This window comes from Trematomus bernacchii, unplaced genomic scaffold (assembly GCF_902827165.1).
Source record: "Trematomus bernacchii unplaced genomic scaffold, fTreBer1.1, whole genome shotgun sequence".
Classification (NCBI taxonomy): Eukaryota; Metazoa; Chordata; class Actinopteri; order Perciformes; family Nototheniidae; genus Trematomus; species Trematomus bernacchii.
In genome coordinates this window covers 9,577,216-9,721,394 of record NW_022987477.1, presented here as the reverse complement: position 1 = coordinate 9,721,394, position 144,179 = coordinate 9,577,216, and the positions used below count along the sequence as shown (strand labels likewise).

At 41.5% G+C, this 144,179-nt stretch overlaps 2 protein-coding genes across 3 annotated transcripts; both read right to left on the bottom strand.

Annotated features, from left to right (window-relative positions):
* Window positions 1-64,239: 64,239 nt before the first annotated feature.
* LOC117497483 (adhesion G-protein coupled receptor G4-like) lies at window positions 64,240-102,352 on the bottom strand. Of its 2 annotated transcripts, XM_034149485.1 has the most exons (37): window positions 102,151-102,352; window positions 99,805-99,899; window positions 91,043-91,368; window positions 83,095-83,353; window positions 82,661-82,711; window positions 82,463-82,504; window positions 81,433-81,513; window positions 80,784-80,942; window positions 80,590-80,637; window positions 80,435-80,508; window positions 79,417-79,512; window positions 79,277-79,314; window positions 79,047-79,186; window positions 78,225-78,336; window positions 78,082-78,152; window positions 77,953-78,000; window positions 77,238-77,305; window positions 77,119-77,156; window positions 76,979-77,012; window positions 76,835-76,869; window positions 76,531-76,658; window positions 76,333-76,450; window positions 72,356-75,843; window positions 71,962-72,050; window positions 71,726-71,862; window positions 71,485-71,641; window positions 70,701-70,856; window positions 70,384-70,506; window positions 70,146-70,191; window positions 69,965-70,065; window positions 69,680-69,804; window positions 69,284-69,552; window positions 66,838-66,937; window positions 65,640-65,926; window positions 65,436-65,537; window positions 64,969-65,088; window positions 64,240-64,869 (listed from the first exon to the last, which is right to left on the bottom strand). In XM_034149485.1, the coding sequence occupies exons 2-37, from the start codon at window positions 99,893-99,895 to the stop codon at window positions 64,781-64,783; spliced, it is 7,446 nt and encodes a 2,481-aa protein (XP_034005376.1). In that variant the 5' UTR covers window positions 99,896-99,899; window positions 102,151-102,352; the 3' UTR covers window positions 64,240-64,780. The 2 variants fall into 2 exon arrangements, with proteins under 2 accessions (XP_034005376.1, XP_034005377.1); XM_034149486.1 differs by lacking the exon at window positions 82,661-82,711.
* Window positions 102,353-107,057: 4,705 nt separating this feature from the next.
* Window positions 107,058-126,239, bottom strand: ptchd1 (patched domain containing 1). The gene is made up of 5 exons (XM_034146182.1): window positions 125,968-126,239; window positions 125,078-125,662; window positions 113,975-114,689; window positions 109,491-110,203; window positions 107,058-108,689 (listed from the first exon to the last, which is right to left on the bottom strand). Exons 2-5 carry the CDS (start codon window positions 125,489-125,491, stop codon window positions 107,589-107,591), a joined length of 2,943 nt encoding a protein of 980 aa, XP_034002073.1. The 5' UTR covers window positions 125,492-125,662; window positions 125,968-126,239; the 3' UTR covers window positions 107,058-107,588.
* Window positions 126,240-144,179: the final 17,940 nt, after the last annotated feature.

Below are 144,179 nucleotides of genomic sequence, written 5' to 3'. Positions count from 1 at the left end.
TTCGCTCCGTATTTGACGGTAGTGGTGTCGAAATTCACCAGTTTTTGTTTTTTTTAATCTTTTTTTTTTAAATTATTGTTACATCCTGTCTGTATACACGTGCTTTAAAATGTATTGTTTAATTTTACATATTTGTCATATAATAATTAAAATATATATTTACAAATGTTACATAGTCATTGTCAGCATATCTTTGCCACGTTATGCACTCCTTGCTATCTTACATAATAAAAGTGTCACATTCATGAAACTTGCTCCATTTATTGGTACTAGTCCTACAACTATACCCTGAAAAATGCTTGAGGGTGGGATTAATATAAACATCTTTTGGGGTGGGGTGCATTTTATGACAGGCCTGGTTATCACAATATGCCCCCCCTTAATATCTTACAAAATAAAAGTGTCACATTCATGAAACTTGCTCCATTTATTGGTACTAGTCCTACAACTATACCCTGAAAAATGCTTGAGGGTGGGATTAATATAAACATCTTTTGGGGTGGGGTGCATTTTATGACAGGCCTGGTTATCACAATATGCCCCCCCCTTGCTATCTTACAAAATAAAAGTGTCACATTCATGAAACGTGCTCCATTCATTGGTACTAGTCCTACAACTATACCCTGAAAAATGCTTGAGGGTGGGTTTAATAGAAACATCTTTTGGGGGGGGGGTGCATTTTATGACAGGCCTGGTTTATCATCCGAGTCAGAAATAAAACAAATATGGAGTGAGGGCTAGTCCTGCAATTGTCCAACACATTTACACAGTAATTAATAATACATGTTGAATGAAATAAAGAAATAAAGTGACATATTATCTATACTAAAATTGTGTACATTATCACACATAAAATAAACATTCATTTTGAAGATTGAATCAAAGTCAGTGTGAACAACATGTCATATTCATCTTTAACCCTTGTGTTGTGTTCGAAAGCTGTTACCGTTCATGGTGTTCGCGGGTCAATTTTGACCCATGATTTATCTCCATCTCCAAAACACTCCAAAATAATGACTATCATCCAATATTGTTTTAACTCCATCATAACCTTTAAATTACAACAGGATTGTTTGGTCATTTTTTAGGGTATAGTTGTAGGACTAGTACCAATAAATGGAGCAAGTTTCATGAATGTGACACTTTTATTATGTAAGATAGCAAGGGGTGCATAACGTGGCAAAAATATGCTGACAAAGACTATGTAACATTTGTAAACATATATTTTGATTATTATATGACAAATATGTAAAATTAAACAATACATTTTAAAGCACGTGTATACAGACAGGACGTAACAATAATAAAAAGAAAAAAGATAAAAAAAAGAAAAAACTGAAAAGGAAGTGACGAATGAATTTCGACACCACTATCATCAAATACGGAGCGAAAAGTTTAACCACAAGAATCAAGACTATATGAGCTACCACTAAACAACTCAGTCTGAAAATTACCATTAATAAAAACCCTGAACGTTTACTTTTCGTTTTAAACATCGTTTTAAGGTGTAAACCATAGACTGTATATATAAATGGACGTAGGGTCCGTGACGTCACCCATAGGATTCTGCAGAGTTGCCGAGAAGCCCTTAGTAGGCGGAGTCGGCCACTAACGGCTCGACAGTGACGTCAGAGTTCCACTCCCGCCTGCTCCAAATAAGGGCAAAGAGGCGGAGCCGAGGCGGGACCTGCTGCCACCGGGCTGGAAGTTCCAGAGCTAGCTGAAGCTACCAAGCTAAGCTAACATTCTCCGCATCTGCACACTGCCGTCGCATTTTACGTTTCTAAGGTAAGCGGACATGAGACTATTCAGCAAAACTATAAATAACTAGAGAATGCAATTCCTGAAGAAATTGCTAGTGGGAATGCTTTATGCTGAAAAGCTGATGCTAAACTGCTATGCTGAAATGTAATGTGTAAGAAGAAAGTGAAGAATTTAGATTGAAATGATACATGAACACTGGGGGCTTGAATGTGTGATGAGTGAAGAAAAGAAAGTAAAAAGGCTTGGAAAAGCAGCAGAATATTTGAACTGCAAACTTTTGAACTAACTTGATGGTGAATGATCTGTCGCCATGGCAACGGCATTTGATGACACCCCATAATACGCTTAGATACGTTGATGGCTGCATCGTTACCAAACCTGTGAAGTTTTGGGCCGTTTGGAACATTTTCACTGAAGTTATGAGAAAACCGTGTTTCATGGCGAGCATTGTGTTGCCATGGCAACGGCATTTGAAGAAACCCCATAATTGACGTAGAGCTGTTGAGGTCTGGAGGTGATATACAAGCGAAGTTTGTGAACCTGTGAAGTTTTGGGCCGTTTGGAACATTGAGAGAGAGAGAGAGAGAGAGAGAGAGAGAGAGAGAGAGAGAGAGAGAGAGAGAGAGAGAGAGAGAGAGAGAGAGAGAGAGAGAGAGAGAGAGAGAGAGAGAGAGAGAGAGAGAGAGAGAGAGAGAGAATGAAATGGACAGTTAGAACTGACTGCTGTCAGTTGGAGTGATGACATCATCGTGTTCCATTACACAGGTGTTTATAGTTGAGCCAACGAGCTATGAAAAGATCAAAGGTTTCATTGTTCTGAATGAGAGATGAACCTCTTACATGTGAACGTTTTGTGGAAGAACGATAACAGATATCTGTGAAATCTCAAAATGCGAAGCATGTCAAGGAAATTGAGTATCTGAAGAGTAATTTTTGTGTACTTTCGGGTTAATAATGTGGCCTTTTTGGCAGTTTAAGAAAGGTGTGCGGCTGCTGCTGTGAGGAAATATCTGCCTGAAATTACAATGGGCTTTAATGGAGACATGTTGAACGTTTTTGTCACTTCATGCCCTCAAGAGGCATTTTGTTTAATTATTTTGCTTAATTATTTGTCAAGCTACGAGATGTTTTCCTACGTTTCTCATGGAAAATTATGTCTCAGGAATGTAGGGTTTGGGAATTATGGCAGTTTTAAAAAAAAATATGAAGGGAAATTTCAAGATTTCCTACCCTCTAGCTGTGACATCACGCACTCTAGTTAATGTTAAAATCTGAAGAAAACCTCTTTAACAAGGTCTGAACAGGTGCTCACAGATCTACAAAAATGTCAAATTGAGCAAAATGAGGCATGGCTAAAATGCATGATCTGTTTGGTATTTTGAAAAAAAAAAAGTATAAATATGCCTTACATAGGTATGGTCCTACACTATATTATTAAAATATAGCATGATAGGTCCACTTTAAGTTAACATGATTACTGTGAACGTTTGCCCTTAATGTACTCAGATATGACAAAAACTTTGAGCAAGAGCCATTGACATTTTGAGAGGAGGGTGTATTTCCTGCCAAAGTGAGACATATAAATAAAGGAAAGAAGAACCCTCATGACTCTCTATTGGTTTCCCTTCTTCTCTCCTTTCTTTTCTTTTCTTTTTTAGAAGTGTGAGTACGGAGAGATGGAAGGAGACAAGGAATATTCCGATTTTCAGAAAATCACTAGGGTGATTTTCAGAAAATCACTAGGGTGATTTTCAAATGACTTCGCACCTACCACAATTGGGGACCTATTAGGAGAGCCATGGTTGGGAATGGGCCCATTCCTAAAAACATCTCCCAGACCAGGGATTGGCTGGTGGACTCCCTCAAACCCTCTCTTCCGAAGGGTGTCACAGCGGATCTCCTGGGGGGTGATGCGACCAACTGGCTACAGACAGGGCTCCAGATCCTGGACGAACATTACCAGGGCACCTCGGCGGATTTACATAGGAATCTAACATCACTCCCGAAGGAAGATGGGGAGAGAGCGTGGATGGTGGCCTCTAGGTGGTTGAAATCTAAATATCCACACGCCAAAGATCAGGTGTTCGCGCTGGCCCGGTCTGATCTATAACTTTTGGGGTTGCAACTCCCAGCTCCCGTGGGTCCCGACCCTACCAACCCTAAGAAGCAGAGTAGTCCACAGACTAGGGCTGATTTAGAGGCTAGGCCGGAGGCTGCTAGACCCGTGCTGACCATTCAGACCCCAGCCTTGGTTCAAACCCCCCCTTCTTCCTCTCCTGATATTCCCCTTCCTTCGACCCAACCCTCTCCCCGGTTTCCCCAGACGGGGGTGGCTTTGGCTGTACCCGAGGTAATTTGGGAAGGTTCACCATTCAATAAGACCAGCCTTGGTGCTTGGGTGTCGGACCCGGTGGACAACATCCAGGAGGTCAGCCAGGCGGGCCCAGCTACCCTACTTCCTCCCCTTGGTCTTCACTTGGGTGTGGAGGTCCCTGTCGCTCCAGTGGTGAGGAGTGTAGGGGTTGGTCCGGAAAGGGATAAAAAAACCCTTATATAGTTCAGTTTTGAGAATGGGTCCTCTCCTTAGGCCAGGGATACACCCTCAAGGTGGTGCTGGCGCTGGGCGGGGTTATGTCCCCGGATTGCTTCCCAGGTTTCGGGGGTTTGCACTGGGGAAAACTCCCGCTTCCAGGAATCCTCCGGCCAGAGGATCTAGGATAATTCCAAGGAGGAGCTGGAACATGGATGATAGGAGGATCTCCAGGAATTTCTCGGACTCCAGGGGGAATCCTATCCCGGGTGGTTCCTCGCCACAGAGGGAAGATGACTCCTACCGCCCACCTTCTCCTGCCTCCCCCTCTTTTCCTTTGTTTACCCGCCACGAGCATAGGGGTAACAAAACTTTGAACTGGGACCTAACGCCGAGCCAGGAGATACTCATCGTGGGAGCGTCCAATATTGCTCGTCTTCCTCTGGTCCGGGATTCACGCGTCCAGGTGGACAGCTTTCCAGGGGCGAATTTGTCCCAGGCTGCCACTCTCATCCGGAATAAAACGCCAACTTCACCTAGGGTTCAGCAGGTGGTACTGTCGTTCGGGTTGAACGATCGTGATAAAGGGAATCCGACCCTGTTGGAGGACAATTTTGTGAAGCTTTGGAAGGCGGCTAGAGACACCTTTCCAAATGCGGTGATCTACATTCCTATCATTAATATCTCGGCTTGCGCAATTCCGAAGCAGATAGAGAATATTAGGGTTCTTAATCAGATCATTTTCCACACTGGGCAGTCCATTCCTAAACTAAGGCGTAGTGCGTTTGCCACACTGGGGGATAATATTCATTGGTCTCCAGATACAGCTGATTCTATGTGGGATCATTGGAGGTCTTTTTTAGGCTTGGGGAACCTATCATTGACCCGCCAACCATAGAGGATATGGCAGTGGTCAATTTGTCTTCTGTTTTTCGGCCGAGCCATTCAGTCCTGGAGCTCCTTCGAAAAGGGTTTTCTTTTGTGCCATCTCCTAAAACCTGCAGGTTGGAAAGAGGAAGGTTCAAGGAAGACTTGGCTTATTATCATCGCCGGCTAAGGCTTCTGGCATTTTTTGGCAACGAAAAAAGAGAGGCTGTACCGCGCTTTCAGGGACCATCAGTTTGGGAGCCTGGGGATACACAGGTACCAGGGGAGCTTTTGGAACTTTTTCAGGTAGACCAGGAGTCTACCAGGACACTCCAACCATCCATAGCTCCCTCCAATATGTCCTTGGGAGAACACCAGACTTTGGAGGAACTGCAGGGTAACAGGGGAATTATCCTCAAACCAGCTGACAAGGGGGGTTCTGTGGTGATTATGGATAGGGGCCAATATATCCGGGAGGCAATGAGACAGCTTGAGGATCCAAATTACTACTTGCCTCTCGAATCCCCTATTTATGAGGAAACAGCGGGGTTGATTGGGGAGATTTTGAAGGGAATGGCCAAGGGGCACTGGCTTTCTAAAAAACAGTTGGCTTTTCTTTCGGGTCCGGTGGTGCCTAAGCAATTTTATTTGTTGCCTAAAATACATAAAATCCTGAGGCATGGTCGGTTCCCTATCTAATGCCTCCAGGCAGGCCGACTGCGACAGTGAAAGCTACCGTATAGCAGAATGGTTGGACTTCCATCTTAACCCCCTTTCTACCCGACATGAGAGTTATTTGAGGGATACTTACGATTTTTTGGACAAAGTAAAGGCTATTGAACTGGTAGAGCCCTTTTTCTTTTTTTCTATGGACGTGGTTGGTCTATACCAGGGGTATTCAACTAAAATTCAACGAGGTCCAGTTAGAGAAAATGTCCCCATGCAAAGGTCCGGAACATCAAAATGTCTAAGTTGCTTTATGAATTAGTGTGATATATATTGAAGTAGCCTGTAGCTTTATCAACGTCTGCATGTCATCAACAACCGACTGCCAATCAAATAAAGAAAGTACAATTCAAAAACAACAATATTTATTGTCAATGAACATTGAACTATACAGATATACAGTAAATACTGTGGATATGTGTAATGTTCCTCTCGGGCTGCATTTAAAAATAAAATAGCTTTGTTAACCGTTTCACATCATGACTTAACAGTTTCAGACGATTATAGAACAATATCAGTCTTTACACATCATAACAATTGAACAGTTTTAAAGTTTCTCTTTCTTTCCCTCTTATATTGCAGTCCCTCACTCACTTTTCTTTAATTCAGTGCGAGAATTGAGCTTGAGCTTGTCCTGCCCGGAGTTTAAATCTGGGCTGAAATTGTGCTCATTGGTTAGCCTCGGTTAGCCTGCCCTGGAACGATATTTAGTTTTAATTTTGATCCTGGTGGACTGATCATATTGGGCTCTGAGACTGCTTGTTTTTTGTGACCTCAGTTCTGACTTGAGAGGGAATGTTTGGTCAAACACTTTGTGTTTTGTCTCATAGTGGCATTTTGGCACTTTTAATCAGGGTTGGGAGGGTTACTTTGTAAATGTAATCGGTTACTGAATACTGAATACATGGCTCTGAAAGTAATCCGAATACAGTTACAGTTACGTGTCTTAAAAAAGTAATGTATTCAGATTACTTTTAGAATACTTTTGGAATACTTTATTTTTCCATAACAGATGGGTATGTTTTGGTGAACAGGAGACACTTGTTTTACTGTTTTAATGGCTTATCAAGAGCACAACTCAAACACAACATCTTGGTGTCATTCTGGACAGCTCCCTCTCATCCTGCACCCCACATAAAAAACATCACCCGGACTGCATTATTTGTACTCTCTTAAACCTTTCCTTAGAATATGTTATGAATTGTCAGGTGTCCTTGGGTGCTTTGAAAGGCGCCCCTAAATAGAATGAAATATCATTATTATTTATTATCTGAAATGATGTAATAACTTTTAAAACTGTTTCCAGTCACTTGCCCCATGCATTCAGCAGCAGCAGGCCATTCACTTTGATTTGATCCCGTTATGAAATGCTACATAAACGTTATCTTGCACATTTTATCGAACCATCTCCGTTTCTAACTTTCAATATATTTTAAAAGAGATCTCTCTCTCTGATCTGCGTGCGGGGGCCGGGCCTCACAGACACGCTGCATCTCTCTCTCGCTCACAGACACGCTGCAGCGCTGTGCAGTGTGCACACAGTTCTGCTGGTAATGACTATTACATTTTATGAGGAAACTTTTCCACCAATAATTCCCATAAGTATTCCAAAATGTATTCACTTCAGGTTTACGAAAGTAACTGTAATCAGATTACTCGTTTTTCAAATATAACGCAAGCTGAATACAGTTACTTGATTTTTGTATTCTGCTTGAGCGCCACGGTCAATGAACAAATGAGACACACTGGTTCTGTGCTTCCAGTGGGCAGGATGAACATGAATGAGTCCGTCCACTCAGGGTTAAAAGTTCTGTTCTCACTGTCCACTTTCCTCTTCTTGGAGAGCGCCATGTGTCATTATTTGTCTCTCCCTGTCTGCCGCTAACACGCCTGTTCACTCTCCTCTCCGTCTTCTCTGCCTGTATCGCTAATTATTCTCTTTACTCACTTTCCTCTCCGCTTCTCTCTGCCGCTCTCTCATCTCTTCTTCTGTGTTTCTCTCCCTGTATCGCTCACTCGTCTCTTTCGCCCCCTGTCGGCAGCGGTTAAAATAGAATCGCCCCGTCAAAATTGAAATCCCCTATTAATGTATTGATTATAGGTCCGGGTCCGTATAGGTCGGCGTCTGGGTCCGTATCCGGACCGCGGTCCGCCTGTTGCCGACCCCTGGTCTATACACTAACATCGATACGGAGATGGGGTTGCAGGCGGTTAGGAATATTTTGAACCAATTTCCGGATCCAGCCCGTCCGGATCAGGATATTCTCAGACTGTTACATATAAGCCTCACGAGGAATGATTTTTGTTTTAATAACAAATGGTTTCTACAGGTGAAGGGCATAGCAATGGGGAAGAAATTTGCACCAGCCTATGCTAATATTTATATGGCAGAATGGGAGAAATCCGCTTTTGACAAATGTTCGAAACTCCCTAGGTGTTATTTTCGATTTTTCGATGATATTTGGGGTGTGTGGACTCATACCACGGAGGAGTTTAATTGCTTTGTGGAGGCTCTTAACACCCATCATCCATCCATTAAGGTGAAGCCTACAGTAGGGATTCAGGAGGTGTCCTTTTTGGATGTAATCACTTATAAAGGCTTAGATTTCGCGACCACCAAACAGTTGAGCACAAAGGTGTTTTTCAAACCTACAGATGCCCATAACCTGTTACACCGGTCCAGCTTTCATCCAAAACACATGTTTAAGGGGATTGTAAAATCGCAGCTTACTCGTTTCAAGATAATCTGTTCCACGGATTTTCAGAGGGATGCGGCTACAAAAATACTGGTTTCAGCATTAAAAAAGAGGGGGTACTCAAGATCATTGCTGCACCGGAGTCGGTCGACAGTTTTTGGAGAATCATCTTCAGCCAGTTCTATCATAAGAGAGGTAGTGGAGGATAAACGGATAGCCCCTTGTGTCCAAACTTTCTGTCATTTTTCTGTTCAGGCTAGTAGACTGGTTACACAGAACTTCTATAGGATAGTGGGCGGGACAACCCTGGATCAGTCGGTTAAGGTGATTTCGGCGTTTAAAAGGAATCAAAATTTGAGGGACCTTCTGGTCCGGGCCAAAATCCCTTCGTTTGGGTCCCGGGTCCAACCACCGAGTTTGCCCAAGTCTGTGACAAATCCGATATTAAAAAAAAGGTTTGCTTTCCAAGCTGGGTTGACTTTGGATTTTTCCAACTGCGTGTACTGCATTAAATGCACTAGCCACAGCTTGTTACAAAAAACCTGACTGATAGTGTGTTTAACTAACTTAAACTAGCTTTATTAAATGTCAGGTCTTTGACAGGAAAAACATTTTTAATCAATGATTTTATCACTGAGCACAATCTCGATGTTATGTTCTTAACAGAAACTTGGATTGAACAAAATAACAGTGCAGCTGTTCTTATCGAATCAACCCCTCCCAACTTTAGTTTTATGAGTCAGGAAAGAATGCATAAGAAAGGAGGTGGAGTTGCTATTCTGTTCAATGATTCCCTTCAATGCAGGAAGACATCTTATGGGAACTTTGCTTCTTTTGAATATGTGGCCCTTCAGCTGAAATGCTCCTCTCGAGCTCTGTTCCTAAATATCTATAGACCACCCAAATACTGTGCAAGCTTTTTTGATGATTTTACCGAGTTGCTGTCTATAGTGTGTAATGACTTTGACCCTCTAGTCATTGTTGGTGATTTTAACATCCATGTTGACAACCCCCAGGACAGAGGGGCTAAAGAACTGTTTTGTGTTCTTGATAGCTATGGACTGACTCAGCATGTGACGGAGCCCACGCACAATAAGGGGCACACTCTGGACTTAATTATCTCAAAGGGTCTGAATATCTCTGAGGTTGTGGTGACTGATGTTGCACTCTCTGACCATTCCTGTGTTTTCTTTGAGAGCTCTATTTCTGTTCACAAAAATGTTAAAAAAGAGGTAACCACAAAGCGATATTTAACAGAAAATACTAGGGAAATGTTTACTCAGAATTTTTCTTCCACACTTGCCCCTGCTAACATCTCAGTAAATGAGCTAGTAGATCATTTTAATTCAAAAATTAAAAATGTTATAGATGCCATTGCTCCAACAAAGGTAAAGGAAGTGTCTGGCAAAAAATATCTCCATGGAGAAAGGCCATGACCGTGAAAACAGAAAAAAGAGAATGTCGAAAAACTGAACGCAGGTGGCGAAAAACAAATCTCCAGGTTCACTTTTAAATCTATAAAGAGAGACTTGGCCTTTATAATTTGGAATTGAAAAACGCACGACAGTCTTTCTTCTCTGACATCATTACCAAAAACAAAAACAACGCACGTGCCTTGTTTGCTACCGTCGACAGACTAACTAACCCCCCAGTGTCAGTAGCCTCTGAATTTCTATCCACCAGGGCGTGCAATGATTTTGCCTCCTTCTTCACTGACAAAATTCAGAAAATCAGACAAGCAGTCAGTGCCTCTGTATCAAGTACAGCAAATGTGTTGTCCCTATGTCCACCTAATATCAATTCAGACATCATGACACAATTCCATCAGATTAATGATAAAAACCTAGAGGACATTATTCAACTTCTGAAATCCTCCTCCTGCTGCCTTGATATTATTCCAACAGGATTTTTCAAAGATGTTTTTCCTTGCATGGCCTCAGATCTACTTCATATAGTAAACAAATCTCTTCACTCAGGTATTTTTCCACAGGCCCTGAAAACTGCAGTCATTAAACCGCTCTTAAAAAAGAATAATCTAGATGCTTCAGTAATGAACAATTACAGGCCCATATCAAACCTGCCATTTCTAGGTAAAATCATTGAAAAAGTTGTTTTTCAACAGTTGAGTAACTTCTTGCATTTAAATAACTGTTTCGATGTGTTCCAGTCAGGCTTTCGTCCAAACCACAGCACTGAGACTGCTCTTGTAAAGGTCTTCAATGACATCCACTTAAACACAGACAGTGGCAGAACGTCAGTGTTAGTATTATTAGATCTCAGTGCTGCATTTGACACTGTTGACCACAACATATTACTAGACCGACTGGAAAACTGGGTGGGACTTTCGAAAACAGTTCTAAATTGGTTTGAATCCTACTTAAAGGACAGAAACAACTTTGTTTCTATAGGTAAATACACATCTGAGTTGACAAATATGACATGTGGGGTACCTCAAGGCTCCATCTTGGGGCCTCTTCTCTTTAACGTCTACATGCTACCACTGGCTCAGATAATGAAGAACAACAAAATAAGTTACCATAGCTATGCGGATGACACACACATTTACGTAACAATTTCACCAGGAGACTATGCTCCAATTCAAACACTGAGTAAGTGCAATGAACAAATCAATGACTGGATGTGTCAGAACTTTCTCCAATTAAACAAAGATAAAACGGGGGGTTACGTATTGTAACCCTAGTTATATAAACACAGGCGGAGCCCTCTACTGGACTCTATGGGTACTACTCTATCATGCTGTGCGTGCTTTCACCTACTGAATTTACGTAAACGTAGCCGGCCAATCGGGGCGAGCTTACCTGAATGCGCGCGCAGGCCCACAGTATATAAGGCGGCTACAGCCGCCGCCCCACTATCCTATACACTCTTCAGCGAGCGGACTAGGAAAGACAGGGCCTCCAGGTAGAGGGCTCCGCCTGTGTTTATATAACTAGGGTTACAATACGTAACCCCCCGTTATATCTCACACAGGCTCCGCCCTCTACTGGACTCTATGGGTACAGTGGGCGGAGCCCCGATGTATAAACGCCCTGTCGTCCAACAACATCGACCCACCACACCGTCCCTGACCGGCTTTTGGCTAACATCCACTGCATCCCCACTTCCTCCCATCCGGTTGTAACCGTGGAGAAGTCGGGGCCGCAACTTGGATAAGGCACACTCACACACGCTTACCTCGTGTAGAGTGTGCATGGAAAAAACTGTGCGGAGACTCCGTCTGGAGCCTACTGCGCACCATGTTCCCCAGGTCCCTCAGGAGCACGGGAAAACATAAGTGCACCACATCCCCCACACTCACACACGCTCCGTGTAGAGTGGGCATGGACAATAGTGAGGAAGGCTCTCCCCGCCTGCCCATAGGCAGGCGGGTAGAGTCCTCCAGCCCTGTATGGGGCTGATTGCGCACCATGTCTCCCGAGTCCCTCAGGAGCATGGGAAAAACACAAGTGCTTTATGTCCAGGGGGGGGGGGTCAGATACCTGCTGACCCACAGCCACCCCCCTCTCACCAGTCATGCGTTGCTTCGGCAAGCACCGACGACGAGAAGGAGCCAGACATGATCGCTGGTAGATAGCCACAGAAGTCGTATCACAGTTTAAAATGGGCGGATCACAGCTTACCACAGCTGAAGACTTCTTCACGCTGCTTTCAAACTGTGAGTAAACAACGTACGAGGCTGTCTGAAGGTGTACACAGGTCTCAGATGGACTTGGTATCACATTAAGAACGATATTCAGTTATAAGTCTGGCAACAATAGCTGGTTTAAATGATTTATTCGAGCTTGCAATGTTTTGAAGGCAGATGTTTCGGAGGCGTGGCCTTTCTCGACAACCAAGGAAAGAATCGTTCTGATCGCTTCGCCTCTATCACATTCATTTGTCGGTGTAAACATTACGATGGGAACAGTTTGCTGGAACATTCATTACGTGTGCGTGAGGCTTTGGTGGCGATGGCGATCTCAGGACTCTTAACGTACAGCGAGGACAAGTGAATGATAAAGTAAGTCACTGTGTTGATGCCTGTTCAAAACACTCACGTCAATAAATCCTTTACAAACTATTCTTGTTGTTGGTCTTACATTTGTATCATCTTTCATACAGTCTGTTAGTGAAACATACAATTGAACAATAGGTGTACAGACTTATCATTAATTGGTGCATGGGTCCAGTCTATATAAGTTGGATTAACATTTCACAATTGTGTGTGGTTAGTGAGGAGATAGCGAGATATAGAGAGATAGAGAGAGATACACCAGTACATATGTGTAATGGTTGACTATTTCACCAAATGGGCAGAGGCCTACCCACTAAAGAGTAAAACAGCAGATGAGGTGACCAATTGTATTCTTGATTTCTTTTACAAATGTGGTGCACCTCAAAGACTGCTAACAGACCAGGGCTCAGAGTTTTGCAACAAGGTACAGTGTTGATGCAGTATGAATCCACAATATGTAACTGTAGTTGCTGTGCTAACCTATTGCTTGTTTGTCCTAATGATAATTTCAAGGTCAACTATTCACGCTCTTCATAGAATAACAAACACATTTCCTGTTCCTATGTGAACAGGTAATCAGTAATGACACGTTCTGAAGATATGTTGCTTTATCATACATGAGAACCCATATTCTCTCCTGCCTCCTCATACCTATACTTGAATTCTGCATTTTAAGGTTGTTGAACAAAATGTTGACTGATCACCCCAAACGTTGGGACCAGAGGCCTGTACTACGAAGCCGGATTTTCCTAACCTGGATATGTTTGAGTTAGCCGGTTGGCCCAATCCAAAACATACGCGCTCTGGCTAAACTGTACTACGACGCTGGTTATCAAGTGGATCGCTCAAGCCAGCCGTGTCCTATCTAGTTAGGTGCGCGTTCACATGAAAGGGGTGGTATTTGGAGCATTCGACCAATCTCAAACACGGACAAGCGTACTGACAGCGCAGCGTCATACTTCCTGAATGAAAAGTGAACTTTAATATTAGTCAAATATGAAGAAGTTAAACTTTAAACATCCATGACTTAAACACTTTATCCAGGATTAAAGCCACATAGCTGCACCTGCAAGGTGAATACAGCTGGTAAAAGAAAAAGCCTTTGAATGCGTACATTAACAGGTTTATGAAATCACTGCCAAGACACGAGTGGATCTGACTTTAATTACATTTGACTCGAGTGTTTCGTCAACTTAATGTGTTGCTTAAAATAATACTTCTGCATACAGTATGTGACACTGTGAGTGTTGCACGGCCAGATACGGCTCAAGAAGCTGACTCAAATAAGGAAATGTATGATACATTATGATGTGATATGATATGAATGATAATGGGACACATCGACGTCTGCACTCACAGTGCCGCGGACTGTACTTAATGTTACTCTGATCCGGTTACTTATGTCGTGGCAGATATTTAAGTAAGCTTTCTTAACGCTAATGTTATAATAGTCAGATTGCTGTGAAGATGGGAGGGGATATTCTATTAATTTTCACGTTCACACAGTCAGTTGATTTTTGCCGGCCGTCTTTCCTGCAACGGCAGTTTTTCTGTATTTCCTCTATCCTGTAATATGACTTGATAGCTTTAAACTCCGCACACGGAGCTCTGATTGGTCAGCAGGCGGTGCTTTCACTGAGTTGATCTCTTAGCCTGCAACCAAACCTCCTCCCGAGGAGGTTAGCCGCCCAGCATAAGTTACCATGGAGATCTAGCCCGCTAAAAAGAGAACCAGCGTCGTAGGACCGGAAAGCCCGAGTTTTCCCTGAAGTCAGCCGGCTAAGCGAAAATCCGGCTTCGTAGTACAGGCCTCAGGTGCTTCAGTCCACCATGTTTGGTCTTCGGACAAAGAAACAGCTGACAACCAAATACAGCCCCTATTATTTGATATTTGGGAGGGAGGCTAGGTATCCTTCAGAGGTCCCAAAGGAGTACAAGGTAAGATGTTCTAATGTTGTCATCCTTTTCAAACGTTTTAATTTAGATCATCTATCTTCTAAAATTCTAACTGTGATTTGTTGCAGGTCACAGAAGACAAAGTCTGCAGGCTGGTCGTAAGGGAGGACATCTGTGAAGGATTGAAGAACCACGATGTTGTATTTACAGAGGTGAAAGAAAATATAAAAAGAAGCCAGGACAACGTCCGCAAAAGAAAGGTAGAAAGGGGCCAGGAGGACAACTTCAAAGTAGGGGATCAGGTGTTAAGGAAGAATGTCAGACATGAGCAGAGAAAAGGGGGAAAGCTGGAGTCTGACATGTTGGGACCCGATATAATCCTAGAACTTGAGGGGAAAAGGGCAGTACTTGCTAAGGGTACAAAAAAGCTGCAGACAAACATTGATCACATGACACATTATTTCCAGCCAGAGGAGAGGATCCCTGCCAAACTGAAACAATTGTCTGATCCCTCTCCTCTGGCTGGTCCACAACACACACGGACACAGACACTCATCCACAGCACACAAACACCCACCACATGTCAAGTGGCACCATCGCCATCCATGGACTGCAAGGCCCAAATGCCACCGAAGGATCCTGAACTTTGTAAGTAAACAGACAGAAAGTACACTCCAAATGATGCATTTCGCAAATAACTGCCATTGCTATGTTTACAGTAATTGGAGACATATGGACAGGGAGGAGAAGGGAGACGCTCTGGTGCAAGATTGGGCCATATCAAGTGTACTCAGACAATCTAATGGACTTGGCCCCAGGGAAGTGGTTGGAGGGAGAGGTAAGTTACAAAACAAAAGAATATTGGACTGATATTTATTTAGATTGTATCACAAGTTATTTTTTTACTCTTTGATCGTCAATGCATATTTTTCTATGGTGGGAAGGAAAGCTGGCGCTCTCATCATAGACTCGTACACTATGACGTCGCTCTGGCAGGGATACAGTTATTGTTTACTGCCGTCGGTGCCGTCTCGTCATCGTCTCGTTTTCGTCATGGAAAAAAAGGTCGTTGACAAACATATTTCGTCATAGTTTTAGTCAACGAAATTAACACTACACAGCTATTGAAAATGTATAGTTTAATTCACCTAACTTGCATGTCCACACCATAGGGGACGTGTTGCCTATGCTGTTAAGTATTGTATTTTATTTTGGTGAGTCTGTCGTAAGACAGAAAAGCCAGCCAGTATTGCTAGAATATAAACCTTTTTTTAAATTGCATTCTGTTTCTAGCGCAACAGCTTTGGTCCAGGTTTACATCCTATCAGCTACTGCATTAGCAGACATAGCAACAGGAAATGAGGGCCTATAGAAAGTTAGCGTTTAAAAATGTCTATATTATGAGGCTAAATATTATATTGTATAGCATAATGTTGCATGGCAATTATATATATAACGAAACACATGGCCTGATTTGCATATTGGAACTTTATGTGTGCACTAGAACAGGGGTTCCCAAACGTTGCCATGCCAAGGACCCCCATATAGCATTATCCTCTGGCAGGGACCCCCCTGTTGCAATTCTTTAAATGATGTATACATTATATTATGATAAATGTTCTTAATATATATTTTTATTAATAATCAGTTATTCTTCTATTAACAGTAAAATAAAAATGTTTTTTATCTTTTGTTTTTCATTCATTACATTCATTGTGTCTTCTGTTATAACTATTCTTAAAAAAATATTAAACAGTAATATCAACAGTACATATTTTTTAAGTGATTTGTCTTAATAATATAATATTCAACAGTAAAATGAGCAATAAACATATATTTTTTGCATTTTTGCTAAAGTGCCTCGCGATGGAGCATGCAGTGCGTTGCCACTACATTTGGGGCCTTCTGCTTTATCAAAGCTGTCACTCCGCTTTTTTTGGCTGTCATAGCCGCTGCCCCATCTGAACACACACTCACACAACGAGACCAGTCAAGTCCGTTTGAGATGATGTACTTGTCTAAAACTTGGAAAATGTCTCTTCCTGTGGTCCTACCTTCCAGTGGTTTGCAAAATAATATTTCCTCAACAAAGTATTTTGAAATAAATCTGATGTATGCAAGCAATTCTGCGACATTTGCTACATCCGTGCTCTCATCCAGCTGCGAAATATTCACTAGCTCTCACTTGCTCCAAAAGCTGAGCAGATACGTCTTGAGCCATGTCACTAATCCGTCGGCTCACAGAATTATCCGAGAGTGGTACCGCGTTGATTTAGCTGGCAGCATCCTCACCTAGCATTTCCCGAACAATATCGATGGTAGCTGGTAGAATTAAATCCTCTCCTATTGTGTGCAGTTTCTTTGCACGGGCGATGTAGTACAAATTCTTGAAAAAGCAGTCGCAAAACAGTTGTGTGATTACTTAAAAAACAATGATTTATTTGAAGATTTTCAGTCTGGCTTTAGAACACATCATGGCACAGAGACAGCTCTGGTTAAAGTCACAAATGACCTTCTAATAGCCTCAGACAAAGGACTTGTCTCTATTCTTGTCTTGCTCGATCTCAGTGCTGCATTTGATACTGTTTGTTTGTAGCCTTTATTTAACCAGGTGAAAATCCCATTGAGATCAACGATCTCTTTTTCAAGGGAGACCTGCATTGGTTACACAGAAAAACAACAGAAAAACAACAGAAAACAAAAAGGACAACATACAACATAATTACAGGGGTATAAATTAGCAACCTATTCATAATGACAGATATCTAATAACATTTCATCCAGCCGCGCTTTAAAATGATGCAAGGGAACCAAAATGCTCAGTTTCAAAAGAAATTGGATAGTGTTCCAAGCTAGAGGAGCAGCGCACATAAAAGCTTTAGTACCTAAAACAGTCCTAGCACTTGGCACATGTAATAAAAACACATCCTGGGATCTCAGGCAATAGCTACTTGCCACTCTCTGTGAAATCAGAGAGCAGATATAAGTTGGTAGTTTACCCAACATGGCTTTATAGATGAACATGTACCAATGACTGAGCCTCCGTACAGTAAGTGAAGGCAGACCTGCCTTGGCATACAGGGTACAGTGATGAGTAAGTGCTTTACAGTTAGTAACAAATCTCAGAGCACTATGATAGGCGGCATCTAACTTTTCCAGGCAATGGGCAGGTGCATTCATATATATCAAATCACCATAGTCCAGCACAGGTAAAAAGGTCACAGTGACTTGCCTTTTCCTGGCTTCAAATGAGAAACAGGACCTAGTCTAACCCTCAGCTTTTTAAGCAGATAAATGACCTGAAGTTTAAAAGTAAGACAATCAAGCCAGCTACCTATTTATAACAGGTAACCACTTTGAGTACTTGTCCTTGCATAGTAACAATATCCAAAGCAGTCTCTGGAGTCTTTTTAGCTTTTGAAAAAAGCATTACCTTGGTTTTCTCAACATTTAAAAGAAGCTTAAGCTCAGAGAGCTGAGTCTGAATAATGTTAAAAACAGCCTGTAATTTAACAACCGCCTCCTTAATGGAGGGACCTGCACAATACATCACGGTATCATCCGCATAAAAATGTAAAGTAGCTTCATCCACATTTTCACCTACACTGTTGATATATATGGAGAATAAAAGTGGACCTAAAACAGAACCTTGGGGAACACCATTAGCAATGTTCAACCACTCAGAAGTGAGCCCATCAAAGTGAACACATTGGGACCTTTCAGAGAGGTAGTTCACAAACCACCCCACTGCATGGCTGGATATGCCAATACTGAGTAGCCTCTGTTTAAGATGCGATGATCGACGGTGTCAAACGCTTTGGAAAGGTCAATAAATAGGGCTGCACAACTCTGCTTATTATCTAAAATACTCGTAATGTCATTCACCACTTTCATTGTCGCAGTGATGGTGCTATGTTTCTTTCTGAAACCTGACTGATATTTAGACAGATATCATCAACATACTATCGACCATGATATCCTATTGCAAAGACTAGAGCACTTAGTTGGCATGAAGGGAACTGCTTTAGGCTGGTTTAGGTCCTATCTATCTGAACGGTCTCAGTTTGTGTGTGTCAACGATGAGTCTTCCATGCACACCAAAGTGAGCCATGGAGTGCCACAGGGCTCAGTGCTTGGACCCATTTTGTTCACACTATATATGCTTCCGTTAGGCAATATTATAAGGAATCATTCTGTACAGTTCCATTGTTATGCAGATGATACTCAACTATATTTATCCATCAAGCCTGATGAATCCAATCATCTAAATAAAATTCAAGACTGCCTCAAGGACTTAAAAACATGGATGACCTTACATTTATTTGATGTTAAACACGGCCAAAACTGAAGTTATTGTACTCGGCCCAAAGAATCTACGAAACAAACTATCTAAAGATATATTAACTATGGATGGCATTCATTTGGCCTCCAGTGAGACTGTAAGGAATATTGGTGTTATATTTGATCAGGATTTATCTTTTAACGCCCACATAAAATCAATCTCAAGGACCGCCTTCTTTCATCTACCTAACATTGCAAAAATCAGGCATATCTTGCCTCAAAACGATGCAGAGAAACTAGTCCATGCATTTTTTACTTCAAGGCTGGATTATTGTAACTCTTTATTATCAGGGTGTACCAAAAAGTCAGTTAAGTCGCAAGGGAGTGCATGTACGTAGACACGTTGTGCCTCTCCACCTCTGTTCCTTACTTCTTACTTGCTACCCTTTCCCTCAACCTATCCTAAGGGAGTCCATGTACGTAGACACGTTAGTTTTGCTGCTATAGGCTTAGACTGTCGGGGGACACCTTACTTCTTCCTTCTGTCTGTCTGTACCCGTGTACTCTCATGTTCCGAATAACCCAGCTTCCCCCAAATTTCTTTTTGGTGTCTATCTACGCCGGGATCCTGAGTGGTGACTGATCCTGTTGCTGCGGTCCTGTGTCCTGGATCCTCTATCCTGAGTTCTGGATTTGAGTCCTGGACTTGGAGTTGTGGCTGAACCTATCCTTGCTGCTTAAAAGTAGCCGATTGCATCACTAGGTGCTCTTCTTTTCTTTTAAAAAAAGTCTATTGATTTATTAGTTTCAGCTGGGTGCTTTTGTTTGAGATGTCGATCAAGTTTTGATGGCTTTAGACACTCGTTGGCGAGGATCTCGAGGCAGAGAACACATTTAGGTACATCACGGCCGTTCTTACTTGCCGCGGTAAAGCCAAACTTGATGTATGATGGCTCATACCTCCGAGTTTTAGACGGCCAGGTATTCCGTGGCTGTGAATCTTTTGCAGCGGGGGCATCTTCATTCTGATCGTCAGATGGTGTTTTTCTTATAAGATATTTGTCCATTTGATCCTTTAGCAGGAGGTAGCTAGCTAGTGTCCACACAGCAACTCAGTTACACTCTCAGTAGCGGCAGCTCGATTCTGATTGGCTTGAAGGGCGGTCGTGTTGTTTAAAAAAATATATATATTAAACATTTGGGCATCAAAGGACACAGATTGATAGATATGCAATTATTAATAACATCTAAAAAAAAAAATTACATTTTTTTTTTCACATGTTACCCCCTTTTTCCCCTTGGCCTCAAAATCTTCGCGTGCTCCCTGGCGGCCCCCCGGGGGGTCGGGGCCCCCACTTTGAAAAACCCTGCACTAGAACACATTTATATGTAAAATGAACACTTATCACAACATAATGTAGGCTCGCAGGCTGATAAACTAGGATATCTGATCTCGGTGGGTCTTAATGAGGCTTGATACAGACCTCAGTCAGTATATACTATTTCTAAGCAAATGCCTACTATAATATTTATATTATATATTATATGGTTTAAAGTGTACATAAATTCGCTCACATTATAAATAATGGTCGGGTTGCATTTTTCTGGAACTTTTTAACAATGTTAATGTAACAAAATCAGCTGTGGTGGCATTGATCAAAAGTTGTAAGGTGAGAATTTAATGTTTTATACTTGCCTTGCTGTAATGGTGCCCTATTTGATGTTCTGAAAACACCATTAGCTTTAATTAGGAATCAGACTTTTTACAAAATGTATATGTATATACTGTATAAAGACCCAGCTCCCATACTATCCATTTCTTTGGCTCAGATATGGCTGAATGAACAGAATAAATCAATGCGTCTCCATGAATGGATTTCCATGAAGGCGCTCCTGGTTGTCAGGGACAACCAAGTAGATTACAACACGACACAGTGGAGGGGGAATGAAACACTTGCATCATCTGGAAAAATGAGTTCTGTTGTCACATTATGCTATGGCCTTTGGAAAATAAAGAACACATGTATCTTAAAAATCTTTGTATCTCAAAACTGCAATATCTAAATAATCAATTCAAATGAAAAACTTTCACAATAACTCCCGCTCTCCTCTAATAAATGTTGCTCTGCTCTCTACATTAAAAGGTAAGACTAACGCTGCTGCGAACTAACATGGTAAGCATGTCAAATTGACAGGCTATTTTTAAACCATAAGCTCAGCACAAGGGAGGGGAAAGAGTCCATTTATAAAAGCCTGGCCTGAAGGTAAGGCTTTCAAGGGACAGATAATGCAATGGTTTCCTAAAGGAGAGATTTAAGCAGCTTTAGAATGTATTTATTTTAGCCTTCTTCTGTCAACTAGAACTCAATGTTGGCTTGGAAATCAACACAGAACCGCAACGATTTTTCTTTAATGCCGAGTCAATACAGTTGGTATTCGAAGACATTGGCTAACCCATACATGCTTTTTTTTTCCTTTTCTAATTATTCTTTGATACACATATTTTTTCAAGTCTTCACAAGATCAACCATGTCTAAAATAGGATTTTGTGCTAAAATCGGGTGAGATATGTCAACATTAGCTTAAAATGTTTTTCTAAACACACAAATTATTGTTAAATTATAATGAAATACTATTTTAATTTTGTTATCCAGTTTCAAAATGGATTTGGAGATTTGGAAAACTTAAATATAAATGATGAAATAAATAAATGGGTTTATTTTCCCATACCCCCAGGTAAAATAGGTTTCCTCACTAATATGATGATATATGAAAATACATTACCCCAACTCTTCCAGAGTTACTGCTGGCACAAAACCTGAGAACATTATGCGTTATAACTAAGGTTTGGTGTCACCCTGGGAAATGGGCTTATGCAAGGCTTTGTCTTTCTATCTTCATAGCCTTGTAGGATCCCAAACATATCAATAATTATTAAAGGGATGAAATATTGAAAGTAGTACTACTTTTTTGTACTCTTTGCCTGTAACTGTCAGTGATGCTAAGGATAAAGATGACAATGTAAAAGATGCTTATAATGATAGTCTGTAACATTATGCCCATGAAAAAATGTATTAGGAAGCACAGGCTGGAGATGAGTGAGTCAGTCATTTACAGTGAGAGGCAACTATCCTTACATCACTTAGATGGCACATTCCGAGCATGTGAGCGCTGCAGCAGTCGGTGCCTTCACACTGGACGGGATGCAATTTGTAAAGTCAATATAGATATGTAAATACATGCAAATTCGCCCGGCGACACGAATGATGCGCAATCACGAGACTTACTTTTTTAATTCAAACGCCAATTTTGCCTGACGCCTTTTCCTGTCAAGCTCCTCTTTTGTGGAATCAGCTTCCAGTTTGTGTTCGGGTGGCCGACACCCTATCAGTTTTCAAGACCTTCTTTTTTTATAAAGCTTATAGTTAGGGCTGATGAGATTCAGCCCCTAGTTTTGCTGCTATAGGCTTAGAGTGTCAGGGGGACCGTACTTGTTTTTTCTCTCTCTCTATACCTGTGTATTCTCATGTTCCAAATAACCCAGCTTCCCCAAAATGTCTTTTTGGTGTCTGTCTATCCAGGATCCTGAGTCGTGGCGGTGCCTGTTGCTGAGGTCTGACCTGATGCTCACCTTACTACTTATTTGATGGCTCCCACAGGATTGTTGACATCCACCTGGAATTATCTTCTTATATATAGAGCCACGGGCATTTTCAAGCATGTGGACTACCTATGTTATAAATGTATTCTCTTTTTAATTTACACGTCATCTATTGCATGTCTATCCGTCCTGGGAGAGGGATCCCTCCTCTGCTGCTCTCCTCGAAGTTTCTTCCATTTCCCCCCCCAATAACTGCCTTATTCTCCTGGTCTTACAACACTGTTGCAGACAGGGAGAGAAGATGGTGAGAAATGTTAACGGCAGACAGGGAGAACAAGACCGTGAGCGGCAGGCAGGGAGAGAAAAATAAGTACACATAGTGTAACGGAGAGTTAGGGATAAGCTTAGTGTTGGCACTAGTTCTGAAGTCATCACTAGGTTTAGGGATGCTCCGATCAGGGTTTTTGGGGCCGATCGGCGATCACCGGAATCAGCCAATACCGATCGTCGATCCGATCATAGGGTGGGTGGGGGCTATGGAGATCTTCCATTTAAAGTGTTGTATTGTGAATTGTGTAGCAGAGTTTCCGCTAGCCGGTAATTACCCGACTATGACCGGTAATATATGCTAATGTTTAAAACTCAGTTAATGGGGCTCATTTTTATATTTCTTCAGTTTATAAATCGTAACAGATCGAAAAGTTCAGATTCATTTTTCAATAAATGATGCGCTTCCACAAAAGACAAACGACATAAATTATATTCAAACAAACTACTTATAGTAGATGAAGTACATTATTCAAAAGTTTACATTCACTTTGTGTGTTTAATAACACGGAAAAATACGTTTACGGATCCTCTCTTTTTCCTCTCTCCCGACAGCCTGTCAGTATCTCATGCAGCTCACTGATCCAGTAATGAGTGACCCGACAGTGAAGAATAAACATATTCATAACTAGTTTAGCTTGTTCCAGAGGTAGATAAAATAGCCAAGTGTGTTAGTTCTAACTTGAAGTGTGTGTTTAGCTCCGCTCACTTGTAGAGCTGCAGGTGATCATGATTTCTCTTTCTTTCTGCTTCACACACGTTGCATATAACTTTTTATTGTCTTTTCGGACACCTTGAAAAACTGCCAGACCGGTGAAGCCATTTTTTGCGAGCTTCTATTGCCGCGCACAGAGAAAAGTATCATATATATTGCATCATCTGATCGGCTCTCCTGATCGGCCTTTATAGAGAGCACTGATCAAACTATTAAGAGTGAATATCGGAAACCCGAACGGTTACTTGAGAACTGGAAACTGAGAATAACCCAGCTTAAGCAGAACATAGATTTCTGGAAAACTCTCCCTCTGTCACTGGTTGGGAGAGTAAACGCAGTTAAGATGGTGGTTCTCCCACGTTTTACATATCTCTTCCAGTCAATCCCATCATGTATACCACAAAGCTATTTTAAGAAATTAGACTCTATTCTAACCGCCTTCATCTGGCAATATAAAGCGGTGCGTATCGGCAAGAAACACCTTTGTAAAGCTAAATATGAGGGACGGTTTGCTCTACCAAATTTTAGATATTATTACTGGGCAGCACATTTAAACATTCTGGCTTTCTGGAGAAGTGGTATCCTCACTGAGGGCACTGAGGAGGACACTCCAGCCTGGCTTTCTATGAAACGGGCGGCCTGTCTCGGAACTTCTCTCCCAGCCCTTCTGAATAGCCCAGTTAAGACTAATAAATTACTATATGCAGGGAAGTTTCTGGTACACAATTCTCTTAAAATATGGAAACAAATTAAAACATACTTGAAAGCCCCAAATATGTACATAGACAGCCCAATCAGTGGCAACCACGCCTTTAAACCGGCCAGCGTGGATTCCGCGTTTGCTCGCTGGAAGGAGAAGGGAGTGGAGTGCTTGAAGGACTTGTACCAGGGGGGCCACTTGATGTCCTTCGAACAATTGAGGAACAAATACGATCTCCCAGCCTCACACTTTTTTCGATATCTACAGATCCGGAGCTTTATGAGGTCTCATGTAGCTACATTTGCAGATATACCACAGCATCGGGCACTTGAAGAGATAATTAATGTTAGACCAGGATGTAGAGGAGCAGTGTCAACCCTATACCAGACACTTCTTAGTCAGGAAGTAGTCAGCACAGAAAAGTATAGAACTGAGTGAGAGACAGAATTGGGTATGCCGATCACTGAGGAATTTTGGGAAACATGTCTTAGAAATATTCACCGGTGCTCAGTAAATGTTAGATTAAATCTGATACAATTTAAAGTTCTACATAGGTTACACTACTCAAAAGTTAAAGTAAACAAGAAGTATTCCAGCGTATCAGCATTATGTAACAAATGTAAAAATCAAGCTGGCACCCTTACACACCAATTCTGGACATGCCCCAACCTCCACTCCAGTGGCGAGCCGTGAGCTACCTAGGCCCTCTGACCCCCACCCCTTCCCTCGAAAAAAAGGAAAAAAAATAGTTATTACGTCACAGCGTATGCTTCAGCGGAATATCAAAACAACGGCCCAGGGTGCAAAACGCATCAATGACAGCGACCCTCTACCACACAAAACGACACCTGTGAACCCAATTTGTGTTCTTTGACATTGAAAATGATATTGCATTGTGTTTGTTACTTTCGTTACAGTTGTATGTCTTAAGTGTAATTTGGCATGATTTTATTTTGAAGGCAAGTTCACGCTGTTGACAGGAAGTTGTTGTTGCTATGGAAACAAGAAAAGTTTCACAGCGGGCGGAACTTGTCATAAAGTCCGCGATAATGAAACCCACCCATTTAGAGGGAAGATATGATTGGTCAATTGTACTGTCATTTGACATTACTCTCTCGTTCAGTTACTATAGCGGGCCCTCTGTGAATCGTAGAGAGGGCCAGACCTTCTTTCATGTAACCCTTCACATTCAAACAGAGACCGAACAGGCAGATTCGAAGGATTTATTTCTTTGGAAATGTTATTTTATTAAATCAAGTTTTTTTTCGGTAAAACTAATGAAAAATATAACAAAAATAATATAAAAAAAAAATATATTTTTAAAAAATATATTTTTTTTTAATGTTTTTAAATATTATTTTTTGGAATATCTTAGGCCCTCACAGAGGGCCTAGAGGGCCCTGACGGCTCGCCACTGCTCCACTCATTCTGGACTTCTGTATTTGATTTGTATTCAAAAGCATTTGACAAGCAATTGAAGCCTGATCCCCTTGTGGCCATTCTGGGGTCCACGAGTGACACTGATCTGAACTATGGCAGTGACAAATGGCCGGTGTTTTTGGGTACTGTTTTGGCTAAAAAACTTATTTTGAGGTTATGGAAGTCTGATACTGTGCCTACATTCGAGATGTGGCTGAGAGAGTTGGGTGAGATCCTCTACCTGGAGAAACTTAGATTCAAGAATGCAGGAAGGGGGAGAGTGTTTGATAAGGCCTGGGCTCCAGTGATGAGACACTTAAGAGGTCTGGGTGAGGATGAAGGTATGAAGGCATCCCTAACTAGGTTCACCCCAGTGTCGGACAGAACACTACTTAAAGGTAGTAAGAATGGAGAAACCAGCTCGAGTGCGCTAAAATTTGAAAGTACCTTCCTTCAGACTTCCTTACAGAGCCCCTCCTCCAACACACGAACGTGCACATGACCAATGAGGGCACGAGATAAGTTTGTGCACAAGATAGAAGGCTGACAGGCAGGTAGGCCATCCAGTTATTTTAGCTGGGCCGGCTAAAATAATTGGTCGTGCTTTTTACAGCGCCACGGCTTCCACAGATGACATTTTTTTATGTATTTATTGTCAAAGCATTTAATGTATTCATTGCTATCGGGATGTTAAGAGCATTCCATGGAATATAACAAAAAGTGTTTCTGAAGTGAATTACCTACCCTACCGTTAAGGTAGGATAGGTTGAGGGAAAAGGGTAGTAAGTAAGAAGTAGGGAACATGCGAACTAAGCTACCGCTAATGCTAACATTCTACTTCCTTTCCGCAGGTAAAGCGATAGCCGAAGCTCTTATTTTGAAACGCTGCTGAGTGTAGACATGGTACTTCCGGTAGCCGCAATAACAAACATGCATGCAGCATGCACAGATCACATGGAGCACGGAGACTCCACCCTACACACGGTGCCGTTGCGAGCTTCAACCAAGCCCCCAGGAAGTGTCCAAATGGCGGTACTACAATTTCCGTATCAGTCCGTGACGTCATCCGGCCCAGAAATACTTTTTCCCATTGACTAACATGGGAAAAGGGACGTCTGTAAATCAGCGGATCATTTTTTTTTCTGTGACGTTTTGCTCTCGAAAATATCAGGCCATTTTGTCCTCATGCGCCAATAGAGAGCCGAAGTCCCTCCCTTTCCAGTGGTCCTCCATGGGACCTTATTTAGGAAAAAATATGTATTGTAGTCAATGGCGAGAGAGAAATGATCTTTCGATCCGGCTTGAATTGTGCCATGAATTACACATATGATGTTTGTCAATTGAAAAAATAATTTTGCAAGTCAAGAAAAATAAAGTTGGTCGTAAAACTGTGAAGTAACACTTATTTGTGTGTGAAACCCGCTCAATTAACTACATCTCTAGTCTCGCACAATACACGTCACCAACATCAGAATGAGGTGAAAAGTATTAACCTGTTTTTCAGGTTTCAGGCTCGAAAATGACTTGCCCAGAACAAATGACTATAACTTCACTTCTAAAAGGGTTAAATTAATAATCTTTTTTCTCAAAGCAAGGTTACACCTGTGAGTTGGATGTAGAAGTGTCAGAATCAATATAGATGTTTCTGTGTCAGAGTAAATTCAGATGGAACATAGTAAAAAAGTGTAAATTCTTACCTCCGCCTAAAAAAACCCCATTACTTATAGTGAAAACGACCCTTGAATGATGGGTTAGTAGCCTAAAAGCTGTAGGAATCCAAAGTATAACATATAATAAGTACCCTGTATCAAGATTGAGGCAAAACAAGTGAAAATTTACCTTTTTAGAGAGATTTAGGGGAAAAAAGTCCAGGCGGACTAAGCTTTGGGCACATCTGGTTCCATCAGTGCCATTTGACCTTCTTCAGGTACCAGACTGTAAAAATCATTTTATAACATTGAATCATCACTATAGTTATTCATTCCATAAAAAAAAAATTACTGTAAAATTAAAAAAAAAAATAAAAATATTTTACCTGCTAATTATTGTCATGGATTTGAAAACTGATGTTGTTTATTTGCTATGTTCTGGCTGCTAGCTCAGTGAAGTCTTGCCTGCAGTGATGGGGTGTATACCCATGGAATCTGTGGAATCTCAGCTTTCAGATGATGTGTTGTTTGTGCAGAAAGTATGAATTATAAATGATCATTTTTGTGAGTTATGAGCAGAAATAGCTTTAGTCCGTCTTTGCCAAGGGCTCATTGAAAGGCTTCTTGTGGGAATTATTTTTTATTATTATTTTTTTTTTTCATATCGTCAGTTAGCTGAGTTTCTTCCCGTCAGCTGGGTGTGGAACATTAATAGTTTCATAAATGACACTTCATAGATCACACTGGTGCTAGCAGATGTAGCATTTTTGGACCCTTCGGCTCGTTGTAGCTCCAATAGCTCCAGCCCCCACCCTCCCTGTGAGCACAGTGTGCTCTGATTGGTCGGGACGTTGTGAATCGTGCTGAGCTCCGTGGAGGTGTTGTTTCCTTGTTTAGGATACATAGCGAAACACAGCCAAACTCATCCTGAGCACACACAAACTCACAGCCGAATTAAAACCAATAAGTGTCGCTTGATATTGAGTAAGAAAAAGGTTGATAAACGCTGTGAGAATGGGTCTGCAGAGAGAATTTCTCCGCGATCCCAACTGTCTGTTATCAGCCTGCAGCCAGGGAGGAGAAATCAGCAGAGCTGCCTGTGTGTGAGGAAGTCCGTGGATTTGGACCAATCAGCGGGGGCTTAACGTAACGGCTCCGCCGACATAACGTAACGGCTCCACGGATTGGTCCATTTCGTTCCGGGTACGGCATGACATCATGCCGTACCCGGAAGAATCAAATGGACAATGACGTATCTCCAACGAGGCGTTTTGGGAAGGTATTTTCTGTGTTAGAGTTTTACTCGCTACAGGGTGTACTTTGAGGGTTTTGACTCTGCACACCGTTTACATGCATAAAAACCTTCATAACACACAAGGGGATGGGTAATAACCGGAAAAGCACAACACCTCTCCTTTAAACGAGGTGAAAATCATTACACGTCTGGGCATGTTGAGAGCTGCTATTACACAAAAGGGGAGTTAGTCGGTTCTGTAAGAGCCAGCATGTGGGACCGGCTGTACAAGGTTTCGGTGAGTGTTAAACGAGTGTAATGTGTAACGTTAATGTCAGCTAGCTAACATTAGCTAACAAGGTAACCAGCAAGACATTTTTGGTTCTAAAAACATTCTGAGAATGTTACCATTCATTGTTCTAGGAATGTTTTCAGCGGGAAGTTTTCTTTTGGTTCCCAGAATGTTCTTCTGAAAGGTAGGATAACATTCTCTAAAAACATTCTTAAAATGTTTGGTGATAACCTTAAGATGTTTTTGATAACATTGTTCGAACATAATGCCCTACTATTCTTAAAACGTTTTCAGCTGGAAGTTTTATTTTGGTTCCCAGAGATGTTCTTCTGAAAGGTAGGATAACGTTCTCTAAAAACATTCTTAAAATGTTTTGTGATGACCTTCTTCAAATGTTTTTGATAACATTGTTCGAACATAATGCCCTACTATTCTTAAAACGTTTTCAGCTGCAAGTTTGATTTTTTCATGTTGCCAGAATGTTATTATTTTAGAGTAGGATAACGTGCTTTATCGTTCAGATTTATCAGAAGTCTATTATTATTTTTTATGCGACCAGCAGCTATTACAAGTCACTGTCGGTGTCACATGTACTGGAGGGGACCCAGAGTCAGACTTGGAATCAGCTGGTGAGCGTAACATTTGTTTATTCGAAAAGGGGAGCTGGGAGTGGAGGTTGGTTATGGCAGTGGGAAACAGTTGTTCCAGGGTGGGTAGTGAGGCCTGGCTGGTCTTGGGAGTGTGGAAGGCCTCGGATTCCTCCTGGGAGAGACACAAAAATGAGTGTGAGGCAAAAGCAGGCAAAGTTGTCAAAGTTGTCAAATAATCTGCTGGCAAAAAGCTGGAGCGGCACGCAACAAACCGCTCACGGCAACAATCCGGCAGGGAATGAGTGCAGGCTGCAGGCTTTCATAGTGTGGCTGATGAGCAGGTTGCAGGTGTGGTTGATTGGAGATTGCTCCCAGCCGTGTAGAGCAGACCAGCAGGCAGGTGGGGGCAGGGTAAGTCTACTGACAATAAGTCAGGCCGGGAATTATATACCCAGCCAGGTTTTTTATTATTCATGCATATTTTACTAATCACTCCCCCCTCAAATGGAAATATGTGTTTACATAAATGGTGACCAAACCGTTTGAGACCCACAGAGATAACTTAGACTAAGTTAACTATCTAAACACTCAGAGAGTCCTTTACCTCACCTGAGCTGTAGTTATCAGTCTCTCAGTCTGATAGGAGAGGACTCTCCTCCACCTTGTTGTTGAAACAGCTCCTTATATCCGTTAGCGCAGCTAGCTAGCACCAGATGCTAACAACAACAATACATCAGTGACGTGCGGTGAGGTTCTATTTCGTATATGGCTTCGCTATTGGGTAATCCCCCTGCGCGTCCGCGCAGCACTGAAACACTTGTAGTCCACGCCCGCCCGCAAGGTGGGCCCCACCCTCGGGCTCCCTTCTGGTATAAATAGGAAGGAGGCCCGACAATCTGCTCCCTCTTTTTCTTCAGCACCCCGTTACTGAAGCACAAGAGACACTTAGCGATATAACAGAGAACATGAGCAACAATTGCGTGAGAGATTGTCCCTCATGTGGATCAGGTTATATTATGAGCTACGATCAGCACACTGTATGCGAATCCTGCCTGGGGTCAGAGCACGCGTACGCGGCTCTCAGCCAGCAGGTCGCATGCACGCACTGTGCCCGTCTCCCCTCGGACGACAGGAAGCGTAGAGCGGACGCTCTCGCTGCTGCGGCCGAGGAGGACGATTGGCCCGTCCAGGTTTTCGAGCCCGTGGACGGCAGGCTCGTGTCCCTGGAGCCGAGTGCCGGGCAGGAGTCGGACGACTCCTACCCCGTCTCCCTCCACGGTTCACCGTATGGTTCTCCCCTCCCTCCTCTCCCCCGGACGGGGGAGACAGAGTCGGAGCAGGGTGCCGACTTGGCGGCCGAGCACGCGGTCCCCTTCTCCGTCACCACGGCGCTGCCGGCGATAGGTGGCATCTTGGGGGAACTGCCAGGGATCATTTGCAAGGCGGCCGCCTGCAGAGGTCTCCCCGTTCCCCTAGCTCAGGAGAGGTGTGCTCCGGACGACATGGCCGGAGTTTTTTCGTGGGTGCAGACGGTCAGGAGTGATCCGATCTGGCCACGCTTCCCCGCCATCAGGAGGTACCAGGAGGGGGCGGCGGCGAACCCAAGGACCCTGAAGGCTCCGGTGGCCACATTTGTTCCCCTCACCAAGGTGGAGGGATTTACAGATGCTGGATTCCCAGCCACCTTCGCTGGAGCCGGGCCTGACGGCGTTTTTTGGGGTGAGGCAGGCCAACATGATCGCCGGACGGCGCCCTACGTTGGCCTCCCCCAGGGACCAGTATGTCGCCCGCCAGGCCGACCGGGTGCACCAGTGTGCCTTTCAGGCGTCGGCGGCGGCGAACAACATCGCGCTGCTCTCTAACTCGGTGGTGACGCTGGTGGAGCGGTCCACCACCTTGGCCGCTGATGAAGTGGAGGAGATCACCAAGGCGGCCAGCACGGCGCTCACACTGTGCGCGTCTGTCGCTGTCTCCCAGGCAAGGATCGCCGCGTGGGTGACGCAGATCCAGCGCCACCTCTGGCTGCAGCAGGCGTCTGTTACAGAGACGGCCAGGAAGGTGTTACTGGACGCTCCAATCAGCCCGGACGGGCTGTTCGGACCCCAGTTCCACGCCATGGTGGAGTCCATGAAGGCAGCTGCAGAACAGGCGGACGACATCCGCCAGCACGTCAGCTGGCTCCAGCCTGCTGGGCGGCCACAGCGGCACCAACGCCCGCAGCAGCCGCAGCAGCCGCAGCGTCCAACCCGGCCACAGCGGCAGGCGGAGAGGCATTCTCAGCAACCGCAGCCGCGGCGTCAGCGCCCGGCGGCGGCGGCAGGGGCTCCGCCCCGCGTCTCCGCTCCCCCGCCACCCCAGAGACGAAGGGGTCTCTCGGCGGTGAGTCAACGGGGAGTGAGGCACTCCCGCTCTGTGTCTGCTCCACGAGAGCCTCCAAGGAAGCAGAGTCGCCTTTGACGTGTTGGGGGGGATTGTGAGAAAAATAAAATGGGTTCATTTTCCAACTTTTTGTCTGAGTCATCAGTATCAAGTGTTTCTCACATATCCTCCACTCTGTGTAAACCAGCTGTCTATAACCTATCGGTTAGTAGCCAGCAGGGTTCGTTGCAAAAACCTGCACTTTTTAATCTATCGGTTAATAAACTGCAGAGTTCGCTAACTAAGCCAGCTGCCACCAATCTGTTGATTAGTAGACAGCAGGGCTTGCTGCAGAAGCCTGCTGGTTTTAACCTATCGGTTAATAAACCGCAGAGCTCGCGGCATTCCTCTGTCCGAGATACGTCTCCTACACACGGTCATAATAAACCCATGAGCGCCATTATAACGCCTCATGTGGTCAACACTGCATATCTCCATTCATCCCCTGAGCGTGTACACGCCTCATGATGAGAGCCAGAGTGAAACGTAGCGTGTGGAGGCTCCCTCACAGCCCTTTCGCTCCAGGCCCACCTTGGGTTGCCTCACAGGCAGCGGCGGCGAGGGCTCTGACGTGGCTCGTCGCCATGACGACCACAACACATCTCGAGCATGTGCGCCCGCTCTCAGAGTATTTCTCAGAGTGGCAGCGCGTGTGTCTGATGGACAGATGGATGAGCAGGTTGATCAGCAGAGGGTACACCCTGCAGTTCACCTCCCCCCCCCCACAGTTCAATGGGATACAGGAAACACTCCTGTCATCCCAGGAACAGTGTCTTGCGCTCCAGGCAGAGCTGCGGGAACTCCTGTTGAAAGAGGCTATTTCCAGGGTTCCTCAAGGGGAAGAAAATCAGGGGTATTACTCCCGCTATTTTCTTGTCCCGAAAAAGACAGGGGGAATGAGACCCATCCTCAATCTGTCAGTTTTCAACAAGGTCATAATGAAAAGGCCTTTTCACATGCTGACGATCAGACAGGTGCTGGAGTGTGTTCACCAGGGAGACTGGTTCACATCGATAGACCTGAAGGATGCATACTTCCACGTAGCCATCATCCCAAAACACAGGAAATACCTGCGTTTCTCATTCCAGGGAATATCGTACCAGTACAACCGTCTGCCGTTCGGATATTCCCTGGCTCCTCGCACTTTTTCGAAGTGTGTAGAGACGGCGCTGCAGCCGCTACACAGAGGAGGGATGAGAGTGCTGTTTTACCTGGACGACCTGCTATTGCTGGCTCGCTCCAGAGAGGAAGTTGCTTTACAGACGGTACAGCTCGTATCACATCTGTCAAAGCTGGGTTTCATAATAAACTGGAAGAAGAGCTGCCCTCTTCCCTCCCAGAGTATTATTTACCTGGGTGTGGAATTGAACTCAGCCCGCATGAGAGCGCGACACTCACAGCAGAGAGTGGAGGCACTGACAGCTCTTCTCCGACGCGTCACACCTCGCAGCGTGGTGACAGCCCTCTCCGTGATGCAGCTGCTTGGCATGATGGCAGCTGGTCATGTGGTGATTCCCCTGGGTCTCCTTCACATGAGGAGACTCCAGAGGTGGTTTATTCGCCTGCGCATCGACCCCGTGCGACAGAAGAGGCGCATGGTGGCCATCCCTCCTTCCGTGGGTTCAGACTTAACCTATTGGAAAAGTCCCCACGTCCTGTCAGCGAGTGTGCCCCTGGGCAGAGTTACGTCACACATCTCGGTGTTCACAGACGCATCTCTCTCAGGGTGGGGAGGAACGTGTATGTCACAGGGAGTGGGGGGACAGTGGCCGGCTCACATGTCCCTCCACATAAACGTGCTGGAATTGCTCTCCGTACGGAGAGTAATCCAGTATTTTGCCCCGTTGCTGCGGAATCAGCATGTGTTGATTCGCACAGACAACAAAGCCGCGGCAGCCTACATCAATCGCCAGGGCGGAGTACGCTCAGCGCAGCTTCTGAACACAGCCAGGCCGCTGTTGATCTGGGCGCGCGCACACTTGCTCTCCATCAGAGCAATGTATGTTCCCGGCGAACTGAACAAAGGGGCAGACCTCATGTCCAGAGGAGGTCCTCGCCAGGGGGACTGGAGCCTCCATCCCGAGCTGGTCTCCCAGGTATGGAGCCGGTTCGGGAGAGCAGAGGTGGATCTGTTCGCCGCACGCGGGAACGCGCAATGCGCCCTCTGGTTCTCCCTGAAAGCGCAGGACCACCCCCCCCTGGGGGTGGACGCGTTCGCACATCGACCATGGCCCAGGGGACTGTTGTACGCTTTCCCACCAGTCCCGCTGATCCCTCGGTTCCTGGACCGAATGCAGGAGGAGCGACTGTCAGTGATCCTAATTTGCCAGACCATGGGAAATTCCGTGGCGCGGGGACGCTCTCTCGCAGGTGGAGGGAGCGATCAACAGTCACCCTGTGATAGGCCAGCACTTATGGGCATGGCCCCTGAACGGGAACACTTAGAGGGGCTGGGCCTCTCTCAAGATGTTGTACGGACCATTCAGGGAGCCAGGGCCGCGTCTACCAGAGCGTCCTACACAGCCAAGTGGACAGCTTTCCAGCGTTGGTGTGTAGAAAAAAGCCTGGACCCCATTACGTGCCCCCTGCCTCACGTGCTGTCATTCCTCCAGCTGTTGTTGGACAGGAATTTGGCTTTCAACACAATCAAGGTGTATGCTGCTGCCATATCATCTTGTCATGTGGGTTTCGGGGTCGGGACGGTGTTTAGTCACCCCCTGACGAAACGTTTTCTGCGAGGAGTACGGAGACTCAGACCTGTGTCACGCGCACTAGCGCCTCAGTGGGATTTGGCGTTGGTGTTACGCGCACTAAGCAAAGCCCCATTTGAACCTTTAGATCAGGTTCCCCTTAAGATGTTATCAGCCAAAGTAGTACTACTTTTTGCTCTAACATCAGCAAAAAGGGTGAGTGATTTGTCTGCTCTCTCTGTGGCTCCGTCATGCCTCCGGATCCAAGGAGATGGCAGTTCAGCTGTTTTACGCCCTAACCCGGCTTTTATGCCAAAGGTCATCACAAGCTCTTTTAGGTCAAGAGTGATCACCCTGGATGGCTTCTTTCCCCCTCCTCACAGGTCGGAGGAAGAAGCCACGTCTCATCTCCTCTGTCCTGCCTTGCGCCGTTCTCAGCGCCTGTTTGTGCATTACAGAGAGCGCTCGATCGGGCAGCCTCTGTCTGCACAGCGGCTGTCACACTGGCTGTGTGAGGCTGTGTCACAGGCATATATCTCCTTTGGGGTGGATCCCTCGGAGAACATCAATGCGCACTCCACCAGAGGAATTTCCTCCTCCACGGCTTTGCACGGAGGAATGTCAGTGGAAGACATTTGCACTGCAGCATCTTGGTCTTCTCCCTGTTCATTTATTCAATTTTATTTGAGGAATGTCTCCCATTCGTCTCTGACACACCCTGTGCTGAGTGTCCTGTCAGAGTGAGTGACGTCAGGGATCCAGCTGTGCGCCTCTCTCCTGCCTCGGCACACGGAGAGTGGCCTGTATTTCCCTCTTATGAGAGGGACGTCCCCCTTTTTCCCCTGACACATTTCATACGGAATGTCTTGTCAGAGTGAGTGATGTTGGGGACCCAGCTGTGCGCTCTCCTGCCTGTCTGCACGCAGAGAGCTGCTATTCCCCCTCCTTTCTGTCACTGGGCAAAGTGTGACCTTCGTCTCTACTTTCTCACAGCGGCAGGTATGTATTATTCCCAGCCTTCGTCCCCTCATGGTAAATATTCATGTTATGCTATATTCCAGGGACTGTGATGCGCCATTCGCATGGCGCAATAGGCATGGGTTATTATCTGAGCAGGTGTGTCTGTGCTTCTTGTACCGGGGCGACCCAGTGGGGCGCAGACTACATCTTGCTTCGCCCTTAACCCAATAGCGATAGCCTTAGAGGGCGAAGCCATATACGAAATAGAACTGAAGTTACCTACTGTAACTCCAGCTTCTATGAGTATTGGCGTAGCCCTCTAAGTTCTGGGCCCCACTGGCTCCACGAATAGCTGAAGAAAAGTTGTTTTGTGTGGGAGCAGATTGTCGGGCCTCCTTCCTATTTATACCGGAAGGGAGCCCGAGGGTGGGGCCCACCTTGCGGGCGGGCGTGGACTACAAGTGTTTCAGTGCTGCACGGGTGCGCAGGGGGATTACCCAATAGCGATAGCCTTAGAGGGCTACGCCAATACTCATAGAAGCTGGAGTTACAGTAGGTAACTTCAGTTCATGGCTGGTGAGGCACTGACTCTTTCAGAGTCAGATTTACAAATATTATGTTTTGACCTTAATCGAAATATTCGGTTATTTTCAAAAGCTTTTTTAGTCTGATGCTTCGATTAATTTTAAACTAAAATATTGGATTGTTCTTTCTTAGTAAGATCCCATGTTCATTACAATTGTGGTCTTACCTTGACTTGAAGATGAAGTCCATGCTATCCTTCTGGACAACAATCTCCATTACTTTTTTGTAAAAGTCCTCCTTATCTCCCTCTAGTTTCAAAACTAAAGTCTAGTTTGTTGTTTGCGTCTACCGTCTCTGCGTAGAATAACAGTAGCAACAAGAACCTGTGGGCTCACGTGCGCCCCCTTCAGTGTGGCAGAGGTTATGGCTGCCTCTCCTGGTGCTTTTTTCATTGCCGTTGAGAGCAGCGAGCCTAAATATCATATATATACGTGAAATAAGTTATTTAGAGACTATGGATGGCGAGGATAAATGTAGTAAAGTGATCTACAAACATTACATTGGTGACATACAGTGAGATGGTAACAGGCATGCGCTTAGGGCCCGCTTTCCAGCCAGTTTCTGTGGGGTGACGCATTCTGAGGTGAGGCAGAGCTCATCTGTGCCTCACCTCACCCCACAGTAAGCAAATGAGCCTGGCTTGAGCGCGCTCACAAAATAAGTGCCCGCGCTACATTAGTGCCCGCGCTCCAGTCAGTTACTGTGGGCTTACGTGAGGCAGAGCTCGTCCCTGCCTCACTCCTCATCGCTCCCATGTAGTTGTAGCGGATCTCGGCCAATTTGCTGATTTTGACTATAAAAAGCAATTGGAATCATACAGAAATCACACTTCCAACACAGATCAGTGGAGACATTTTATTATTATTACTATTTCGTTTTTCTTTAGTTGTTTTTCTGTTACATTGGAGTATGACAGGTGAGGCTCTGCCTCCCCTGACTGCACGTCGCTGCAATACATGTAACCGGTGCGCGTGCTTTCTCTCTCTCGCTCGCTCGCGCCACACATACACACCCTCCCGAGCTTGAATGACACACAGAGACCAATCGAGGGCATTTAGTGTATGATCTGTCAACCCAGTCTCACGGCATTTCGTGTTATATTCACAACATTTAATCTATTGATTCGTGTTCACCAACACGATTTTCCCCTTTTTTTTCGTGTCACACAACGATTTTAAAAGCAATGTATTTCTATTGGTAGTGTTTTTCGTGCCTGCACCACATCTTTTTGTCCGGCCGGAAGCTGTGGGGTTCATAAAAACATTTTCTTACGTATGCTTCTTACTCAATATCAAGCCACGATTATTGTTTTTATTTTCAATCGTATAATGTCGGACTTTTTTTGCCGTCCGTGAGGAAAAGAAATGGGGCTCAGAATACTGAAATCTGTATTTTTTAAATCTTTTTTTCCTTCTACTTTGTTATTCTTTTCTAAATAACACACTGTTATTTACTCAACAATAACACACAATTATCCTTGTTTTTATTTATTTGTTTAATTCTATAATCTCAGGCTTTTTTGGCGTCCGTCAAGAACTGAATTTCAAAATAAAACTAGAAAATGCATTTCCTGCAGAAAATGCGTGCGAATGCTGTAAACTGTGAATGAATTTAGCTGAAAATGCAGAAAAAGCTGAATATGTTATTAGCTGAATGGTAGCTGCTTTTAGCTACAAAAATGCAGAAAAAGCTTAATATTTAAAAGAAAAGGTTTAAAAAAAGGTATAAACAACATGTATAGCCTTGATGTCCTGAAATAGCTGAATAATGTAATAGTTGAATGGTTTCTGCAGCTGAAAATAGGCTGAAGGAGTTAAATATCAGATGTAAGTAGGAGTGAATGAATTTGTATTAAGATGAGAAAAGAAAGTAAAAAGGCTTGGAAAAGCAGCAGAATATTTGAACTACAAACTTTTGAACTAACTTGATGGTGAATTATCTGTCGCCATGGCAACGGCATTTGATGACACCCCATAATACGCTTAGATGTGTTGATGGCTGCATCGTTACCAAACCTGTGAAGTTTTGGGCCATTTCGAGCATTTTCACTGAAGTTATGAGAAAACCGTGTTTCATGGTGAGCATTGTGTTGCCATGGCAACGGCATTTGAAGAAATCTCAAAACTGTCCCGTAGATGTCTTCACGGCTGGACTGTTAGCACACATGTGAAGTTTGAGCACTTTTTGAACATTGTCATAGGAGTTATACATTACATTAGGAGGTTACATTACTCTCTCTCTTCTCTTGATCGCCCTCTCTCTTCTCTTGATCACCCTCTCAATCTTCTATCGCCCTCTCTCTCTTCTCTTGATCGCCCTCTCCCTCTCCTCTTGATCGCCCTCTCTCTCTCCTCTTGATCGCCCTCTCTCTCCTCTTGATCGCCCTCTCCCTCTCCTCTTGATCGCCCTCTCTCTCTCCTCTTGATCGCCCACTCTCTCTCCTCTTGATCGCCCTCTCTCTCTTCTCTTGATCGCCCTCTCTCTCCTCTTGATCGCCCACTCTCTCTCCTCTTGATCGCCCTCTCTCTCTCCTCTTGATCGCCCTCTCTCTCTCCTCTTGGTCGCCCTCTCTCTCTCTTCTCTTGATTGCCCTCTCTCTCTCCTCTTGATCGCCCTCTCTCTTCTCTTGATCACCCTATCACTCTTCTATCACCCTCTCTCACTTCTCTTGATCGCCCTCTCTCTCTCCTCTTGATCGCCCTCTCTCTCTCCTCTTGATCGCCCTCTCTCTCTTCTCTTGATCGCCCTCTCTCTCTCCTCTTGATCGCCCACTCTCTCTCCTCTTGATCGCCCTCTCTCTCTCCTCTTGATCGCCCTCTCTCTCTCTCCTCTTGATCGCCCTCTCTCTCTCCTCTTGGTCGCCCTCTCTCTCTCTTCTCTTGATTGCCCTCTCTCTCCTCTTGATCGCCCTCTCTCTTCTCTTGATCACCCTATCACTCTTCTATCACCCTCTCTCACTTCTCTTGATCGCCCTCTCTTCTCTTGATGTGTCTGTGAGAGAGAGGGAGAGTGTGTGTGTGTGTGTGTGTGTGTGTGTGTGTGTGTGTGAGAGAGAGAGAGAGAGAGAGAGAGTGTCTGTCTGTCTGTCTGTCTGTGAGAGAGAGTGAGAGTGAGAGTGTGAGTGTGAGTGTGAGTGTGAGAGAGAGTGTGTGTCTGTCAGAGAGAGAGAGAGAGAGAGTGTGTCTGTCAGAGAGAGAGAGAGAGAGAGAGAGAGAGGTAGAGAGAGAGAGGTAGAGAGAGAGGTAGAGAGAGAGAGGTAGAGGTAGTGGTAGTGGTAGTGGTGAATGTTTACAAACACCTGTGTGAAAACCCAGAGATGAAAGGTTACTATGGTGACGACTGCAGCACTGAGTCCCATTAAGAATGCATTGAGGTTTGTATCTGACAATTTTGCCACCTGTTTAAAAACCATGGCTCCTATAAAAAAAATGACCAGACCGTGAGCATCAGGGAACCCCAATGAACTGATATATGTTGTTTTTTTTGGTTTTGTGTGTAAAATGTGGAGATGGGAGCAGTTTGTCTAAAGTGTACTTCTCTCTGTTCTGAAGAAAGTTCCGGAAAGATTTAACATGGGAATCAATTGGGAGCTAGCTGGACGTTTTGTCTCTTCATGCCCGCAAGAGGCATTTTGTTTAATATTTCTTCTTAATTTTTTTTTATTTTCCAACCTAGGAGAGGTTTTCCTACGTTTTTCATGAAAAAATATGTCTGAGGAGTGTAGGGTTTGGGAATTATGGCAAGTTTAAAACATATTTTGGGGAGCACAGCTGCACTCTGTTTTGAGATCAAAGCACTCTAGACTTAACGAGCTGCTCCATCCACACTAATGTTAAAATCTGAAGAAAGCCTCTTTACCAAGCTCCAAACAAAGTTAATTATCTCAAAAAGTGTAAAAGATATCAAAAATAAAAATCTATTTTGAATAGCTGAAGGTCTTGTGATCATTTGAAAGTTGGAATGAAATGTCTAGCTGAAAGTATGTGGAAGGAGTAGCATTTGGCGCAAAGTGTAGGAAAAGAGGATTTGAAGGCATCTCCCATTGACTTCAATGTTAAAAAAAAGAGTTTAAAAAGCTGAATATTTCAAAAAGTATAAAATATTTTTAAAAAGTTGAAGGTTTCCCATCGATTCCTGAACAGGCTGAATAGTTTAATATTTGAATGGTTTCTGTAGCTGAAAATAAGCTGAAGTTATGGAGTGCTAAAGTATTGGCTGAAATAATAATAATAACTAGAAAATGCATTTCCTGCAGAAAATGCGTGCGAATGCTGTAAACTGTGAACATTTGTGGCTGAATTTAGCTGAAAATGCAGAAAAAGCTGAATGTTATTAGCTGAATGGTAGCTGCTTTTAGCTACAAAAATGGAGAAAAAGCTTAATATTTAAAAGAAAAGGTTTAAAAAAACATGTATCGCCTTGATGTAATGAAATAGCTGAATAATGTAATAGTTGAATGGTTTCTGCAGCTGAAAATAGGCTGAAGGAGTTAAATATCAGATGTAAGTAGTAGTGAATGAATTTGCATTGATCTTGATCGCCCTCTCTCTCTTCTCTTGATCGCCCCTCTTTCTCTTCTCTTGCTCGCCCTCTCTCCTCTTGATCGCCCTCTCTCTCTCTTCTCTTGATCGCCCTCTCTCTCTCCTCTTGATCGCCCTCTCTCTCTCTTCTCTTGATCGCCCTCTCTCTCCTCTTGATCGCCCTCTCTCTCTCCTCTTGATCGCCCTCTCTCTCTCCTCTTGATCGCCCACTCTCTCTCCTCTTGATCGCCCTCTCTCTCTTCTCTTGATCGCCCCTCTCTCTCTCCTCTTGATCGCCCACTCTCTCTCTCTCTTGATCGCCCTCTCTCTCTCTTCTTGATCGCCCTCTCTCTCTCTTCTCTTGATCGCCCTCTCTCTCTCCTCTTGATCGCCCTCTCTCTCTCCTCTTAATCGCCCTCTCTCTCTCCTCTTGATCGCCCTCTCTCTCTCTTCTCTTGATCGCCCTCTCTCTCTCCTCTTGATCGCCCTCTCTCTTCTCTTGATCACCCTATCACTCTTCTATCACCCTCTCTCACTTCTCTTGATCGCCCTCTCTTCTCTTGATGTGTCTGTGAGAGAGAGGGAGAGAGTGTGTGTGTGTGTGTGTGTGTGTGTGTGTGTGTGTGTGTGTGTGTGTGTGAGAGTGAGAGAGAGAGAGAGTGTGTCTGTCTGTCTGAGAGAGAGAGAGAGTGTGAGTGTGAGAGAGAGAGAGTGTGTGTCTGTCTGTGAGAGAGAGAGAGAGAGAGAGAGAGAGAGAGATGTTACAGCTCAAATGCATTGCAATGACTTCCATGTTAAAAAAAAGACTTTAAAAAGCTGAATGTTTTAAAAAGTATAACATATTTTGAAAAAGTTGAAAGTGTCCCATCATGTGCTGAAAAGGCTGAAGAGTTTGATATTTGAATGGTTCCTGCAGCTGAAATTAGGCTCAAGGAGTTAAATAAAGATATTAAATGTAAGTAGTAGTGAATGAATGTTTACAAACACCTGTGTGTGTAAACCCAGAGATCAAAGGTTTCCATGGTGTCTGTTCTGATTAGATGATGTCACTCAGGTGTGTGCGTGGCTCCAATCAACACCATGACAACCAACTGCCCATTAGAATGCATTGAGGAGTATATCTGACAATTTTGCCAACTGTTCAAAAACTATTGCTCCTATAAAAAAAATACCAGACCGTGAGCATCAGGGAACCCCAATGAACTAATATATGTTGTTTTTTTTGGTTTTGTGTGTAAAATGTGGAGATGGGAGCAGTTTGTCTAAAGTGTACTTCTCTCTGTTCTGAAGAAAGTTCCGGAAAGATTTAACATGAGAATCAATTGGGAGCTAGCTGGACTTGTTGTCTCTTCATGCCCTCAAGAGGCATTTTGTTTAATATTTCTTCTTAATTTTTTTTCATTTTCCAACCTAGGAGAGGTTTTCCTACGTTTTTCATGACAAAATATGTCTGAGGAGTGTAGGGTTTGGGAATTATGGCAAGTTTAAAACATTTTTGGGGGAGAATTTGAAGCACCCCTCCACTCTGTTTTGAGATCAAAGCACTCTAGACTTAACGAGCTGCTCCATCCACACTAATGTTAAAATCTGAAGAAAGCCTCTTTACCAAGCTCCAAACAAAGTTAATTATCTCAAAAAGTGTAAAAGATATAAAAAATAAAAGTCAATTTTGAATAGCTGAAGGTGTTGTGATCATTTGAAAGTTGGAATGAAGTGTCTAGCTGAAAGTATGTGGAAGGAGTAGCATTTGGCGCAAAGTGTAGGAAAAGAGGATTTGAAGGCCTCTCCCATTGACTTCAATGTTAAAAAAAGAGTTTAAAAAGCTGAATATTTCAAAAAGTATAAAATATTTTTAAAAAGTTGAAGGTTTCCCATCGATTCCTGAACAGGCTGAATAGTTTGATATTTGAATGGTTTCTGTAGCTGTAAGTAAGCTGAAGTTATGGAGAGCCAAAGTATTGGCTGAAATAACTAGAAAATGCATTTCCTGCAGAAAATGCGTGCGAATGCTGTAAACTGTGAATTAATTTAGCTGAAAATGCAGAAAAAGCTGAATATGTTATTAGCTGAATGGTAGCTGCTTTTAGCTACAAAAATGCAGAAAAAGCTTAATATTTAAAAGAAAAGGTTTAAAAAAACATGTATAGCCTTGATGTCCTGAAATAGCTGAATAATGTAATAGTTGAATGGTTTCTGCAGCTGAAAATAGGCTGAAGGAGTTAAATATCGGATGTAAGTAGTAGTGAATGAATTTGTATTAAGATGAGAAAAGAAAGTAAAAACGCTTGGAAAAGCAGCAGAATATTTGAACTACAAACTTTTGAACTAACTTGATGGTGAATTATCTGTCGCCATGGCAACGGCATTTGATGACACCCCATAATACGCTTAGATGTGTTGATGGCTGCATCGTTACCAAACCTGTGAAGTTTTGGGCCATTTCGAGCATTTTCACTGAAGTTATGAGAAAACCGTGTTTCATGGTGAGCATTGTGTTGCCATGGCAACGGCATTTGAAGAAATCTCAAAACTGTCCCGTAGATGTCATCACGGCTGGACTGTTAGCACACATGTGAAGTTTGAGCACTTTTTGAACATTTTCATAGGAGTTATACATTACATTAGGAGGTTACATTACTCTCTCTCTTCTCTTGATCACTCTCTCTCTTCTCTTGATCGCCCTCTCTCTTCTCTTGATCTGTTTACGTCTGTCTGTTTGTGGCCCCGGCCCCACGGGAACGCATACGGCAAAACGCATAGGATTAACGCAAACGCAATCGCCAAAAAGCTTCCGTCCACACGCAATATACACCGGATAGTGTCTGCCCACACGAGACAGCTCTGTTTAGATCCAACCGCTGGAACAGCTGCAGTACATATGCCGAGCCTGTACGTGGCGCTGTAACTTCCTCCACAAAAGCAGCAACTTCCTCCACAAAAGCAGCGAAGAAGAATGGTTGTCATGGCTGCACTTCTGTTTATTCTCCACGGTGGGGGCCGAGGGAACCGGGCAGAGTTTTTCGCCGGTCAACGTGTGTTAAAGTTGAAATCTTCCGGACAAAATTATAAAAGTGCCGGTCAAAGGTCTTCTTTGTTATTTATTGAGCTTTAAAACAAATGAATAACGACTCTATATAATGATATATAATAATAAAATATACGGAGCCTCTCTTTTTCCTCCCTCTCTTCTGACAGCTTCAGTGTCTGTCTCATGCAGCAGCTGATCCAGTAATGATGACTCGACAGTAAAAATAAACATATTTATAACTAGTTTAGGTAGTTTGAGAGGTAATTAAAATAGCTAAGGGTGATGATCTGACTTGAAGTGTGTGACTTGCTCCCGCTGCATCACAGCGGGAGGAGCTGCGTGTCTCCGTCCTGTCAGATTAGACTTCACTCGTGTTTATGTCCATATCGAGATAAAGATAAATAATAATCTGAATTCAGTGTGCAGTGTAATTTTGCGGGGGTGAGCAGCAGAGGTGGGGGGAGGCGGGGCTATTGCGTCGTCATTATCACAAAATGATCGTATAGAGGCGATCACACGGAGCCGTTGGACCCCCCAGAGCGCTCCATTCCCAGATCTATCCACCTTTGGACCCGTTGTCGTTTGCGGGGTCCGTTTCTATCGTTTCGTTACGGCCTCGTGTGGCAAAAAGGGCTATACGCAAGAGAAATATGCGGATACAACCCGTTTTCGTTCACGTGGGGCCGGGGCCTGTGTCTCTGTCTGTCTGTGGGCATGTCTGCTCTGATTAGATGCTGCTTGTAGCTACAAAAACCAAGTATGTGTGTTGCTGAACTTAGCGGAGAAATTCTGAAAAGTGAAATGATTTGAATCAAAATTGTTACAGCTCAAATGCATTGCAGAGTAGGAAAAATAGTGAAGAAGCTTAATATTTAAAAGGAAAGGTTTAAAAAAGGTATAAACAACAACATTGATAGCCTCAATTTCCTGAAATAGCTGAATAAGTTAATAGTTGAATGGTTTCTGCAGCTGAAATTAGGCTGAAGGAGTTAAATATCAGATGTAAGTAGTATGAAGTCTCCATCAGACAGAAAATAATAGGCTGAGACAGTCTGTTAAAGTCCAGTCTGTCAGTGTTGTTTCTGTTCCTGAGCACCTACTCATAACACCCAATCATAACACCTGTGTGTGTGTCCAGAGATCAGAGACAACCAACTGCATCACTGAATCCCATAAGAATGCATTGAGGAGTATATCTGACAATTTTGTCACATGTTAGAGAGAGAGAGAGAGAGAGAGAGAGAGAGAGAAATGTTTACAAACACCTGTGTGTGTCAACCCAGAGATGAAAGGTTACCAAGGTGACGACTTATGACAATTTACCCACTGCAGCACTGAGTCCCATTAAGAATGCATTGAGGTTTGTATCTGACAATTTTGCCACCTGTTCAAAAACCATGGCTCCTATCAAAAAATTACCAGACCGTGAGCATCAGGGAACCCCAATGAACTGATATATGTTGTTTTTTTTGGTTTTGTGTGTAAAATGTGGAGATGGGAGCAGTTTGTCTAAAGTGTACTTCTCTCTGTTCTGAAGAAAGTTCCGGAAAGATTTAACATGGGAATCAATTGGGAGCTAGCTGGACTTTTTGTCTTTTCATGGCCGCAAGAGGCATTTTGTTTAATATTTCTTCTTAATTTTTTTTAATTTTCCAACCTAGGAGAGGTTTTCCTACGTTTTTCATGAAAAAATATGTCTGAGGAGTGTAGGGTTTGGGAATTATGGCAAGTTTAAAACATTTTTGGGGGAGCACTGCTGCACTCTGTTTTGAGATCAAAGCACTCTAGACTTAACGAGCTGCTCCATCCACACTAATGTTAAAATCTGAAGAAAGCCTCTTTACCAAGCTCCAAACAAAGTTAATTATCTCAAAAAGTGTAAAAGATATGAAGAATCTGAATAACATGTTTTATAGCTGAAAGTATTGTGATCATTTGAAAGTTAGAATGAAGTAGCTGAAATTATCAGGAAGGAGAAGCATTTGGCACAAGGTGTAGGAAAAGAGGATTTGAAGGCATCTCCCATTGACTTCCATGTTAAAAAAAGAGTTTAAAAAGCTGAATATTTCAAAAAGTATAAAATATTTTTAAAAAGTTGAAGGTTTCCCATCGATTCCTGAACAGGCTGAATAGTTTGATATTTGAATGGTTTCTTTAGCTGAAAGTAAGCTGAAGTTATGGAGAGCCAAAGTATGGTTGAAATAATAATAATAATATGTTTAAGGGGAAGAATAAAGAAATTGAAGTACTATAGTGGAATGCTGTGGCACAGCATTCGCACTAACTAGAAAATGCATTTCCTGCAGAAAATGCGTGCGAATGCTGTAAACTGTGAACATTTGTGGCTGAATTTAGCTGAAAAAGCTGAATATGTTATTAGCTGAATGGTAGCTGCATTTAGCTACAAAAATGCAGAAAAAGCTTAATATTTAAAAGAAAAGGTTTAAAAAAACATGTATAGCCTTGATGTAATGAAATAGCTGAATAATGTAATAGTTGAATGGTTTCTGCAGCTGAAAATAGGCTGAAGGAGTTAAATATCAGATGTAAGTAGTAGTGAATGAATTTGCATTAAGATGAGAAAAAAAAGTAAAAAGGCTTGGGAAAGCAGCAAAATATTTGAACTGCAAACTTTTGAACTAACTTGATGGTGAATTATCTGTCGCCATGGCAACGGCATTTGATGACACCCCATAATACGCTTAGATGTGTTGATGGCTGCATCGTTACCAAACCTGTGAAGTTTTGGGCCATTTCGATCATTTTCACTGAAGTTATGAGAAAACCGTGTTTCATGGTGAGCATTGTGTTGCCATGGCAACGGCATTTGAACAAATCTCAAAACTGTCCCGTAGATGTCTTCACGGCTGGACTGTTAGCACACATGTGAGGTTTGAGCACTTTTTGAACATTTTCATAGCAGTAATACATTACATTAGGAGGTTACATTACTCTCTCTCTTCTCTTGATCACCCTCTCAATCTTCTATCGCCCTCTCTCTCTTCTCTTGATCGCCCTCTCTCTCTTCTCTTGCTCGCCCTCTCTCTCTTCTCTTGATCGCCCTCTCTCTTCTCTTGATCGCCCCCTCTCTCTATCCTCTTGATCGCCCTCTCTCTCTCCTCTTGATCGACCTCTCTCTCTTCTCTTGATCGCCCTCTCTCTCTTCTCTCTCTCTTCTCTTGCTCGCCCTCTCTCTCTCCTCTTGCTCGCCCTCTCTCTCTCCTCTTGATCGCCCTCTCTCTCTCTTCTCTTGATCGCCCTCTCTCTCTCTTCTCTTGATCGCCCTCTCTCTCTCTTCTCTTGATCGCCCTCTCTCTCTCCTCTTGATCGCCCTCTCTCTGTCCTCTTGATCACCCTCTCTCTCTCCTCTTGATCGCCCTCTCCCTCTCCTCTTGATCGCCCTCTCTCTCTCCTCTTGATCGCCCACTCCCTCTCCTCTTGATCGCCCCCTCTCTCTCCTCTTGATCGCCCTCTCCTCTTGATCGCCCTCTCTCTCTACTCTTGATCGCCCTCTCCTCTTGATCACCCTCTCTCTCTCCTCTTGATCGCCCTCTCTCTCTCCTCTTGATCGCCCTCTCTCTCTCCTCTTGATCGCCCTCTCTCTCTCCTCTTGATCGCCCACTTTCTCTCCTCTTGATCGCCCTCTCTCTCTCCTCTTGATCGCCCCTCTCTCTCTCTTCTCTTGATTGCCCTCTCTCTCTCCTCTTGATCGCCCTCTCTCTCTCCTCTTGATCGCCCCTAAGATGTAAGTAGTAGTGAATGAATTTGTATTAAGATGAGAAAAGAAAGTAAAAAGGCTTGGGAAAGCAGCAGAATATTTGAACTACAAACTTTTCAACTAACTTGATGTTGAATTATCTGTCGCCATGGCAACGGCATTTGATGACACCCCATAATACGCTTAGATGTGTTGATGGCTGCATCGTTACCAAACCTGTGAAGTTTTGGGCCATTTCGAGCATTTTCACTGAAGTTATGAGAAAACCGTGTTTCATGGTGAGCATTGTGTTGCCATGGCAACGGCATTTGAAGAAATCTCAAAACTGTCCCGTAGATGTCTTCACGGCTGGACTGTTAGCACACATGTGAAGTTTGAGCACTTTTTGAACATTTTCATAGTAGTTATACATTACATTAGGAGGTTACATTACTCTCTCTCTTCTCTTGATCGGCCTCTCTCTTCTCTTGATCACCCTCTCAATCTTCTATCGCCCTCTCTCTCTCTTCTCTTGCTCGCCCTCTCTCTCTTCTCTCTCTCTTCTTTTGCTCGCCCTCTCTCTCTTGATCGCCCTCTCTCCTCTTGATCGCCCTCTCTCTCTCCACTTGATCGCTCTCTCTCTCTCCTCTTGATCGCCATCTCTCTCTCCTCTTGATCGCCCACTCTCTCTCCTCTTGATCGCCCTCTCTCTCTCCTCTTGATTGCCCTCTCTCTCTCCTCTTGATCGCCCTCTCTCTCTCCTCTTGATTGCCCTCTCTCTCTTCTCTTGATCGCCCTCTCTCTCTCTTCTCTTGATCGCCCTCTCTCTTCTCTTGATCGCCCTCTCTCTCTCTTCTCTTGATCACCCTCTCTCTCTTCTCTTGATCGCCCTCTTCTCTTGATCGCCCTCTCTCTCTCTCTTGATTGCCTCTCTCTCTTCTCTTGATCGCCGTCTCTCTCTCCTCTTGATCGCCCTCTCTCTCTCTTCTCTTGATCGCACTCTCTCTCCTCTTGATCGCCCCTCTCTCTCTCCTCTTGATCGCCCTCTCTCTTCTCTTGATCGCCCTCTCTCTCTCCTCTTGATCGCCCTCTCTCTCTCCTCTTGATCGCCCTCTCTCTCTCCTCTTGATCTTCCACTCTCTCTCCTCTTGATCGCCCACTCTCTCTCCTCTTGATCGCCCTCTCTCTCTCCTCTTGATCGCCCACTCTCTCTCCTCTTGATCGCCCTCTCTCTCTCTCCTCTTGATCGCCCTCTCTCTCTCCTCTCTTCATCGCCCTCATTCTCTCTCTTCCTCTTGATCACCCTCTCTCTCTCTTCTCTTGATCGCCCTCTCTCTCTCTTCTCTTGATCGCCCTCTCCTCTTGATCGCCCTCTCTCTTCTCTTGATCACCCTATCACTCTTCTATCACCCGCTCTCACTTCTCTTGATGTGTCTGTGAGAGAGAGGGAGCGTGTGTGAGAGAGAGAGAGAGAGAGAGAGAGAGAGAGAGAGAGAGTCTGTCTGTCTGTCTGTCTGTCTGTCTGTCTGAGAGAGAGAGTGTGAATTGTTACAGCTCAAATGCATTGCAATGACTTCCATGTTAAAAAAAGACTTTAAAAAGCTGAATATTTTAAAAAGTATAACATATTTTGAAAAAGTTGAAAGTTTCCCATCATGTGCTTAAAAGGCTGAATAGTTTGATATTTGAATGGTTCCTGCAGCTGAAATTAGGCTGAAGGAGTTAAATAAAGACATTAAATGTAAGTAGTAGTGAATGAATGTTTACAAACACCTGTGTGTGTAAACCCAGAGATGAAAGGTTACCATGGTGACGACTTATGACGATTTTCCAACTGCAGCACTGAGTCCCATTAAGAATGCATTGAGGATTATATCTGACAATTTTGCCACCTGTTAAAAAACTATGGCTCCTATCAAAAAATGACCAGACCGTGAGCATCAGGGAACCCCAATGAACTGATATATGTTGTTTTCTTTGGTTTTGCGTGTAAAATGTGGAGATGGGAGCAATTTGTCTAAAGTGTACTTCTCTCTGTTCTGAAGAAAGTTCCGGAAAGATTTAACATGGGAATCAATTGGGAGCTAGCTGGACTTTTTGTCTCTTCATGCCCTCAAGAGGCATTTTGATTAATATTTCTTCTTAATTTTTTTAAATTTTCCAACCTAGGAGAGGTTTTCCTACGTTTTTCATGAAAAAATATGTCTGAGGAGTGTAGGGTTTGGGAAATATGGCAAGTTTAAAACATTTTTTGGGGAGCACTGCTGCACTCTGTTTTGAGATCAAAGCACTCTAGACTTAACGAGCTGCTCCATCCACACTAATGTTAAAATCTGAAGAAAGCCTCTTTACCAAGCTCCAAACAAAGTTAATTATCTCAAGAAGTGTAAAAGATATGAAGAATCTGAATAACAAGTTTTATCGCTGAAGGTATTGTGATCATTTGAAAGTTGGAATGAAGTGTCTAGCTGAAATTATGTGGAAGAAGAAGCATTTGGCGCAAAGTGTAGGAAAAGAGGATTTGAAGGCATCTCCCATTGACTTTAATGTTAAAAAAAGAGTTTAAAAAAGCTGAATATTTCAAAAAGTATAAAATATTTTTAAAAAGTTGAAGGTTTCCCATCGATTCCTGAACAGGCTGAATAGTTTGATATTTGAATGGTTTCTGTAGCTGAAAATAAGCTGAAGCTATGGAGAGCCAAAGTATTGGCTGAAATAATAATAATAAGCGGAAAGAACTAGAAAATGCATTTCCTGCAGAAAATGCGTGCGAATGCTGTAAACTGTGAACATTTGTGGCTGAATTTAGCTGAAAAAGCTGAATATGTTATTAGCTGAATGGTAGCTGCTTTTAGCTACAAAAATGCAGAAAAAGCTTAATATTTAAAAGAAAAGGTTTAAAAAAACATGTATAGCCTTGATGTAATGAAATAGCTGAATAATGTAATAGTTGAATGGTTTCTGCAGCTGAAAATAGGCTGAAGGAGTTAAATATCAGATGTAAGTAGTAGTGAATGAATTTGCATTAAGATGAGAAAAGAAAGTAAAAAGGCTTGGGAAAGCAGCGGAATATTTGAACTGCAGACTTTTGAACTAACTTGATGGTGAAGTATCTGTCGCCATGGCAACGGCATTGGGTGATGACACCCCATAATACGCTTAGTTGTGTTGATGGCTGCATCGTTACCAAACCTGTGAAGTTTTGGGCCATTTCGATCATTTTCACTGAAGTTATGAGAAAACCGTGTTTCATGGTGAGCATTGTGTTGCCATGGCAACGGCATTTGAAGAAATCTCAAAACTGTCCAGTAGATGTCTTCACGGCTGGACTGTTAGCACACATGTGAAGTTTGAGCACTTTTTGAACATTTTCATAGGAGTAATACATTACATTAGGAGGTTACATTACTCTCTCTCTTCTCTTTATCACCCTCTCAATCTTCGATCGCCCTCTCTCTCTTCACTCTCTCTTCTCTTGATCGCCCTCTCTCTCTTCTCTTGATCGCCCTCTTCTCTTCTCTTGCTCGCCCTCTCTCTCTCTCTCTCTTGATCGCCCTCTGCTCTCCCTCTCTCTCTCTCTTCTCTCTCTCTTCTCTCTCTCTTGATCGCCCTCTCTCTCTCTTCTCTTGATCGCCCTCTCTCTCCTCTTGATCGCCCTCTCTCTCTCCTCTTGATCGCCCTCTCTCTCTCCTCTTGATCGCCCACTCTCTCTCCTCTTGATCGCCCTCTCATCTCTTCTCTTGATCGCCCTCTCTCTCTCCTCTTGATCGCCCACTCTCTCTCCTCTTGATCGCCCTCTCTCTCTCTTCTTGATCGCCCTCTCTCTCTCCTCTTGATCGCCCTCTCTCTCTTCTCTTGATCGCCCTCTCTCTCTCCTCTTGATCGCCCTCCTCCTCTCCTCTTGATCGCCCTCTATCTCTCTCCTCTTGATCGCCCACTCTCTCTCCTCTCTTGATCGCCCTCTCTCTCTCCTCTTGATCGCCCTCTCTCTCCTCTTGATCGCCTCTCTCCCCTTGATCGCCCTCTCTCTCTCTTCCTTGATTGCCCTCTCTCATCTCCTTGATCGCCCTCTCTCTTCTCTTGATCACCCTATCACTCTTCTATAACCCTCTCTCACTTCTCTTGATCGCCCTCTCTTCTCTTGATGTGTCTGTGAGAGAGAGGGAGAGTGTGTTTGTGTGTGTGAGAGAGAGAGAGAGAGTGTGTGTCTGTCTGTCTGTGAGAGAGAGAGAGAGAGAGAGAGAGAGAGAGAGAGAGAGAGAGAGAGAGAGAGAGAGAGAGAACTGAACTGACAACTGAACTGACAACTGAACTGACAACTGTCAGTTGGAGTGATGACATCATCGTGTTCAAACACAGGTGTTGATAGTTGGGCTAACGAGCTATGTATAGATCAAAGGCTTCATTGTTCTGAATGAGAGATGAACCTCTTACATGTGAACGTTTTGTGGAAGAACGATAACAGATATCTGTGAAATTTCAAAACGTGAAGCATGTCAAGGAAGTTGAGTATCTGAAGTGTAATTTTTGTTTACTTTCGGGTTAATAATGTGGCTTTTTTGGCAGTTTAAGAAAGGTGTGCGGCTGCTGTTGTGAGGAAATATCTGCCTGAAATTACAATGGGCTTTAATGGAGACATGTTGAACGTTTTTGTCACTTCATGCCCTCAAGAGGCATTTTGTTTAATTATTTTGCTTAATTATTTGTCATTTTTCAAGCTACGAGATGTTTTCCTACGTTTCTCATGAAAAACTATGTCTGAGGAGTGTAGGGTTTGGGAATTATGGCAGGTTTAAAACATTTTTTTAGGGAGAATTTCAAGCACTCTTCCACTCTGTTTTGAGATCAAAGCACTCTAGACTTAACGAGCTGCTCCATCCACACTAATGTTAAAATCTGAAGAAAGCCTCTTTACCAAGCTCCAAACTAAGTTAAATATCTCAAGAAGTGTAAAATATATGAAGAATCTGAATAACAAGTGTTATAGCTGAAGGTATTGTGATCATTTGAAAGTTGGAATGAAGTGTCTAGCTGAAATTATGTGGAAGGGGAAGCATTTGGCGCAAAGTGTAGGAAAAGAGGATTTGAAGGCATCTCCCATTGACTTCAATGTTAAAAAAAAAGAGTTTAAAAAGCTGATTATCTCAAAAAGTATAAAATATTTTTAAAAAGTTGAAGGTTTCCCATCGATTCCTGAACAGGCTGAATAGTTTGATATTTGAATGGTTTCTGTAGCTGAAAGTAAGCTGAAGTTATGGAGAGCCAAAGTATGGTTGAAACTAGAAAATGCATTTCCTGCAGAAAATGCGTGCGAATGCTGTAAACTGTGAACATTTGTGGCTGAATTTAGCTGAAAAAGCTGAATATGTTATTAGCTGAATGGTAGCTGCTTTTAGCTACAAAATGCAGAAAAGGCTTAATATTTAAAAGAAAAGGTTTAAAAAAACATGTATAGCCTTGATGTAATGAAATAGCTGAATAATGTAATAGTTGAATGGTTTCTGCAGCTGAAAATAGGCTGAAGGAGTTAAATATCAGATGTAAGTAGTAGTGAATGAATTTGTATTAAGATGAGAAAAGAAAGTAAAAAGGCTTGGGAAAGCAGCAGAATATTTGAACTGCAAACTTTTGAACTAACTTTGGTGAATTATCTGTCGCCATGGTAACGGCATTTGATGACACCCCCATAATACGCTTAGATGTGTTTGAGCACTTTTTGAACATTTTCATAGGAGTAATACATTACATTAGGAGGTTACATTACTCTCTCTTCTCTTGATCACCCTCTCAATCTTCTATCGCCCTCTCTCTCTTCTCTTGATCGCCCTCTCTCTCTTCTCTTGCTCGCCCTCTCTCTCTTCTCTTGATCGCCCTCTCTCTTCTCTTGATCGCCCTCTCTCTCTCCTCTTGATCGGCCTCTCTCTCTCCTCTTGATCACCCTCTCTCTCTCCTCTTGATCGCCCTCTCTCTCTCTCTTGATCGCCCTCTCTCTCTTCTCTTGATCGCCCTCTCTCTTCTTCTCTCTCTCTTCTCTTGCTCGCCCTCTCTCCTCTCCTCTTGATCGCCCTCTCTCTCTCTCTCTTCTCTGATCGCCCTCTCTCTCTCCTCTGTGATCGCCCTCCTCTCTCTCTCTTCTCTTGATCGCCCCCCTCTCCTCTCTCTCCTCTTGATCGCCCCTCCTCAGTCTCTCCTCTCTTTGATTAGCCCTCTGCTCCTCTCCTCTTGATCGCCCTCCTCCTCTCCTCTTGATCGTCCCTCGTCCTCTTGGATCGCCCTCTCTCTCTCCTCTTGACTCGCCCTCTCTCTTCTCCTCTTGATCGGCCCTCCTCTCTCTTGATCGGCCCTCCTCCTCTCCCTCTTGATCCAGCACACTCTCTCCTCCTCCTTGATCGCCCTATCTATCTCCTCTTGATCGCCCTTCTCTCTCCTCATTGATCGCCCTCTCTCTCTCCTCTTGATCGCCCTCCCCTCTCCTTCTTGATCGCCCTCTCTCTCTCTCCTCTTGATCGCCCTCTTCTCTACTCTCCTCTGATCGCCCACTCTCTCTCCTCTTGATCGCCCCTCTCCTCTCTCCTCTTGATCGCCCTCTCTCTTCTCTTGATCGCCCTCTCTCTCTCTTCTCTTGATCGCCCTCTCTCTCTCTCTCTTGATCGCCCTCTCTCTTCTCTTGATCACCCTATCACTCTTCTATCTCCCTCTCTCACTTCTCTTGATCGCCCCTCTCTTCTCTTGATGTGTCTGTGAGAGAGAGGGAGAGTGTGTTTGTGTGTGTGTGAGAGAGAGAGACGGGGTGTTTCTCAATCGCAAGTACGCTTGCTTGGTAGCACATGTCTGCCGAGCATCTTGCTTCAGAAGCGAGTCAAGAATACTTCCTGACATTCGGAAAACAAAGAGTGGAACACGCTAGCAAGTGTGCAGGTGTGCGTCATATGCGAGGCCCTGCCTTACATCTTCCGCCACAGATTTGGGGAAATTGGTCCGTGCGCAAAGCATTGTGGGGATTTTAAGACCGCGAAGTCTACTCATGTGCACACTCGATATTTCTCCAAACGGAGTACGCCGGGCTCGGTAGATTTCCAAGTATACTGGAGATTGGAACAGTACTTCGGCGGCACTCGATGACGTAATATGCTTGAAATAGTGGCTCTGAAGCAGCTTTACTCGCGATTGAGAAACACCCAGAGTGTGTCTGTCTGTCTGTGAGAGAGAGAGAGAGAGTGTGAGTGTGAGTGTGAGTGTGAGTGTGAGTGTGAGTGTGTGAGAGAGAGAGAGAGAGAGAGAGAGAGAGAGAGAGTGTGAGAGAGAGAGTGTGAGAGAGAGAGAGAGAGAGAGAGATGAAAGTTGGAGTGATGACATCATCGTGTTCAAACACAGGTGTTGATAGTTGCGCTAACGAGCTATGTATAGATCAAAGGCTTCATTGTTTTGAATGAGAGATGAACCTCTTACATGTGAACGTTTTGTGGAAGAACGATAACAGATATCTGTGAAATTTCAAAACGTGAAGCATGTCAAGGAAGTTGAGTATCTGAAGTGTAATTTTTGTTTACTTTCGGGTTAATAATGTGGCTTTTTTGGCTGTTTAAGAAAGGTGTGCGGCTGCTGCTGTGAGGAAATATCTGCCTGAAATTACAATGGGCTTTAATGGAGACATGTTGAACGTTTTTGTCACTTCATGCCCTCAAGAGGCATTTTGTTTAATTATTTTTGCTTAATTATTTGTCATTTTTCAAGCTACGAGATGTTTTCCTACGTTTCTCATGAAAGATTATGTCTGAGGAGTGTAGGGTTTGGGAATTATGGCAGGTTTAAAACATTTTTTTAAGGAGAATTTCAAGCACTCTTCCACTCTGTTTTGAGATCAAAGCACTCTAGACTTAACGAGCTGCTCCATCCACACTAATGTTAAAATCTGAAGAAAGCCTCTTTACCAAGCTCCAAACTAAGTTAAATATCTCAAGAAGTGTAAAAGATATGAAGAATCTGAATAACAAGTTCTATAGCTGAAGGTGTTGTGATCATTTGAAAGTTTGAATGAAGTGTCTAGCTGAAATTATGTGGAAGGAGAAGCATTTGGCGCAAAGTGTAGGAAAAGAGGATTTGAAGGCATCTCCCATTGACTTCAATGTTAAAAAAAAGAGTTTAAAAAGCTGAATATTTAAAAAAGTATAAAATATTTTTAAAAATGTGAAGGTTTCCCATCGATTCCTGAACAGGGTGAATAGTTTAATATTTGAATGGTTTCTGTAGCTGAAAATAAGCTGAAGTTATGGAGAGCCAAAGTATTGGCTGAAATAATAATAATAAGCGGAAAAAATAAAGATTTGAAGTACTATAGTGGAATGCTGTGGCACAGCATTCGCACTAATAATAAGGGGAAGAATAAAGAAATTGAAGTACTATAGTGGAATGCTGTGGCACAGCATTCGCACTAATAAAGAAATTGAAGTACTATAGTGGAATGCTGTGGCACAGCATTCGCACTAATAAAGAAATTGAAGTACTATAGTGGAATGCTGTGGCACAGCATTCGCACTAATAAAGATTTGAAGTACTATAGTGGAATGCTGTGGCACAGCATTCGCACTAATAAAGATTTGAAGTACTATAGTGGAATGCTGTGGCACAGCATTCGCACTAATAAAAAGGGGAAGAATAAAGAAATTGAAGTACTATAGTGGAATGCTGTAAACAGCATTCGCACTAATAAAGAAATTGAAGTACTATAGTGGAATGCTGTGGCACAGCATTCACACTAATAAAGAAATTGAAGTACTATAGTGGAATGCTGTAAACAGCATTCGCACTAATAAAGAAATTGAAGTACTATAGTGGAATGCTGTGGCACAGCATTCGCACTAATGAGTCAGGGTGCATCTAAGATTAGAGAGGGTGCAGTGGTGAAGTGCTATTTTTTTTAGTGGGGAGTGGACCTAACACCCTCTAGGCGGGTCCTCACCTAGGGGGGGGGATCCTCCCCTTTTTATATTAAAATATATATATTTTTTTAAATATTGAAGTTAAAATCATCAATCTGGTGCACTTTGAGAGCAAAATGAATAAATCTATGGATACATCTCAACATCCATATGAAACAGAACTGTAAACAGATTTACTTTTTCTTTATGGATATTTTACAAATCACTCCCCTTTTTAGACCGAAATGTCTACATGCATAGCAGAAGATGGCATCTTTTTTACATGAATATTCCAGCCAATCTCTATTTTGAAACCATGAGCTGCAAAATGAGCGCCTTACCCCACTGTACAGGCGAGTTGGGTACTTTTTTAAATATACCTGGGCAGGCTCTGTTTTGCCGAGGTCCTCTGGCACTTGCGGGCCGCTGAAGGGGTGGCGGTGTTTGGGGCAACGAAGACGGCTGCGGCTGCTCCGCCTCTGTGGGCGAGACGGGCAAAGCCGGCAAAGCCGGTGAGTCGGGCGGGAGGACGTTAGTGTCCACGACAGTGGCCGTGGGTAACGTAATGTCCCCATGATCTGAATTGTTATTACAGTACCTGCAGTAGATGCAGTGTTACTGCTGGCGATAAGGGCTGGTTGTTTTAACAATTTTCTGATGTCCATCATTGAGTGCTGTGTAAGCACCTTGGAGATGACGAACGCGCAGCGGCACAGGTCACGCGCACCTGACATAATAACGTTACTTACCGTTTAAATTGACCAAATAAATGCAGCAGACAATGTTATTTAACCACAATTACAACATTTTAATTTCAACTATATTCTTCTTCTTCTTATTATTATTACTACTACTATTATTATTATTATTGTTATTATATATGTCATATTTTTCACTTTTCATTTTTTTTTCCCTTCACTTTTCATTTTTCAAATGAGGGTGCATAACGACTCAACTGAGGGTGCAATGCACCCTTATGCACCCCCGTAGAACCGGGCCTGCGGGGGCATCTCTAGCAATGAGTGAGTAGCCCACACACCCGCCGCCATGATCATCATCCAGGGAGAGTACAGCCCTGGGCGGTGGACTTCCATGGACGCCGGACCCGGAAGGAATGGCGAAAGTGAATTGCACCGCCTGAGGTGGTGGGGATCGTCGCCCGGGGTAGTGGTGGTCTAATGGATAGTGAGGTGGGCTGAAGATCGGAAGGTTGTGAGTTCAAATCCCGCCTGGAACACCACCACTAGTGTGCCCTTGAGTAAGGCACTTAGCCCTTAGTTACTCCAGGGAGAATGTCCCTGTAATTGGTAATTGTAAGTCGCTTTGGATAAAAGCGTCAGCTAAATGAAATGTAATGTAATGTAATGTATTTAAACCAGGGCACGATTTTAAAAAATACTCGTTTTCTTTCTTCCTTTCTCTCAAATAATACGTCTCGGACTCAGTGCTAGGCTATCACCTCCGCTCGCTGAAGAGTAAAGGATGATGGTCAGGAGGCGGGGCCTCTTTTTATACGGAAGTGAGATGCGCACGCATTCAGGTAGGCCCGTCCCGGGGCCGGCTACGTCTATAGAAATCTCAGTAGGTGATTTTTGGGATTTTCATGATCTAGTTAGGTGCTTTTTAAGTCCTGTGGGGGGTCACAAATTGGATAATATATTGATTTCAAACCATGTCAGTGGGCTGACAATGTCAGCATAAATTATTTTTGAAAGTGTAATGAATAAGAATCAGTTGATTGTTACTATTAATGATCTGGACATGCAGAAGAGGCTAAAATGATCACAAAATATTGTCAACATTCATTTTCCATGTCTCTCTCCTTTCCATAACCTGCACCCTCTCTTCCATCTTCTTTAGTCTCTCTGTCCTCTAATCTTTATCTTTGTTCAATCTCTCCCTCGTTGTTCACTTTTTGCTCCTCCTCACTTGTCGCTCCTGCCAGTGAATTAAAAGCAATTCAGCAATTTAGTTCATTTCACTTGTTTGTTTGCATAATTGTTTTTATTTAAATCTGTTTTGTTTGATTCTCAAAAGAGAACAAAGATGTAAGCTAATTGTGTTTTATACAATTGTATGTTATTATGACATCATAACTGCAATAGATGTATGTTGTTTTAAAATTATGCCTATTGTCTATATTGTAAATTAAGACTATTGTTATAGATAGATAGATGGGGTTATTAAGCCTACATTATTTTTATGTGACTGTACCTGCAATTCCTCCCTGACTTCCATCACTTTCTCTCTCTCTCTTTCTCTCTGCCTGTCCTGTCTCTTCCTTACCAAAGCTGAGCTTCGACTGACGTAGTCTTTTCATTATATCTGAGTCAGTGTAAAAATAAAACAATACAATGTTATATCTTCAATGTTTTACTCAAATTGAAATGAAAGAAAAGCATTACAACGTTTGTTAAAAGGTAATCCTTCTGACATTGGATGAATGTAATTAACTGTAGCTCTCTAGCTAGTTTATTCACGCAATTTAAACCAAAGTATAGCCTATAGCTGCAATATAAGTTAGTGTGCATGTTGTCGGACGTCCACTGACTAAGGTAGAGCGTTCACACAGGATCTGCTGGTCATATGATGTCCTGAGGAACAGAAACACAAGCAGCCCGCTGGACTCAGATCTCTAGATACTTCATCACTCCTCCGCTGCTCCGGTACAAGTCCGGGCTGCGGTGGTTTGTTGATACATGTCGTCTTCTTCTGTTTGCTTTAACCGAGGCTACGTAGTTATGCAGCGCCCCCATCGTGAGTAAATGGAAGTACTACAAAGAACCCCGTTTAGTGCAATTATTTCACAAGTTTTGTTATATACACAGCTCGGAAATTATTACCGAGGTCCGGACCTCGGTGACCTCAATGGTGGATACGGCCATGCTCCTGCAGAGTCTGTGAGTTTTGAGTCAAATATTTTTCATAGCATATTCTTTCAATTTTGGAATAAAGGATTTAACAGTGCTTTGTAGGATGTTTAAAGTGGACCTATCATGGTATATTTAAATGATATATTGTAGGGCCATACCTATATAAGGTATATTTATACGTTTCTGTTTTCAAAATACCAAACAGATCATGCATTTTAGCCATGCCTCATTTCGCTCAATTTGCACTTTTTTTTTAGCTCTGCTCTGCAAGGGCAGATTCAGTGAGAACAGCACCATCTACTGGCCTGGCATATGTACTACAGCGTCTCCAGCGCTTTCGAACGGCAATGGCCGTGGCTGTCTCCTCCTGATTGGTGGAGTTGGCCCAATAGCCGTAGAGCCACTGTCCTGACGTCAGGACAGTGTTCAAATCTGGATCAGTTTTTATCAGATCCGTTGCAGCCCCTTTTTTAGAGATTTGGGTATGGAGGAAAATAGAGAGGGTTGTGTTTTCTGACACTTGGTGAGTTCCCTGGAACACCGGGGACACATATTCATGTATAAAAGACGTACAAAAGTGCATTTTGCATGATAGGTCCCCTTTAAGTTTGGGAAAAAATGTTTATAACCCAACCCTGACCTATTCTTCCCCATAGCTTTGTACCAAACTGTTCTGAGAGCTTCTTAGTCTTCATGGTGCTTTTTTTTTACTTAACCAATGTGGTTGTGGGTTGATTTAATTTAGTGGTTTAAATGAAACAAAATAGGATAAATGCCAAGGGGGTTAATACTTTCGTAAGGCACTGTATCTGAACCAAGCCAAACCATTAAGGACTAGCACTCTTCCAGTCTGGTTCAAAGTTTGCAAAAAAGATGGGAGACAAGACAGGTTTTAAAAGGAAAAAATGGTCAGAGCATAACAGGTGGTGTAGTTCATGCTGCAAACAACCTTCTATTCAGCACCTGTAACACAAAAAGGAGAGGTACCCCTAGTGTAGAGGAGGGATCATCACAAAACAGTCTATGACCCCTTGTAGGCCACACATGACGTACACATTCCCCAAACTCTACTCTCTACTCTACTCAATAAAATAGCTAGTTCATGTGCCACAGTTTACAAGCTCTTGTTTTCTTATAACAGAGCTGTGCAACTAAACAAACCTTCAACACAGCCCAACTAATGTGAACACACATTAAATATCCACAAACGTAAAAGGCCTTTAATAGCTGGAGGACAACAATCTCACATAAAAATTACCTCAAATTCCCAATTTGCCGAACAATAAAAATCTTGCTGATTCAGTGACTCCTTTCAATCAAAATCTGATGAAAGGTTTGCCTCATTGATCCGATGTTTCCCAGAGGACACTTTTATTTCTGCTGAGCCAAGGAGTGCTCATGATAAGCAATTATTTTTGGTTTCAAATAAAATGCCGCTATTCATGTAGGCTGCATTACAGTTTACAGCTTCAAAAGTGGTCGGGATGGAACTGCACTGATTACTTCACAAAGAAAGAACTGTGCAGGCGTTGATATTTTTAGAACATTTACATCTATAAAAAAGTATTTATGGGCACAGAGGAGGGACAGGAATAAAAGCTGTTTTGCCTGAGCTTAGATTCCTTGTGTTTTACTTATCTGTGGCCCCAAGGTTTGCAAAGGGAGTAATAAAGAAACACTTTTGATCTTTATTTAACACCCTGATAGGGCCACTTATCATTAACTACTACCACTACTTACTAGAACCACGTCTGGTGAGTTTTCAATAACAAAGAAGTGTAGTAATATATCATATATTGACTAAGTTAGCTGCCATACATTTTACCACAAAGTCCTCCATCAAAATGTTTAAGATTATTTGGGGAAATAAATAGATCCAATATCTTCATGTCTCAGTGTGTTTATAGCTATGAACAGTGAGATATTTTACAATCTCAGGCCCACAGCTGGCAATATCTCAGAATTAGTAATGTGAGTTCACTAAAAGTAAAGTGCTGAAACAGAACTAACAGCACACTTTAAAAATCTGATGTAACGATCTACCCTCAGCATTTTAGGTAAAGTGCATGCAAGAATGTCTTTCTGTATCCTCAGATTGCAATTTTGCTCTTACTATATTCACCTTAAACGTTTTGTGAGGTTCGAAACTTCAGACCAGTTGGGAAATCAGAGTGGGGAAGATAGAGAAGATATATGATAAGAACAGGGATGCAAACTTGTCACCTTTCGGCGAAATTCGCCATTTTGAATCCAAAATAGGTAGTTTGTGTGATTCATGTAGATATGCAATAAAAATATTTTTGGGGTATGGGGGGGTCTGGGACCCGGAGTAATCTGCGGCCGCGAGCTGTTATGTGCCATCATGACACGCATGGTGTTCTTTTTTTATATATTATAATGAAGCGCGAGCTGTGTGCTCAAGTCTTCCTGCCTGTCGGCTCTGCTCATGGATGTATAATAAGGCTCTGCTGCTCCGCGATGAGGGTCTAGCTTCAGCAGCTACATTACCTACGGGTGCGTTCGTTAATATTAACTCTGCGGTCCGGAGTCACTGTGGCACAGACTGGACCGCTGGTGAACAGCTGTTAGAATGGGCCGTTCAGGTGTTCAGATCAGAGCTCCCTGTCGGAGCGGCAGAGCGTGATGTGCACTGAAAAGTGTTCCTGTCGCAATATTATCGTTGAGCTAGCTAACTAGCATACATTGTCACTATCTGCTAACGTTAGCTTTAGCCTTCGTTTTCAAATAGTTTTTTTCATAGGCTATAAACGGAGGTGGTATAAGTATATATCTTGTACTTGAATAAAAGTAGAAGCACTCAGATCTTGTACTAGAGTAAAAGTAGAAGTACTCAGATCTTGTACTAGAGTAAAAGTAGAAGTACTCAGGTCTTGTTCGTAAAAGTAGAAGTACTCAGATCTTGTACTTGAGTAAAAGTAGAAGTACTCAGGTCTTGTACTTGAGTAAAAGTAGAAGTACTCAGGTCTTGTACTTGAGTAAAAGTAGAAATAGAAGTCCTGCATTCAAAATGTTCCTCAAGTAAAAGTAGAAAAGTATTCTCATCAAAATATAGTTAAAGTAGCAACAGTAAAAGTAGTCGTTGTGCAGATTGGTCCATTTCAGAATAATATATATGATATGTTTTATAATGATTGATTGAACACATGAAAGTGTTCTCAAAGCTGGTAAAGGTGCAGCTAGTTTGAATGACTTTGTATACTGCAGGGTAGCTTGTGAATTTACTCCAGGTGGAACTAAAGTCTGATTTAACACTTGATTATATTTCACATCATTCATCCACATCTGTAAAGTAACTAAAGCTATTAAATACATGTAGTGGAGTAGAAGTACACCATTTACCTCTGAACTGTAGTGGAGTAGAAGAACAAAGTAGCAACACATTGAAATACTTAAATAAAGTACAAGTATCTCAAAATTGTACCCAAGTATAGTACTTGTTGAGTTTATGAACTTAGTTACTTTACACCACTGGCTATACAGATAGAAAGACTAAGCCTTGCACAGAGGCATGAAAATACATTTTCAAAATGCTCAACAGTGCTGCCAAAATTATAAACTGACTGCTACACAATTCAAATAAATGCTTTTATACATTTCTATTAGATGTGACTCTTTGGCGTTTCTGTTATTATTAACTGCTTTAGTTGTTCTGACTGCTAAAATCCTCTGTTATTCCTCATTTTAAAGCCGATATTCCATGGGGTCGGGGGGCTCGGATCCTTGTCACCTTTTTCATACCTGATGAGTTTGCATCCCTGAAGAAGCTACAGCTCAACAGCAAACAGCTGCTGAAGTGCTAATGATCAATATATTTCAGCAGCACACAAGATCTTAAATCTGTGATCTTAAATCCCAAAATATATGTGTAATTCTTCCGCCCTTCACCCTCCCAACACTTTCGTCATTATAGTGAGGTTGTAAAATGATGGGCCACCTGCAGGGATGCATAAACATCAAATTTAAATAAAATCTAAATAAAATGGTGTTCGTGGAGGTTGCAAAATCTGCAAGAAAGTTAGTTAAGTGAGCCAGACATACATTTAATCTGCATCTCAAAAACTGTGAATCTGATAGGATCAAGGTATTTAAAAATGTTGGTGATTGTTTTGAGGCAGCAGTGACCTGTTAAATAAGAAGAAATACGATTATAAGCTACAAGTTTTTCCTGTTAAAAAGGTTCCCTGATCAGTTTTCTGAAAAATAGTTGCTGTGTTGGAATTAACAAAAGCGTTGGTTAACACTGACATCTGGTGGAAGATGTTTGAGATTTCAATCAAGTTTTTAATATAATGAAGAGAAGATGTACCTGCGGTACTGAGAAGGGACTGAGCATGCTGGGCCTGATGATTATTCAAGTTTTGATTATGTTTTATATATAAGTCCCCTCTATAACCCAGTCCACTTTCAGTACATCAGACTGATCTGTCTAGCTCCAGCTTAAACTTTGTAGTCTACAGATGGAAATGAGGCAATGCATGTTGTTTATTTAGTGTTGGAGTGTACAGAAGCTCGGTAAATTGATCAAAGATTCGGCTGTTAAACTCCTGATGTCTCTGTGAAAAGTATAAATGGAGACCAATGGGCAATCGCTCCAGCTGTAACGCCAAATCAGGCCAGGAGAGCAAAGTGGGGGCGGGACTGATTCATTCCTGCTGTTTCTTTACAGAGACATAGGATGATGTGAAGAATATCAGTCTGTTTATGAATCCTATGGAAAATCTATAGGTAAATTAAAAATAACTGGAATAATAAATAGAAGGATATATGTCATCTTCACATCAGTGATTAGAATGCAACAACAAAAGGCTATATAAAGCATATACAAATACAAAAGACACTAGTGTATTTATATATACCGTATATAATTGATCATGCATTTATGATTAATATTTCATATATCAAATCTAATCACTGAACATTTTCATTTAAATCATGTGAAATTATTATAGGATCTACTGTGTAATTCAAAGATCATGTCAAATATAAAGAAACAATGTATTTAGAAGGTCAAAGTTTGATATTATCCAAATATTGATAACAGTCAATATTATTGTTACATATAATATATACTTATATTATATTTTTTGATCTCTTAATCTATGGTTCATGTCCTTCCCTTAACACATGCACATCCGTTGGGCCCCATTTTGCCGGCTGTTGTTGCATACTGGTTAGCAAAAACCAAAAAATATAATTTTCATGAAAAAAGAACAGTCTCTTGTACATATAAATGACATTTTTGGGTGATTAGACTCCTTTCTTTAATAATGGCTGAAAAGTAAAAAAATACATTTTGGATTTTGAATTTCCTATTCCATTTCAGCCTATGATTCATGTGTGTTTAAATGTAAATATTACAAAGATGGTAAAAGGTATTGATATAATCTGCTTTATGCAAACAGTAATAAGAGCTTAGAACAAGCTACGGTGTGCAGACTAAGTTGGCTGTTACAGTGAAATAATGATTTTATTCAGTCAGAAGCACAGCTACTGTACACTTCATATATTCTACTCTTGATGTAGAAAAAAGAAATAATCATACTCCTCGCGAAAGTTCTTCAGTCCCACTTCTTCTGTCCTTCATTACACCTGTAAAACCGGAATATTGGGTATTTCTGTGAGCAACCACTCCTGTGATTAGTTTTCTTTTTGTTTACTCTTACTCTTACGCTGCAGGAGAATTATCACAGTCCGCATCCGTGGTTCTCTCAAAGAAAATAAATATTTGAATCACAAATGGATGCTTGACACATTTGTCAGGTCTCTCCTTACAGTGAAATATTTAGTCTGTGAATCTCGTTGAGGATGGCGTCGCTGTTGGAGCTGTCAGATATTCCGCTGTCCGCAAACACAGACCCTGTGGGAAAGCAACACATAGTATATTTTAATAATATGCTGGCATATAGTATAAAAGATTATAAAAAATCAGGTCTGCCATTGCGACCTGTGAACTTACCATTGCTATTGGTGCTATCACTGATGACGGAAGAGCTTCGAGAGGTTAAGTGGGGAGCTGAGGTGGTTGCTGTGGCAACCGAAAGATTCCTCCTGTTCTGGGTGGCTGTCCGACTCCAGTCTGGCAAAAAGTAAATATGACCAAGCTTATATAAGTTTTAAAATGCTTTTAAAATGTATTTTCTTTTTTATTGGCCATTGTCAGAATCAAATAATGTCAATTTTATCAACTTAAAAACATTTATTTTACTTGTATGACTAAGTATTTTCTTGTAGCTTACTTGTATTTGCTAAATAGAAGAAGAAGATAGAAAAAGTAGTGCCTTTTTACTGGTTCATAATTAAATGTTATTATAGTTTTACAAAGTACTGCTCATATAATGATGTCCTGAAAGTCTGAATTTTTTTTCTAATCTCTTCAGTCAAATTATACTATAGTATCAAAACACATTTACAGTAGGTGCTTACCTGAATTCTCAGCCAAACGCAGTTTCCCACAGCAAAGATATGTTCTCCACTGCCTACGGACATTCTCCTTCACAGCACAGTGGAAAATAAAGACAAGAAATCCTGTACAGAACAAATGATATAGAAAATAATGGGATACATTTGCAAATCAAATCATAAACTTATATGAGTTGATCATAAAAAGCACATAAATACAAGTCTCACCTTGCAGAGAGTTGAATATGGTGAAAAGGTAAACAAAGGGTAAGTAAAGGGGTCCCCAGGCAAACAGAGCAAACCCCCAGGTGAGGCCGAGCAGCACGATTAGACCAGCAATGCTGCGCAGATCTGTCATCACCCCCCTGTTTGGAGGCTGGTTCTGGGGGTTCTGCTTCTTGATCCGGGACAGCTGGACCATAACAATAATGAAGACCAGCAGGCACAGAGCAAAGATCAGGAGGAAGTAGGCTACCACTCCCACATAGAAGGCGATGTCATTACGCAGCCAACAGCTACAGGGTAAAACATTAAAAACAAGGAAAAGTTAAGTCTATAGTTAACTACAAAAAGGCTAACATTTTAAAAGAAAATGTTCATTATGTGCCAGGTAGGGTTCTATGTTATATGCCTATTATGGTGTTACAAGAATGCCACAACGAAACAAATAATGCACATTTTTTGCATTAGGCATTAATGGGTGCTATGGTGTTTATTGTGATACTATATTGCAGGGGGGTCGCTTAAAATCAAATCAAACTTTGGATCCCTCAGTGTAAATGTTACAGATGCTCAAGGACTCAAGACTACATTTCACTAATTGCTTGTTTGTAGAACTGTAATTGCTTGTTTGTAGAACTGTACTGTACATAAATATAATCACACATGATACAGTGATTGCACAAGATAGATATATTTGTAAATGGCAGATTATCGTGACAGAGAAAAACAGTTGTTAGATTATCTTATTTTCTGCTTGGGTTGAAAATTCTGATTTCTGAATTTGGAGAAAGGAACCTGCTCAGAGAAGGAGCCTAATTAAGCTTTTTCATAGTAGATATTTTAACCCGAATACTTGAAGCTTGAAGACATTTAATTTAAATGTTTTAGCCTAATAATACAATTAGAGTACAGTAAACACATCACAACAGAACGACAATGGACTATTTTTTCATTTAAATAATGTTCCTTAATTTATGTTTTCTATTTATAAAGAAAATTACTTTCATCAAAATAAAGCAATACCATTATACATTTGTAATATATTTGCACATGTGTTTAAAACTAAAACACATTCAGCTAGAACACAGAAACAGTCTTGGACTGCTGGCTCAATTTAGGGTTTATTGGAAAAACAATCAACAAAAGAAAAGAAATCTTTTTGAAAATGTGTTCAAAAAAGCTGAGAGATTTAGGCATAACTTACAAGTCGTCTGAAGTGCCATCTGTGTATTTTCCATATGTGACCACACCATAGTTGTCTTTGTCCACTGATATTACAACAATCACCACAAGAAGAGGGATGCCTGCAAAGACCAGATTTTAAATCAGTAGAACAATTTCAGTATGTCCCAAAAAATGATGGAAAAAAATGATAGATACTAGAATTGTTATATACGGAGCCCCTAAAGGTTCATGGAGAGAAAAAAAAAGTATTTTGTGCGCACAAGATAATATTTTGTGCGAACGAGAAAGTATTTTGTTAGTTTCTCGTTCGCACGAGAAAGTTACCGGTGCGCCAAGTAGGAAGTGGAGCACAGAGGAGACAACCGTTTCATTGCAGACTGTTGGCAGAAATGGCAGTGCATATATTATTTGAGATATATTTCAAACTCGGACTTCATTTAGGGACATTTTGGCCAAGGGTTTAGAGCTATTTGTTTAAGCACCGGATTCGCAAAACAGAAGAGTCTGTAAACCAGTCTGCTTTGATCTATGAATTCCTGTCCGTGACTCTCACAGTATCTGCTGCCCACAGCTGTTTTATAGAAGGAAAACCTCCTTCACTTTATGAAATCTCTGCGGCACCAGTGGCCTGTACTACGAAGCAGGATTTGCTATTTACTATTCATTCATGAAGTATGACGCTGCGCTGTCAGCACGCTTCTCCATGTTTGTGATTGGTCAAATGTTGCTAACCCCGTCCCTTTCACGTTTCACGAGTTGATAACCAGCTTCGTAGGACCATTTAGCGAGATCGCGTTTGTTAGGGTTAGTTAAGCTGGGTAAATCAAACATATCCAGGGTCTGTTGAACTGGCTTTGTCGTACAGGGCACTGGAGGCAGTAACGTGTAACTCAGCAGAATCTGAGAAGAGCAGCACCAGCTGCAAAGAGCTGTGCCTTTTACTGTTTACTTCACTGTGTTTCCCTTCATTCGAACAGCTGAATAGAGATCCAGGCTGCTACGTTTAACCACACACACCTCTACACACATCGAACTACCAGAGTATTCCCCCTATTAGCCTACTCGTTTTATGAAGGAGATGTCCGGTCACCAGGGCGCATGATGTGTATGTGTTTGTGCTCAGCTCCGTGTGTTTGTGTCTTCAGTGTGTTTGTGTGTGTCCGACACCACCGGCATTTGTTTTCAAATGACCACGAACAGTAATTTACACAAATCTGGTTCTCCATAGTTATATGTGTATTCCCAAGTGAAAGAAATTCGTTTAATCTTAGGCTGCCTCTACACGGGAACGTTTGCGTTTACGCACCATATGCGTTTTCAAATAAGTCTTCCGTTCACACGCATTCGATTCATTTAACGTGTCTGTTCACACGAGACCGCTCGACCCGCTGGAAACGCTGTAGTACATATGCCAGGCCTGTAAGTGGCGCTGCTTCCGCCACAAAATACACCAAAAGTAGCAAAGAAGATCCCGGAGCATGGTTGCCATGGTTGCCCTTCTGTTCATGTAATTCTCCATGTCCACTTGTTGCTGATGGTGGTGGTAGATGAGCTGTAGATTTTGCACTAACATCTGTAGCATGGTCGAGCTGTAGATGTTGTACTAACATCTGTAGCATGGTCAGTAGCAGTAGCACTAGCAGACAGTAGCTACTGACCATGCTACAGCAGTGAGCAGCAGAGGTGAGGAGAGGCGGGGCTATGGCTTCATCTATCGGGAAATGATCGTATAGAGGCGATTACACGGAGCCGTTGGACCCCCCAGAGCATTCCGTTTGCAGATCTATCCACCTTGGGACCCGTTATCGTTTGCAGGGTCCATTTCTATCGTTTTGTTATGGCCTCGTGTAAATGAAAGGGCTATACGCAAGAGAAACTATGCGGATACAACCCGTTTCGTTCCCGTGTGAATGGGGTCTTAATCTCGATGTAGTGCTATAGTCCTGCCGGTGTGCACCGGAACGAACAACATAATCATAAACAAATGCACACACACGCACGCGCACACACACACACACACACACACACACACACACACACACACACACACACACACACACACACACACACACACACACACACACACACACACACACACACACACACACACACACACACGACATATTCTTCATAAAACTAATAATATGGCGTAATAATCGGGCAGTTCGATGTGTTTTACCATAAGAAAGTATCTCGTGCGAACGAGAAAGTATCTCGTGCGAACGAGAAAGTATATTGTGCGCACAAATTAATAAAGCGTGGCCTCGTTTTATTTAAATTGAGGCCACGAATTACATCTCGTGCGCACAAGTTAATAAAGCGTGGCCTCGTTTTATTTATTTTTCTCTCTAGAACCCTCCAGGGCTCCGTAGTTATAATACAGATTTTTTTGAAAACATTCAAATAAATATACTGTATTGCATATTTGTAAACATGTTGACATTTTGGAGGTTCATTTTACCCACCCCAGCCTATCAGTGAGAACTTAAGCATGTATCTGCTGAGGTAGGGAGTGAACACTCGGACGATGCTCAGGTACATGTGCAGGGCCTCAAGCCCCGCCCAGGTAAATGATGTAAGCAGGAAGTAGTGCAGGAAGAAGGCAGTGCTAATGCACAGCCCAACCGCTGGGTACAGTGCCAGCCAGCCGTCCAGCAAGAAGACAAGGTTGAGGAAGAGGAGGGAGAGGCAGAGTTGAACCAGGATCTTGGCAGGAATATCCCGCATCAGTTTTCTGCGTAGAAAAGTATTTTTAGGATACTTGCAGGCTAATAAATTGACTTTATCCTTTTTTATTTTTGCTTTATAACCAAATAATTAAATCTTGGATTAAAGTAGACATGGTAAAGACAGATTCTTACTCAAATAAAAGATAAGTCAGTAAAGTGAGTGCGAGGAAAATGGCAGAGATTCCACAGCCGATGTAGGTGATGAATGTAAGAATTTGTGCCTGCTGACGATCAATAGTTCCTTCTCTGGACAAATCCTTGGGTACACAACATAAATAAACACTGAATACACTTAGCCCAACAGCAGGCTGTAACCATAATAATTTCTCTCTTTAACCATTTGATACAAGACAGAGTTAGATCATACCTACCAAACAAATATAAACCAGCATAATAAAAAAAGGGAAAAATACAAACCAGCAGAATTGCAAAACTAGTTAGATGGTTGCAGCTGCAGGTTGTTTCTTCCAAAGTATTATTGACAACAAAGCAGCCAGCAGAGCTCCAGCCTCCTCCGCCTGAACACGAGAAACAACAAACAGGGATTTCAATACCTTTAGAAATTTAACAAACTCAATTTAGCATGGATTGCACTCACCATTCTGAGTGAAGTCCCAAAATGCACAGGAGGCTGAGTAGTTTCCCTGCAAATCAAATTAAAAGTACAAACACACGTTTTATTTGTAGATCATTTCTAAAAAAAACGTTTATATTATTTAAGTTGACTCAAAGACTTTTGTTTATCTGAACATCAAAATGCAATTACTTGTGGATTTGGATTAATGCAGGACACTTTTTTGGATGAAATAACTACTATTATTTGTGTGCACACTCACATCTATCGGGTTGACATTTCGGATAGTAAACTGAATGTTCTCAGCCAAATTGCTGATTGACAGATTAGTCACACTGGCAGCCAGGACTGGACTGACAAGGGTTTGGTTGTTTAATGCATCATCCTACAAAAAAGATAGACAGCCAGAATCTTTTTACAGGAAGGTTATATGATAAATGACTGTCAAAAACATGCATGGTGTTATCTAAAAAATAAACATTAGTCTTAATTAAGAAAATCTGCTTGTAGATCATAAAATTAACATTAGAAAATACTTCAATATCTTTTAGAAAAACTCTGTAAGAGATGAATAAGTACCTGGAATAGGGAAGGTTTGGTGTAAAAGGTGAACTGGACCCTGTTTGCCAGCTGCTGGTCTTCAGGACTGAGACCCGCGGTGAGGGAGGAGGGCAAAGAAACAGACCCAAGAGCAGAACCTGACCTTTTGGACCTGGATCTGCTGAGTGCACGGAGCTGGTTGCACAAATTGTTAATAAATTGTTAACATAAAAGTTTGGCACTTCCAGTTTTAAGTTTAAAAAATCACTTTAAAATCACTTTTTGTCACTGTGTTTGCATCTAGAGACATTTGCCCCTGTCGTTTTGTACAAGTTTTCTCTCTGACTGGAAAAAAATTAAATTGCTTTTGTCAACAGAGTAAATGTCAATTGTTCAGGAGTTGTCGTTCGTCTGAGAAATGTGTGTAGCAAAGATAGGAAAGGCTAAGTGTTTGCCTACATTTTTGGGGGTTTAATTAACAAAAATGTCAATACAAATAAAAAAGAAGAATAAAGAATGATCATATGATGAATATTAATTTTACATAAATGTTGTCTTATTTTTCTTTTGTCTAACAATTAAATTCCAAATTAATTTAGATCATAGCATAATAATTATTTTGTCAAAGGAATGTTTGCTGCCCTGTTGCCTTTTGGCTTTAGAAGAAGTGGATTCATTTTTTTAGAGAATTCTATACAATTGGATTTCTGCAACCTGTGCTGGCCACTAGAAAGAGAGCAGTTTTTAGGTAATTCTGCATAGGATTCTTTGCGCCTTATGAAATACGATGAATACAGATGACAACATTTAAAATATTGTCTACCTGAACATTATCAGTGTTGAAAATGTTAAAAGATGTTTGTGGAAAGTTGGTCCCATCGATACTCCTCACTGCTAGAACCACTGAACCCGAGGAAAGGATCTCTCTGTCACCAGGGACAATCAACTTAAGACCTACATCTTCTACCACTTGAACCAGCCTGTATACAGAAACAAACACAAACAATTATTTGAAAAAAATCGAATGTATATGAATACATGGCTAATGGTTGTGAAATAAGTACCTGTTCACAGATGCAGAGAGGGCCACTGAGTTGCCCTCCATCAGGTTGCTGACAACGTTGATGACCTTTTGTCCCACTGCCCTAGAGACAGAGGAGCCATCCAGAAGCCTCTCCAAGTTCCCAACCAACTGTGCAACCTGCATTCCCAATCAAATGATAAAGTTAACTCTTAAGGATTCCACATTTTCTTGCAAAAAAATGTTCTTCTTGCATACTGTAATGAACAGTAGCTTCACCTGAGAAGAGTTCAGCTGAGAGGCATTTTGTGCTTGATTCAGCAGCTCGTTTGCTAGTTCCTCCTGTGCCTCTTGACTTGTAGTTGTCTCTGCAATGGATATGGACATAACACACGCAGTACATCAAGTTATAAAGTGGCCATTGTATTGATAAAATAAATCAGTTTTCTACTTTGGGGTTTGATCGAGGATTCCTCCCTATCTGCTACACAGAAAATCATTCTATCCAGGCAGATTAAGGAACTACACCAGTAATAAATGTATTGTTGTAATGAATGTATTACTAAAACAATTGCCCTCATAGATTACTTCCTCAACAACTCATTTGAACTTTAAACAGCTTTCTAAACAGCAAGCTTTTCCAGCAAAAGTCTGTTGTCTAACCTATACATACCAGGTAACGTTGTGGTTTTTATGGGGAGGGTGTTGATCTGGAAAGTTGTTGTAGAGGAAGTCAAGGAAACCTTTGCAGTAGTAGTGTTTTTCCAGGACGGATGTGTACCATGCTTAGTTGGTGTGGTTGACTTTGTAGTTTTCAAATGAACTTCTTCTTTAGTGGTCAGGTTAAAGTAATTGGTTGGACTGCCTACTGTGGTACTCTGGTTGAATCTTGTTACTGCAGTTTGATTGTGATTGATGATGGTATTGACAGCATTGGCCACTGTGGTGAAGGTATCATTTTTGTTGGTTGATGTGGTGTAGGGTCTAACTCTAGATGTGGTGGGATTTTTAGTCTGGTTGTTAAGTGGATCTGCTGTAGGTTTAGTTATGTTGTCAACAACAGACATCAGATTGTCCACAGTTGAGTATTTTGTCGAAGTTATATCACCATTGAGAGTTACATTAAGTTGTTGAGCAGTGGGAGCAGTTGTGGTCTGTTGTGTTTCAATGATAGATGCAGTGGTTACATTGTCTGTTGCTGTTTTGTTTTGAGATTCAGTCGTAGTAGTTATATTCTTTGTGTAATTGTTAGAGACTGTAGTTACATTTTTTTCAGTTGTGTAATTGGGAGATGCTGTAAATGTGTTTATTGTTGCATTACTTGTTGTAAATGTACTATTGTGTAAGTCCCAATTGGCATCAGCTGTAGTTAGGTTATACTGTTTTGTATAATTGTTTGAGACTGTTGTGTGATTGTTGGTAGCTGCAGTTACATTAATCACTACAGTGTGGTTGGGAGAGGCTGTGAATGTGCTAAATGTTGTGTTCTTTGTTGTAAATGTACTGTTGTCTTTTCTGTAGCTGCCAATTGTAGATACATTGTGCTCTGTTGTGTGATTGTTAAAAGGTGTAACTCTAGTAACATTGTTCTCTGTGGTAGGATTGGTATAAATTGTAAATGTAGTTGCATTGTAATCTGTTGTGTGGTTAATTGTAGATGTAACTGTAGTTGCATTGTACTTTGTTGTGTGGTTGGTAGAAAGACTAACTGCAGTTTCATTGTAATCTGTTATGTGGTTGGTAGAAGGAGTAACTGTAGTTGCATTGTTCTCTAATGTGTGGTTGGTAGAATGAGTAACTGTAGTTACATTGTACTTTGTTGTGTGATTGTTAGAAGTTGTAACTGAAATTGCATTGTAATCTGTTGAGTGGTTGGTAGAGGGTGTAACTATAGTTTCATTGTAATCTGTTGTGTGATCGTAAGAGGGAGTAACTGTAGTTGCATTGTAATCTGTAGATGGAGTAACTCTAGTTACATTGGACTCTTTTGTGTGATTGTTAGAAGTTGGAACTGTAATTGCATTGTAATCTGTTGAGTGGTTGGTAGAAGGTATAAATGTAGTAGCATTGTATTCTGTTGTGTGGTTGGACAAAGGAGTAACTTTAGTTACATTGTACACTGATGTGTGGTTTGTAGAATGAGTAACTGTAGTCACATTGTTCTCTGTTGTGTGGTTTGTTGAATGAGTAACGGTAGTCACATTGTTCTCTGTGTGGTTGGTAACAGGAGCAACTGTAGTCACAATGTTCTCTGTTGTGTGATGGTCAGAAGGTGTAACTGTTATTGCATTGTAATCTGTTGAGTGGTTGGTAGAAGGTGTTACTATAGTTTCATTGTAATCTGTTGTGTGATCGTATAAGGGAGTAACTGTAGTTGCATTGTAATCTGTAGATGGAGTAACTCTAGTTACATTGTACTCTGTTGTGTGGTTGGTAGAAGGAGTAACTGTAGTTACATTGTACTCTTTTGTGTGATTGTTAGAAGTTGTAACTGTAATTGCATTGTAATCTGTTGAGTGGTTGGTAGAAGGTATAAATGTAGTAGCATTGTATTCTGTTGTGTGGTTGGACAAAGAAGTAACTTTAGTTACATTGTACACTGATGTGTGGTTTGTAGAATGAGTAACTGTAGTCACATTGTTCTCTGTTGTGTGGTTTGTTGAATGAGTAACGGTAGTCACATTGTTCTCTGTGTGGTTGGTAACAGGAGTAACTGTAGTCACAATGTTCTCTGTTGTGTGATTGTCAGAAGGTGTAACTGTTATTGCATTGTAATCTGTTGAGTGGTTGGTAGAAGGTGTTACTATAGTTTCATTGTAATCTGTTGTGTGATCGTAAAAGGGAGTAACTGTAGTTGCATTGTAATCTGTAGATGGAGTAACTCTAGTTACATTGTACTCTGTTGTGTGGTTGGTAGAAGGAGTAACTGTAGTTACATTGTACTCTGTTGTGTGGTTGGTAGAAGGAGTAACTCTAGTTACATTGTACTCTTTTGTGTGATTGTTAGAAGTTGTAACTGTAATTGCATTGTAATCTGTTGAGTGGTTGGTAGAAGGTATAAATGTAGTAGCATTGTATTCTGTTGTGTGGTTGGACAAAGGAGTAACTTTAGTTACATTGTACACTGATGTGTGGTTTGTTGAATGAGTAACGGTAGTCACATTGTTCTCTGTGTGGTTGGTAACAGGAGTAACTGTAGTCACAATGTTCTCTGTTGTGTGATTGTCAGAAGTTGTAACTGTTATTGCATTGTAATCTGTTGAGTGGTTGGTAGAAGGTGTTACTATAGTTTCATTGTAATCTGTTGTGTGATCGTAAGAGGGAGTAACTCTAGTTACATTGTACTCTGTTGTGTGGTTGGTAGAAGGAGTAACTGTAATTGCATTGTAATCTGTTGAGTGGTTGGTAGAAGGTTTAACTGTTGTAACACTGTACTCTGTTGTGTGATTTTTAGAAGGTGTAACTGTTGTAACATTATACTTTGTTGTGTGATTGGCAAAGGCTAAAACTACAGTTGCATTGTACTTTGTTGTGTGATTGTTAGAAGTTGTAAATGTAGTTACATTGGACATTGTTGTGTAATTGGTAGAAGGTGTAAATGTGCTTGTTGGAGTTACATTGTACACTGTTGTGTTATTAGCAGTGGCTGTAACTGTATCAACTGTTGTTAGTTTGAACTCTGTGGTTTGATTTGGAGACAATGTAGCTGTGTAAAGTGTTGAAACAATAGGGGCTGCTGTGGTGAATTGTAATGTTGAGTTAACAGAAGATAATGGTATGAATTCTGTTGTGCCTTGGTCTGCTGTGGTTGTGTTTTGCAGTTTTGTTTGGTCAGTTGGTGTTTTTTTTTGTGCTGCTGTACTGAAAGTCATGTTTTGTAAGGTCGTTCTTAGGACGGGCTGTTCTGTTGAGGACTGTGTTCTGTTGTTTGTTGTGAGGGAAATAATTATGTTAGGATGAGCTGTCCCTTGTGAGGCATTTGTCTGTTGAGATGTTACAATAGTGTTAGTTTGTTTAGTAGGGTTGGTCACAGATGATGTAAAAGCTTCAGAAGATGTAGAGAGAATGTTGTTGTTCGGAGTGGAAGGCATAGTTGTGCTTTGCATGGTTTCCAGAGGGCAGCTGTCAGTCAGAAGTACAGCAAGGCTCTCCTTTCCCTCACTACAAAAATAAAACATTGCAAAACATGTTATAAATACATTGAATGAACTTTATTGTATAGGCTAGTGCCTTGTCAGGTGCCAATGTCAAGATTATTAGAATATTTAATATTTTGTCTTTAAAAACACTTTCCACTAATTGTATTGAGAAACATTGAATAAGTCTGACATTTTGGAAATAAGGCTTTCTTTCTCAGAGTTGGATGAAGAGATTGATACTTCTCTCAACTAGATTTGCCAACTAACACCTACAAGATATGCTGAGAACAGTGTAATCTAACCGCCGACTATATTATTATACAGTTTATAAGTATAAGTTTACAGTTTCCTTTGTTTGTGAGTTCCTACATTTCACAGGACGACTATAATGATCAATAGAATGTTCACCCAAAATGAAAAACTATAAACCAAAAAACAAACAAATATTTCAATTTACATTTTCTAAAGCCACCATGAATATATTTATATGAACTATATTTGATAGATTTACCATTTAAGCAGAGTGGGGTCAGGTTGGCAGACGTCTGACATCAGCAGGTCACTTTCAACCCAGGTCAGGTTGGACCCCAACAGAGTACGGATTGCCAAACCAGGAGGACCACAAACCACTGGGGACACAAAGAGTACGGTCAATAACATATAATAGATGTTAATATAATAGGAAAAAGAGATAAACTTGTAGACTAACCCATGCGTGTAAGTGGCTTTTCATTTGTTATATCATTGTTTCTGTCAATAATTTCCTTCAGAAGTTTTTTCAGGAAACAACCATTGACAGGTCCAGACATCTCCAGTATCACCATGCAGCTGTACAACCTAATACCAGCAGAAAGGACGTAAAACATTCCCAACATCAGATCCCGGAATTGATCCTCAAAAACATCAATGGTGCCTCATTCTGTATTGAAATGTTATGATTGTCTTTATCCGTCTGTATTCATCATTGACTTTATCCGTCTGTATTCATCATTGACAACAGCAGTAATCTTTACCTCTGTTCTGTCCCGTGGCATTCCAGATGAGCTTGCTGGATAAAGTAATAATTCAGAAAGCATGATCAACAGCAACCTCAATGTGAGGAGATCAATGTGATTTTATAAGGTTTTGAGTAAGTATCAAGCAGCAGAAAACTTTACCTGGTAGCGCTCTAAAATATCTTGGCACTCTGACCTGGAAACAAATAATTGTCACATGAAGTCTTTAGGTGAACTGTTTAATTTCTCTCCATGGTCTACATGTATAAATTGTAAGTAATTGAAAATTAATAGAAACTCACGCTGACATTGACAGACACATGCGGGCAAGTCCAGCCAACTGTTAAATACGGTAATAAAGTCAGTACATAGCATGTAAATTCAATAAGAAGTTATGTAAATTATACTTTGCTGTACATACCCATGTTTTTAGGAGGTTAACATTAACAGAGGCACTGTGAATATTTATTCTAATGGCAAAAAACTGTCCTAAAGAGGAAAATTAAACAAAGGAGAAGATGTCAGGGGCATTTTATGGACATATGTTTTACACCCTACCTTTCAATTAAAGGAGTATTTCAGTAATTTGGGAAAGAAGGACAATGATAACGTATAGCCTACAGCTATAGCTACAGAAGCTACAGACAGGATATGGTTAGCTTAGCACAAAGAATGGAAGAAGATGGAAACAGCTTCATGGATCTAAAAATAAATAATGGTAAACCTACCAGCACTACATTTCACTAATTAACTTCCTATATCTTGTTTGTTAATTAAACTATTTAGCCAAGTTAGCTCTTTCTACCTGATTTCAGTATGTGTCCTAACAAAGACTTTTTTTATAATCCTATATATTCAAAGTAGACACTTATAACATTACTAAGCTCAGCCAACTAGTTGCCGGCTATAGCCTTATATTTAGCTTGTAAATATGTGAGTGAACCTTCTCATGCTAATATGAACATTTCCGAATATAAACCTATACAGTAGTTTGTTATTTTTACAACATCCATGTATTCAAAGGACACACTTCCTTATAACATTACAGGCTATGTAATTGGGGGGTTGGGCACATGTACAGTATTTACACAAAACATAGACATTTTAGTACAAAATATTCAAACAGTTGTTCTTACTTGAAGAATTGCAGAAAGCAGTGCAGTCACAAAAGCTAGGCGTTTCACCTGAGGTTGAGAGAATATGTTTACAGCAGCGGTGGCAGAAGTGAATTGTACTTCATTATATTGGGTGTCGGCGTTACATACGGTGATATTCACTGCAGCCAAATTCTTTATCAGGTTGTAGAGCTTGGTATGAGTTGGGTTCTAAGAAGGAACTAAGAAAATAAACACTAATAAGAAACAGGGTATGCATGTTCAAATAAGCTTATTCAGAATACTTTACTCACCATGTCAGCTTGGGGTTTGTGTTAGCTTGACAAATATCATCCAGTGAAGAAGTGGATGTACACCTCACAAACCTGCCACTCGAGGGCTCCACATCCCCACAAATACCCCGACCTGATGTGAACAAAATTAAAAGGGGGAAGATAAGTAACTGTGTGTGGGAAATTAATGTTGTTATTGGGGTAATGCATGATGTTATAAATGTCATCTTGGGAGGCGGAATTAATTATGTCAATAAGAATCCTCACAAGAACAGTGCAACACATTTGTTTTTCTGTTGTCTATTTAGATTTAGTTTGAGATAGTTTACGACACACAAACATACATACATACATACAATCACGCACGCACGCACCCACGCACGCACGCACACACACACACACACACACACACACACACACACACACACACACACACACACACACACACACACACACACACACACACACACACACACACACACACACACACACACACACACACACACACACACACACACTATGTGAGCTCCTGCAGTGTCATTGTATTGACTGTGATCAAAGCTAGACTGCATTTAGCATTTTTGCTAAATAATGTGTATGTATGTGTTAACCCCTAATACTGTATGTCTGTTTGTTATTTAAAGGGACAACCAAAAATCCAAATGTAAAAAAGCATGAAGTATCCAAAACATAAACAAACACTGCCAGTTGAGATACACAAACAAATTGAAGAAAAAAGCATATTTGGAGAAACCTGTCATGTATATACTTAGAGGGCAATGTGTGTGTGTGTGCGTGTGCGTGTGCGTGTGCGTGTGTGTGTGCTAATTAAAAAATGCTCACCGACTCTCTCCACCTCTCCTGTGATTCTCACTTCTATTTGTGTGTCAGCAGCTTGCTGCAGTGCAGAGTCTCCAGCACGCTGCAGTTCACATGCTGAAACAGCGCGGCTGAGCTGCAGCAGCACATCGCAGGTTGTTTGTCTGTAAACAACGCATACACACCACTGTGATCAGATACAAACTAAATAACATTTGGAAATAAATACAGAACACATACTGACATGCTGTTACCTTATGTCACTTTTTGCACTGCAGTTTACCTGTACTGTCTGAAAAGAGAGAGAGATAAGTTATAGACATCATGTCTGCCATGTATCATTTTGTTTATTCTGAAAGCGAAAGGGTGTTGCTTGGTTTGGGGAAAGACTGACCTGAATGAATTTGTCACCTTGACAGAAATCTATAAAGTCTGTTACTCGCTGTGCTGTATCACTTCTATTAGTGGGGCAACTGAATGCATTTGACACCTGAGTGAAAGATGGAGAGACAGACATGATAATACTGTGCAAAATGATGGGATCCAAATACATACAGTTTAGGTACACATAGGTGACAAAAGCATTATAACATATGAGATTAACTTAAGGTTAAGAAAGTACTGACATACAGAGTGAAAAACACTAAGGTACACAAATGGAAGAGGATATAATCAGGGGTGCACATAACTGGTACGCAGGTACGCATGCGCGGCAACAATCTGAAATGCGTACCGTCACTTGTGTCACAAAGCGCATTTGCGTACCGACGTAAATGTGAAGCTTTTCCAGAAGGCGGTTAGTTCACCGGACGACAGAGTCGGTCTCCGTGTGCACAGACAGGGCTGCTGTTAACGTCGGTCTGTACAGCAGCCCTGCGCTAAAACAGCGTTCACACGCGCCGCGGTCACGAAGCTCTGTACTCTACTGACGCCACCCCCCCCGTTGACAATCGCGAAGCGGTGTACTCCACTGACGCCACCCCCCCCCCCGTTAACAATCGTGAAGCGCTGTACTCCACTGACGCCCCCCCCCCCCCCCCCGTTAACAATGGTCATAAATTGGAGTACCAAACACTGACTCCAGGTACTCATCTGAGGACCTCACTGAGAAAGTTGTGTGCACCCCTGGATATAATCCATAGTTTGAATGAAGGGGGAAGAGCAGATAATAAAAGATCAGTGAGTTAAGATTGTAGACCCATCATCAAGGTTTATACTGCACTCAATGGTTGACAGTCCAAATCTAAATAAATCTCAGATGCATCACAGGGTTGGAATGTGCTACTCAAAAAAGAAATAATCCCGAGCCGGCAAGACTTGTTTGTGACGAGTTGGCATTTAAAGCTTTTAGCGGCATGACACAAAGGAGTGTTGACCAAACAAAGACGATGAAGAAAGATTGTCACTCTTACCAAGTTGTGAACATCTTGTTCAGTCTTACTGATGCTCTTGGCAGTCACATTTATAGTCATCCAAAAGTAAGCACCTGCAGAAATAAATCAAGTTGTAAGGCCATAAAATATGACAAAATAAAAGGGTAATTGGATAAAAAGTGGATGTTTCTTACTGTCATTGGAGCAGAGTTGGCTGATGTCACAATTTACTAATGAGGACCCTAAAATAATAGAGGAAACTGCTTTTAAAAGACAATTAAAACATAACAACACCAGCTTTAGTTGTATTTATTCTTAAAATGTGTAACATAATACAGAGTCTCTTATTAAACACCCATACACATATGCAACACACATCCAGACTAACCAGATGTTCTTCCAGCTGGGGTTTGGTCAACCGGAGTTGTGATTGGAGTCTTTTGGGTGCTGGTTGACATCTGATTGGCCGAGCGTGTGTCGGACGCAGGAACAGTAGTGTAGGGCAGGACTGTGGCGTGAGATGGTGTCCAGTCTGTTGTTGGTGAATCTGTGGGTGTAAATGACACATGTTCTTGCTTGTCTGTTTATTTTTCTGTGCTGTGATTGGCTGGGTGTGTGATTGATGGAGGCTCGGTTTGATAGCTGTTGACTGTAGTGCTTTCAGACGGTGTTGAAAATAGAAATGAAATACAGACAGCCACCAGGTCTTGAAGTTTGCATTAATTACCTTTTTTCAATGATTATTTCAGTTATTTTCTTATTTAGGACAAAACTATAAAAAGTAGGCCCATTTCAAAATAAAATAAATTACAATTTAATAAAAACTGAAACAAATCAAGGTCAAAACCTCAAAATGAAAAGCCAAATTGACCTATGTTACTTTAAATTACTTATTGACAATATGATATGTTGTTAACTGTCGGAAATGATGGCCAAAAAAGATGGCCAAAACTACAAAATGAGTACTTTCTCACTAATAGACATTACTTGATTTAACCTATACAATTTTTTTTTTTGACATAGTCATAATTTCTTACCTGTGATCTTAGAAGTGTGGTTGCTCACATGAGAGACAGGCGTTGCTATGACAGGACTCAAGGTAGATGTAGGGTAAGGCACTTTAGGTACAAGGAAGAAGGAAGAAAGATGTTAAAGGTCCCATGTCATGCTTTTCCAGTTATTACCCGTCCTCTTGTGTGTTATGAAGGTTTTTATGCATGTAAACGGTCTGCAGAGTCAAAAACCCTCAAAGTACACCCTGTAGGGAGTAAAACTCTAACACAGAAAAGACCTCCCCAAAACGCCTCGTTGGAGATTTCTCATGTTCTTCCTGGGCATCGTGACGTCTGGATACCCAGTAGCCACGCCCAGAGCTATGACGCGATACGGTCATGCGGTACCCGGAACCAAATGGACCAATCCGTGGAGCCGTTACGTTACGTCCGCGGAGCCGTTACGTTACGTTAAGCCCCCGCTGATTGATCCAAATTGACCAATCCACGGACTTCCTCACACACACACACTCAGTGCAGGCAGCTCTGCTGATTTCTCCTCCCTGGCTGCAGGCTGATAACAGACAGTTGGGATCGCGGCGAAATTCTCTCTGCAGACCCATTCTCACAACCTCAACCTTTTTCTTACTCAATATCAAGCCACACTTATTGTTTTTACTTCGGCTGTGAGTTTGTGTGTGCTCAGGATGAGTTTGGCGGTGTTTCGCTGTGTATCGCTAAACAAGGAAACCACACCTCCACGGAGCTCAGCGCGATTCACAACGTCCCGACCAATCAGAGCACACTGTGCTCACAGGAGGGTGGGGGCTGGAGCTATTGGAGCTACAACGAGCCGTTAAAGGCAGAGTGAAATTCAGTGAATACACGTAGTTTACAGAGATGCTGTATGAGAAACCAATGTGAGTTTGGAAAATTGCACAATATAAATCTATTCTAGTAGACCTCAACAATGGAATTATAATCAGTGGAAATGGCCATGACATGGGACTTTTAATATCCCTGTAATTGACATAATTAGAGGCATTATTTAATTGTATATTATTGTCTTAATTACCAGGTGGTGGTGAGAAGAACCTTCCAACTCCAGTTGTTGGTGCTGAAGCAGGGAATGTAATGCTTGATTAAATACATACATACATACATACATACATACATACATACATACATACATACATACATACATACATACATACATACATACATACACATACATACACGTACATATACAGGCGTACATCAGATTAATACACACCATTTAACGACCTTCTGAAAACACGTGCCCCACGCCTTAACCATCTGTGGTCTACAAGACACATGACAACATGCAACATTCAACAAAGACATGATCTAGAAACATGCACAACTAGTACACTGGACAAGTCTTAGAGAGGAAAACACCAACAAACATATACTATTAAGATTTTTTTTTAACATTTATATTTTATTAGATATATACTATTAAGATTAATGTTCTGCATGCACTTTGGTTGGTTCAAATCAGAATATTGAAGAAGAGAACGCTACAATAATACCGGATATGATACATGCTTAAGGGCTTTTCTATGACAAATTGCAATCATGCTTTACTATGTTTAGTTAGTATTCTACATTTATGCATCATTAATTGCATAATGACAGGATAGAAGAGATAAAGCTGTATCTTGTTATGAATGCAATTAGTCTCACCACACAGAAGGTTGGGGTCTCTCTGTCTGGCTCTGGGACTGGTCACACCCCAGTAGTGAGCGTTCCAGCCAATCACAGACCCGTCTTCACAGAGACCATGGTTACCCAGGTCTCCCCACATGCGGAACAGGTACAACTCCACTTCCCCCAGCGTGTCTCCTGGGGGCTGGTCTCTGGGACGGCAGCCCAGCCACATGGAGCCGGCAGGGGGGATGGCCTGAGCGATGACTGTCCTCTGTGCCACCATTTTCCCATCAACCTGAAACATTTACGCAGCATGTTTGGCTTTATTCGCAAATAAAGACAGTTTAAATATTTGAATCTCTTAATTGCTTGGCTCAAGCTGCCCCAAAATGTGTTCTTGGTCATTAATAGGATAATTCTGGTTTTCACAACATGGATCTTAATTTTGTAGTTTTAGCCATCATTCCAGAGCGAGAAACATGTTGCACTCCTGTTACAGTACCACTACTCCTGTTTTCATACTAGTTTTAATTACAAACTCAAGTTAGTTAAACTGATTTGAAAAATGCAATTAATACCATTTCAACTCTTTATTAAGCTGTTTGGATAATTTCACTATACTTTTTGTTCAAAATGTGTGTTTTATAACTTACTGTTTATTGTTCAGGGCATTGTTTTGTCTTTCATTAAAAACCTCACCCACATGATATGTTCTATTTCGTATAAGGCTTCGCCCTCTAAGGCTATCACTATTGGGTAATCCAACTGCACGTGTGCAGCACTGACAGACTTAATCCACGCCCACCTATGACGTGGGCCCCACCTACGGCCTCACTTCCGTATAAATAGGAAGTAGGCCCGACCATCTGCTCCCATTTTTCTTCAGCACTCCGTTGCAGAAGCACTGGCCCTCTGGCCCACAGACAGCAGAGAGCGGACGCTCTCGCGGCTGCGGCTGAGGATGATTGGCTAGTCCAGGAGTCTCACTCTGTGGATCAAGCCCTTGATTTATTGGATCCGAGTGGCGGGCAGCAGTCAGGCAACTTCTTCCCCTCCATTCACGGATCACCATGTGGTTCCCCCGGGGGAGACTGTCAGCCCGACAGCCGAGCCTATGGGTTCGGCTGCCAGGCTAACACCGGGTCACCGGGTCCCTCTATCCGCCATCTCGGCTCTGCCGTATAGGCGGTATTCTCCAGGAACTCCCGGAGATCATCGGAAAGGCAGCCGCCTAATGAGATCTCCCCGTTCCCCCGGTTCAGGAGAGCTCTCCTCCGGATGACATAAAAAAGCTGTATAAGCGGCTGCCTCATAGCCTGTCGGTTATTAGGCAGCAGGGCTCGCGGCACAAACCGGCTGTCTTTAAAAACCTGTCGGTTGATTAGACAGCACGGGCTTGTTTCCTATGTCACAGATATGCCTCCACACACCTCCGCTCATTCCTCAAGCGGGTTTGAGCGTGAACGCGCCTCAATGTTCGGTTTACGAGCCTTCTCTTAAACGGCGACATGATGAGAGCCGCTGTGCAATACAACGTGTGGAGGTGCATAAGCCAGCTGGGGTTAACCGGTCGGTTAACAGACAGCGGGGCTCGCCGTTTGAGCCGGCTGTAACCTGTCAGTTAGCAGGCAGCAGGGCTCGCGGCACAAGCCAGCTGTATTTAACCAGGCGGTTATTAGACAGCAGGGCTTGACGTTTAAACCTGATGCTCCTAACCTGTCGGTTAGCCGGCAGCACGGTTTTTTCCTCTGTCCCAGATGTGCCTACTACACACGGTCGTAATGAGCCCAGGGCTGTTATTACGCACTGTGTGAATAGCACTGCACACACCTCCGCTCATTCCTCAGCAGGGTTGAGCGGGAACGCGCCTCAATGTCCAGTTTACGAGCCTTAAAACTCCTAAACAGAGACAGGGTGAGAGCCGGTGTGAGATGCAGCGTGTGGAGGCCCCCTCGCAGCTTTTTCGGTACGGGCCCCTCTTGGGTTGCTTCACGGGCAACGGCGGCGAGGGCTCTGACGTGGCTCGTCACCATGACAACCACAGCACATTCCAGAGCATGTCGCGCGCTCTCAGAGTATTACTCAGAGTGGCGACGCGTGTGTTCGGTGGACAGATGGTTAATATTATGCAGCAAGGCCCACCGGGTAAGCCGGCTGCCCCTAACCTGTCGGTTATAGGCAGCATGGCTCGCTGCATAAATCTGCTGTCTTTAAAACCTATTGGTTTTTAGGCAGCTCGGTTTTTCTCCGCTGTCCCAGACCTACCTCCTACACACGGTTGTAATGAGCCCACGAGTGCCATTATTACAGTGTGGACAGCACTGCACACACCTCCGCTCATCCCTTAGGGGTGTTGAGCGTGAACGCACATCAAGGTCCGGTTTACGAGCTTTCTCCTAAACGTGACATGTGCTTGTGTGAAATGCAGCGTCTGGAGGACTCTGGCGTGGCTCGTCACCATGACAACCACAGCACATCCAGAGCAGGTTCGCGCGCTGAGTGGACGGCGTGTGTTCGATGGACAGAGGGAAGTACTGTAATATGCAGCAAGGCTCCCCGGTTAAGCCGGCTGCCAATAGCCTATTGGTTACTTGGCAGCATGGCTCGCTGCTTAAGCCGGCTGTTTTTTTTTAACTTATCAGTTAATAAAACAGCAGGGCTTACTATTCAATTCGTCTACCTTAAACCTTCCGGTTATTAGGCAGCACAGATTTTTCCTCTGTCTCAGACGTACCTCCTACCCACGGTCGTAATGAGGTCACGCCCCCCAGGTGTCATGCTCACTATGTACCCATCTCCCTCTGGCCCTCAAACAGCAGAGAGCGGACGCTTTCGCTGCTGCTGCTGCGGTCGAGGATGATTGGGCAGTCCAGGAGGTTTACTCTGTGGACGAAGCCCTTGATTCCTGGGTCCGAGTGGAGGGCACAAGTCGGATGACTACGCCCCCTCCATTCATGGATCAAAGGGGCCATTATTACGCCTCGTGGGGACAGCACTGCACACACCTCCGCTCATCCCTTAGTGGTGTTGAGCGTGAACGAGCGGTTTACGAGACTTCTCCTAAAACGGCGACATAATGAGAGCCTGTGTGAAATGCAGTGTGTGGAGGGCTCTGGCGTGGTTTGCCACCAACCACAGCACATCCAGAGAATGTACACCCGGCGCTATCAGAGTATTACTCAGGGTGGCGGCGTGTGTGTCTGATGGACAGATGGATGAGCAGGCGGATGGGCAGAGGGTAGTCTCTGCAGTTCGCCTCTCCCCCCCGCAGTTCTACGGGATACAGGGAACCCTGTCATCCCAGGAACAGTGTCTCGCGCTCCGTGCAGAGCGGCAGGAACTCTGTTAAAGGAAGCCTTTTTCCAGGGTTCCTCAAGGGGAAGAAAATCAGGGGTTTTTACTCCCGCTATTTTCTGGTCCCGAAGGAGACGGGGCGGGGGGAATGAGACCCATCCTCGATCTGTCAGTGTTCAACAAGGGAATGGCCTTTTCCCATGCTGACGATCAAACAGGTGCTGGAGTGTGTTCACCAGCCATAATCCTGAAGGATGCTTACCTCCATGTAACCATCATCCCGAAACACAGCAAATTCCTGCGTTTCTCATTCCTGGCTCCACGCACTTTTTCAAAGTGGGTGGAGACGGCTGGAGCAGCACAGAATGGGGATGAGAGTGTTATTTTACCTGGACGACCGGCTGTGGCTGGCTCGCTCCAGGGAGGAAGCGGCTTTACACAGACGATACAGCGTGCATCTATCAAGCCTGGGTTTCATTATCAAATGGAAGAAGAGCTGTCCTCTTCCTTCCCAGGTTATCATTTAACTGGGAGTGAAATTGAACTCAGCCCGCATGAGAGCGCGACTCTCACAGCGGAGAGGGGAGAAAGTGACAGCTCTCCTCCGGCGCGTCACACCCCGCGGGGCGGTGACAGCCCTCTCCGTGATGCAGCTTTTAGACATGATGTCAGCTGGTCACGTGGTGATCGCCCTGGGTCTCCTTCACTTGAGGAGACTCCAGAGGTGGTTTATTCGCCTGCGCATCGACCCTGTGCGTCAGAGGAGACGCATGGTGTACATTCCTCCTTCCGTGGGTTTGGTTTTAACCTACTGGAAAAATCTCCACGTCTTGTCAGTGGGGGTGCCCCTGGGCAGAGTGACGTCACACACCGCAGTGTTCACAGACGCATCTCTCGCAGGCTGAGGAACGTGCATGTCGCAGGCAGGGGGGGGACAGTGGCCGGTTCACATGTCTCTCCATATAAACGTGCTGGAATTACTCTCCGTATGGAGAGTAATCCAGCATTCTTTCGCCCCGTTGCGGTACAATCAACATGTGTTGATTCGAACAGACAACAAAGCAGCGGCGGCCTACATAAATCGCCAGGGAGGTGTACGATCAGCGCAGCTGCTTCACACACCAGAGCATCCTACACAGCCAAATGGACAGCGTTCCGTTTGACATGTAGGGAAAAGCCTGGACCCCGTTACGGTCACCCTGCCTCACGTGCTGTCGTTCCTCCAGCTGTTGCTGGACAGGAACTGGCTTATAGCACGGTCAAAACATATGCTGCTGCCATTTCATCTTGCCACGTAGGTTTTGGTGTCAGCACGGTGTTTAGTCACCCTCTGACAAAACGTTTTCTACGGGGAGTACAGAGACTCAGACCTGTGTCACGCGCTTTGGCGCCTCAATGGGATTTGGCTATAGTGTTACGCGCACTGAGAAAAGCTCCATTTGAACCTTTAGATCAGGTCCCCCTAAAAGTTCTTGTCAGCCAAAGTAGCTCTGCTCTTGGCTCTGACATCAGCTAAAAGGGGTGAGTGATTTGTCTGCTCTCTCTGTGGCTCCGTCATGTATCCAGATCCAAGGAGATGGCAGCTTAGCTGTTTTGCGCCCTAGCCTGGTTTTTATGCCAAAAATTATCACAGGTCTCTTTTTTAGATCAAGAGTGATAACTTTGGATGGTTTTTTTCCTCCTCCTCCTCACACATCAGAGGAGGAAGCCACATCTCATATCCTCCGTCCCGTGCGCGCGCTGTCATGCTACACGGCATGCGCGGCTGTGTTGCGCAGTTCCCAGCGTCTGTTTGTGCATTACAGAGAGCGCTCAATGGGGCAGCCTCTGTCTGCACAACGCCTGTCACACTGGCTGTGTGAGGCTGTGGGTCCTTCTCAGATCGATTAAATGGAATCCTTGCGTCCCTCACTTGCGTCGTTTCCCTGCGTTTAGTCCCTCCCACCAGGGAAGCATGGAGAGACGCAAGGAAACCACGAGAAGCAGGGAAATTAGTTTTAAGAGCAATGGGACGTCCTTTCCTCCGGAGCGCCACGTGAAGCGACATCCGTTTGTGATGACGCCGCCCAGCTGTTCGTCTGACAGCAGCTCTGTCCCCGTTATTTTCACAAACACCCCCGCCTCTGTTAGTACACATTTAATGACACAAACATTTGTATCATCTGTTGTAGACCCAAATACATTAAATAAAATAAGAACTCAAAAAAGATAAACGCCATTCTTAAAATGTATAAACGAACAATAGTTGGATTAATATTGATTAGAGTGCACAATAGAAATAAAATAATTCAGAGAAGAAAAAGAGATATGTTATCTATCAAAACCCAGTTAGATTAACATTCATTAATCATTGGATTGCACACTTTGTTTGTTTGTGTGGATATGTAGCAAATTAACATGTTAAATAGCACTTAATGACTGACTGAATGGAAATGACAATAAATGAAAATGTAAAACGAAAAAGCGATCATGAAAATGTTTCCAATAAATGAATAAAATAATTTTTGACCACTTTGTTGTTCAGATATATCACATATTTGTAACTGAATGATACATTAATTGAAACAAAACACAGTATAAACTGAGGAGTGAGTCCCAGTGAGTTTCATGTGTTTTCTTCACTCCGCTGGGAAACTGCTCTCATGTCAAGAAGCATCAGATCAGTGCATGCGCTGCATCGTCCAATCAGTGAGCGATACACAGTAAGGGGGCGGGGAGAGTATCTGAGGATTTCACCGGAGGATGGTCTGGTGGTTCCTCGGTTATCGCTCCTCCATTATTGCTCCTCGCTCCTCGATCCTCGGTCCTCCGGCAGAAATAAGAGCCATGGGACGCTACTCAAGATGGCGCAGACAAATCAACTTCCGGTGATACCGAGGACCGAGGACCGAGGAAATGAAAATAGTCGACCTAAGAAGGACCCCCTGTCACAGGCGTATGTCTCCTCTGGGGTGGATCCCCCGGAGAACATCAAGCGCACGGCACCAGAGGAATTGTATCAACCTCTACGGCAGGGCTATTCAATTAGTTTGGAATGGGGGCCGGTTGATAAAAATGATCCAAAGCAAGGGGCCGGGAAAAAGATGGCTTGAAATATGAGCAATCATATTTAAGAGCTTCAGATACAGTAAATACTACAACAGCATAGTGGAGTGCATATATTGTGTTTAATTCAATCAAACAACATAGCCCCAAGGCCTTTTATAGATCTAAATGGCAAGTTCAGAACTCAGTAGGCCTACATGTTTCATTTGATTTCATTTAGGTGAAATGATCTAATCATTCACGCAGAGATGCAATCAATGACAGGAGTTGTCACTACAGTATAGTAGGTGGGTTCGAAACCCGAGCCCGTCGAAGTTGTCAGGCATTGTCTACCCCTCTATCTCTCAATGTAACACCCTCTCTGGAATAAAGGCACTATGGCACAAAAATAAATAAATAAATAAATCTTAAAAAAAAAAAATGGATTACTTTTTAACATTATACTCAAAGGGCCAGTAAATATCACCCCGGGGCCGGATTTGGCCCGCGGGCCGCCAATTGAATAGCCCTGCTCTACGGCGTTGCACGGAGGACTGACAGTGGAAGACATTTGCATTGCTGCATCTTGGTCTTCCCCCTGTTCTTTTATTCGTTTTTATTTGAGGGATGTCTCCCATTCCTCTCTGACACACTCAGTACTGAATGTCCTGTCAGAGTGAGTAATGTCGGGGACACAACTGTGTGCCCTCTCTCCTGCCTGTCGGCACTCAGAGAGCTGCCCTGTTTCCTCTCTTTTTTCGTTGTAACAAGTGGGACTTTGGTCTCTACTTTTTATAACGACAGGTATTCACCTTCATTCCCTCATGGAGAATATTCATTTTAAATGCTACATTTCCAGGGACTGTGATGCTCCATTACGCATGCCGCAATGGACATGGGTTATTAAATTGAGTAGGTGTGTTTTTGTGCTCCTGGTAACGGACGGACAAGTGGGGCGTGGACTACATCCTGCTTCGACCTTAACCCAATAGCGATAGCCTTAGAGGGCGAAGCCTTATACGAAATAGAACTGGGGTTACGTATTGTAACCCAGCTTCTATGAGTATAGGCGCAGCCCTCTAAGGTTCGGGCCCCACTGGCTCCGTGAATAGCTGAAGAAAAGCTGTTGGCGTGGGAGCAGATGGTCGGGCCTACTTCCTATTTATACGGAAGTGAGGCCGTAGGTAGGGCCCACGTCATAGGTGGGCGTGGATTAAGTCTGTCAGTGCTGCACACGTGCAGTGGGATTACCCAATAGCGATAGCCTTAGAGGGCTGCGCCTATACTCATAGAAGCTGGGTTACAATACGTAACCCCAGGTATTTGTTCACGATAAATGTATTGTTGTCTAAACAATAAATTGTTTGCAAACACTATCATTGGTAAAAAGTAACTACTGAAGTGCTTTACTTAGGTAAAAACTACACATACTTTTACTTCCATGTCTACTACACTCAAAGAAATGTTTAACTTTTTCTATATTTACACATTAATCCATCAGTAATTATTCAGTACAACTTCGACCTCAGTAACTTTATTAATTTAGGACTTTTACTTGTAATGGAATTTTTTCTAAATGTGATATTGTTATTTTTTGCTGAAGTTAAGGATCAGAATACTTTATCCACCAGTTAACATACTAGCACTCTATATTTTGTAGTGTTACCTCCAGGCTAAATGAGTTGTGTTGCACGTCTCTCCTCAGACATACTCGATGCCAGTGTTTTGGGGACAGCCGGATGGGAAATCGGTGTCGGACCCTTAGCAACCATGCATACAGTGCATCTTCATCCCCCTCCAGACCCAGCTCAGGTCTGGGTGCGTGGACCGAGCTGTAAGAGAAGGCCACCCAGGCTCCGGGGACGACCACACGGATGTCCACACACAAAGTCATCTGAAAGAGCAACGGCATGGCGGCCCTGTCCTGCAGGGTCCAGTGGTCCTTACAGCCATTTAACACTGCCTTTGTGTCCCCCAGGAAATAGCCAAATGCTGGAATGGGTGAAAGAAATGCAGATTCATCAGAATCAGTATCAGAAACAGGTTTATTGCCAAGTTGGTTAACACATCTGAGGGATTTGCCTTGTATATGGTGCATACATAAACACAGTCAAAGAAGGTACATTGTAAGAAAAGGACCAATAAATAAGTAAAACAATTATAAAAAACGATTTTAGGAAAACTATTATAACATTAAAATATAGCAATGTTTACATGAAATATAGTTGAACTATAGATATACCCGTTCAAATAAAAATATTTGCAGTATTGGTATCAATACTGGAAGTGGAAAGCTTTGCATATATAAGAGGTATTAAAGTTTTGGTAACACTTTATATTAAGGTACACAAATTAACCATCAACTCTTTATTAGTCATTATAAAACACTTATTAATGCCTTATTCTACATGACCATATTCTACAAGTAATAAGCCATTAGTTGAGAGTTTTTCCTCAATAACCCTCTAATTAGTGCTTATTTATTGCAAGTAAGGAAGTTGTTGTCCATGAGTTTTGGTCTTAATATGCTCTGCTCAATATGGGCCTAATAAGGCAGCAGTACCACAAGAATAATAATTCTCCCATAATAACACTTAACAAATATGATCTATTCAAGACATGAAACTATAAGTGTTATTTAAGTCTAAATAACTCAAAATTAGGTATTTATATCTAAGAACATGTTCCCTATTTTAAAGTGAAATAACCAATAAGCTAGTAGTTTGACTCTAATTAGGTATTTCTATCTAAGAATCTGTTACGAACTCAGAAACTCAAGGTATAGGACCCAATTGCACGACCCAGGAGACAGAGGTAAAGTATTTGTAAGATACTTTATTTTCAAATAGATGAACAAAAATAAACACTTTCTAATCTCTAGATGAGATGACGAAAGGTGAACAAAAGAAAATCGCTCACGTAGTGAGGAACAAAAACATCATGGTATCAAGGAGAGCATAGATCTGACCTAGGCATGAAACAAGACGAACTGACAAGGAACACTGGGAGACTGGGGAATTTAAACACACGACAACAAGACACAGGTGGAAACAATCAGGGTCGGGGCTGGTGCTGATGAGCGCGGGAGACACACAAAAAGTAGACAATCAGGGAACCTGGAATTACAGGTAAACGGTGAGTGACAAAACAAAACAGGAAGTGGAAGACAATACAACCATAAAACAACATAAAATGTGACTAACTCAACATTTCTGTCGGTGCACAACAGAATATGTTCCCTATTTTAAAGTGAAGTCTTGTTCATAATCAATAAGCTAGTAGTTTGACTCTAATTGACCTGAACAGGTTCCCTATTCTAAAGTTGCCTCCTCTTCACACTTTGTAAATACATTATAGCACACAACTACTGAAATTAACCTCAACAGTACATGAACAAAGTAGGCACACGTTGAAATATCTGTTTTATTAATGAACCACTAAAGAGAGGTTCAGATACCAAAACATGTCAAGTTTCTCCAAGGCTGAGAACACATATGCAGCCTGTACTTTAAAAACTGATTTTTAACAGATTTTATGTATTTGTGATCATACTGTACTGTGTGACCTGCTTGTATATACTTACACAATAGGTGTACTGTTCTCTCTATGTGTTGTACTGTCTCAGTGTGAACATAGATTAAACAGCCAGCCAAACTCTTTTGAGAGCCAGGGAATGAGCAGCCATGCTCCTTTATTGACTTATTTGCAGTCCACTGACATTCAAACGGAGTGAAACTATAACAAAATAAGTTACAAGGCACTTAATGCATACATGCAAGTGTCACATACACAGATTAAAACATAGGACCGCTAAATGTAAACAAGGTAAATATAGCTAATGCTAGCTGTGCAATAAGTATAGCCTACAGGCTAGTATGGCTAACGCTAGCATGTATGCTAACGCTACGTTACTAATCCTTACAGTGTGAGTGCAGGCTTACACTTACAGTCATTGCTTTCTGACGGACTTGACCCTTTTACTATTCAGGTTGCATAGGGAACATTTGTAGCAGTCTACTGCCATGCTATTCAGTTCACTTTCTCCTACTTCCTCTATGCGGTTTCCTGTCTAACCTTCAGTACAAATTTTACAAAAATATAAATGTGCAAATATGAAACATGCAGGTCAATATCACCTTGCTATTGGTAGCTGAACTGTCAATACCACAAAACATATTCTTAGATAGAAATACCTAATTGTGAGTTATTTAGACACAATTAACACTTATAGTTTCATGTCTTGTTACATAAGAATATATCATATTTGTTAAGTGTTATTATGGAATAATTACTATTCGTGTGGTACTACTGCCTTATTAGGCCCATATTGAGCAGAGCATATTAAGGCCAAAACTCATGTACAACAACTTCCTTACTTGCATTAAATAACCACTAATTAGAGGGTTATTGAGGAAAAACTCTCAACTAATGCCTTATTACTTGTAGAATATTGTCATGTAGAATAAGGCATTAATAAGTGTTTTATACTGACTAATAAAGAGCCAATATACTGCTTATATGCATGTTAATTAACAACTAGAGAATGCAATTCCTGAAGAAATTGCTAGTGGGAATGCTTTATGCTGAAAAGCTGACGCTAAACTGCTATGCTGAAATGTAATGTGTAAGAAGAAAGTGAAGAATTTAGATTGAAATGATACATGAACACTGGGGGCTTGAATGTGTGATGAGAGAAGAAAAGAAAGTAAAAAGGCTTGGAAAAGCAGCAGAATATTTGAACTGCAAACTTTTGAACTAACTTGATGGCGAATGATCTGTCGTCATGCCAACGGCATTTGATGACATCCCATAATACGCTTAGATGCGTTGATGGCTGCATTGTTACCAAACCTGTGAAGTTTTGGGTCGTTTGGAGCATTTTCCCTGAAGTTATGAGAAAACCGTGTTTCATGGCGAGCATTGTGTTGCCATGGCAACGGCATTTGAAGAAATCTCAAAACTGTCCCGTAGATGTTTTCACGGCTGGACTGTTAGCACACATGTGAAGTTTGAGCACTTTTTAAACATTTACATAGGAGTTAATGTATAGCGACATCGTCTTTTATGGCGAGGGATGCGTTTCCATGGAAACGGCATATGATGACACCCCATAATTGACGTAGAGCTGTTGAGGGCAGGACCGTTAACCATTATCTGAAGTCTGCTGCTCTGAGCATGTCAGTTGGAGTTATGACATCATCGTGTTCCATGACACATGTGTTTATATTTGAGCTAACGAGGCGTCCAGAGATCAAAGGTTTCCAGACTTGTATTTACATAACATAGAGTGGGAAGCTTCCCCATTATGTAGGAATTATATAAATAATTCAAATAAATGTGGCAAAGGCTCAAATGTGTTGAACAACACATTTGTAACAGGTTTGTTAATTGACCAAAAAATATGAACAGTTGGAAGATTGAAAATGGGATTATTATTAGGATTATTTGTAGGTCATTGAAAAGTAGAATCCTTTAGAAAGATGTGAACATTGAAGTTTCTATTTTAGAAAAGCTGACACTGTAGTGCATCGCTGGTTTTAAAAGTGATTTATAAGAGTCATGTTTAAAGATGTGCAATACTTAAAACGTTTATAAAGATCCTCTGAGTGTGTGTCATTAGTTAGCTGATAAAATGTTAGGGATAAATACCTTGACATATTGACTACAAGAGCTTGAATCAAACAAGCCACCTTGTATTTGAAAGATTAACTCACATAGCAACAGTCGCACCTGGTATATAACTGGTGTGGCTGAGTACTTTAAAGGGTTCATGAATAGAGGGGACTTGAATGTGAAATAAGAACAAGAAAATAAAAGTCTAAATGCATGAAAAAGCAGCAGAATATTTGAACTGAAAACTTTAGAACTAAAAGCACACGTCACCAATAATGTCTAAAATATGTGGAACATGTTGAAGTCAGTATGAAGTCTCCATCAGATGGAAAAGAATAGGCTGAGACAGTCTGTTAAACTCCAGTGACCACGTCATTAGTCTGCTGCTCTAATTATGTCAATTGGAGTTATGACATCATCGTGTTCCATGACACAGGTGTTTATATTTGAGCTAACGACGTGTCCAGAGATCAAAGGTTTCCATGGTGATTAGTGAGAGGAAAGCATTTTCATTGTTTTGAATGAGAGATAAACATGTGAACGTTTTGTTGAAGAACCGTAACAGATATCGGTGAAATTTCAAAGCGTGAAGCATGTCAAGGAACTTGAGCATCTGAAGTGTACTTTTTGTGTACTTTCGGGTTAATAATGTGGCCTTTTTGGCAGATTAACTAAATGTGTGCGGCTGCTGTGGTGGGGAAAGATGAGGCTGAACTTACAATCGGGTTTAATGGAGACATGTTGAAAGTTTTTGTCAAGAGGCATTTTGTTTAATTATTTTGCTTAATTGTTTTTTATCTTTCAAGCTACGAGATGTTTTCCTACGTTTGTCATGAAAAATTATGTCTCAGGAATGTAGGGTGTTGTAAATTCTCCTTGTTTTCCTTGATCTGCGTTATATCGTTCGTGTTTTTAGTCAGGCACATTTAGGGACAGCTAAAGTAGCGCAGCTACGGGTCCTCGAGCTGTTTGCACATGTGCGTTCATGACAGGACATTATTGCGGTCGCATCGTCACATGCATAATTACCATCGTCACAGAGAGAATGCGTTCGTGAAGAATGTGAGCATATATGCAGATCTTTAGTGTTGGTAATGTTATAAGATTGTATGCAGTGTCCTGCTGAGTCAGTAGCCTCATCTCAATACCCCTCCTCGACTCCTCTCTTCTTCAAGACACGCCATTTTGAAGGACGTCCCAATAGCTGAAATGCACACGGAGGAGTCGAGGAGGGGTGAGGGAGGAGGGGTGCGGGAGGAGGGGTGCGGGAGGATACACGAGAGCAGACTACGCGGAAGTGTTTTCACTACTCGCGTATAAAAGCCCCGCCCCCACCTTCACAGCTGGTCAATTTCAAGAGAGGAAAACGGAGAACTGGAAGAATGAGTGGAAAAGCGTCACATAAATGTCTAAGTGCTCACAGCTCCGTGGGAATTATTATGTGCAATTCATTACTTAAAGTGGACCTATCATGCTATATTTGAATAATATAGTGTAGGACCATACCTATATAAGGCATATTTATACTTTTTTTTTTTCAAAATACCAAACAGAACATGCATTTTAGCCATGCCTCATTTCGCTCAATTTGGAATTTTTTACCCCTGTTTTAGCAAGGGCAGATTCAGTGAGAACAGCACCATCTACTGGCCTGGCATATGTACTACAGCGTCTCCAGCGCTTTCGAACGGCAATGGCCGTGGCTGTCTCCTCCTGATTGGTGGAGTTGGCCCAATAGCTGTAGCGCCACTGTCCTGACGTCAGGACAGTGTTCAAATCTGGATCAGTTTTTATCAGATCCGTTGCAGCCCCTTTTTTAGAGATTTGGGTATGGAGGAAAATAGAGAGGGTTGTGTCTTCTGACACTTGGTGAGTTCCCTGGAACACCGGGGACACATATTCATGTATAAAAGACGTACAAAAGTGCATTTTGCATGATAGGTCCCCTTTAAGGGTTAGGCTATACTAACAATTTAAGTCATGTTTAATGATCTTGAACGTCACTAAAACATAGCTATTAAGAAAGCTATTTCATAAATGGCTAGATCTTGATAAATAACAATTATTTGTTTTGTTTTGTGTTAAAATATTGAGTAGTTAAATTATTTAAAATGCACAGTCCTGAATGTGGGTTTGTGGTGAATGTGGGGATCTACAGGACACACATGTTCAGAGTAAAGGCTTTCACATTATTATAATTAAAATTTTATTGAAATGTACATAATACACCAAAACGGAACACAAAAGCAGGACCAACCATCATACATTGAATTCCTTGACTAACAAGAGAAAGATTAATCATTTAAATACATATTTAACAACAAATGGGCCGGTTCTAAAGGGTTATTCAGTTAAGCCCGATGTCATCATTAACAGACGTCGTTTAAGAGTGACGTTTGAGTGAATGAGGACATCCCAATTAATACCTGAGGACTCCTCTGTCCTCGCGTCACCTCCTCGTGTCTCTCGCTCGCATCTTACAGAGGCGGAGCAAAGACGCAAGGAAGGGACGCGAGTGAGGGAAAGGAGGAGTCGAGGAGGGGTATTGAGATGAGGCTAGTGTGTTAATGAGTCTATTGATGTCCCGTTTTTAGCTGCTATGTTGTTCAGGAATGGAGCTAATGCTAGCTCGTTAGCTAAGTTAAGCTATTCAGTGATAGTGTGTGGATGAGATACTTACTTAGCCTTTATTAGCCATGTGTGTGTTTGCAACGTGTCTAATGTGTTTTAGCAACAATTAGTATCGCTGTTGCTTATTATTAATAACCAGAGTCTGGTTAGTTATTGTAATGTGAACCTTATTTCTATTTCTGTGTATTTTGCAGAAACCATTCATTCATTCTCTACTCTATGTTGTCATTATCATTATCATTATTATCATCCTCATCAAACCCATTCGACATCCTGTATGTGATTCCACATCAAACATGATGTATTCTGTGTTGATGATCAGAACCAAGCTAATATAAAGTCCAACGACTGTACTTCCTGTCTCCGTGTCAACTCTCTAACCGGAGTGCTGTTTTGGATAAAGCGGCTCCAGCACAAACATCACAACACACATAAGATTCCCCAATATAGGGTTTGGGAATTATGGCAGGTTTAAAAGAAAATATGAAGGCAAAATTAAATCTGTCCTCCACTCTAGCTGTGACATCACGCACTCTAAAATCTGAAGAAGGCCTCTTTACTAAGGTCTGAACAATGTTTAATATCTGTAAAAGTAAGAATCAGATTTAAAAGTTGTGTTACACGAATAATGTCAGAAAGATGTGACATTTTAAAGTTGGAATGAGGTTTCTGAGTGAAAGTATGAAGGAGCAGTTAGCAGTTGAAGAAGGAGCAGTTAGCAGTTGAAGTTGCATGAAGATTGTTGAAGTCTGAAGAGTTCTCCATTCACTTCAATGTTAAAAATGGGATGTATTATGGGATGTATCTCTGGAATTATGAAAGTTATGAATGATAAAAGTAATAGCCATCAATTCCCGACCGAGCTGAACGTTTTGATGTTTGAACGGAGTTTCTGCGATGTTCAATGTGGGAGAAGAAGCAGCGCAAAATAACCCGGCGGAATAATAAAGAATTTAGTGCGTAGCATAACAGATAGTTGGAATGTTGTGTCAGCATTCCCACTAAACTAGTTGATGGTTAATTTGTGTACCTTAATATAAAGTGTTACCAAAGTTTTTATTGCACTTCAGAGTTGTACTGTAAGATGAAATCATCTTAATTATTGAGTTTAACCTAAATAACTTTAATGTAAGTACACAAACTCCTGTAGTGTAGGCATAACATCAAATGTAATTTAGCTGACACTTTTATCTCAATGGACTTAAATACATTTCAATACCGTAGACATGTTATCAGTGCTTTCACACAATCTGATCTACTGTCAAATCCATCCTAGCAGCGACTTTAAATCACAAATGTTAAACATCTTCAATTGTTACGATGAGAATCGTAACAATTCTCATCGTAGAATGAGAATGGTCGTGAGAATCATCTGTTTGAAGAAACATTTACATTTTAAGACAATATGGATATAACTTGTGAACAAACAGTTACCTATTTACGCATACAGCCGATGCTTAGCAATAATACCATTCATGCTGATTTTGGCCTCACAAAAAACATAAAAATAACTCCTTTGTCTCCATTATTCAATCTAATTTTACTCTCAATTAATTTTTTGCTTTGGTCTCAATCAACTCCTGAGGGAAATATCTATATTTTTAGCAGCTGACTGCTTTACAATATTCACCAGTGTTGAAAACGTTAGCTAAGACATTTTTAGTTACACATTTTAAGAATTTAAACATTCGTTTGTCTTTTAGTTCTGTTTACACTGTTGCTATTGTTGTAACCTTCATTTCTAGCCAAAACCCTTGTAACCAAAATACTAGTTAGCATAGTTTTTTGAGTGTGATGACAAGACAATTTTACTCAAAGAAGCAAAGTGTTGCTGCAGAGTTGCTAAGAATTAGCTGTACACTCGGAACCTCTCATACTCTTACTTTGACTAGTGTTTTTGTGATGTTTTCAAAGATAAAAAGGCTTTATTGTCACTTGCACATACATCATAGTGGTACAAAGTACTTAACTAAGACAAAAAAAGAAGAATATATACAATCTAACAGTGTAGTCAAGTGGACAAGGCAGCAAGCTGACTAAAGATAAAACTTTTCAGCCGTAAAAATATGTCCCTTAGTGTGTTATTTCAAGTTAAAAGCTTCTTTAGTGCAAATAAATCCTATTTCCTTCAATTTAAATCAGTATGAAACGTTCCTCTCTGTTTCCTCTTTATGTATGAATTACCTTTGGTTGGAGCAGCTGCTAGCAGTGAAAGCCAGATGACAAAAAGGACATGTGTCCATCCCCACCGTCCTTCAAAGCAAAGGCCATGCATCGTCCTGGAAACATTAAGTAACGTAAATTCACAGTAAATTATTTATTTTTCATTAAAAAAAGGTTTTATGTTGGTTCTATTTGCCTTTGCGTTGTTTTTTTGTGTCACATCCCTCTGATGATTCATTCATGGGTGTCCCAAATATTCAAATTTCATTCGTTAATACTGTCATTATTTCTGTATTCCACTTCCCTTTCGTGCAGTCCCAGTTTCTAGATCTGGATATGATGAGCACAGTGTATTATTGTTTAAATCATGGGATTACCCCTAAATTCTCCTTCACCACTGGTAAACTAAAGCAATCTATTATTATCAGTGGCTTTGTCTACATTCACAGATTGACTGCAGGGCATGGGTGGACACAGTAGATAAGGTTACATCTCACATAGATGTAACCTTACCTGAGGTTACATACTCAGTCCTTCATAAATCACTGTTTTTTTGTTTGCATGTGGTGTTGCACTTCTCACTTTTATGCTTGTAAAATGTAGATAGTACAGTATCCCACTGGCCACATTGGCCTACTTTGCGAAATAATGGCTCAAATTTCCAAATTCAAAGGAACAACATACTGACATTTTTGTATACGTTCCAATATACAATTATGAATTAGTAAAGCACCTTTAATTAAATTACTATTATGTTTTTCAGATTCATAATTTACAAGGTTGATGTGAAGAACTTGTCAATAAAAATGTTCTAAATCAAGAATCATTAACATTTGTGTTTCTGTACGCTAGGCAAATGTCCAATATACACTCTCATTTCCACTCTGTTAGGGACTCCTAAAGAATATATCTGGCTTTTTAGCTCCAACATGTTCACCAGCTAGAATCGCACTTTCTCTGTTGCATGTTAAGTGCTGGAAAGATATCAAAACACTTGATATTTGTTTGCTGGAAAAACAAAGCAATTAGCTTAAAGAAGCCAACAATATTAAAGCTGAGGGGAACTACAGAGATAATACTTGTTGATTTTTTTCATTACAGATAATCTTTGATTAAGAATTACACTTTGACTTAAGAAGTGATTTATTTTACTTTGTATCTAATGATTACTACATAAAAACAACAATTACTAAGTACAACTCATAATTATTTTTTGGATTTCTTTTTTCTTTTGCTTCTATTTGCACTTTGTAATACATAGATATTTTGTGCATGTTACTTAATTGCTGTAGGCTGTTTTATAGCATGTTATAGCACATGAGTTTTTCACATGAACTGTGGTATCTAAATATTGTCGATTTTTCAAAAATAAAAATGTAATTAGTTTAGTGTCAAATTGTTGTAAGGTACATTTGGCAGTCTTCCATTCTCTTCTGTACAAAAGTGGATCAAACTAAGCAATTGTAAACATTTCGCGTAAACATTTCTCCCTTTAGATGTAAAAGTATTTGGATCTGTGGGGATTGTGTTTGATGTTTTTTTTCCCTGGAATTTCTATTTTTAACCTTCACATTAATAAATGTGTGCACACGCACTTTGATACACGTCAATGTTGAATGTTTTTGATGGAACTGTAATACAGGGAGTGGCTGCAATAACACAGAACCTCATGTCGACATACAGGGTTTTCCAGCTAAAGTATGCAGCATGGATGTCATTGAGTTTGATGATTTGCACTGACACAATCCAATGATTTATTTTTGTGAGTTTATCTTGATGTTTATCTTGATATCATGCTTCACTCGACTAAAGTGTTTCATTGTTTGTTCAAAGATTGATCTACATTTATCTAAAACTTTCAATAAGGGATGCATTCAAATTAAGAGGTTAAAGCTTTTAGTGACAAATACATTTAACACAAATTGTTAACTTTCACCCATGTGAAACAAATTTCCATTCTTTGGGTTATTTCTTGGTAAAAAAAAGTGTATTTGTGTAGGCTACAGTGCTGTTTAAGATAACCTAAATATGGCTGATCATATATGTGAAACTATACTTGTGTTATCGGTTAGGAGGTGATTATCATATGTTCTGTGCGTCTGAAAGAGGAAACAGATACAGTACATGTAGCCTCAAGGCAACAGAGAAGCTTTGAAGTTATTGCCATTTCTAACCTCAAATTCCAACTGTCTGACTTTTTATATTTGAACTTAAACAGTAAAACAACACAAAGAGTTGCTTGAAACCTTTCTTTACTGTTACATCTATTTTTGAAATATAAAACCTCATATCTAAAATCAACAGCAGGTTAGTTGTAGTTGTAAATTGTAGAATATTACAGTAACAATGTGTCTGTAAATTGCTTACCTGGTGCTTTTAAAAGTATGTGGGTTTACGTGCGTGAAAGTATGTACACTTGCACATGTCTCTTCATGATTCCCGTGAGATCATTCATCCATCCAAAACTCCCACCGTTAAAGAATATTTTACAACTTATCTCCGTGTTTTCTCCTCTCTTCTTCCCTTCTGTTGCCTCCTCTTCTTCTCTTCTCTTATCTGTCCTCAGTTGCTCTCCCTCATATCTCCTCTGTCTCTTACACAAGAGCATCGTCTGTAGCATCAGGTGTTTATGTGTGTGTGCTTGTGTATGAGAGAAAGTGGGTGTGTGCGAGCTGCGTTCAGGAAATCATTTCTCATTTTGAAATGTGAAAAGGGAGTAGAGTAGACCAAATAATAATATACCCCTACAGAGGTGAAAAAGTAAGAGGGAATAGACAAATAGAAATTATAAACAAAACTATCTATCTATCTATCTATCTACTGTAGGCCTATGTGGACAGATATAGTATCTGTCCACTATATCTATCTATCTATCTTTTATCTTTGTCTTTTTTTCTTTCTCAGTATGACTAGAGGGCAGCAGCTGGTCTTACAGGATGCAGGACCAGACAGTTCCTGGACATGGTATTAGCTTTTATCTGGTGTGTGTGTGTGTGTGTGTGTGTGTGTGTGTGTGTGTGTGTGTTTGTTCATACTGTAGAAGGGTTTGCATGTTGCAGCATATTGCAAAAACAGGTAAATATTAAACAGTATAGGCTCAAATATAATATGTTGGAATCATGTTGATTAACTGGTTAAACATCTTCCCTCTCGCTCACACATACATTCTCATACACAGATTCACACACACACATTGACGGCGTGGCTGTGAATGTGAAGAATGGCATCTGACGTCAGCTTTATAATGAATCAAAAGAGACTAGACTCACAAAAGACAAGAGCAGCCTCAGGGCAAACCGGATCTAGAAATCTCAGTGTGTCTTTACTTGTCTAATGTGTGTGTGTGTGTGTGTGTGTGTGTGTGTGTGTGTGTGTGTGTGTGTGTGTGTGTCTGTCTGTGGGGGGGCAGAAGCATCCAGATGATAACTGTAAGTTGTTAACTATTGGCCACAAGGGGGAGGAAGGGCAACAGCATTTTTTTTCACTACAGATCAAGTGTCAGCCTTTGTACATTTTTCTAAGAGGTAACAAAAACGTTCTCAGATCAGTGGAGCAGAGCAGAACTGCAGCACGCTACTGTTCTTCTTCAGTGACACAGCATTTTTAAGGTCAGTTAGTTGTCAGTGTTTGTGTGTGCGGGACCTTAGTTCAAGATCAAGTGAATCAAAATTCAAAGGGCAAACTTTTGTTGCCTATAAGAGCATCTGGACTGTCTTGTCCCAAGTATATTAAAGAGTTTTGAATATGTATATGTGATGTTTTATTCCCTCTTCTTTCCAGTCCCAAGGATAAAGGTATATTAAAGAGTTTTGAATATGTATATGTGATGTTATATTCCCTCTTCTTTCCAGTCCCAAGGATAAAGGTCACCTTGAGAGGTTGTGGTAAAGTAAATAAACAATAGTACTTCTCAGTCTTATAGTCAATTTCGACTTCAGTGCGAATAATTTTACATGCATGTCAACCAGGGACTAAATTCAAGTTTTAATCAAAAAATATTCTTCTCACTTACTTTTTGTCCAGGAACTATCGGCCTTCACAGACTTTTTTGTGAAGACATTTGATGCGTTTAAAGAACAATGTTTCTTTTAAGGATGAAAAGGAAAAGTATGAATGTACGGCAACTGTACATGATTACATTTTGATCCAATTATGTCAGAAACTATAACTGATTGAAAAGGTGAAAAAATGAAAATGAGGGTGAGTGGCATTACCAATGGCATCAACAAATGTTTATCTGATGAGCCCAATAGTAGTTCCCGTCAAAATACCTGCAAAACTAATAAAAGTCCTATCACCCTCAAATGTAATTTCTGTCAACCCTTAAAATCACATATAAATATATTGGAAAAATAATTGATTGCTAATTTCTACATTACACCCATAACAAACCCATACCACACATTAATACACCCCTATTACGCCCATATTACACTGTTATTAGACGCATATTACACCCATGTTACACTATTCTTACACCCGTATTATACCCATGTTGCACCATTATTACACCTGTATTACACCATTACTATACCGATGTTACAATATTATTACACCGACATAAGACTATTATACCCATATTACACTGTTATATACACTGTTATCAAATTATTACACCTGTGTTAGACCCCATATTTCACCAATATTCAATCCTAAGTGTGAACTAATGGGCTTTTAGTTAGACAGTTTAATATCATATATATAACTATTGAACATGTTTTTTATTTATTATTCAGATGAATTAGTTAAATAAACTTTCTAGTGCAGCATGTGTTTTGAAATAATTAGATCCAGTAGGGTAACTTCACAGATTCAGATATTAATTGAATAGAACATGCACCAGAGCGATACCCTTTGTGTGTGGAATATATATTTAGAAAGAACTGTATTCAGCCATGTTATTTCGTAACTACCATGTTCTACAAAAGATGACGTATCCCACAGTTAGTGGTTCATTTAGCTTAGAGGTCATGCATATGCTCTTAAGAAAGCCAATTGGCCGTGCTAATGGGTGGGAAGATGACGAGTGATCTTGCCGTTGTAACACTGATGGTTGTAGTGCCTGCACAAATCCTGAAGAATAGTTCCATTCAGGCAAGTGTCAGAAAAGCATGGATCAACAATAGGAAGCACTCCCACACACAGAGACCTTCAAGATGATTGCAGGAAGAGAAGAGTAAAAGGCAACTTGTTTTCCTTTGAGAGGAGAAATGCAGGAGGTTGAAAGAGAACATTACATTAATTCAAAACGATATAGACTTTAACTAAACTACTGTTTTTCCTTCTGTTTTATCTCTATATTATAGAGATAGCACAGAAGGAAAAACAGTAGTTTATTTGCCAACATCACTTCCTGATGAAAGAAACTGCTCTCATTCCATATTATTCATCACAAAAAGTTCTAAGTGAATGAATCAAGCTTTTATATGTAACTAGATTTTTTGCAACAGTATTGGTTCAAAAGCATGCAGTTTTACAATTATTTATTGTGTAATATGGTGTTTTCATCACACCAAAGTGAGCAAATAATGGTAAAATTGTATTTTACATCTTAACATTGACTAAAATCATGATGATATGGCCTACAGGATATAGCAAAAGCAGTATGTGTTGAACTGTTTTACCTGAAAAAAAGAGATTTCATTCACTTAGGGTTACACATTTTACTTGTCTGTCTCTATAAGGGCTGGTATGAATTAACCTGCTCAGGCTAGGGGGGAAATGGCAGACCCACACTAGTACTAAACATGTGGCCCAAGAGAAGAGGGAGAATATGCTAATCTGGTAATCAAAGTATACTAAACATTAGCATCTGGAACAAACACCCATATTGCTGTGTTTATTGTTGTCATACTCATTTGGCCACAGGAAAGCACCACTTACCAATCTAACGATAATACAAGTAATGTTTGTATGTCCTAAGCATATTTAAACCGTTAATCCGATCAACTTTACATCTGGCAGGGGTGTACCTTTGGAGGAACCAATGACATGCAGTGTTAAGCATGCTGCCATTTGTACACTAGACGTAGGGGCTGGTTCAAGGGTTCTAAAAAGTCAAGCATTTTGTCCTCTGCAGGCTTTTACATGTTATGGCTTATTGACTGCAATTTACTTTCACTAATAGATGCTGGATTTACAAATGTTATAATAAAAGTATTCTTTCCTTTCCTTACTGTAAGTCACTTAAAGTGCTCTTGAATCTTCTCAAGAACTCAAGGTCAGCAGAGCCCTGAAGCACCACGTCGTTGCTTAGTTTGTTGGCCGCTTCATTATTCAATTTAAAAGTGTCCTGTGTCCAAGTTGCATATTCGACACTGCACGTCATCGACTTCCTGCGAAACACTGACAAAGTGTGAAGGACATACCCACATCCAGACAGTTGTCTTTCTTAATAGGGTATTGTTGCACTCTTGTGGCCGGAACAACAATTGCAGCAAAAACATTGTTAAAACAGTTTCACCTGGTAAAAAAAGTTGTTTTTCCCCCATGTTAAAAACAGGAACTTAAATTATCAAGGCATGTCATTAAACACAGGAGAGCAAACCATTTTTGATCAGACTTTTTCACGATCTGTATGAGTTTTCCTTGTTTTATTTTTTGATGTCAAGATCTGTCTTTGTTTTCCTGTTTTATTTTGAAAAGTGTTAACCCGTGTTATGTCTGCTGTCTCTGTGTTTCCGTCCTGTTTGATAACCTGATAGTGTTCACGTGGTGCCCCTGTGTTTCTCTTCCCTCCCCATCTGTGTCTTGCGTGTATTTAAGTTTTGGTTTTCTTTCAGTTGTTGTCAGATTCTTGATGTTGGATGTTGAGAGAGTTTTTTTGGCCTTGTTTTGCCCAGCTCTGTTAATTCACAAACAGACAATAAAGGACTTTTCCTTCAAAGTAACTGTGGGTCCTAACTGCTTCGCTTTCAAGCCTTGACAGATTTAGAAAATGAGTTGACTTGTTACAGCAATAATTGTGGCTTATGATGAACTGTTTGACATTTTCAAATTAATGAAAAGAAATTCAATATTTTGTTTGCCCATTGCACAAAAAAAACTTGATCCATAACCACCAATGTCATGCTGTGTTTCAAAGTGGTTGTACCCTTAAGTTTTGTATCTGATGTAACCTTGCCTAAGCACTTACCTTAAAGATAGAACATTCAGAAAAGTCAAAGCATCACTATATGTATACAACTGTGACGTCTATTGGTTTGTGGACCAAGGTTTTAAAGCCATATAAACTATATTAAAACTTTATCATGCATCAAAGTCAAAACCACTTGTTTTCTTGATTTGACTTTATTTGTCCAGCATTAAAGTAGAAATACTCGAGTCATACAGATGATTGCCTCATATCATTGTAGCTGTATGTAACTGATATGGTGAACACAGATAGCAGTAGCCAAACAGTGTGATCAGATCTAAAGCAACTTTTGGACACGTGAAAATTGTGGCTGCTCCTCTGGGATAACGTCACAGCCAGACCTGACCTCAGCTGATCCTCAACATCTGATTGGCTGTTTGGAAAAGAGCTCATTAACATGCCACGCAGCACTAGAAACAAGCAGGTAACCATGGATACACTGCATTTGACCCTCATATTTCTCTTTTCTTCACTCGCCACTAGACTCTCCTTTACTGTTCCCTCTAGACCCTCCACCTCTATTTTTTTTCTTAGTGACACTCTCTTTTTCCTCCTTGTTTTACACGTATTGGCATTCTTCTCTTCAGCACGAATAGCGGCTGCTCAGATTACATTGAACCAATTCCCAGCCGGCAGTCACCAGGGCAACCGAGAGCCCCTCATCCCATGCTCATACAGTGGTGATCTGGTCAACCACACGAGTGCTGTCGTTCATTTCCACGCACTCCACCTCCTGTCTCTGGCCGTCTTCTTCAGGTCGGTTTCCCGGGGTCTTGGAGGGAGGCAGGAAAGTGAGGAGGGTCGGCAGGAATGCGAGCGTGTGAAGGGCCGAGCAGCCGGCCGTTAGGGTGAGGCAGCGGAAGAGTGTGTGTGTGAGGTTGGAGCGTACTGCCCCAACAGGCACCAGGGCGGCGCTGTAGCAGATAAGCGTCTGTAGAGAGGGCACCCCGTGTCTCTCCAGGGCCACCCTCACCCAGCGAGTCCTGCTGTCCCCTCGACCTGAGGCGAAACCGCAGAGGAGGGGGCCGCTGCAGTCCGCAGAATGTCCCAAGGCTGAGATCAGACACAACACAGACATGCAGTCCAGCTCCACACCCCATAAGGTCATGAAGCCCAGCACCCCGAACTGAACCGAGAGCAGGGTGAGGCCCAGCCACACAGAGACCAGAGGCTCCACTACAGCCAGAGAGGAGAGACCCAACAGGAAGAGCACCGCCAGCAGTGAGTGTCTGAGGGGGGAGCTGACCGCTGCAGCGTAGCGGTCCAGGTAGACGAAAGAGGGGTTAAAGATTAGGAAGCGGACGCGCGAGCTCAGCGACAAGCGCCGCAGCGTGTCCAGCAGCACTGACATCTCCTCCCGCTTGTTCTCCGTTGTCTTGGCCACCAGGAAGATTCGGGACGCCGCCACATCTGGCTCCTCGCCTTGACCACGCTCCGCAAATATGATGTCATCAGCAAAGTGGGCAAACTGAGGCTCGCGGAGAAAAGAGTGACGGAGCGTGTGGGTGAAGTTTTCCCGCGGCTGGCTGGTGGACTGGTTGTTATCTGTCAGGTAGTTCAGGTATGCTTCTAGCCAGCTGATTCGCTGGAAGCCTTTGGCATATTCCAGCAGGTCCCGTTGAACTGAGGCATTCCAGTAGGGGGCGCTTTCATAGATGTAAAATCCAATGACAGGGGAGTATGAGCTGAAGTAACGCTGCTGGGCACGGGTGTACAATACTGTTGCTGTATCCATGGCAACCAGTGCACTGGGGTCTGAACCCTGGGTCACCTGTCGATAACAAAAAAAACATTATTTACAGATTGAACAGTGCGTCATGGTTTTATACTTGTATACAAGTGTGTCTGAAAAGAACATCTTTCAAGTGCAATAAGTAGTTCCAAGCCGCATGTTCAAAATAAACAGCATATAAAAACTCCAAAACTTAGTGCATACAATCTTAATTCATTAATCATGTAGAGTATATTAATTATATATTTGTATACATTTATATATATATTGTGTATTGTGCTTTAACTATATCTCTCTCTTCTTGTGATGATGTATTTACTAGGTGTTTTATTACTCATGTGTAATGCCTGTCAGTGTAGTCAGTAGGTCAGAATATGCAAAACTAAACTACTGAAACTCTAAGAGATTAAACTATTTAATTTGTTAAATGTTTTTAAATGCATTGCACCTTTAAAGACCATCAGAATAAACAGTTAGCTGTATGATGTAAGTCAGTGTCATTTCAAACGATAAATATATTAAGCTATGGTAAATATCAATACATTGTAGTGACACTATGATATATATGTACCAATACTTTTTTAACTCTGGGAGCTACACATCATGATCAGTCAAGTGGTGAGTAAGTGTGTACGTTACATACATTTACTTAAGTGAATTGGTGTTCAGGTCAGTTTAAATGTATAGACAGACAATTTATATTCTGAATGGCACTGTACCAATGTTGGTAGTAAATAATATTGAGCAGTGCAATGAGAAACACTGCTCTGTCTAAATGAAGTGGAAGATGTGCTTTGCAATCTAGTAGTATAAAACTGTAAAAATAAAGTGTTGCCTCACCTGCAGGAAGCCCATCAATCCAAAGGAGATGTACACCAGATACAGCAGAACCACAAAGGGTTTGACATAGGTGTTAGTGATCCAGTCTCCATAGCAACGCCTCACACATCCCAGCAAAAGGTGAGAGTCCTGAGGATTAGGGTCCATGTGAGCTGTGGAATGTGTGTGTGGATGTGTGAGTGTGGAGTTAGCCACATGACCGAGCCCATGCGTGGCAGGGTTGTTTGCTGTATGTGGGTGTGTGTGTGTGTGAGTTAGGTTAGAGTTTGGTGTGTGAGAGTGACTGTTGCCGACCCCGATTGGTGGGTTGGTGGTCTGGGCCTCATCCTGGTAGCGAGTGTACATAAGACACCTGTACCAGGCCGGCTTAGAGTCCAGGCGCTCCGGTTTGGGGACTCGCCGGCAGAAGCAGCCATGTCTGTACCCGGTCTCTAAGTACCCAGTGAACACCAGACAGGAACTGTAGAAGGACAGCATGTAAATGTAGCTGATGGTGACAGCCAACATGGCGGTGCGGCAAAATAGCCGGACGGCCTCCATGTTGGTCAGCGGCGAGGCAGCCAGACCCAGGGTCATCAGGTGGAGCATGGTGGAGCCGGAGAAACGCAGCATGACGTCCTCAAACACACTCGCCACCCGCTCCTTCACATGCTGGTCCTCCCGAGTTCGCCTCCATGACGACAGCATCTCGAAAGAGCCGAAGAGGCCATGACCTGAGGGGAACCAAACAGTTGAAATTCACAGATTTAAGATGGTATTATTTTGGTTTTGCAGCCCATGATTTTACTGGTGGATAAGTCTCCAAACATAAGAAAAGCTCATCTCAAATCAACACTTTTCCTTTCCCCAGAATGCTGTGATTGCCCCCCACTTTTCTTAAATTCATTCCTTAAGGAAGCATGTTGCAGGTTGCACAAGGAAGGGAAAAAGCTGCCTGCTTTTAAATGGTCCCCTCTGCATTATTTCACACATCAATTCAGTTTGAAATAGAAATGTGAAACGACAGTTGTAAGACACAATGATGGAAGTTCAATTTTCTTTGGATTAAACAATACTAGTTACTGCTGCAGGACACGTGAATATCACTTCCTACTAATAAAGGGGATAAAACAAATTGAACAACGTTTTTAATATTCTGAGAGTAGTTCAAGTTATTAGTAATAATCTAGCAGCACAACAAACAACAGAATTTCTTTAATTAATAGATGTATGGCTTTAAATAGAGTTATATCGTATAAGATTACATATGTTTAATATGTGCACCAACTCCATTTGCATGTCCAGTCTCATTGGCATTCACGTACATGTTTATATACATGCAGCAGATGTTTTTTTATGGTTTTCTCTACTGTGGTTGCCATGACATCCATTCGTCATCATTGACAGCCCCCCCCCCCCTTTCTCTCTTCAGTGACCTTACCATGGCGAAACACTTAACACCTTAGCAGAGGCGTAACGTACCGACACTTCAGGCGTGGGTGCATCTGAGAAACTATGCTGATCTGTGAATGTGTGTGTGTTTTGTATGTGTGTGTGTTAGAAGGAGAGGGAATTAAACAGTGAATGACAGTGGAAGAGGTGAGCAGGTTAATGTTGCAGAGAGAACAGATGTGCAAAACGAGAGTCTGGGGACGGCACTTGCCCAAGGATTCTGACATTTAACAGAGCTTGAGACAGGCCAACAGACACACATTATGGTACTAATACATGAGGAAATACAATCAGGGTGTGTCTTTTTGCCAGAACCCTTTCAGACCCTGGATATTACTGTTGAGTCATAAAATGGATTAAGCATTTCACACATGCAGTCTTCCAGACATAACAATAGCCTGGGTATAGTTTGTATTTGTTTTTTTCAGTACCTCACTGCAAAATATAAACATTTTTTTCTGATAAATAACCTGCTTATAAAATAAAATTATGCATTTGAGAAGTTCAGCCTACTTTAAAAAATAAAATAGGCTGAACTTCTCAAATGCATAATAGGTACCTTTAAAGCCAATAAAGGAACTTGATAAACAAAGTACACACTAAAAAATGAGAAGAATATCATAAAAAATGACTTGATAACAAATGATCTTTTGTCCATGTTGATATTGGACGATTGTACTATCACTATATTGACTTGAAACGTCTGACACATTTTGCAGATCACTACCAAACAAAAACTTGAAAATGAACCATGGTAAAATAAATGTACCGTAAATGTATTATATCATTTATATTTATATAACTATATATATTTAATAATCTACATAATCAATTCACCCCCCTTTGTACACAAACACATGAGATAAATCAACACATCAGTTTGTTTTTGTGCAAGCTTTGCAAGCAAATTAGCTCCTGTGTGAAAACATTACTTGGTCTCTGAAAGAGAAAAATGCAAAATGTTGTACACAGTATTTCTCCCCTCTTTCTCTACTGTGTAATCACATCCTTCTTTCTCTCCTCACACTTCCTCCCACCTTTTTCTGTCTACTGCCTACATGATTCGGAATAATCCTCCTGACTTCCTTCTAACCACAGTTTAACTTCATTTCCAGCTAAGAGAATCCTTATCTGAAGCCCCAGTTGGAGTGATATTTCATGGAGCCTCCTCTTTGTGTCTATTCCCCTGTCTCTTCTGTGCTCGCTTTGGTTATTTTAAGCCTAACAGCAGCCTTTCCTCCTCCACATTACAGAGTAATTATGGTATGGACTACATGTGTGTGGTAGTGGTTACGTACAGCACATCCTACAATATTTAGAATGCATGCACTCAAGATGGAGTGCAAGTATGCCTTCACCAGATGGAATGCAGTGTGTTCAGCAGGGGGTCCTGCTCCTAGTTTGTTGAATTCTTAATTTGGGCGCCCTGGAAGCTTACCCTTAATTGCAAGTCATCTCCTTTCTCTTTCATCATTTCCTTTTTTATCTTGGACAGCAATATCTAATAGGGCAAAAAAGCACTCAAATTAAATGAAAAAATGTAATATATATATTTGCTGCATTTGCATTATATCCCTTTCGTTCATTTTATCACCGTCAAAAGTAAATCAGTAACTTTACTTGTTACCAGATGGACAGCTGGTGTTGTTGGTGTTAGTCTGTTTCTGTCACCATGTCAAAATGTGGTCCTTGAGACACACATTGAAGCTTAACTATCACACAGAATGTTTTGAGATCAAATTAAGGCAGAATTTTAAAATGGGCGTGGTCTGAGCAAGGGCAATGGAAATGGGGGGTATATGGACTCTGGCCAAATTTAGCATGGGTGATCTCTTTTGATCGACTATCTCGATATCGATATTGCGACAATATTGTTGCTTTCACAAGTGTAAGTACATCAGGTGGTTTTAGTAACACTTACGTATAAAATCAACCTTCTCATTGAAGTATTGTATGTCCTATAATGAAATGAAAATCGGGATTTGCAATAACTGGATGCGCTGTGACATGGTCACTGTCATAATGTCTAGTCCGCAATATTTTTATGAATGATTCATTTTCAGTACAAAGTCTGCTTGCTGCATTCACTGTATTGGACACACTAATAGTGATGAGTTGATAGATCCAAATTAAATATGTCATTGATTTATAAAATTCAGTGTTTCTGCTATAATTTATATTTATTGAGTCACACTTGGCTGCTGTTTTAGTGCCACAGAGATCACTGGCCTAATTTTACAGTAACTTACATAAAACAAATACAAATAAAGAGGACACTGTTAACGGATTTGTTATTGGCAGAGAATCTGACACTTATCTGAATTTGTAGCGGTATATATAAAGTTTGATTTGTGCATCCCTACCTCGGTCAAGCATTCTGCGACATGTCTCATGTATTTACCTCCTCACATCAAGTCTGCAATACTGCTATACAGTTTATGGTTCATAAGATGTGACATCCAAAACTGGAAATCGGCATATTGCTGCAGATTGCTGGTTAAGGGGTTTTCAGACACTCTAAGCATACCGACCTATTAAAAATGCCCTTTTATTCAAATAATCTATAACTAATATGGGAATTATTCATGAAAATGTTTTACTGGTTCCAGCACTGTACTTGTTACAGACTTCCAGAACCCTAACATACTTTTTCAGAACCTTTCAGACCCTTTTGATTATGTTTGTAAACCCAGTCTGAAAATGCATTGTTACTGCCAAGTCTAGTTCATGCCCTGCCACTTGTCAGTCATTTTGACAATCTGTCTCCTTCAAAATGGCATTCAGCCCGAGGCTGGCATCTGCAGATCCCATAAGAGGAACTGCAGAAGCAGACAAAAGTCTGATATATTAAAGCAGAGGCAGTGTTCATCATGGCTCCCATCTTCCCTCCATTGTTTTAAAGTTTTTTTTGTGTATATCGGAAACAATCTGAACAGAAAGATTATTTACAGACAAATGGAGGATGGAAACATGGACAAACAGAATAATAATAACTTGAAAAGTCACCTACATGTGTTATTTAACCGTAAAAAAAGTGTTAGTTTTAAACCTACCAAGCATGACGAAAGGGATGCCTAGGTACGTAGAGTTGTAGGTCGTCCCGGTCAGGTTGAGTATCCCAGCAGCAGTGAGGCCTGATAGAGTGATTGACAACAGAGCAAGCAGTCCCAACCAGGGTTTGGACCTCACACAGTCCCTCATAGTGCAGCAGAGCATGGCAAGCACACCACACGCCCCCAAGCTAGCCAACAGGGGGCGGTGTGCCAGCACCGAGGAGAACTGGAAGTCTGTCCTCAGAGAAGAGGAAGTAGAAGGGTGCAGCCCCAGTTTAGGGTGTAACGCTGCAAAATGCTGTAACTCGGCACAGAAGGCATTTTCCCATTGGCTGGCCACCCGGTCCATTAGGCCGCCACGGGCTTGGAGGTAGTAGGTGAGCTGCAACGCCCTTGCAGAACGTACACCTTCTCCCTTGGCTCCAGTCCCCTGACCACGCACCCCCCCATTGGGACCCCAGCCCTGCACTCCACCCAGCTGGTGGCCAATGTATGCCTGCCTTCCGTCTGCAAGCTGCGTGATCGGGTACCGCAGTATTGGGATGGTGCTGTTAGAGATGCGAGCTGATTGGATCTCTTCCATAGCACGGATGATGTCATCAATGATGCACACGTTCTTGTCGTCTGGGAGACAGAGGTAGGAGAAGGAGTAGTTGAAGCTGTTGACACCTGTGGCTGGGACCGTCACCGGCATCTGGTAGATTCGTTTGTGGAGCTTTAGGAAAAACACACACATGCATACACGAGTTAGCTCCCAGTGGCCCAATTTAGCTAGGATAGTACTGTGGCAAGAGCAAAAAAAGTTCCATCAAAGTTTTTCAGTGTGCAGCACAGCAAAACTCAGTGTGTGGCTCATTTACTTTGTGTACTTCCACTGCTGCTGTTTATTCGCATGAAAAAGAGAAAGACATGTGTGGGGGAGTGTGTGTGTGTCTCACTTGACAGAGTAACAATAGTGGTCTTAGAATCTTCCACCATTTCTAAGGCAAAAGGACAACAGTGCCAGCATCCACAGAACCGGTTACTAAGCAACAGGCCTGATGCCAGTCTCTGCCACAGAGAACATGGGCAGAGCTGTTTCCTACCTCAGAGAACTGCGTTTACTTCAGTAAGGGAGGGTGTGTGTGTGTGCGTATGTCTCTTGATAGATGCTATATTTTAAAAGTCCATTCAATAAGCTGTACTGCTGTAAAATTGACCCAATTCTTCATTTAATTTTGGTCGCCTTTTACTGCCAAATGATGCCAATCTTTCAGTTTTATTGTTAGCAATTTCCTGGAAGGACCTTAAAATTCCCGATCCAAGTGCCTTATATCACTAAATTAACTTTAAAAGCCCAATCAGTCATCTTTTGAGCATGTACAGTTTTCAGGGCTACACACATACATACTTGAATGTATAACTAAATATCAGAGGTGGGGACTCGAGTCACATGACTTGACTCGAGTCGGACTCGAGTCGCATATTTTTGGACTTGAGACTTGCTTGACTAACATTGATAAAAGACTTGACTTGACTTTGACTTGGTATTCATGACTTGAGACTTGACTTAAGCTTGAGACAGATGACTTGAAAGGACTTGACTTTTTAAAATTAAATATTTGCGTTTGTTTTTGTATTGAGATATTACATTTAGTTTTTTCGAAACGTGATTGGGTGATTATAGCGCCGTGCGCGCAAACCTGGCAACCCACTAGAAGGCAGGAGTGTCAGTTAACATGGCAGCGGCTAGCGTTACTCCACAAATAGTCAAGTTTGGATTCAAGGATTATGTTGTCGATGACGCTAATAAGAAGAGAACAGCGGTATGCAGGGTCTGCAGCATAAAGATCAGTGACACGACCACCACAACATCCAACTTTATTTATCACTACAAAAAACCCCACAGAGAAAGGTGCGTGAATGTGTTGTGTTAGCTAGAAAGCTAACGTTAAGTTTAAGCTACGTTAGACTTGGTTTCAAATCGATTAAGCATTGCAAAGAGAAGACAAAACGGTAAATTAACACTAGAACCTCCAAGGGATTCATTTGTACTAACCCCGATACTGACGGGCTGTCAGGAGAGGGAGAGAGAGAGAGAGGAAAAGAGATGCCTCGTTTATTTCCCCTGTGTTATCAGAAGTTACTGTAAACTGTTGAATAATGTAGTTCATCTACTTTTAGTAGTTTGTTTAAATCTTTTAATTATGTTGTTTTTGTTTGTAGAAGTGCATCATTCCTTGATTTATTGTAAAAATGAATCTGAACTTTTTGATCTGTTATGATGATAAACTGAAGCAATTTCAAAATTAACCCAATTAAGTGAGTTTTAAATCGTCCTACTTAGTTTATAAGGAAATTATGAAGAGGAAACAATTAAATGATTTGAAAATGATATCTATGTAGGTGCTGATGCTGTTGGCGGTTCTAGTGTTAACAGACATTTAAATTAAATATGTGTAATGGCAAATGCCATATACGATTTTCTTACCTGGAATTCTGCCTTTTTGAACAGACTTTTTGACTGAGTCCTAGCTATATTGTCTGCAGTTCTGGGGTTAATATGAATCTAATATGATTGTCATCGGTCTAAATTAGATTTCAAATGATTAACTGTGTATGTAATGAAGATCATAGTGTGGGTTGAATCCATTTTCATAACCACTGTCTTTTAACTGATTTAAATGCGGAAACTGGGCTTATTCATCAGAATTTTGTATGACTTGACTTGACTTGCTTGACCTGAGCAATGACTTGACTTGACTTGCTTGACTCTCACCACAGTGACTTGGGACTTGCTTGATACTTGTAGGTCAAGACTTGAGACTTGCTCATGACTTGCACATGTAGGACTTACTCCCACCTCTGCTAAATATATATATAAGTATTTGTGTTTATTAGCTGATCATTATTGAAATAACGCTATGTTTATTAATATACAAAACTATTTCCTAAAGTGTCTAGTGTCAATTCCTGTTAATAAGACCAGATTCTGGTCTAATAGTCATTGATGAGTGACACTAGTTACAGCAGGAAGAGAAGAAACAAAAAGTGAATGAGAAATATTAGATAATATATATTATAATAATAATAATAATAATAATAATAATAGATTACATTTGTATAGCGCCTTTCAAGGGACCCAAGGCCGCTTTACATGGTGAACAAAAAAACAAACAAACAAACAAAAGGGGCAAATAATATATATATATATTATGGAGGTAAAAGGTTAACAAATGTTTGTATATGGCAACTGTTTAGATGTGCACTTGAGGTTGATGAGGTTTGTGGTTATTTTGTTGGACCATTTATATTTTATAAAGATTTCATTCTGAGTTCTTGCTGTTGTTTAGAAAATAAAGAACTGAGAGATATATGTTACGTCTTTACTGCATAATTAAAAAGGAAAATGGTATTCATGCAGAGATGTAAAACTAAACACTTATTTTGTCTTATTTGTGTGGAAATCATTTATTAAAATAAAAGGTTCCAAGATGCTAATGGTTATAAATTCAAAACCAAGGTTCCAAACAGTATTCTACAAACCAAGGGGTGATGTCAAGGTGAATATGTCTAACCTATACAAGGCTTTTCATCCAATAATTCAATACAATAAAATCATAGAAGACGAAGAGTTTCCAATTCTCTCACTGAAGCTAGACCAGAATTCAGGGCAGTGTACTTGTACAACTTGTACTCTTGCTGCTCAAGTGAAGAACCTGTCTAGTACTGGCTATCACTGCTATTGCTGTCTCATGGAACAAGCTCTGAGCTGTTCCCACTGTCACAGGTTGTTTGATGGCATTTTGGAAAACGTAGGAACTCAATCTGAGTCGGCTATTTTATTCACCTTCTTTTATGCATCAACCTGTTCCTCTCTCACCGAAGAAATAGCCTGGCTCTGTCCAACTCCATGCACCAACGTTATATTCTAGCTTTATGTAAAATGGCTCCCAATAATAATAACAAACACAAACATTAATGGACAGATGGTATGTACAAACACCCTACACAATAGAGCTGAATGTCTCTGGGCTATTAGTCTGAAAGCTATAAATACAACTGCATAACATCATGAAATAATTTGTTTAATTACTCAAGGGGTGTCAAACTAATACTCAGAGATCCATTAAGCAATAGCAATGAAGAGATAGAGTCCTCCGAGGTCCATGTAACTCCACTTTAAATTAATATGCCCTGCTTCATAATTGTAAAGGTTTGCGGGGGTTATTTGAATGGGACTGTTGTTCTGTGTAATGACTATCAATCAGTGAGAATGAGGAGGAAGACAGCTTGCATTTGTGTTCTGTACTGCAGATACTAACCTACAGTATTTCTAAATAGATCTAAGCATTGATTATTTATTTAAAGTTGATATCTGTAGACGCATTGCAATCAGATTTGATGCATATTGCGATTTAAATGGCACAGAAGAGACATTATGAAATAGTCTACCTGTGCAGTTAATAGTTGTGTCTTGAGTTGGCATTAGCACTCGCCATTAGCAGAATCTTCCTAACCTTTGAGTCCTCAAATTACTGATTGTGAGTGGGCCTGTGTTTATGATACAAATAGTTTTTGCTGTAAATGGATCCTTCATCTGTTATTTGGTTAAACCATACACTCCAGCACCTGCACTTTGCTCTGCATCGGCCAATAGGCTCGTTAGGCAGGTAAACCTCTACAAAAACACACCTGTTACCTATCCTGCCTCCAAAATGGTGAAACAAACTTCTGATTGATATCAGGACAGCAGAATGTCTGCACCTCTCCTGTCAGACTGAAAACCAACAGGTTCATCTGCACCATTGCCATTCAATTAAACAGGCACACACACACAATTGTAATACTTTAAAGTTTAAGCTCATTTAGTGGGAATGCTGATACAGCATTCAACTATCTGTTATGCTACGCACAAAATTCTTTATTATTCCGCTGGGTTATTTTGCACCTCTTCTTCTCCCACATTCCACATCGCAGAAACTCCGTTCAAACATCAAAACGCTCAGCTCGGTCGGGAATCGATGGCTATTACTTTTCTTATTCATAACTTTCATAATTCCAGAGATACATCCCATAATTCATCACATTTTTAACATGGAAGTCAATGGAGAAACTCTTCAGACTTGAACAATCTTCATGCAACTTCAACTGCTAACTGCTCCTTCATACTTTCACTCAGAAACCTCATTCCAGCTTTAAAATGTTACACATCTTTCTGACATTATTAGTGTAACACTTTTAAATCTGATTCGTACTTTTAGAGATATTAAACATTGTTCAGACCTTGGTAAAGAGGCCTTCTTCAGATTTTAGAGTGCGTGATGTCACAGCTAGAGTGGAGGACAGATTACATTTTGCCTTCATATTTTCTTTTAAACCTGCCATAATTCCCAAACCCTACATTCCTGAGACATACTTTTTCATGAGAAACGTAGGAAAACATCTCGTAGCTTGAAAAATAAAAAAAAATTAAGCAAAATAATTAAACAAAATGCCTCTTGAGAGCATGAAGTGACAAAAACTTTCATTTTTTAAGGCCCATTGTAAATTCAGCCTCATCTTTCCCCACCACAGCAGCCGCACACCTTTAGTTAATCTGCCAAAAAGGCCACATTATTAACCCGAAAGTACACAAAAAGTACACTTCAGATGTTCAAGTTCCTTGACATGCTTCACGCTTTGAAATTTCACCGATATCTGTTACGGTTCTTCAACAAAACGTTCACATGTAAGAGGTTTATCTCTCATTTAGAACAATGAAAATGCTCTCCTCCCACTGCTCTCCTCCCACTGATGGCACATCACCATGGAAACCTTTGATCTCTGGACACGTCGTTAGCTCAAATATAAACACCTGTGTCATGGAACACGATGATGTCATAACTCCAACTGACATGCTCAGAGCAGCAGACTTCAGATAATGGTTAACACAGCTCTACATCAATTATGGGGTGTCATCATATGCCGTTTCCATGGAAACGCATCCCTCGCCATAAAACAAGATGTCGCTGTAACTCCAATGGACACGGTCCGATCGTCCCCCACACTTTGCTTGTATATCACCGGTCCATGCCTCAACAGCTCTACGCCAAATCTGAGATCTCACCATAGGCTGTTGCCATGGAAACGCATCCCTCACCATAAAACACGATGTTGTCGTGATACCTATGCAAATGGTCTAAAACAGCACCAGACTTCAGATAATGGTTAATGGTCCGGCCCTGAACAGCTCTATGTCAATTATGGGGTGTCATCATATGCCGTTTCCATGGAAACGCATCCCTCGCCATGAAACACGATGTCGCTGTAACTCCAATGGACACGGTCCGATCGTCCCCAAACTTCGCTTGTATATCACCGGTCCATGCCTCAACAGCTCTACGCCAAATCTGAGATCTCACCATAGGCTGTTGCCATGGAAACGCATCCCTCGCCATAAAACACGATGTTGTCGTGATACCTATGCAAATGGTCTAAAACAGCACCAGACTTCAGATAATGGTTAATGGTCCGGCCCTGAACAGCTCTATGTCAATTATGGGGTGTCATCATATGCCGTTTCCATGGAAACGCATCCCTCGCCATGAAACACGATGTCGCTGTAACTCCAATGGACACGGTCCGATCGTCCCCAAACTTTGCTTGTATATCACCGGTCCATGCCTCAACAGCTCTACGCCAAATCTGAGATCTCACCATAGGCTGTTGCCATGGAAACGCATCCCTCGCCATAAAACACGATGTTGTCGTGATACCTATGCAAATGGTCTAAAACAGCACCAGACTTCAGATAATGGTTAATGGTCCGGCCCTGAACAGCTCTATGTCAATTATGGGGTGTCATCATATGCCGTTTCCATGGAAACGCATCCCTCGCCATGAAACACGATGTCGCTGTAACTCCAATGGACACGGTCCGATCGTCCCCAAACTTTGCTTGTATATCACCGGTCCATGCCTCAACAGCTCTACGCCAAATCTGAGATCTCACCATAGGCTGTTGCCATGGAAACGCATCCCTCGCCATAAAACACGATGTTGTCGTGATACCTATGCAAATGGTCTAAAACAGCACCAGACTTCAGATAATGGTTAATGGTCCGGCCCTGAACAGCTCTATGTCAATTATCAGGAATGCAAACTCATCAGGTATGAAAAAGGTGACAAGGATCCGAGCCCCCCGACCCCATGGAATATCGGCTTTAAAATGAGGAATAACAGAGGATTTTAGCAGTCAGAACAACTAAAGCAGTTAATAATAACAGAAACGCCAAAGAGTCACATCTAATAGAAATGTATAAAAGCATTTATTTGAATTGTGTAGCAGTCAGTTTATAATTTTGGCAGCACTGTTGAGCATTTTGAAAATGTATTTTCATGCCTATGTGCAAGGCTTAGTCTTTCTATCTGTATAGCCAGTGGTGTAAAGTAACTAAGTTCATAAACTCAACAAGTACTATACTTGGGTACAATTTTGAGATACTTGTACTTTATTTAAGTATTTCAATGTGTTGCTACTTTGTTCTTCTACTCCACTACAGTTCAGAGGTAAATGGTGTACTTCTACTCCACTACATGTATTTAATAGCTTTAGTTACTTTACAGATGTGGATGAATGATGTGAAATATAATCAAGTGTTAAATCAGACTTTAGTTCCACCTGGAGTAAATTCACAAGCTACCCTGCAGTATACAAAGTCATTCAAACTAGCTGCACCTTTACCAGCTTTGAGAACACTTTCATGATCAATCATTATAAAACATATCATATATATTATTCTGAAATGGACCAATCTGCACAACGACTACTTTTACTGTCGCTACTTTAACTATATTTTGATGAGAATACTTTTCTACTTTTACTTGAGGAACATTTTGAATGCAGGACTTCTATTTCTACTTTTACTCAAGTACAAGACCTGAGTACTTCTACTTTTACTCAAGTACAAGACCTGAGTACTTCTACTTTTACTCAAGTACAAGACCTGAGTACTTCTACTTTTACTCAAGTAAAAGATCTGAGTACTTCTACTTTTACGAACAAGACCTGAGTACTTCTACTTTTACTCTAGTACAAGATCTGAGTGCTTCTACTTTTACTCAAGTACAAGATATATACTTATACTACCTCCGTTTATAGCCTATGAAAAAAACTATTTGAAAACGAAGGCTAAAGCTAACGTTAGCAGATAGTGACAATGTATGCTAGTTAGCTAGCTCAACGATAATATTGCGACAGGAACACTTTTCAGTGCACATCACGCTCTGCCGCTCCGACAGGGAGCTCTGATCTGAACACCTGAACGGCCCGTTCTAACAGCTGTTCACCAGCGGTCCAGTCTGTGCCACAGTGACTCCGGACCGCACAGTTAATATTAACGAACGCACCCGTAGGTAATGTAGCTGCTGAAGCTAGACCCTCATCCCGGAGCAGCAGAGCCTTATTATACATCCATGAGCAGAGCCGACAGGCAGGAAGACTCGAGCACACAGCTCGCGCTTCATTATAATATATAAAAAAAGAACACCATGCGTGTCATGATGGCACATAACAGCTCGCGGCCGCAGATTACTCCGGGTCCCAGACACCCCCATACCCCAAAAATATTTTTATTGCAAATCTACATGAATCACACAAACTACCTATTTTGGATTCAAAACGGCGAATTTCGCCGAAAGGTGACAAGTTTGCATCCCTGATTATGGGGTGTCATCATATGCCGTTTCCATGGAAACGCATCCCTCGCCATGAAACACGATGTCGCTGTAACTCCAATGGACACAGTCCGATCGTCCCCAAACTTCGCTTGTATATCACCGGTCCATGCCTCAACAGCTCTACGCCAAATCTGAGATCTCACCATAGGCTGTTTCCATGGAAACGCATCCCTCGCCAAAAAACACGATGTTGTCGTAACTGATATGAAAATGGTCAAAACACCACAAGACTTCAGATGACAGTTAATGGTCCAGCCCTCAACATGTCTCTGTGCCATTAGTGAGTTTTCCTCAAAAGCTGTTGCCATGGCAACTAGGGATGGGAATTTGAAAGCAAATGTATATTCGAATATTCAACCCCCCAAAAAACGGTTAACCGGAATGTACATATCCTATAAAAAAAAAATTGGGTAAAAAAAAAAATTCTAACATTTTTTTTTTTCAATATCTTTTGGAAATAAATAAATACATGTTCAAATAAGTATAGAAACCAAGTCGAATTTGTCAAATGTATTGAACTGGTGATCACAGTTTGACAGCTATAGGCCTACAGCTTTCATGCTGAAATGTTATTAGATACCTGTCATTGTGAATAGGTTGCTAATTTATACCCCTGTAATTATGTTGTGATGTCCTTTTTGTTTTCTGTTGTTTTTATGTGTAACCAATGTACCGCAGGTCTCCCTTGAAAAAGAGATCGTTGATCTCAATGGGATTTTTCACCTGGTTAAATAAAGGCTACAAACAATGTGCGGAGGCGAATCACAATCAGGCCAGCTGTAGAGAAGAACCTCTCAGCTAGAACGGAGGTTGCGGTATAGCAAGGTATAGTATGTATATATATAAGTTTAATTTGGCATAGTTTGCACTCTGCACCGCACTCACTAACCTGGTTGAAATATTTCCACACATTACTCCTTTTTGACGCCATGTCTGTTGTGTAGGACTCTTCTTAGAGTGTAAATAATTACCGGACTATGACTGGTCAAATATGTTGAATACCGGCAAAACTAAATCTCTCCTGTCAAAATGTCTATGTACTTTGCCGCCACACACGGTTGCCAAGCAGTGCTTATTGTTGTTTAGGCTGGCCACTCTTGTGTCGCGAGTGTTGACAGGGGGCAGGGGAGCACGCTCATGAACTGTTAGCGCCGGAACCTCGCAACGGCTGCGGAGCGCATTTGCGCCGCATTTGGGCATAAGATGAGGTTTGAGTCTGCGTGATTTGCGTGTAGGCAGGGGCAGCAGCCATATCATTAGCTAGAACTAGCTAGATCTGATGGATTTGGACATAAGCGCGAGTGAAGTACCGGACGCGAGAGAGAGAGATCAGCACCTGCAGCTCTGCCCGCTGTGAGGGACCGGTGAGCGGAGCAAAACACACCTTTAGACGTCACCTAACACATTTAGCTATGGCACTGTCGTATACATTGAATTATTCAATTTGATAATATGTAATCAACTTAGGCATCCCTCCCAAAAAAACAAAAAAACAAAAAATATTCATAAAAATATTCATAACTCATATTCGAATACCTGAATAATTATTCGAATACCTGAATAATTTCGAATATTCGATTAATCGTTCCCATCCCTAATGGCAACGCATCCCTCGCCGTAAAACACGATATTGCTATAACTCCTATGAAAATGGTCAAAAAGTGCTCAAACTTCACGTGTGCTAACAGCCGTGAAGTACGTGACAGTTTTGAAATGTCTTCAAATGCCGTTGCCGTTGCCATGGCAACACAATGCTTGCTATGAAACACGGTTTTCTCATAACTTCAGTGAAAATGAAATGAACGGCCCAAAACTTCACAGGTTTGGTAACGATGCAGCCGTCAAAACATCTAAGCGTATATGGGGTGTCATCAAATACCGTTGCCATGGCGACAGATCATTCGTCATCAAGATAGTTCAATAGTTTGCAGTTCAAATATTCTGCTGCTTTTCCAAGCTTTTTTACTTTCTTTTCTTCTCTTATCACACATTCAAGCCCCCAGTGTTCATGTATCATTTCAATCTAAATTCTTCATTCTTTCAGCATAAAGCATTCCCACTAGCAATTTCTTCAGGAATTGCATTCTCTAGTTAGACCTGATGCACAAACACTAACATGGTATGGCTTATATGAAGTGAATGTATTTGAATGTTTCTTGTTGTTCTGAATTTGCAAGTCGCCTTGGAAAAAAACATAATCTTAATGTAATGCCTCTCAAATATTAAAAGGGAGCATTTGATGTTCAAATTGTCAATCCATTATGTTAAGCACTTGTTGTTGATGGCTAATGTTTCATTCTGTGTATATATTATTTAACGTTCACTGTGTTTTGTTAATGGTGTTACTTTAATTATCCTTTCATTCAGCATTTTAAACCTGTTAGTTTGTTGTTAGTGCCTTACCTTTAATATTGTGTCCAGATGAACCGGGTCCAGCACGCTCCCCTTTCGGGTGGTGACGATCACGCGCCCGTAGCGTACGGGTGTTTGCAGGTCTGAGTAGAGCGCGTGCTTGGAGCGGTTCACGGGGAAGAGGCTGTCCACCAGGTTGCCTTCTATCTTAGCCAGACTGTGCTTGGGAGCGAGCAGACTCTCCACATCCTCTTCCACCCGGTAACGGCTGAAGCTGGCACCCAGCAGGATGGAGAGCAGCACGGGCGCTGAGGCGAAGAACACCGGGTGGCTCGCAACGAACCGGCCGAGCGCGTGGAAGGAGGTCCTCAGGCCCGCGTGCAACACCTGGCGCAGCATCCTAGCGCGCGGCCGCGGCTCCAGCCTCTCCCACCGACCGGAAAGCCCCGGAGCACTGCCGAGCATCAGGGGCTGCCGGAGGCATCGGTGGGCTCCGTCGCTCTCAGTCTGCTGGAGGAGCGGTGACGCCAGGTGGTGGCAGGATTTGTCCCCCAGAGCAGGAGGTCACCAGCTCGGGAGAATCCAACCCTCCTCCGATCACAGGGGTAACGCTTTCCCCCAAGGTTCGCTCATCCGCTAGAGTAGCGCAAAGAACAGAAAGCTACAAAATGAGCCAGCATTTCTCTGCTCTGCGGTTAGAAAGCATACTGATAGCCTACTTTACATTTAATAGCTACTGCCCTGCTGCGTTCAATGCCTTCTGCAAGCTGCATGGCTCTGTGCGCAACAGAAAAAACATCGCCGAGGCAAAGTGGTCTCATAATTACACCTGTTAAGCTCCCTCCTAAAACAGACTTAACATTCGAGTAGTTCTATTTGTCCACTCGGACAGGTTGCAGAGAAGACACACAGTAGTTGAACTAAAGTCAGACAGTACATACCTAAAGAGGGGAACGGTTGAACCGACACGGTGATGACGGAGATCATCTAAAACGCATTCAGAGAAAGATGTTATCCCGCCGGCTCTCCGTGTGTCCAGCTCCACCCTACACCAGCAACACAACCTGATGGGTGGGTCGGTATTAGTCGCAGGATAGGTGACGCGGTGTGCACGCACCGGGGATGCCGGTGGAGCGGTTTGTCAAATTAGCCTAATCTGGGTTTTTCTCTGCGGCAGAAGGCTTTCTGTCGTCCGTTTTCTCCTCTCCTCATCGCCCCAGTGGTTAGACGGAGCCCCTGTTCATCCGGCTGCTCTCCTAGCAGCTACTGCTCTCCTCGTTGGGAAGGCACGTCACTAATTACCTGCTTTCAAACCGGGGACTGTTTCCCTCTCTCTCTGCCTTTTTGTTTCCTTCGCACCGCCCTCACGACCCGCTCTGAGCCCCGTTCTGTGCCCCTCCTCTCTCCGTTCCGCTACAATGCAGAGAAACACCCCGTCCATAGGTTGCTGAGTAGGCTAAGTGGCAGTGTTTGTGACAGTGTTTGACATTTCTAGAAATGTATCATATGCAGCAAGAAATATGTATAAGCCACATAAATGCTGGCTGCTTTAAAAGTAATTAAATAGGCTATCTTAATATCCCTTTAATATTCACAAATATTCTTTGTATCATAATGTGTTAAAGTTGCTGAGGTTTTAAAGATACTAAAAAAAAAGGTAATATCAGAATTATTGCAGTTAGATGTTTTTATTAGAAGCCTGGCATTTAGAAAGATAGTATCAACATTGTGATGAGGCATTGTGATTTATTTCCCTTTTCCTGTATGACAAAAAATGCACATTTTATTCTGCATTATTTTTGCTAATGCTATGATTTTCTTCACACAATTTAAAATGATATTAGTGTTACTAGCCTTGCTGCAGATACGTTAAACATTAGGTCTGCTATTGTGTAGCATGTTGCCATAGAAACCAGACAAATTACTTTTCTTTTTTACAAGCCCTGGTTCCCATGGCAATGGTGATGCCACCCATCCCCCCAAAACAATTGCATGCACAGTAGTGCACAAACACAGTACATGACACTTACACACTCTATATCTGTTTCTCTAATACACACACATGCACACACACACATGCGCACACACACAAATACAGACACACACACACACATACTGTAGACACACACCTGCTGACTCCCAATCTGCTTTTTGTATGGAGGTGTCTGATACAGTGACATTAAAGGCACAAGAGAAAAGAGAGAGAAAGAGCATTGCGAACTAGAGCTGTGGAAGTAATAATGAGTGCAAACAGCCTGAGATCACATTCTGTGTCTCTGTGTTTCTGTGTGTCTGTGTGTCTCTCCGTCTGTCTCTCTGTCTATCCAGGCCAGATCAAAAAAGCCAAACAGCAGCATTTGAGCCCGTCTTCATGGGACCAACTAATGGCTTCTCTCTCCCTAGATATCCTTCATTAAAGGCTGTTTGGATTAAAATCAGAAAAATACCTTTTACCTGAGCATGAGAGTGTGCTCGAATTTATAAAAAACGAAAATGTCTTTTAGATAGAAAGATTTGTGTGGGTAGTTAAATGTAACACTTTTTAGGTTTTAGCAAAAATGTAAAATATGTCTCTTTCCATCTGTTTTGTTTTAGGATTTATGACTTATGAGAAAATGTATTATAGCTTTGTTATAGTTAGAATTTGGTTTTTAAATGTTCAAATTAAATATATATGTATATATATATTTATAGCCTATATCATTTATATATTTGATAATTAACATTGAAATATCCTGTCAACAAAAAGACGTCTACTTACATTATTTATTTTTTACGTCAGATTTTCTGGAAATCCGGTAAAATTATCTCATACACACAATTTATTATTATTAATAATAATAATAATAATAATAATAATAAAATTATTAATAATAAGAAGAAGAAGAAGAAGAAGAAGAAGAAGAAGAAGAAGAAGAAGAAGAAGAAGAAGAAGAAGAAGAAGAAGAAGAAAATAATAGTAATAAATAAATAAATTGGCAAAATATTACAATTAATATAACTGACAGCATGTGTTACTTTATGTTTGAAAGCAGGTTAATTCACACATCACTCCAAAGACCACACATATTCAATAAAGGTTTTTAAAATTGAGCACTTGACAGACAATTGCCTAAGGTCTGAATATGTACATGCAGCTGTGGCATAGTCACTGCTGAGGAAAAACAATGTACCCACGACTAATGTTTCCTAGAAGAAGTTAGATTGAAAAAGAAATCAACAAGAAAAAAGCATCTCTCTGCATGTTCTAATCCGTTATTCAATTAAGCCTCAATTAGCCTTTAATCCCCATTACCAGTCCAGGGAGAGACGAGCGGTGAAGGAATGAATGAGTACGTTTCTCCCTGGGGAGGAAGGAAGAGCAGAAAAGGAAATTAAAGACTGCAGAGATATAGGGGGCTCTGGGCAGTTTTTGATAACAAAAGTACTAATTACTGTCGCTAAATGATTTATAGAAGTCCAATTTGAGTGTGTGTGTGTGTGTGTGTGTGTGTGTGTGTGTGTGTGTGTGTGTGTAGACATAAGTGTGAGGATGGGGTGGGATGAGGGTACGCCAGGGGGTAGGTGCAGAGAATGGATGGAGTCCTTTGAAAGCTTGCCCATTTTTACCAGGCTACTTTTGCACCTTTAGAGGTGTTTGTATCCAACAAATGCACCTGCACGCACACACACCAACCCACTCTCTTCAGTCTGCGTACAAATGACACGACTTTACACATTGGAAATGCGTGCAATAGATACGCAGAAGTCCGATTTTGCGTGCTAACCATTCCCATTGAGTTCTGAGGCCGAGTTTTGCGTGCATATGATACGCCACGTTTTGTCCGGTCGGGTCTTGGTAGACCGGAAGCTGTGTGGTTCATAAAAACATGTTCTTACCGGTTCTTACTCAATATCAAGCCACGATTATTGTTTTTATTTTAATTCGTATAATGTCGGACTTTTTTTGCCTTCTGTGAGTAAAAGAAATGGGGCTCGGAGCCTCAGAATAATGAAATCTGTATTTTTTTTTATCTTTTTTTCCTTCTAATTTGTTATTGTTTTCTAAATAACACACTGTTATTTACTCAACAATAACACACAATTATCCTTGTTTTTATTTATTCGTTTAATTCTATAATATCGGGCTTTTTAGCCGTTCCTCAGGAACTGAATTTCAAAATAAAGTCACCGGAAACAGACGTAGGCCTATAAGGGACATTTCGAGCATCATTGCGATATACACACCACACACCCACTGAACTGATTACCCAAGATCCTCAGCTAGAAGCTCGGTGATTGGATTGTTTAGCCGCAATGCACGTTGGGATATGGTGTTAATGCGATATGAAATCCGAAAAACATTTAAAAAAAGAAAATAATACTTTATTCCGAGTGTGCTTGCTTTTCTCTTTGGAAGTCATCACATAACGGCATTGTAATACACAGTTCGGCTGCATTAAATATTACACATCTGCCGTAGTTCTTTATTTATTGAGCCCTGATTAGAAGACTTCTGGACAAACAGGAAGAACTGCTGCCGAAACTGAATACGTGACGTGGATCATAAATATATCAGCAATTAAACAACATCTTCAATTTCTCTTCACACAATACGTCTCCTTGGAGTATCAACATTAATTCGGCTGACTTTTATATTTGATCCAATTGGTAGATAGGTTATATTTACACCATAACGGTGCACAGCTGATATAAAAGGACTTGTAGTTTTTAAAGATATTACTGATTTTCTTTGAATATAAGAATGTAAATACTGAGTTGAGAGAATAGTCAGGGGATTTGGGTGATGGAAGACACATCTATGGAATCACAATTACAATAGCTTACCATTAAATGACGGATATACCTTTCTGTCAGTGATGTTTTACAAATCAGATATTAATGTGTAGAAGTAAAACATGAGAAATAGTATAGCAATATCCTGTAAAATTATGTAAAAATTATGTAAAAACATGAATAAAACTACACATCTTCAGATGTTATACATACATAAGTGTCCTACACTAATAATACAAAGTTATTATTAGTATGCTGTGTGTACCTTGTGGACTTAAAGCTTAAACCTAGTGGTTAAAGCACGTTATTGAATTATATTTGTTGAATAATGTTATTTTTGTTGAATAATGTTATTTGATGAAAAAAATATTAAGAGTACATACTTTCATAAGGGGAAAGTAGAAGGTGAATGATAGAAATATAGAATATAAAAAATCAAGAAGATACTGTAAGTGATCTCTACAATAAAACAGTTTAGTGCCGGATGTACAAAGATATTAATATGAGGATGTACAAAACAGACAAACTAATGAACCTTTATTAACACATTAAAGAATACTTTAGGTTAAGGTCTTCTTTTAAATAAGAAAAAAGCTTTGGGGGTACCCTACACATAAATATTATTGATGGTCACACATGCAGAGCACACAGCACACACAGTGAAATTTGTATCTACAGATAAATATTAAGCCTGACAAAGTACTTAACGTCTAATATATTGCTTTCCTGCAATGTTAACTATGTTGAAGCACTTATTTTAACTGATATTATACACATTAATTATACTCTTATGTATGTAGATAGTATAACAAATGTGCAGAATTTGACAGTTTAATGGTGGAGGTATACACACATATTGATAGATGTCTTGTAATGCACTGTTGAGGAACCTGTGACCTAAGTTTTTCATTCATGTGTATATGATATGTCAATAAACCTTTGAAAATCTTGAAATCTTGAAAGGGATGTGCAAAATAGTCATTATATACAGTCTTTAATGAACTATTAGTAGAGAATAACGAGTAATGAATATACTTTATAGCAGGGGTACTCAAATACAAATCTTAAAGGTCCAAAAAAAATGTTTCAATAAGACAAAGGTCCGTTTATTACGGTCATTCAAACTTTTAAACAATTGCAACAAGATTCTTAACACGAGGTTGCAAAAACAAAAATAATCTGTATGCAGCAGTTTTCATTGTTATTGTGTCTGTGCTTGATCCCTCAGAGTCGCAGTGTAAGAGCTGCACATTTATGAATAAAGGCAGCTGCACCCTCTTTCATTCAGCATTCCCATTATTGCTTTATAAATGTCTTCCCCCCTTGTGTGTCCACTGAGGTTCGTCAGGCCCAACACATCTTCAACAAACTCCCCCTTTGCCTCATCATAAAAACTCACAAAGACCAGCAACTGAGCATTGTCAGTGGTGTCAGTGGACTCATCCACAGCTAAGGAAATGCACTGTGCATTTTTTATTCCATCACAAAGCTGATTCATCAAATCACCAGCCAGTATTTATGTTCTTCTGGTTGCTGTGGAATCTGAGAGGGGGATTTGCTTGATTTGACCTGTTATTTCCTCTTTTTGTTTGCCTTCAAACATGGTCTCCATCACTTCAGTCATGCATTCTTTTATACTTCAGTTATTATCCAGTGGAATGCCCTTACCTACTGGCCTAGTTAAATGAAAGTGGTTACTTTTTTTTGGCTGGGCAGTGTAGTTTTACACACCGTCTTATTTGACTTTCTCAGGACTTAAAGCTCCCATGTCATGCTTTTCCGGTTATTACCCGTCCCCTTGTGTGTTATGAAGGTTTTTATGCATGTAAACGGTGTGCAGAGTCAAAACCCTCAAAGTACACCCTGTAGCGAGTAAAACTCTAACACAGAAAATACCTCCCCAAAACGCCTCGTTGGAGATACGTCACTGCCCATTTGATTCTTCCGGGTACCGCCTGATGTCAGGCGGTACCCGGAACGAAATGGACCAATCCCGAAGAGCTATGGCCACACCCAGCGGCGCTGGCCGCACCCTCTGCCAGCCTAACATTTACTGTTGGAAGCTCTGGTTCAGTTCACAATCGATCCAGTCACGCCACTGCCAAGGACCTGTTTCCTGAAATGTGAGGAGAAATCTGAGCTGTTTGTCCTACCGACGGAAGAACCACGACGAAGTCAGTGGTTGAAATGTCTTTTTAACACTGTTCCTTCAGAGGTTCGAAGAACCGGCATTTCACAGACGAAAGCTTCCAAAACATTGCCCAGTTTGAGGCCGGATATGCACAGCATTTGAAACTGAAGGACGATGCTATTCCTAGTTTGTTTGGACCGTTTGGAGCAGGGGAAGATTCTGGTACACAACCTGTAAGTTTGCATTGTTATTTGTGTATTTATCAAACAAGGTATCTACCACGACTGTTTAAATGTGTAAACATGTTTCGGACTGCTAAGCCAGTGCTAACTGTGCTAACTAAGTTGCTAGCGTTTCCATATCAACTCTAATATCAGCAGATGGCCTTACATACATGTATCTCATAGCAGGAGAATGTCTGCATTCACACACCAAATACTCATAGACAGTATACTCCGGGCGAACGTAGCAGACTACCCTAATAAGATTGCAATTATAAACACGTTATTGCTAGCCTAATATGAACCACTAGCTTTTGTTCATAGTAGTTTTATTACACTCATTATAGTTGCCGTTCCTCGGAGCTAACGTTCATATTAGCTCTGAGAAAATCCCCTCTCTTTGCCCGCTCACAGACCCCCAAAGGACTGATAGCATGTATAGCTAACGAGGCTAGCTACACATGCTAGCGGGAAACATTGTATGACCGAACGTAGCAGACTACCCGTATAAGATTGCAATTATAAACACGTTATTGCTAGCCTAATATGAACCACTAGCGTTTGTTCATAGTAGTTTTATTACTCTACATTATAGTTGCCGTTCCTCCGAGCTAACGTTCATATCGTGTTAGCTACCAAGGTAAACAAAGCTAGGTTAGCATATTAGCTGGCAAGCTGTTCATTAGATTGATTAGATAGATCCACACTCCTACCACAACTACTACTAACGAATCTAAAACAACTAAGTTTCTCTAATATTTTGTGATTTGCATTTGATTTCGTCCAGCCAGATCCTGCCGGACAATACATGACGGGACTACCACACTGATGCATCGTCCTAAAAAGCCCCGGCTGCTATAGGCAAGATGCCGACAATGGGGAGTAATTGATGATATACCGTGTATATATGTATATTTACGTTCATTTTGTACATTTCTAAAAATAAAGTTTAATGGAAATACTTAGTAGGCCTATCCTTTCTTCCCTGAATTATTTGCTCCTATAACATATCATTCATATATAGCAAACCATGATTTGATTTCTCATCAAACAGTAGTAGTTTATAACAGGTAAAAATAACTTACTCTTTGTTATGACCGGCTCGTAGGCCACAACGGAAAGACAAGGAGACATACACGAGTTTACAAAACCACGGCACATTTATTGTGGTAAATGCAGAGATAGGTGGTCGAGGGGAGAGGATCGCTGTGCCGCTTTGGAGAGAGAGAGGGGCCGCCGTGTGACTCCGGGCAGCTGGCTAGCACCTCGGCTCCGGCCAGGTGTCTGTGATCGCGCTGATTAGCCTCTTCAGCTCCACCCCATCGTAAGACAAAGGCCCTGGGGCCGTCACACTCTTCTATAACAACAGTTGTAGATACAGTTCGGTTAGTTAGCGTATAAAATATACGGCTGTACCGACGCCATTATAAGACTGATGTTCCGCTGAGAGCAGCCGGAAAAAGCACTGTTAGACATGGGCGGAGCCTCTCTGGTGGTTGACTAATCAGAACAGAGTGGCCGAGCTGACCAATCGGAGCACACTAGGCTCACAGGGAGGGGGGGGCAAGAGCTCCAACGAGTCGTTTAGTGGAGAGAGTGAATACTGCTGAATACACATACTTGACAGAGATGCTGTATGCGAAACCAATGTGAGTTTGGAAAATTGCACAGTATAAATCTATTTTAGTATACCTCAACAATGTAATTATGATCAGTGGAAATGACCATGACATGGGCCCTTTAAAACTGTTTTTCTTGGGGGCAGACCCCCACAAAGAAAAAAATATATTTACACACGTAAGGTCATCATCTTAACAGTTTGGTATGCTCATCCGTGAGCAGAGCATCAAGTTGACATGTCTATTACAGCTGAATGCAGCGATTACCATTTTGTTCAGCAAAACGCCTCACAAACTTATTAAGATCAACAGCTTGATTCAGGCTGAGTACAGCCAAACTTGACAGTCTCTTCTCTGTCATTGTAGACCGCAAATACCTCATTCCTTCAGTACTTGGGTCCGAATGCTTCTCGTTTTGCGCCGTCCCGTTCAAATGAAATCTCCGCCAATCATATTTCCACGCTCGCGCCAGGGACGGGGGAGGGGTTACAAGACGTGCATCTTGTGCTGCATTCACTTGCACTCGGACATTAGAGACTTTCTCTCATAAATGTCAAATGAGCCACAACTTTTCTTTCAAAACAAAGTTGCCAACTGGGGTGGCAGCTGGGGTGGCAAGGCCTATTTTTAGGGTGGCAGTTGCCACCCCATGCCACCCCGGTAGGTGAAACTAGGCTACTAGCTACAGTACAGATGCAACTAGATGAGCTGTTAACTCTCACTCTGACTCAGACAGGTTGAAAGAGACGACACGACACACGCATTTTTCCCACCCGCATTCCGCGAAGACCCGCCCTACTGTGCCTCTGATTCGCAGACTGTTGGTGGGGGGGAAAAACGCTGACGGGATGCTGAATGTGATTGGACCAAAGCGTTGACAGACAAACACACAGACAGTGGAACAGTCTGACATGCAGAGCGCTGTATGCAGTGGACATAGCGGAGAATTTTGACTCGTTGCGTTGTGGCGATGTCTCGCAGATAACACAGATAATACAGATAATACATATGAAAAGTATAATTTGCTCAGAGTCCAGAGACAGTTGTGGTTCGGTCCGGATCCGGACCGGAGTCCGGACTTTGAGGATGCCTGCTTTATAGGGATCCTATTAATATCTAATGATAAAAATAATAAAATTCAATAACGTGCTTTAACCACTAGGTGTCCCTTTCTATCAGCTGTGCACCGTTATGGTGTAAATACAGCCTATCTACCAATTGGATCAAATATAAAAGTCAGCCGAATTAGTGTTGATACTGCAAGGAGACGTATTGTGTGAAAAGAAATGTAAGATGTTGTTTAATTGCTGATATATTTATGATCCACGTCACGTTTTCAGTTTTGGCGGCAGTTCTTCTTGTTTGTCTAGAAGTCTTCTCATCAGGGCTCTATAAATAGAGAACTACCGCAGATATGTAATATTTAATGCAGCCGAACCGTGTATTACAATGCCGTTATGTGATGACTTTCAAAGAGAAAAGCAAGCACACTCGGAATAATGTATTATTTTAATTAAAAAAAAATGTTTTCGGATTTCACATCGCATAAACACCATATCCCAACGTGCATTGCGGCTAAACCATCCAATCAGCGAACTGAGGATCTTGCCTACGTCTGTTTCCGGTATTGTTTATGACGGGTGTATTTGTTATACACACATTCCTTCACATTTAAATTTAAATTTACATTAAAGTATGTCGTGAGGCCTTCTAAAATGTTTTTAAATATAACTACGGTTCTAGTTGAAGAGTTTGTAAATTAACATGAACCGAAGCTGCTGCCTGGCAACGCAATCACACAACGTCACGTCCGTTAATTCCACATCCACACACATGGATTAACATCAATTTAATACATTAATGTAGCCTTTGTTTCTGCTAAAAGAGGTGTCGACCAGCTGGGGCAACAAGAAAATCGGCGAAATCGAGTGTGACTATTACAAAATAAATCATTATTATATTAATATTGACAATAACAACCGACCGTCGGGGTAGCATTTGCTTGGCATTTCCGGGTATTTCTCCACTGGTTGGGCCATGTTAACAATACCGTGTAACTGTCACGTTTGAAGGGACGAAATCGTCACATTTTCACGTCTTGCCGTGATACCGGGTTGGAATGGTTAGCGTATCATATGCGCGCAAAATCGGACTTCTGCGTATCTATTGCACGCATTTCCAATGTGTAAAATTGTGTCATTTGTACGCAGACTGAAGAGAGTGGGTTGCACATATACACACACACACATACAAGATTGACATATTAGGGAAATAGTTTAGGCAGTAAAGGGGAGAGTACTTCTTGTGACTTCACTTCTTGTGAATTGACTTACAACAGCCTCTTATTTTTGCATGTGTCCATATTCAACATGCACTTCATTGCATTTGATTTGCTCTCATGTTTGTCCATCTTCATCACATCACCCATCCATTATTAAGGACATCTATATTGGCCCAGAGTTGGGGTCATGGATAAGGCTCCTCTCAAAGCTCCTACTCTTCCGAACCCACCCACCATACTTGTCTTACATTTGTCCCATCCCCCTATCCATCTGTTTTTGGTGGAGGCCATCCATTAATAAAGAGTCTGTCCTTTCATTTCTATTTCCCCTCCTTCTGTATTATTTATTTAACCATCCATCTACAGTTATGGTGAAGAGATATGGTCTCTGGATCGGAAAGGAGCAGTTACAACCTTCTTCTTTGATAAAAGCTGAGACATCTTTTTGAAAAACTTGTGGAAACATGTATTCTACTAGTACTCTTCTATCAATAATCTGTCTTAAATATTTGAATCAAAACCTTTCTGACACTTAACTTAAACATTTAGCCAAGCTATGATTGGCAGTCCTTCTAAATTAATGAAGTCAATGTACAGAGAGTGCTACAGATGCTGAGTCATTTCACTTGCAGAAAACATGCCACATCACACCCCAACCCAGAACATCCATGAGGACCATCGCAGACTAAATCACAAATGTTAATTAGTCTTGAATCTTAATGGTCCTTTTTTTTTATTACCAAGGGCTGTTGTCAATGGGTTAAGACCAAAATGACTCTCCACGCAATTGGAAAGACCGACGAAACCTAAATCTTGTATATAATGTAGCAATGAGCAACAGAAGAATTGAAAAGACTGATCCTTAATGGTTCCAAGTGATCCAACAGGCCAACACTTGTTGCTCCTTAGTTGCATCAGTGCCTATTCCCTCTTGGTGAGATGCAGTAATCCTAAATTCCCTGTTTTAACCTACCTCAAGTTCTCAGGTTCTTATCTACTTATCCATCTTCCAGAAGGTTGCCCTCACCATGTTTGTACTCTAAAGGGATCCTGTATATGTCATCCGGCTCCAGAGCAGTCCTACAAGAGTCATCCTGTTGCCAGAGTTGTTTTGTCCAACTGGTCGTTGTCCTGACAGTCATCTGCTCATCCACAGCCCATCTTCTGGTCATTTTACTGCCTGGACTCAAGAACTGCTATGCCCTTTGGTACTACGTCCTAGTTCTCCTTAAAATCTCCTCCCAGGACACTTCCCCATGCTTAGTTTAAGCCCAGCTGGATCAGGTTTTTTCAGGATTTTCAAAACACTCAAGAAACTAATGTCCTCAATTCCACTGTTTCCAACCCGTCCATTCCCTCTTATTGATCTAATTATACATCTCTATTTTCCTCATTGCTATTTCTGTCCATCCACTTTCTGCATCATCTCTGTGGTCAGCAGCATTCATAATTTCTAAATGACATTTGGCTCATGAGACCAGGAAGGATGCTGTATGTGGGGCGTGATGGAAGACGGAGTTCATAGGGAGGGGCATGAGATGAGCAATAAAGTCAAGTCATCTTCATGGCCTCTCAGAGACCCAAAGATTGGATTACAGTTACAGGCGAGAAACAGAGAAGATAGATGCAGACGGATGCAGATAAAAAGCTTATCACATTGCTCAATTTCACATACTTAATCGCAGGAGAAAGTGAGTGCCACATGCTTTGTTAAGAAATGTGGGAGAGGCCCTATGATTTTATTGGTAAGGATATGCAAAATATTTTTTTTATCTATAGCAAGGGTAATTTAATCTGGGTGGTTACTTACGTTTCTTGTTTGTAGGGTATTAAACTGATGTTTTAACCCTAACAGACCTGTAATACAGGACTATAAGTTTATATGTTTTCGATTGGTTTAATCGATAGTAGACAGTGAATTGAATATAAACTAGCTTTTGGGGTTCATTTACCTTTGCTATCCCCCCTTAAAAGGTCACCTATTATGCAAAATGCACTTTTTGATGTCTTTTATACATACATATGTGTCCCCGGTGTGTAAGTAGAATTACAAAGTGTCAGAAAATACAACCATCTCTCTTTTCCTCCTTACCCACATCTCTAAAAATGGACAAAGGAGCTGATCCAGATTTGCTGCGGTCTTGACGTCATTACTAAAATGTGGGCTGGCTTTACATTGAACTCCTGGCAACGTTCCGCCCACGGCCCAACATATCGTCCCCATATACAGTCGGCTAGCTGAATCCCCTCCCGCAGCTGTGTGTCTGTGTATTCAGCAGGACGTCTACGGGAGGGACTGAGGGTAAAGTTGTTATATATTTTATACATATGGCACTGTTCCAGCGGTAAACACTGAATAAAGAACATGTCAAGCTATGTTCTGTATCAGAAACAATGCGCAAAGTGTTTTGGAAGTAATTTGGTCTGTGTTTACATTAGCAAGCATCTCTAACAATGACGGCCCATCCACACGGCGGCGTGCGTTGACTCTTCAACGCTTCTGTCCATTGACTTTGAATGGGGTGACGTCACGCTTCGCCGAACTGCATTGTGGGAGCGTCGCTACGCGTTGCTCGCGGTGCTCGCGGTGCTCGCTGCAAAAGTTGAGCAATGTTCAACTTTTGAAGCTTCGACGGAGGCGTCAGCCAATCAAATCCCGCTTATGCAAATCTGACAGTACAAGCGCTAGCCAATCAAACCGTGTGTATGCTGGGAGAGCCATACCGCAGGTCATTTCCTCATGTTCCAAAAAATGGAGGATAATATAATAATAGCAGTAGGGAATCACCCGGTCCTATACGACCAGTCCCTCTTTATCTACCGGGATACAAACCGGAGGAGCCAGACATGGAGGGAGGTGGCAGAGACAGTGGTAGGTTTTCGCCTGTTTGGGGAGTTTATATCCAGTTTACTTCGGGCTTTTTTGCTTTGTATGTCAGGGGCGGGAGATTCATGTGATTTGTTGTTGGTCGCGTTGCTTGCGAGAAATCCCCAAGCTTCACACACGCCCACCGCCAAGCTTCAACGCACGCCGCCGTGTGGACGGGCCGTCAGAGCTAACGCTGTACTGGGGAGAATATGTGTAAAGAAGCCGGATATAAAAAGTACTCACCTTGTGGTAAACCCACGAGAGAGAAAACGTTTGAGCTCCATACTGTTTCAGAAATAATGCTTGATGTGGTTTGGAACATAATGTGGTGTTTAATAACGTCAGCCTGTAGCTGAGTTTCTGCTGGTAGACATCTTTCTCTTCACAGAGCTCACCGTTTGCATGCAGATGCTCCAAAGGGGTGTGGCCAGCGGCATTTAAAGGGCCAGACCCAGGATCAGCACTTTTGTAACAGGGCTGGAAAAAAGGGGTATGAGGCATGGCTAAAATGGATGATCTGTTTGGTATTTTGAGCAAAATTCTTCAGAGACATGTTTTGTATTAATATGGCCCTATAATATATTGTTCAAATAAAGCATAATAGGTGAGCTTTAAAGACCATTGGGTGTACATTAAATACAGTGTGTTTTGTTTCTGATCTGGCCCTCAGACCAGGTTTAAGCCTATAAAATATGAAATAGCTGCTGCCTTTTGAGCTGATGTTGCAAACTGACATTCACTCCCTAGGCACATGCTGCTTGGTTTGACCCATCTGCAGAGTTTACATAATGGGGCAAAGGACTAAAAGCGATCAGAGTCCCAGATCTTATAATGATGTTCTTTATCATGGATGGTCACAAATGCAGTCCAAAATACAAAGAAAATTGTCCAAAAAAATACCAGTTAATATTCTCTGATGCTCCTTCTTGGTAAATGTAACTCACTTGAATAACTTGGAGTAGATACTGATCAAATCCTTGCAGTAGTCATTATTAACTTTGTACATGACCTATTAATTAAATGAGCTAAAATGTCATTCTCCATTCTGGCAGATTTACGATTTAATAATCTGAGAATATTTTGTATTTTTTCCGGTAAATTAAAAACGTTAATCTGAATTTTTCTCCTATTTTCATGACCTCATAATCCGATAATATTACATTTTCCTAACATCTGATTTTGGCCAGAAACATGACTCTCATTTATAGCTAATGTGTCTGCTGGATGTGTAATAAATAGACAACTTTTTGCAGACACATCCACCACAAAAAACTATGAGATGTGATAAAATGTCAATGTTGTATTTACATTTTGTTCTGCTGCCCCGAAGTTGCCAAAGGTGCTGATCCAAAGAAGAACAAATTGTTTTACTTAATTTTGACTAGGGGTCAGTATTTGTGTGTACTATGGCTTGATTTACTAATGTTTGCAGATTGGATCCAGGAGACAAATCAGTGGTTTAATCACTTTTCCTGTCGTTTTTACACTAGCCACTTAAATTAGATTTATCAATTCAATGAAACCACGGCATAAAGTGAGACAGTATAGCTCATCATTAACTTCTCCACCAACACAGAGCACATAAGGAGCCAGCAGGGCTCACTGCAGGGTCGGATTAGTTTACACACATCTGATAAAATACAGTAGTAAAAATGAATAAAGATTAGATACAAATCTACCGAATTCACAGTGTGTTATTAAAACGTTTTAAATATGGAAAAGAAGAAACATTTACATGATGAGCCCATGTACATACATGCAATTGTTGAATGAGAAGAAATAATAAAAAATTAAAAAGATAAATCATTATTATTTAGATATTCCTTTGTCATAAAACTGACGAGGATCTCTCAAAACTGACAACAATGATGTCAACAACTGATTTTCTTAGGATATTAATAAAATGTAAATAGATATTTTTATTTGATTTGTTTCTATCTTTTAATGAAATATATAACAGTTCAAAACAATCCATACCAAAATATATATATTTTCTAGAAGGGGCAGGAAGAGGTGGCAAAGTGACAGCAACAGCACTTAACCATCAATTAATTTTTTGCGTAAGTCAGTGGTCGAATCTGCCTTTGAAAATGAATGTCAGACTGAATGGCTGACCTGGGGCATGATGCATGATGTTGCTAACACATCTAAGGAAATCTCTGTTAATTATCATCCATCTCACTTACTCCCTCTCTTTGTCTCTTCATTCACCAGGACCCAATAATAGACTGGGGCACTGGACTGTTTTTCTAATTGGTGTGTATTGATGAGACTGCTGCTGGTGTTGCCACATATATAAGTCATTAATGTGACCCCCTGCCTGGCAATGCAAGACACACTGAAAGAAAGATGCAAAAACTTAAACACAGTGACAGGTTCGAGTTGCCATGGGAACCGCTGGAATAATAGAATGAGATATGATGTGATTAATAGCAGGTCCAAAGGAAAATCAATAAATGGATATGCTTTCAGGTGCAATTCCAATCTTATATGTCTTTTTTAATATTCTTCAGGCCACCAGTGCCTGTTTTGAGTCAAAAGAGGGAGACAGAGGGGGGCTGACAAGAGGAAAATTGTCCCAGGCAGGATTTGAACCCTGGTTCTCGGCACGTGGGCGGAACCCAATATGCCTTTTATCTGAATATGTTTAGGTTTTAGAAAGCTTGGACTAAAGACTCTTGGTCTCTGGGAAATTATAATGGGCATTTTTTGATGTATATTGGTTTAAAGTATAAATAAGTGACATATTAAACAAAAACTATATTAAGAAATAAAGAATATTTCTCGAAGTGGAATCAGTTTGGGTTATGCACTTCAAATGAAATATGAGAAAATACTGACAGATATAATAGAAATAAAAGAGAAACAGCTCAAATGTTCTGGTTCAAGTTATTTTAATCTATATAACAACAAGACTTGTCAACAGATATTTAATAACCATTCCTGATAAACAACATGTTCATGAGATATATCCTTCATATTTTCGTAATAACTTAACTTGATCTGTAAAAATACTCAATGTATACCAGAGCAACACTGAATATAAACACGCTGATGTGTGACTGCACCTAAGCTCAGTAACACAAAGACAAATGGAGAGAGCACATCTTGTAGTTTAAATGCTTGTAAGACTGTGAGTTCACTTGCCTCAGGCTGAACTGCAGCAGATTGAATACAAATGCCTGACACAAAAAGAGATTGAAAGAACCATAAACCAAGGCGGGACTGAGATGCATAACACACACACACACACACACACACACACACACACACACACACACACACACACACACACACACACACACACACACACACACACACACACACACACACACACACACACACACACACACACACACACACACACACACACACACACACACACACACACACACACACACACATTTGTTGCAGTAACAACACAAAGTAGTATTTTCCACTTTTACTACAACATGAGTGTATTTTTTTCTGTGAACTCTATTTTTACATAGTCCCCACAACATATTCACTATGTTGGCTTAGTCCAGCATCATCAAGCTCTTTGTCAGATGACCTGCTAAAAAGCTTGGGCCTGGTTCATGGTCAAGCTGAGGTCAAAGGTTACCACACTCCGCAAGACTGTGCACCTCTGTTAATTAATGAATGATCAAGGCAGTTGAACGCTTACCTCAACTCTTCAAACCAAGAGTTTGAAGAGTAACTACTCATCGGTCCAATAACCCTGCAGAGCAATAGGGAAAATGGTCAGGTTTTAAGGATTGTGTGTACGTTTTTCAGTGTATAAATGTGTGTGTTTGTGTGTGTGTGCGTGTGTGTGTGTGTGTGTGTGTGTGTGTGTGTGTGTGTGTATGGTCCGTGGCTGCTTCTGGTCTGTATGTGTTCCATCTCACCTACAGAGAACATTGAATATTATACTTACTTTAAATTACCAATACACATGAAAGTACTCCCTTACTAGTAAAAGACCTATCAAAATCCCCCTTACAGTACAGAATGAATATCAGCAAAATGTACTTAAAGTATTAATAGCACTCATTATGCAGAACCAATAGCCTTCATACGTGATATATTACCATATATTACATTATTATATTGATAATATTGTTTAATCAATTAGCATGTTACTGTTGTAGAAACAATGTTTTTTACACAATGTATTGATTATTTAGGCCTTTTTCGAAGTATATTGGATAATTGTACCTAGCAGCTCTTATTCTGATAAGGTTGCAAATACATTTCGATAAGCTGATTGTATAATGTGACACGAAATTGTAACTTTCTATTAAATGTTTTTACATTTTCAAAGTGACAAAGTTTGTACATATCTTTAAAGAAGAGACGTCACTGCTTTATTTATGGCTCATTTTGTTGACGGTATTCTGAGTATTGATGGAGCACAATGTTAACTTAGCCCTGATGGATCTGAATTCCATTTTGAAAACAAGCATTTCTGAGATTGTTTGCTTTTTTTTTTACAAATAGGCATTATGATGCAGCTACTTTGGCCTCCTCTTGGCCCATTTAATATAATCAAATCAATAAATCTGTTTATTCTAGGTTCATTCCGTGGTATTAAACCAGATTAATTCAAAAGCGAGAATTATGCAAATAAACCCAAATGGTTAAAACATCTTCATGTTCAGATACTTTTGTTTTGAAATAGACTTTTATAGACTTGTGGAATTTGTATTACGGGTTATTTTCTTATCCTGTTAATTCGTCATGCTCCGTTATGTTTCTTCCGTTGCTTCGAGGCAAAAGTCTGATGTCGTCCGATGTAAATTGTAAAGCTGCTGGTATAATGTTCATGTAGCACAATAACTCACTTCTGTCTTGGCTTCACATTCAGTTATACATTCAGGTACTTTGCCTCTCCTTGGTTCTGCCTTCCTCATAGTCTTTGAATGACAGACGAATTAATCCTTTAATGACTTATCTTTTATTAAATACTCTATGAAAGTATTGAGGGTTATATAATTTAGGGTAATTAAACATTTACAAAACAGAAAGTACTCAGTGTTTTATAGGTAATAACAGGGTCTGTGGATTCTTGTCTTGCCTTACCACTACAATGCTTCTATTTTTTGCTTCACTTTGCTCCCAAGTAAAAAGCATGACAGGGCATTTTCTTTGATCTGTAAGAAAAGCATATCACATTTTATTTTTATCTCACCCTGGATACTCTGTTACCCAAAAGAAAGGGTTTTTGAAGCTCTCCAGCGGGAAATATTAAATAAGAAGATACAAATAGTTTTC

Excerpts from the sequence above, each read along its gene's own strand:
- LOC117497483 (XM_034149485.1), bottom strand. The coding sequence starts at position 99,895 with ATGCATGGCCTTTGCTTTGAAGGACGGTGGGGATGGACACATGTCCTT. Across the intron at positions 70,857-71,484 it reads TCAACACTGATAATGTTCAG|CTCCGTGCACTCAGCAGATC; the intron begins GTAGACAATATT and ends TTGTGCAACCAG. Across the intron at positions 69,553-69,679 it reads CTGACTTATCTTTTATTTGA|AAAACTGATGCGGGATATTC; the intron begins GTAAGAATCTGT and ends TTTTCTACGCAG.
- ptchd1 (XM_034146182.1), bottom strand. The coding sequence starts at position 125,491 with ATGCTCGGCAGTGCTCCGGGGCTTTCCGGTCGGTGGGAGAGGCTGGAG. Across the intron at positions 114,690-125,077 it reads ATCTGGACACAATATTAAAG|CTCCACAAACGAATCTACCA; the intron begins GTAAGGCACTAA and ends TTTTTCCTAAAG. Across the intron at positions 108,690-109,490 it reads GATTGATGGGCTTCCTGCAG|GTGACCCAGGGTTCAGACCC; the intron begins GTGAGGCAACAC and ends TGTTATCGACAG.